This window comes from Homalodisca vitripennis, chromosome 2 (assembly GCF_021130785.1).
Source record: "Homalodisca vitripennis isolate AUS2020 chromosome 2, UT_GWSS_2.1, whole genome shotgun sequence".
In the NCBI taxonomy this organism is placed as follows: Eukaryota; Metazoa; Arthropoda; class Insecta; order Hemiptera; family Cicadellidae; genus Homalodisca; species Homalodisca vitripennis.
In genome coordinates this window covers 55,913,011-56,057,189 of record NC_060208.1, presented here as the reverse complement: position 1 = coordinate 56,057,189, position 144,179 = coordinate 55,913,011, and the positions used below count along the sequence as shown (strand labels likewise).

General features: G+C 33.1%; 4 protein-coding genes across 7 annotated transcripts in view; 2 read left to right on the top strand and 2 right to left on the bottom strand.

The window, feature by feature from the left end:
• LOC124353989 (UNC93-like protein MFSD11) overlaps positions 1-12,695 on the bottom strand; it is a 62,630-nt gene extending 49,935 nt beyond the window's left edge. Inside the window, exon 1 of the mRNA XM_046804093.1 lies at positions 12,354-12,695. Within this exon, the coding sequence (XP_046660049.1) occupies positions 12,354-12,446 (93 nt within the window). The 5' untranslated portion in view covers positions 12,447-12,695. The remainder of the gene's footprint in view (positions 1-12,353) is intronic.
• Positions 12,696-27,147: 14,452 nt separating this feature from the next.
• On the top strand, positions 27,148-46,091 carry LOC124353988 (28S ribosomal protein S7, mitochondrial). Its single transcript, XM_046804092.1, has 6 exons — positions 27,148-27,338; positions 33,549-33,725; positions 36,578-36,641; positions 38,225-38,395; positions 43,744-43,881; positions 45,962-46,091. Exons 1-6 carry the CDS (start codon positions 27,265-27,267, stop codon positions 46,040-46,042), a joined length of 705 nt encoding a protein of 234 aa, XP_046660048.1. The 5' UTR covers positions 27,148-27,264; the 3' UTR covers positions 46,043-46,091.
• Positions 46,092-52,982: 6,891 nt separating this feature from the next.
• LOC124353986 (serine-threonine kinase receptor-associated protein) lies at positions 52,983-81,550 on the bottom strand. Its single transcript, XM_046804091.1, has 7 exons — positions 81,315-81,550; positions 80,989-81,128; positions 64,238-64,388; positions 60,082-60,206; positions 58,898-59,010; positions 57,951-58,087; positions 52,983-54,126 (listed from the first exon to the last, which is right to left on the bottom strand). Exons 1-7 carry the CDS (start codon positions 81,427-81,429, stop codon positions 53,930-53,932), a joined length of 978 nt encoding a protein of 325 aa, XP_046660047.1. The 5' UTR covers positions 81,430-81,550; the 3' UTR covers positions 52,983-53,929.
• A 7,967-nt stretch (positions 81,551-89,517) lies between these two features.
• Positions 89,518-124,027, top strand: LOC124353985 (rRNA N6-adenosine-methyltransferase ZCCHC4-like). 4 transcript variants are annotated; one of them, XM_046804087.1, is made up of 11 exons: positions 89,518-89,579; positions 93,704-93,802; positions 95,966-96,161; positions 97,366-97,513; positions 100,940-101,005; positions 101,566-101,697; positions 102,319-102,538; positions 109,333-109,443; positions 115,875-116,041; positions 118,759-119,580; positions 123,890-124,027. In XM_046804087.1, exons 2-11 carry the CDS (start codon positions 93,739-93,741, stop codon positions 124,016-124,018), a joined length of 2,055 nt encoding a protein of 684 aa, XP_046660043.1. In that variant the 5' UTR covers positions 89,518-89,579; positions 93,704-93,738; the 3' UTR covers positions 124,019-124,027. The 4 variants fall into 4 exon arrangements, with proteins under 4 accessions (XP_046660043.1, XP_046660045.1, XP_046660046.1 ...); XM_046804089.1 differs by having other exon boundaries at positions 95,932-96,161; XM_046804088.1 differs by lacking the exon at positions 89,518-89,579 and adding an exon at positions 89,580-89,711.
• Positions 124,028-144,179: the final 20,152 nt, after the last annotated feature.

Below are 144,179 nucleotides of genomic sequence, written 5' to 3'. Positions count from 1 at the left end.
CATTACGGTGCCGCGCACTCAATCAGACAAACTTGTAATGGCATGACTCAAGAGTAATGGAACCTAACTTATTATAATTATTTTAATGCTTTGTAAATATTTTATTATGAACATGAAAAAATAAACTACAAATTTTGGCCGCCCCCAAATCTTGCCGGCCTGTGTATGAACACACAGACTAGCACGTTCCTAAAAAGAGCCTGGACATAACTGTGGAAAACAAACTTGTTACTGTGTATAAAAGGTTGGTCATCACACTAAAATAGTCACCGTGTTTGACTCCCATAAAACTACCCAGGCGTTGACCACCAAGCTATTAATACTTCTATAAATTACGAGTTTCTACTCGATTGTGCTACTACACGAGGTGTTACTACAATAGCAGTTCCTCATGGAATTATAAAAAATATTATTTCTTTATTTTGTCGGTCTTCATAAAAGGTGTATCAAAGGGCTGTGAATATGTTCTAAATAAATAAATAAAGGAATGCCAAACAAAATCATTTACACCTTTATGTTAAACGTAACCATACGGCTTCATTATTTGTGGTTCTTTTTCTTATTTACAGTTACAAGCATCAAACTATTTTGGAGTATTTTTACAGCAAATATTACTGAGTATACCTGAGCGCTTCGATGGAAAAATCATATTTTACGTCATACGATGTATAATACTATTGGGAAACTAAAAAGTAGCGGCATATGCATAAGTCGTGCTTTTAAAATGAGGCGTCTTTCAGAATTGCACAGTCAACAACAAAGGAGAAAAATAGTTTCAAATTTTATACTGTTTCTACGTTCCAAAAATAAAAGTGGCCAGCAGCAATCAACGCTGAAACGATACTGTATTTGAAGTAGGAGGACAACAATACTTCATATGGAGTAGCTTCAATCCAAAACGTAAGTTTAAACTGTTCATACACAATACTGATTAACGTAAGTTCTTAATGTAGTTTCTACTGTCTTATAATAATTTAAAATCGCAGTTCTGAATGGGATATTGAATAGTGCGTTAATTATCACAAATAAACATAAATTACCAAAACAATCAATGTGTCAGAACACAGACGTTGATAAAATTGATAGTAGCTTAGAAAAAACTGTGCGGATCAAGGAGGTTGCTTTAATCAAGAGAGGAAAAATAAATACTCGTGAAAAACTCGTATTACCGATAAGTCAAGGTTTGAGAACAGTACTCTACTGACCAAGTGACCTGGTTAGATTATAATTGAACATTACCCGTTCTCAACATCGCATCGTGATAATATCAAGAGTCATAACACTTGATCTGTTGTCATACTGATTGTAGAGAGGTACAGAGGATGTGTGTACTAATACAGACTGGCGGCTCGTGGAGAAAACAAAACAAGAACAAGTTTCTTTAAATGCCCTTCACAACTACGGTATTGTATTAATAGGATAGAACACAAATGACTAAAATCTGTAAACACCAGAAGACCTCAAAAGCGTTGAGGTCTCTGAAGAGATATCTGATACAGGAACTCGGAATTCCACAATGTTCAAAAATTAATCCCACGATATTTATAATTTAAGTTCACCCATCAAACCTTCCAATAGTAAGCAGTTCAGATCATTCGTAAGACGTGAAAACGGAGATTTAACATTGGAAAATAAATTCCATCCGCCTACTAGTATAGCGAATACGTAAATTTCTGTGGTTCGGGTTTTACAGATTCAGGTTACTTGACTTTTCATTAATTAATTACATTGGCTAAAAGAAACAGTCGATTCAGTTATTAAGGCTGTAATATTGATATTTGGTTATGACTTTTATTTCCAATTAAGTACTTTAAGATAACTTCTATGAAGACAGAAAAATCTAAAATATACTCTTTTTGTTCACTCCACCAGAGGAATATTAAAGTAGGGGATCTACGAGATTTTGTAAAAATGCCAATAAAAATATCTAGCCTAAACGAAAACGGCTGAAGATAAATTGTGAATTCTAACCGAATATATGAGTTTTATGGAGTTTTTAGACGATTTATGACTTACATAAATTGTACTTTTAATTTAACATAATTTAATGCCATTATTTTTTCATAAATAAAAATTCCATACCCTTTACTCCAGACATTTTTAAGACAAGGTATTTTAAAGGTTTTAGATGTTAAAAATGTGTTTATATTACAATATTTATCCCAACCAACCACTGTACCGATTCAAATTACTGCACTAACATTTGCCTTCTTCTGATGTTGATAATCGGTAATGCTAAAACATGCTAATCGCTAATGTATCCTAAGGACAGGAAAAAGTATGTCGCTGACGAGACAATACCTCAAATGGAAAAGTATCGCACTTGGCAAGGTAATAAACTGTTTTATGTGTTCTGTCGTGCCACACGTTGTATGGAGATACAAATACTTGGACGTCTCACTATGTAAAACCCTTCATATGTACCTCTAATATCTCGTCTCACTGTTTTAAACATATTAGTAATGAATAACATAAACAATGGAAATGTTCTTATCACACTACAAATACGTGACGGATAGTTAAGACGCCCACTATGACGGGTTTTCGTTTTCAGAATCCTATCAAATAAGCCTTTGTGACGATCCATCGTATCCACAGTATATTTCAAACTTACTTGTTTATACGAGTATTTAGAGATTTTCTATCTTTGAAAAGAACTTGTGTATGTCTAATATTTCAACGATAGAATTTATTTGTGCCTGGAAAATCTGTATAATCGGAAAGAAACCGATAACAATAAAATGCCGATGATAAAAGCTTTCTGCAAATTACTCTCGTATGTGACGCAATTGCATTGTGTTGTAGTCGCATTTTATTACAAGGAAGTTGTGCATAAAACCTAGTGTCACGTAGCAGGCTTCAATGAGGTTGCATGCAAAATTTCAAGTAAGTAGCTCTTGCGGACAGGTAGACATCATATGAAAAGAAATTTTTATATCCCTCGGGAAACAAAATAGAAATTGTCAGCCTATTGAGTGATGGCTTCAATGAAGTTCAGCCAAATTCCATAGTTTTATAAGCATCATTATAGAACTAATTCTTGTCTAAGTTGAAATTAAGTTGCATGTAAAATTTAAAGTCTACAGATGATCTTTCCCGAGATATCATGCCACGTGATACATTCACATGTTTATTCATTGAGTTAGGTCTTATGGAAGTATTAAAAATAATCTGGTGAGGCAAGGAGAGTATTACAATGCAAGAGTGCGCTGAAATCAAATCTTGTTACAAACTTGTAACATTGAATTTCCACTGTAGTATATTCTATTTACACTGCATGAATAAGCTGAAATCAAATCTTGTTACAAACTTGTAACATTGAATTTCCACTGTAGTATATTCTATTTACACTGCATGAATAAGCTGAAATCAAATCTTGTTACAAGCTTGTAACATTGAATTTCCACTGTAGTATATTCTATTTACACTGCATGAATAAGCTGAAATCAAATCTTGTTACAAGCTTGTAACATTGAATTTCCACTGTAGTATATTCTATTTACACTGCATGAATAAGCTGAAATCAAATCTTGTTACAAGCTTGTAACATTGAATTTCCACTGTAGTATATTCTATTTACACTGCATGAATAAGCTGAAATCAAATCTTGTTACAAGCTTGTAACATTGAATTTCCACTGTAGTATATTCTATTTACACTGCATGAATAAGCTGAAATCAAATCTTGTTACAAACTTGTAACATCGAATTTCCACTGTAGTATATTCTATTTACACTGCATGAATAAGCTGAAATCAAATCTTGTTACAAACTTGTAACATCGAATTTCCACTGTAGTATATTCTATTTACACTGCATGAATAAGCTGAAATCAAATCTTGTTACAAACTTGTAACATTGAATTTCCACTGTAGTATATTCTATTTACACTGCATGAATAAGCTGAAATCAAATCTTGTTACAAGCTTGTAACATTGAATTTCCACTGTAGTATATTCTATTTACACTGCATGAATAAGCTGAAATCAAATCTTGTTACAAACTTGTAACATTGAATTTCCACTGTAGTATATTCTATTTACACTGCATGAATAAGCTGAAATCAAATCTTGTTACAAACTTGTAACATTGAATTTCCACTGTAGTATATTCTATTTACACTGCATGAATAAGCTGAAATCAAATCTTGTCACAAACTTGTAACATTGAATTTCCACTGTAGTATATTCTATTTACACTGCATGAATAAGCTGAAATCAAATCTTGTCACAAACTTGTAACATTGAATTTCCACTGTAGTATATTCTATTTACACTGCATGAATAAGCTGAAATCAAATCTTGTCACAAACTTGTAACATTGAATTTCCACTGTAGTATATTCTATTTACACTGCATGAATAAGCTGAAATCAAATCTTGTCACAAACTTGTAACATTGAATTTCCACTGTAGTATATTCTATTTACACTGCATGAATAAGCTGAAATCAAATCTTGTCACAAACTTGTAACATTGAATTTCCACTGTAGTATATTCTCTTTACACTGCATGAATAAGCTGCACGTGATAATGAATAACAGGTCAAAATCTCATATGATTGTTCTCGGCTTGTTTACAAATTTATTTATTCTGCTTTTTTCCCCAGTGCCATCGTGTTTAGCCATAAGACCAATGTAAAAATATCTGCCAACGCTAAGCCATGGAGTGACATGCACCATCATCGAACTCGTACACAACGACGGACATAAATGATTATTTCAAGCCCCACGAGTGATGGGCTTCACTAGCGCTCAGCCAATTCAAAAAGCGTTTTACGGCAGTATGTTTAAATATTCATTTAATAATACTAATACAAATAATTAGTATAAGATGAAACATGTGTACAATAAGTGTGGTGTCCTGTGTAGATAATTTGAAAACCAAAGTGATCCTTAGAAAAGCCACAACTTAGTAACCACGTAACGAGTAACATATTTTTCATTTATGAAAAATGTAATTCTACTAAGAATACAGCATTTTAAAATGTGTCAATTTTAATTATATTCTACTTAAAAAATGACCATGTCATAAATGAACTAAAAACCTAATCCTTGAAGCTATAACCTATATACATACTATAAGAATTTTACATTTTCATCTTCAGCAGTTTTTTTTTTTTTTATAGTTCCAAAATTCATTATTCAGATTTTTGAAAAAAATATCGATAAAATATTTGTATTTAACAGACAAAATAGTGAGTGAACTACAACTTCCCGACTACCAAACATCCCATGATCCATATCATTTCTCATTAGTAATCGCAGTCAAAAAAATAGTAAGCTTGATATGAAAATGAGATTGCAGTGCTAAAATATCCATTCTTTATATAAAACCAATTCAACAAAGTAACTTCATCACGTGTGTGGATAAGGACTGTAACATTCCGTATGATTATCCCTTACAATATACTTTGTTTACTACTACATGTTTTTCTCGTTACCAATATAGTTACCCGTAAGACCAAATGTAATAAAAGTAGCATTTTGACAGATAAAAATGAAGACTCCCAATGCGCGCCAAACTTCAACTCTCTAGGTCAACTCGTTCGACAGTTATCGTGCGTACACACAGACAAAGAAATTGGATTTCGTGCATCAGCCACTGGCGGGAAATGCTTCGCAAACCTCAGCCAACAGGCACTTTAGGCCTGTTAGCACAGTTATTACTCTGTGCTGTTAGTTTTGGAGTACTTTGGAGTATAAAGTAAGTAAATGATATTAATAGAATTATTTAATTTCTTAAATATGTACGAAGGAGTGAAACTTGTTCTGCAATTATTTTGACACTATACATTTTTTAATTAAAATTAACTTATATAAATTAACGCAGTTTTTATTTTCAAAACAAATTACAAGAAAGTATGTTTTAAAACGCGCCTTATCCTTGACAGCTGCTCTCTTTGTCCATTGTTTAAACACGTTTCTGAAAGCAAAATGACCCTGAACTTACTCTAGACCAGATGGCCTTGTCATATCTTTTGATAACGGTTCACTTTCTGCAACACTCTAGCTGCAATTCCTCATCGCTCGAGTGAATAGATATAGGAGGTACAGTTTTAGCTAATTGAACTGGATTTAACTACTTTTGAAACCCATTGTGCCACTAAGTTTATAATTAATTTATTACAATATACAAAATGTTCAGTTCATAATCTTTATTGACTTAACTTCATTAGATAATTACACTTAAAAATAACAATAATCACTGTTACTTAGCTAACAATAATAACAATATAAGTATATTTTATTCAATACTTATTTATGACGACTTTTGCTACTCCGGTTGGTACAAATAAAATATAATGCTTGTGTAATTAAGTAACTGAGAACTTTTATAGGCTACCTGAATTAAGAATCAACGAACAAGTATAAGAATCGTTATAAATAGTAAAAGAATAAAATGCAGGCCATCTTTCCGTTTGTGTGTAGCATTTTGATTATCGAGTGGCGCAATGTCTAATGTACACAACACATAATGCTACTGTAACCTTGTTAGCGAATGTGTTAATCGGCTATAGCTTCCAACATCTGTCTGCTTTGTCTTTTATTACATTCCTTTAACCGAGAAACGGTCGATTAAGTTGATAGTAAGCTGAGACAATCGATTGATAAATACTAAAACGAAAAATAGGCTATAACCTCGAAATACATGTTACCGTTTCAAAAATTTCCTAAATATCGTTTGTGGATGGAAAACATTATTGTAGTATGCACACAAATATGTCTTCAAATTACGGTACAGTAAGTTTATTCACTTTTCTACTGCTGTGTCCTTCAACACTTTTAATAAATACTTAACAACACACTTCAGTTATGAAATTTATTAAAGCTCAACCTTTTTGTCAACAAGCTATTTGTAATTAATTTTCTCAAAAATATGTTATTGAATTTAACAAATGAAAAAAATAAATGTTGAAGCTGGACCTAAACTGTATACTCAATGGATTAAAACAACCAAAATAAAAACAACTTTAAGTTTTAAGCTGATCAACTCTTATTTTTAGTTGAAGTTTTTAAAAGACGTATCATTTTTTAAATGTCAGATTAGTACATAGCAGTTTTTCAGTTTTTACATTATTAGTTAATATTTAACAACTGTTAGAATTGTAATTATGTGAATATTTCAGAATATAACTCTTTTTAAATGCTAAAGAACGGCAAATGAATAGATCCGCAGTCCAAGCTACACGAGAGATCCAAGTAGCTAGGAGCAGAGTAAATGAACTATTATTTCGATGGACACCTTTCAAATTTATAAATACAAAAAAAAACGTATTGTTAGTTTCTTTTTCTGTATGTGGGCCACTAGCTTTTGGGTCATTGACAAATAAAATTTACTGAATCAATCAATTAATACTAACACCAAGTTGATTAAAATTCGTCCATACGTGTTACAAAATCCTTGAGCTAAATTCATCAAGAACACAGGATAAAATTGTAGATTTTTATGTAATATGAATATGAAAGTACGTATTAAAAAATCTATCAAATGAGTAAATTTTAAAAATTTGAAATAATCATTTATTGTAAATAAAGATGGCTGATATCGTGTCTAGGATCTGAGTTGAGCGTATCATCTCATGGGGTAGAAGATAGATTTTTCTTCTCTTCGTTCTTTACGTACGGTGTTTTACATTAGTGGATTTTGAAAAAATTGAACGTTAACTTCCAGAAAGTGTTAAAGGGACCCACATTTTCCTCCTGGTACATATATGGGACACTTCTGTATCGTGTGTTAACTGTATTTAGTCACTATGAGGCAGTGGTGTTAATTAAACAAACCTTTTTCTACCATTATCAATTTCCTCGATATCAATTCAGTAACGCGCATGTACTGCAATGGATAACATAAACTAGAGCATTTACTTTTCCTTATCTTATATGAGTGTCAGCTTCCTCTGAAAATAACTCTAAAATTGTGATTAAAATATGTATAAAACTCCCAAGTCTGAAGGCATGCTAAGTACATTACAACTATATTAAACAAAGTAATTTAATGTCGAATCGTATAAATACTGATCATAATACACTTTATATTATTGAATTAAAACATTAACGTAACAATTATAATAATTAATGATAAATGTAAGGAATTGTAAGAGAACAAATAAATCTAAAAAAATTTTATTCCTACGATGTACCTTTACTGTTAAAGTATAGTAGTATCGTGTGATTTTACTATTTAGCTCTAACGTCTTGGGGTGGTCGCCACTCTCAAGCTCCCCCAAAACCGGATTTCATAACAATACGTAAATTTGATAAAATGTAAAGTAAAAACAAGATGCCATTGAAAGACTTGACAGGAATATATTTTGCAAATATAACACCCGGTGCCAAGTTAATAATCACGATTAGTTTAGATTGTTCTCTACACTTACCTCGATATTTCCGATGGTTTGAAAAGCCGTGAATACGAGCATTAAGGCAAACCCCGCGATCGCGACGTTGAACAGTCGTCTGTCACTTGCCATGTTTGTGCGGGGAGTAACTAGGCGACAATAACTTGTAGACATTGAGCCAGTCAATATTTAAACTCTAAGAACCTGTTCAATTTAATCTAACTGGGACACGAATAATCACGCTCAGGTGACACAAAACTGTCACATCCATTAGACGCATTAAATCTGTTATTGAAGTTGCGCAATGTTAACGCATCTCAAATAAGAGTAAGGAAGAACTTATTAGGTTCCCAGTAGTTATTTTACAGACAAAATACAAAATATTAATTTCGAGACCTATGCTGTAGGCAGTAAATTATATACAAACAAGAATAATTATTGAAAATAATAAAATACGTAATGAATTACATCCCACGTCCCCGTAATATAGGCAACTAAGACAACTCTCTGGCTTTTTGTTGCTCTAAACATAGTGATAAAAACTGCATGCTAATTCTTAAATATACAGGGAAACACATTTTTAGAATATTCATATCAACGAAATGTATTTTTGGCACACCTACTCAATTATTCTAAATTTCGTGAGAGTCTTGATTATAGGATGTTCTACACCAAATAAAATGCATAGTATTTGTGAGACTACACACTTAAAATAAACAGGGGATATGCTTATCAAGAAGTTCAAACTATTGTTTTATTGTAAAGAAAAATGTGATTTCAACGGTTTAAAGTAAATTTACAATAAATTAATGCTGCATTTAGCAGATCTTGTTCAGACTCCAAACACAGCATTTACATTGTAGGAATAATGACAGCAGTAGTTCCGAGTCTATGCACTTCAAGTGAGGTATCAAGTCAAGTGAGATAAAAATCACAAAACTGTATATTACACTGTTTGATACCACAGACATAGCCTTGCTGTCTGGAGGACAACTTTTTCAGCGAAAATTCAAACAACCATTGTTATACAAAGAAAGTCAAATTAAAACTCAGGCAAAATTTAAGAAGCTTAACACTGGCGGGAAATTTTCAAAATCACTATGATTTTTAACATCTATCGGACTCTTGTAAACAAGAATATGTAAAGTAAATCCATGTTAAGACAACTAATTAATTGCTCGTACACAACACAAATACTACGCTACATAAATCTTTATTTATTTGTTAATAATGTTAAAACAATAAAAACTATTAAATTGAATAGTTTCCCCTTTGCTCCCTCTCTCAGAAATTGTGCCTTTAGTTTAAAATTTAATAGAAAAAGCTTTCACACTTTCACATTTCTTCTTCATTTTCAAAACACCAAACGGAGGTGTTACATGACTGAGACTTAACATATGAACATTGTGATAAAATTTGAAACAAAATATTATATCTTTGTAAGTATTAGAATAATAATTCACAATTTTTCATTATTTATATTGCGTCTTATTTACAAGGTTTATAATAATTTTCATATTAATTGTGGTTGTAAAGTTACTGTACGTTATAAAATGTACTGTCACTTGAATTAATTAATTTAATTTATATTTTATGACTGAGCCATCTGTATTGAAATAAATACTATCTGATTACATCAATACCACTATTTAGGTCTTGTAAAGTTACTGTACCTTATAAAATATATTGTAATTTGAATTCTAAGGAGATTAATTTAATTAATATTTTATGACAGCCATCTGTATTGAAATAAATACACAGTATTATATTTTAACAATACCTTCTCCTTGATTATGTTAATGGTTAGTCCCATTATAATATAAGTATTGGTACTTCTTTAAACCCACTTCATACATCTGTTGGTTTTTCAAATGGTAAATGTTTAGGAAGTGAATAGAAAACAATTTAGTGTGGAAAACTATAAAAAAATCCTCAAAAAATAACCTCCACCCATCATTATGGAGCAGCAATGAATGAAAAACATCCCTTTGTACCTACCTATCATACCTAGTACATATCAAAATTTTAGAGCATCTGATCACAACAGCCTGAGAGTCCTAAATATATTAGGTAAAAGTTTAATAAGAAATACCATAGCCCATACACATTGAATAATAAAGAAAACAATGTTAAGTTATTGATATGTCACACATACATTACCCACATAACAATATTTGTTGATATTTTGAATGCAAAATGCTTATGACATAAATTAAGAAAAGTAACGAACAAAGAGTTACTGTTTTAATTAACACATTGAAAAAGAAACTAGTAGTTTAACGGGCTGAAACTAACGTCTCTAGCCATCAACGTGGATTTCAAAGTGCTGCTGCCCTGCACTGATGGTGAGGGATAAAAACATCATTCAAGATAAGTGCACATATCATAAATCCATCCACCCATCAATATCCGAACTGATTGAGCAGCACTGTTACCATAAAAGTTATTGACTGCTGCCTTCTCAATAACATTGTTTTCTTTGTTATTCCACCTGTTTAGGCTATAGTATACCTTATAAAGTCATACTCTAAGCTTAAAAAATAATATAAATTGGTTGTTAGAAAAATATTAAGAGTGAAACAGTTAAAGTTAAATTAGGCTAATGAAATATTATAGGCCTATGTCTAATTATAGTTTCCTAAGAAAGGAATCCAAAGTTTCAGATGTTATATTAAATTAATTTTTCATGAAAAAATAGCTTGTAAGCACCTCATAATCTATGAAATAATCATAATCTGGGAAATAAAGCACACTATTGGCCTAAAGTAATTTGTTAAAACAGTTATAACTGATCATTTCAGGTAACATGGGTAGATTTAATAACAACCTGCACTGTTACAGTCTTGGTATTTGTAATTCAAACAGCAGTTTCAGTGATACTAGCTGTCCTAAGTAGTAAACATGTTTTCTTTTACTATTTTAACTTCAACAAGTCTTCATCATTCATATGACTCCTTTAACACTTTTTTAAGAAGCTTATGTTTAATGCTTTTTTATGCTGATAAAAGCATCATATATATAAAAACACGTATGAATATGTGTATTCGGTACGAAAATTAGTAAAATTTACTTAAACATCTTCATATAGGTCACAATTACAAACGAAGCAACATGTATGAGAATAAAAAAAAATTATGTTCCCAGTAAACATATTAGCACGACTAATTCAGGGTAGGGTACGATAAGCGGACCCGGTTTTTTATATTGAAATTGGCAAATGATATTACTTAATCATAACCATCGATATAATCAATCGATACTGATAAACTATTTTGAACTATTAACTTAAATAATCTATATCAACAGATATAAACACTCTAAAATAATACACGTAGGATAATATTTCAATTTTACATAAGTAATTCTGATTATTAAAAATGGCAGTCAATTTTATAAAACTACACGTTGCTTTTTCATGGCTTCAACATGTTGGACTCGTACCCAAAAACCCATTATGTGAAATTTGTGGAAAAGAAACAACTGTAACTGTGAGAGGAGTAACTTAAATATGGTCGTCTTCAGTTTTCCTAATTTTGGTTATAAAAATTTGTTTGATCACTGTAAATATTAAATTCATATTTTATTTTAAAACATATGATTGTTATTGAGGACTATAGGTACTTTTATATCGATAGATAGTCTAGGATTTGAGATGCGAATATTAGGTATCAATGACTATATTCTTCGATATAAAAAACCGGGTACGCTTATCGTACCCTACCCCTAACTCATATTAGACTGCACTGAATGGCGAAGGAGGGATTACTATAGATTAGATTCCTAAATACACAAATCTGTCAAAATAACCTATATAAAGCTTTAATTTTGTATATAACTTCATAACAAACATTTTAAAACTTTGCTGGTAACTAAATCTATAATGAATAGAAAGGAACTGTGAGAGACGAGGTTTGAGGTTTGTTAAATTGAACGGGGTAACATTAGGTTAGCTTAATTCCTAACCTAAACAAAATATTTGTTTATATACAAATTATACGATACATGAAAAACTTACCTCAATGTTTCCCATCGTTTGAAAAGCAGTAAATACCAACATGAATGCAAGTCCCAATGTCGCGACATTTATAAGTCTTCTATCAATTATCATTTTGAATGTTTATAGTGTCCACCCTTTAAAAATATTATTTTTTACCGATGAAATATAATTGTTCTGAATAAATTGCAAAAATTTAATTTATCCTGTATTAAAATTTAGCCAAATCCTCTCCTGTAAAAAAATGTTGATTATAAATTAAAACCAGAGCTTTAACGCATAACAAACTAATAACTAATCTAATCCAACCCAAAAGACAACAAACTCGCGTCAATCCTGACACTGACAATTTGACAGACAGCCAAAACAGCCGACTGTTCATGTAGGTCAGGTTTTCAGAGATACCAACAAACACTACCATAAAAACCCATCAAATCTACAATTAACCCGTATACAATGAATACATCATATATAGAGAAAGTTCCTACGGAGTAAAAGGTACATTCTCTAAAACAGAATAAATAAATTACAAAGTTACTTGGATGAAGATTTATAAAAAGAAATTTTACTGCATTGTTTTTATAATTAAGCTTGTCTTGGTGGACGAACATATTGTATCATCTCCCTATATCACATAATTAAATTTATTTTGGTCTATATGAAATGTCTTAATGAAATTGTAATATCTGATACAGCTTATTGTTATCCAATTGTATTCATTGATCGCAACCGGATTGAAATAGACTGGGCCACTGGAGAGCCACTTAACCGATCATAGCAACAAACATTGTATAATATATTCCCGAACCATAAAATAGACTAATAAAAATTCTCAATGCACATAACGGTCTGCGTCTGTTATTTGCATTGCGTTTCATCCCGTTCCTAAAGAAATAGACCCCATTTTACCAATCGAATAGGCTCCTCCTGCATTAATCGTTAAGTTTCTAAACCTTCAAAGTTATAACTTAAATTATATTACATTTTATTTTAACCACGATGTTTTTACCACGAAACCACGATCTTCACAGACGCAACAGTTTCTAAATCATGATTCTTTTGGACGAACGGTAAGCTGATTGAGTGATTTGTTCCGTTTTTGCCTTTTTAATAAATTTGGAACACCGAATCATTATTTTTAATAGTACACATTTTTGTTGCGAACATTGGTTCTGTTTTCTGCAACCACAACCACAGAGGATGCTCTGTTTATAAAGAGTTACTAAATCGAAGATCCTTACCCAACAGACAACCAAAGCCACCATCTCAACCACCTAGCATAAACGACTCCGTTAATTTTATTTTGCTAAGTAAATTTACCACCTCCAAGCCTATTCAGGCAGAAAGGTCAGAATGGGACAAGGTTGACATTACAGTGGAGTAAAGGCAATCAAAAGGTTTGAGTACCGCATGGATCAATTTTGTCACAAATTTTGTAGGGTGTTTAAACTTCAAACTTGCCGTTGTCTTCAAATACACTAGTAGCCACTTATTCAGCATACAGCAGATGACACAGTTATTCTGACTCCTTCTAATTTAGCGCATACACTTTAAAGCAATTTTCAAGTTCATGTCACTCAAACACAACACGAAATTGGTGAATTCAAGTAAATCTGTTCATGTTACTTTCACATTGCATAAATAATCATATCCTCGTGCATATCTAAACAATAACACAATCCCACATAACACTAAAGTTCACCATATGGATCGACGACTGACATAGTCTCATCACATCCAGTGCAAAAGATTAACATTAAATGCTCGCCTAAAACTTCGCTTCCACCTACTAAAACCAAAATCACCTGTCGCAACGCAAAAATTGATTATTTATAAAAGCAGTTTTACCCACGCAGCTTAGGTGTAAGGGACTTGTTGTATGCGCACTATCCAATACATATGGTTCCTTCCGTAGGCAGACACGCCGCACTGCCCTATCCCTTCTGTTTGAGGCTGTGTACTGGTTTACTACTCCGAGTTTTGTTATCACCCCAAGCCTTCAGAGGCGACTACTCTGACAATAACGATTCCGAACTTCTCGTCAACAAAGGCAAGGATAATAACAATAATAATGTTTTATTGCGTGAACATATTACATGTTATGCAATCGTCAGATAACTGAATTAAGCTAAATTTTTTCACTCATACTTGCATCAAAATCCCTTTCTAACATACAGTTTTGACATTCACTCTCTCCCAGTCATTCGAATTGTTCCACCCTTTCCCCAGTCAGTAAGCCAATTGTTATGTCTCCCAGTTGTGTGCCATGAACTCGTCCGTACTGTAAAATGCGTAAGTGGTCAGTGTTGTTTTTAGACGAGTCTTAAATGCCTTCAGCATTGGGGCACTTTTAATCGAGCTTGGCAATTTGTTGACCAATCGAACTCCTGCCTGAGAAGGCAGTCGTTCATGAGCTACCGTTCTATGTCTCACAGATCGGTAGTCGTCCCTGCCTCTCGTTGCATAAGGGTGTATGTCACTATCTCTTATGGTCTCGCATTTGGACTTGAAAAAAATGCAGGTTTCCAATATGTAGAGGCAAGGAAATGTCAACAGTTTCAGGTTTTTTAAAGCTGGTCTGCACGACTCTCTCCGTTTCAGTTTTGCAATTGTTCGGACTGCTTTTTTTTGAAGGATGAAAATTCTGGAAAAGTTTGCGTTTGTGCAACCTCCCCACAAAGCCACTCCGTAGGAGAGGTGGGGGTAGATTAGTCCGTAATATGCCGTCATCAGTACCTGGGTTGGGCAGTATTCGGACAGTTTCCGCAAGACATAAATGCCTGAGGATAGCTTTGAACAAACATGATCTACATGATAATCCCAAGTCAAACCTCGATCTAGGTGTATTCCTAGGAATTTCATAGCGTAGACTTCAGTGATTTCAGTTTCATCCAACATGACTGTTGGACTATAATCTGAATCTGTTTGTCGCAAACTGAATTTGATGAAAGATGATTTCGATGGGTTTGTTTTCAGATTGAGCTCGTTGAAGTGTTGAACTAAATTGTTTAGCTCAATGAAAGACATTTTTTCGAGCGCCTCTTGTGATTCTGAGTTGAGATAGAGAGTCGTGTCATCTGCGTATTGGACGAGCCGCCCTTGTTGCACAGATGAGCCAACATCATTGACGTAGATCAAAAAGAGAAAAGGGCTGAGTATTGAGCCTTGAGGAACTCCATAGTTCAGCCCCAGCTCCTCCGATCTAACGCCTGAAATGCCTACGAATTGTGTTCGATTACTAAGATACGATTCAAGCCACTTGAGTGACCTTCCTCGTATCCCGTAATACTCCAGTTTGTGAGTGAGGATTTGGTGGTCGACACAGTCAAAAGCTTTTGATAAGTCAAGGAATATACTCAAAGTATTCCCTCGACCTTCAATTCCCTCTACCACTGCATCGACTAAACGGGCGACTGCGTCTACTGTCGATTTACCGCTTCGGAATACGAATTGGTTTGCAGATAGCAGGTGGTGCTTATCTAGAAAATTTAGACATCGGGAAAGAAAAAGCTTCTCAAAGATTTTGCTGAAAACCGGCAGCATTGAGATTGGGCGGTAATTTTGAATAGAGAAAGGGTCGCCCTTCTTGAAAATTGGCCTGACTTTGGCCTTTTTGAGAGAGGAGGGAAAGGTTCCAGCGTGAAAAGAGAGGTTAATGAGATGTTCAAGTGGCCCCAATAAATGCTTAGAACACTGTTGTAGGAGCCACGTTGACACGTGATTCGAGTCATTTGACCGTTTTGTTGGAAAATCTCTTATCACTCTGGCAATCTCCTCCTCTGATACCGGGACCAGTGCCATTGAAGCCACCGGACTCGGTACTAAGGGGGGAGCAGGCTGACTATGTGGTGGACGAAGTCCTTGGTCAGCTCCAACCGAGGAAAAGAATTTGTTAAACTCATCAGCTATCCTTGAAGGGTAAGTGATATTTTTACAAACCCTCTGGTATAAAGTTGTATTATGATAACTTAAAGTTGTGTAAAAAATTTCATGTCTTTACTATTAACGTATACTGAGTTACAGGTACATATACATCAAAAAATTATAGTTTCGGAAAATGAAGAAAATGTTGAAAAGTAACACTTAAAAAGTTGTAATGAACAGGTAAATAAACTATACTGCCTGAAGCTTCTCTATTGCATATTTATTCATTATTCTTATCTTTTACAGTTGTTTCTTTGCTGATGTACCTCTTGTAAAGCTCCTCTAAGGCTTTTTTCGGTTGCCCAGCATCTTCATTGCTGATACACAGTTTTTGCCAGCAGGTAGACTTATAAGTTTGAATATCAGGCACTTTGTCACATTGCCTTTGTTATATGCTGCAATAGCATCATACACACCTAATTTTAATGTTGAGAGTCTGACAAATACTTTTTTGGGATCCGGCCCCATATTACATTGTTCAGAGACTCCGCCATGTTTTGAGTTCCACCATGGGCACTTTTTGATACTTACACCATGAGTCAGCATCTTTTGGACACATTGCGTGCTGAGGGTTGTCATCAGTTGATGCAAGGTGAAAATACTCCGACCATATTGCAGACTTCATAGCTTGTATTCCTTTTTGTGTATTCCTTCTGATTGCCAGGCCATAGTAGATTTGTATAGTATCAATAGCATGCCCAGTCAATCTCCCTTTACCGCCTAAAGTCTTCCCATCTGCAAGAACTCTTTTAGAGTTTTTGTGTTTGAAAGTCCTCAAGCGTTTGCCCATACGCTTTTGGACGTGGCCTGCACACTCCATTTTTTCAATTTCAAAATCGGGTCCATAGGGTTTTAGTTCATTCACAGTTTCATAGCCTTTGCAGTCTCCATCCCCCAAGTAATATTTATATCTTATTCCATAGTTTGTTTCTGAACGTTCAAACATTTTTTAACTCCCTCCACTTCCATGCTACCGCTGGTGCCGGAATAGTTCGCAATTCATTTAGGACCATGATCTTTATCTAATCTCCCTTTACATTGGCAGAATTTTGACATTACTTCTGCATCTATTACCTGTCCAGTTGTTATACTGGTTGCGATAACTACACCATTGAGCGATGAAAAACCACGTCGCTGTCAGCTCCCATCGAAGGCACATTCAAGGTCTCGATCTCCACCATTCTTATTGACTGCAGTTTCAGCTGCCTCTTTCATCGACTCTAGACATACCATTTGAGTGAAGGATAGTAATATTTTATTATATTTGGCAAATTTAGAAGGCCTAGGCAAATTCATGACAGCTGCGAACACTTGTCCAGTTTCTTGTTTCACTCCAATGCTACGCAATGCGTAGCCGAAGCGAATGTTGACGTCATACATTTTGCTCTCTTCATCAGTAGGCCTAGAGCCTACTTTGACTTTTGTCAGTTGGCTATTTCTTTCACTGAATCTCATTTCACATTCAGTGCATGCTAATGTAAGAGTGAAAGCTAGGCCAATTCGTTTTTCCACTGAAAGAGCCAATGGACTGTGGCAATATTTACAAATCGCCATTTCAGAAATTATCGGTACTTTGGGATTATACCGATCACACCCAGACATGAATAGTTATTTGACATTTTGCTTCTACTGATTACTAGATTAGCGTAGAACAATATTTCGTCAATATAAAACAGGAATTGTCTTATCGCAAACCCCTCCCCATCCTCAGACAGAGGTCAAAGTCGAGCGGTCTAGTAGATAACGTGATTGCAGAGTCTCGCCGCCCGTTCAGCTGGTGCGTCGCTTTGTTGTACTTCCGTGTTTTAGCTCTACATTTCTCCAAACACAAAACTTCAATAAAAACAAACATTACCAAACTAAAACTAAACTCTTTATTGAAAAAACACTCAAAACTTGTTTTTATTCTTGATCACACTCCGCCACCCAAAATGCGAGTGCCTCCGGCCACACCGAAGGTGCTGCCCCGCGCTGATGTCGACGAAAGAAAAACATCCCTCGAGATAGTACCTATCAGTAAAATATCAAATTCTAGAGGGGCTGATCAGAAATATAAATTGAATTGTAATGGAAAGGCAATTATGTACCGTGTAAATCATGTGATGCCGCGCGGCCTGCCGTAATCGGGATTCTCGAGAAAGATAAGACAAAAGCGAACGATAACAAGAAAGATAACAGCGACAACAATACCGATCACAATACCTGGAAATGCTTGTAAGTTTGTAATTTTGTAATTAAAGAGTTGTTTTTTCATTCTATCATGTTTGTTTCTATAAATTTATATTTTCGTGGTCTTCATACTGGTGTGGTCGGTATAATCCCAAAGTACCAAATTATCTTTTGTACAGCATCTAGGTCTAGGATATCATATTGAAATTGTTCATTTTCAAACTGCTGGTATTCTTTGGTACTACTAATTTTTACCTATGAAGTACTTTCTCTGGCTGGAACTTTGGCTTCATCACTACAGTAGGAGTCACGAAAGAGTGCAGTTGGCGGCGACCAATAGAAAGGATAGGCCAGCGCGACGTTGCCACTCAACAGGTCTCCAACAGCCCGGCACGGCGCGCTGCGGTTACAGCGAGGAACAAGTTCGGCAACGTCGCTTACTCCTCATTGGCTGCTCCAAGGTCACGCTCCAAATAGGCTCCTCCCTCAACTGCACTCTCTGGTGATCCCTACTTTAGTTTTAGGCCTAGGCTTCGGCGTCGCTTTGTCACAGTGTCATCCAAAGGTTTTCTTCTGTTTGAAAATACTTGTTGATCTTGGCATTTTACACAACAATAACTACACTTTCCACGAGTAAAAGTAAAATAAAGTGAACACAACAGCAAAACTGGGTTTTTACACTGAATAATAACGATTTGTTTCTTGTAAACACAAACACCACCACAAAAACTGTAAAAACAAAACAAAAATACAGCTGTCAAAATTCAGCTGTCAAAAGAGCCATGGTGTTCAATGCCTCTACAATACTGTTGATCATGTAGCAGTTCCATTGAAGTAGTACTATAACAAGTAAATAAGAGCACTGGTGTAAGAGAAACGCACGATCGGTTGCGTCGCGCACAGTTCGTTATTGTGAGGATTGAAGTGTGCGTGCAAGCCGTTAGAAAATATTTTTTTAAGCTAACTTATCAAAAGAAAACATATACATGTTATATACCATTGTAAAGAGGAAATTTCAGGCTATTTAAAAACTGAAAAAACAAAATAATTGAGTTTTAAGTGGTCTGCTCCTCTTAACCATTGATTATGAATTCTTCTGAGGAGAAGAATTCATAATTAAGGAGTTAATAGAGTTAAGTGACTCTGGCTCCTTCTTTGCTGATAAGAATTACAAACTTCTTGACTTTTTTCTTACAAATGTCAATAGAGGGAGAACCAAACTGTTCGAAATTTATAAAACGAGTGGAATAATTGAGGCGGTCCATTCCAAAACTTACATAATCCAATTCCTGAAATTTTTCAGGAAACAATAAAAACGTTTAATTTAATAACTTTACAGTAATATGTTATTTTTTTTGTTTTCTTCAGGTGAAGGATACATGTTTTCATAAAATAGTGTAAACCTTTTTCACTTTAGATGTCTAGTTTTTTCCAGAATTAACATTAAAGTTTGGATAATGTCAGTTTTGCCCTGACACCAATGGATAAAGATAGTTTTGGAAAGATGGTGTTAGGATAAAGTTAGTTATGTCATGACACGTTTTAATTTTGGCTAACATAAAACACTTAAAACAAATTAAATGTTGTGATTTTGACTAACTTAGGGGCTATTCTTTTAATTGACCATCACTGGGAGTATGGTGAAATATAAAAGAATGGTTATTTATATATCATTTTTATTATACATCAAACACGTAACTAAACTACAAAATCATCTTCTTGGGCTTGGTGACCTTCACAATACTCTTCCACATCTGGTACTTCCTCTTCTGTGATTCCCTCGTTTTCCATCATCAAACGTTTGAAGAACTGAAGGTCTTCTCTTTGATCCCAGTCATCACCAAAATGTTTTTTTAGTAATTTTGCGATGTCTGTTAATTTTGCCTTTTTGATTAGAACTCCTTTTTTGACTGCTGACAAAACTATATCTTTAATAGATTTACCAGGTTTTTGTCAAACACTTGGGGTTTTCGCCAATTGGAGTTGTAGCTCCTCTCCCCTTTTAACCAACACCCTGTTCCGTTGAATGTTTCTGCTAAAACAAATCTCTTAACAAGACTAAATTTATTAAAATGCCATGCTTTCAATGGTTTTAAATATTCAGCAGCAGTTTTCTTTCCAGTTATAAACTGAACAGTCTACACCTAATTGCGTACTGTGCCATGCTCAGCAAATAGGTCAATGTAGGTTTTTGGATTAGTGGATGGTTGGTATCTTTCGAAGTGTCCTTCTCAATCCCGACCAAACACTCTACCCAGAAGGAAGGAAAGAGTGGCCAGGTACTGGGAATATAAGTTCAATATTCTTGATATTAGCAGGGGCAACGTTCAACAAAAAGTAGCTTAACATATTCACCATTATAGAATTACGATTCTGCCCTCCACAACCATCAGCGCACAATCGAATTGTCTTAAACGAACTCAGGTCACTTTTTGACAAAACATCAAAAATTATGGAACATATTTCATTTGAACTTTTACTGTGCTCGTTTTCTTGCCATGTATATATAAAAACATTCTCAATTTGTTATTTTTGATATTGAAGAACCCTTCACTACTGTACAGTTTGTAAGTATACAACTGGCGGCTATAGTAAGCTGCTTGGTCCGGTACCTTAGGGTTAACTAAATTTTTTTGGCAGTCAAATGAAAAGGTAACCATATTATCATTTTCCTCTCTAAGTTTGGCATAGAAAGCTTTACCTCGAAGCTTGTGAACTCTCAACTGAATCATCAATTCTACTTTGTGTACTTGGTTCTGTTCAACCTTGATTTTCTCACGCAGTTCAATACATTTTGAGCAAGCATCAGTCACTGGTCTACCAATTCCAATATTGTAATATTGGCAGAAAATATTCCTGAAGAAAGTCCTTTTGACTTTTAAAGACTCGTTTACACTAGAGTTGTAAATTTTTCCCAAAGTTTTGAAATATTTAATTCACAACTGAGATATTGCCTGGAACTTCTTTCCTCGGCAATAGTGAGATTCTACTCCCTTTAGCTTTTCAATAAATGATTTTACACTTTCTCTTTTTAATGCGGAATTTCTCTATGAGCCTAGCGCCACCTTTTTTTTCAACAGGCATCTGTCCGGTTGTGGCATAATTTTTCGCAATGTTGTTAACACGAAATCTACTAACACCTAAAATTCCGAGAAATGTTTTCTGACATACCTGAATCTTAAAGTCCTTGGTCCCCTTAATTTTTACTAGGTACTTAACTGCGACGCTCTTTCTTTCCACCATTTTGAGTTTGGATCTTTCTCTTTGAGGTAATGACACTTCAATATGTTTCAGGATGAATGTATCTTGCTGAGTCTTCACAGGGTATTTATAAAATGCATCATGGAACTCCTTTACGTCAGACATCCTTAGTGATTTACATTTGTATGTTGGGCCGTTATGAAAACATCTTGGAGGTTCTGGCATTTGTGTAGGCATGTGCCTGAAAACAAACAAATCAAATTCATCAGGCTAAAGGTTTTAAAGAAAGTAAAATTGGTTAGAGCTATTTAAACAATGACCAGACCACACATCTACAAAAACAATGACCGATGACTGGAAAACAACAATCGACAACTTTATGAAATCCGGACTCATGCTTATCCAAACTCACATTAGTTAAAACATCCATTAATCCGAAGCTTAACAATTGTATGGCTGGACTATCATGTATCCAAACAGATAATTCCAATAAACCTAAGCCTACATAAGCCAAAATTGTAGGTTATTATTCTGCTTACCTTTTTCTCCTTATTCCTTTGTCTTTTTCCATTCTTCAGGATTTGATTTCCTTCTCCTTGATTTATTAGGTGGAGTTGGTAAAATGGTTTCTGATAAACTCATTACAACTTCACAATTAACTTATTTATATTGTAAAAATATTAAGTGAATACAGAACAATTCACTAGGCAGCAATACAGAGGCAAGACAAAATTACAAACATAAACAAAGTCATGTGACTGAATCCAGGCCACCCATTGGGTTAAGAGGATAAAGATAGTTTTGGAATGATAAGATTGATTAATGATCACATGACATTAATAACGCCATCCCATTGGCTGATGGATTATGCTAGTTTTGGAATAGCATTACTGAAATTAAGTGAGTTTTGGAAATGACACCTAGTTTTTTTAGCATTAAATATCCATATGATACAGTTAGTTTTGGAAAGATATGACCTGACTGCTTTATTCCTCTCTTTCTGCTAAATGCAGTGATACCAATAACTCAATTTCGAAAAAAAAATGGATTTTGTGAGTTTTGGAATGGACCGCCTCAATTACGATACAAAACATGCGCTAGATAAAAACCAATGTCGCAAATTATTTGTGTTGGTTAATAGTTTTAATTTTGACTACATTTGCAAATCTTGTATTATGAAAATGTAGGATTATATAAACAATTAAAAACAGGGATAGCACATAAGCATAATAATTGGGTTTAGTTTCTTCAAAACTCATAATGCCATTTAACTACCTGAGAGCAAATATATATTTTCTTGCCTTAGTAAAATAAATAATGAGATCTATCCATTTCATTCGGAAATCAAACACAACACCCGGATATTTGCATGATGACTCACTCAATTGTATTATAGGCACAGATTTTGTTTTAGTCATTATTACAATTATGAATAACTAAATTGTGTAACTTGTAATTAGTGCAGTCATTGAAGCATTGTTGGTCCGAATTTTTTACTGTGAACCGAATTGCATAAAATTTTGGAATTAGGTGCATCTTACCCTTAACGTCAAAAGTGAAAATGATTTTGAACTCCGCAACCACCCTGGGGGTGGTTGCCACCCCTTCTCGAGAGTGAATTTATTTTTTTTCAAAATAACCTCGGATATCGATAGAAGGCCTAATTTTAAGCAAAAAATCATTTATAACATTTTTTTCGAAAAATCCAATATTTTTCAAGTTATTGGCAATTGAAAATTCGCAATTGTTTCACGTTTTTCATCGGTTTTTTTTTGCAAATATCTCCAAAAATATACGTTTTTATCGAAAATTGTATAAAGAACACAATTGTAGCAGGTAAAACAATGAACAATTTTGTTTTTTATAAAGTATTCTAAGCGCAATATTAAGCTAGATATTAAAAATCAAAGCCGTTATTTATTTTGTCTGAAATTTAATCGATGTGGTCAATGCCATCTAGCGGCGAGCAGATGCATTTTAGGCATTCTAATAAAAAAGAGTTTTATAGTGCTTGAAATAAGCTTTAAAATGAGCACTATTAAAAGTCTTTTGCACGTAAAATAAGTGAGCTGTATTGCAAATAAGAGGAGCATCTAATGTTTTTTCTTTTAAATCAATGGGTTTCATAAGTGCCATTTCCACCAAAATTAAAATTAATCGTATTCCGCCTAGAATCAACTTTATTATGAAGAGTTTAATAAATTGTATCAGTTTGGCTGCTTCAGGACACATATTTTTCAAAAAAGTCACGATTAAAAAAATTTCAAATTTTTTAAAAACCACCTTTTTTCATAATATCTCAAAAATGACGACATATACGAATAAAAGTGTAGGTATGAAAAATGTAGGTATATGTAGGTTTTTCTGTAAAACAAAAATTGACGGAAATATGATTGTTTAAAGAGGGAGTGGCAGCGCAATCACAGCCTCTCTTAAGCCCTTTAACCCTTCACCGTTTGAGAAAAAGGTTTTTTACTATATATTGCAATGAAGGATGTTGTAGCTCTCTTAATTACCTTTACAATGGTTTTTTATAAATTGTGATAGCATGAAAATTGAAGGAGTTATGGTCAAAAAACTTATCATATTTTTTTCTACTTAGTAACTGAAAATTTCGGACTGTGAATATTTGGAGCAATGTGAAAGTACGCAGTATAATAGAGACCCAAAACTATTGTAATGTGTATATATATATATATACATAATATGGCTCATATATTTTGGAAACGTAGGCATGAATACATACCAACTTTCTTATATGTATATATAACACATTTGAGTGAATTTTGTATAATTTGTAAATATTTTATCCAATAAATGGCAATTTTTTACTCTAAATTAAATTATTTTTAAATAATATGTAATCATATATATTTACTGTTTTAATTTAGGGGTAGTTTTAAGGGTAGAAAAGCTTAAGAATATGATAATCATTTTCGAGAGTGATAATATTTAAATCCTTTTCATTTTATAAAAAAAAAAATTTAACAATTTTTTTATCAAGGGGTAGTTTTCAAGGGTTGAAAGGGGGTTAAAAATTTGATAATTATTATAGAAAATATAAAATACTACTAACTCTATACTTGCATCTTTTTATATCATACCAAAGTATTTTTTTGTGATTTTTTCAATTTAGGGGTTGTTTGCAAGGGTTGTAAGATGTTCAAGGGGTTGAAAATGATTTTAATATGAGGTAATTGTGTTAGAAAACACTTTAAAATTTCACCACTTACTATTAAACATGTTTTCTAGCTATAAAATGGCTCAATGTCGATTTTTCCATTAAGGGGTTGTTTACACCCCTTAAAAATAATAGGCGGAGTTCAGATCATTTTCACTTTTGAAGTTAAGGGTAAGATGAGCCTAATTCCAAAATTTCATGCAAATCGGTTCACAGTAAAAAAATTCGGAGGTAAGACCGTATTTTTCGCTTCAATGACTGCACTAAATCTGAATTCAATTTAATAGAATAGGCATTATTTTTAAAAGCGTTAAGTAATCACAATTAACACTTCTCTCGTATTAGGAATATACCATAACCTATTTGCTTTTATCGTTATTATTGTAGTTCGCGCACTGCACTACCGACTCCAATTCTTTTTTATAAACATGACTTACTGTATATTCTTTCCTAACTTGGCTGTTATTATTAAGGAGCATCTCATATTGTTACTCTTTTATATCCTAACTGTGGTTTATCCACAACACTACCGACTTCTATTACTTACCGCTCTATTATCCTTTTGTACCGTTATTGAGGTTCGCCTAAAGCACTACCGATTACAACCTTTTTGATCCTAACTGTGGTTTGCTCCAAACACTTCAGACTCCTATTCCTTAATATTCTGAGGTTTACCCAACGCACTAGCGACTCATATTTTCCTTTGTCCTTATTGTGGTTTGCCTATAGCTTTACTGATTTATTACCTGTTCTGTGATAACTTACTATGGATTGTCCACATCATTATCTACTCTGAATTTCTTTATCAATTTAATCTAATTTATTTCCGTTTTGCGTGAGTATTTTTACTCTTGAATTCAAAATCCTATCATTTCGGCATGAATGATCGAGATCCCTTCAGAATCACCATAGAGTGATCCAACGGACAAGTCTGAGCTAAAACATTCCGACATTATACACGGAGGCTTTTTGCATTGGAGCAGGTTACCCTTCGACTAAATAGTCGATTCTCGTCAACTTATTATAAATTTAACCCAGCTAAACGAGTTTATTGAAACAAAAGCCATTGGCGTAATCTGAATTAGACAAAACTTCCACTTCTCCGATTTACGTTATAGTTGATTCTTCTGTAAGGCAGAGTAACAGATCAGAGCAACTATTTGTCGTATCATATAATAAAATAATGCAATTCTTAAACTTTAGGAGCTTTGGGTTATACACTCCTTGTCTAATAGCATATTTTTAAATTTTGCAAATTTATGACATGTAGGTCTCATGGCCTTTTCAGAAAAAAGAGTACAAATCAAAACAACGTTTTAAATTATTTAAAAAAAAAAATTATATACACAACAAACGCCTAACAAACGGGAATAATCTTGATTATATCAAAATCACGAATTCGCTCAAGATTGTAGAAATATATTAAATAAGCTTACTTACAAATTCTAAAAAAATATTGCTATCAGGGTCATTTGTATGTTTGCCTAGAGGCTTAAAACGTGATAAAAAGAATGTAACACCTGTTTAATTGTCATACTTCATCACAATATATATTAAACAAAGTAGGAGTACGCCACACTAAATGATGAGTAACAAGTTTCGTAGAAGTTGCATGCAAGATTTCAGGTGTACAGCTAAATATGTTTTTACAACACGTTTATATTACGTTAAAATTTTAAATATACAGTATCTCATAAAAAAACATCATTTTTTGCAAAATAATAAAAACCTTGTAATTGAAGACCGAGATTTGCTTTAATATTCATAGAGAATGACAGATAAAAATCGTAAGATTTTTTCTTCAAAGATTAATAAACATGGGTTGTTTTAAAAATTTAGAATTGTACATAGCAATAAGCAATGTATTAGTATTTTAAAAAAATATTGTAACAGGACATTTTTTTAATTTGGTTAAGGGTAGTTTTGAAACATCCAGTACTGAATAAAGATTCTAGGCAGTTACTTACAAATGCAAAATCATGTATGCAAAAACGCACGCACTTTGTACCAAGAACGGAAGTAACCGTGCAATGTACTCGTATTCTCTTAGAATCATACGTTACAGAGTACTCCTAAAATGGTACTGATACATATCCGGTTACTGTTACTTATAAACGAAATACTTTGTACCAGGAACGGTATTAACCGTATAAAGTATATTTATTATAAAAGTACCCGTAACAGCAACCTGTATCTGATACTTTCGGTTCACGTTAACGGACAGCCGGTTACCCGGTATTAAGTATATGTTAACGATTTTATTTTTTTAAACTCTATGGTCCCGACAGAATCTCGAGATTGGATGAATGAAAATGTTTAGCCTGTCACATTAGCAAGGAAACAAAAAAAAAACATAGTTAACCTTAACCTCACTTAAGACTAAAACTTCATACTCAAACAGCAAAACATTAGTTAGAACTACAGTATAAAAATATATTTTAAGTAAAAATAATCATAATGTCAACAACAAGATTAAGATTTTTAGCAAAGTCTTTTATAACAGAAGGTTTATTGCGGGTTCCAGGACATTTGTAAGTATTAAAATATAAATTGACTAGTTACTTATATAGACTGAATAAAATCTGCCTACAATTTTGAGGGTAGGGTACGATAAGCGGACCCGGTTTTTTATATCGAAGAATGTAATCATCGATACCTAATATTCGCTCAAATCCTAGACTATCAATCGATATAAAAGTATCTGTAGTCCTCAATAACAATCTTATGTTTGAAATTAAAATATGGATTTAATATTTACAGTGATTAAACAAATTATTATAAGCAAAATTAGGAAAACTGAAGACCATGTTTGCTCCTCTCACAGTTACAGTTGTTTCTTTCCCACAAATTTCACATAATGGATTTTTCGTTATGAGTCCAACATGTTGAAGCCATGTAAAACATGTCTTATCATCTTTCAAAGCAATGTCGTGTAGTTTTCTAAAATTGACTGCCATTTTTAATAATCAAATGTTACTTACTTATATGTAAAATTGAAATATTACCTTACGTGTATTATTTGAAAGTGTTTACTGCTGTTGATATAGATTATTTAACTTAAGTTATTTGTTAAAAATAATTAATCAGTATCGATTGATTATATCGGTAGTTATGATTAAGTAATATCGTTTGCCAATTTTGATATAAAAAAACCGGGTCCGCTTATCGTACCCTACCCAATTTTGATTTTCTGATATTCTACTATTAATTTTAAATAATGAGAGGAGGATACTTTAATAAGTGGTCTACACTCCATTCAATTGTTATTATCAAACTATTCAATATATTATCCAAATTTGGAGTAGGGTACGATAAGCGGACCCGGTTTTTTACATCGAAGAATGTAATCATCGATACCTAATATTCGCATCTCAAATCCTAGACTATCAACCGATATAAAAGTATCTATAGTCCTCAATATCAATCATATATTTTTAATTAAAATATGAATTTAATATTTACAGTGATAAAAAAAATTATTATGACCAAAATTTAGGAAAACTGAAGACGACCATATTTGCTCCTCTCACAGTTACAGTTGATTCTTTCCCACAAATTTCACATAATGGGTTTTTCAGTACGAGTCCAACATTTTGAAGTAACGAAAAACATGTCTTACCATCTTTTAAAGCAATGTCGTGTAGTTTTCTAAGATTGACCGCCATTTTCAATAATCAAATGTTACTTATATAAAATTGAAATATTACCTTACTTGTGTTAGTCTTTACAGCTGGTGAAAATTTCTAGTCATTTCCTTTTCTAATTGACTATTGGAACATTATATTGTAATATGAGAAAAATCGAGGTTGACCCATATATTGCTTAGAATTACCTTATATTGTAATATGTAATAACAATTTATTAGAAATTTTTAATAAAAAAAAAAGGATCACGCACGATGCCTGCCCGCTGCTTGCTCTTTTAGAAAAAAAATTAACTCGAGTAGTTCCAAAATTTGAAGCCCAGATCACGTCAGTGCCCCTGATCACTAATAGGTAACTCTAAGCAATATATGACCGTCTGGCGGTTGCCAGCTCCCTATAACTGCTTTCCGGCAAGAAATTCTAGTCATTTCCTTTTCTAATTGACTATTGGAACATTATATTGTAATTTGAGAAAAATGGAGGATGACCCATATATTGCTTAGAATTACCCAATATAATGTAGGTAATGTATGTAAAACAATTTTAAACACATAATTACATGCTGGAAAGCAAAGTAAACCAATATAATCCGCCCAATACAAAATCTCCGTAAAAATCTGGTAAAGGAATCTGTGTCATTCCTTTGGCCTGAATCAATTCAGTATATACGAAGATCACGCACGATGCTTGCCCGCTGCGCAGCGCTTCGCGCTGCTTGCTCTTTTAGAAAAAAAATTAACTCAAGTAGTTCCAAATTTGAAGCCCAGATCACGTCAGTGCCCCTGATCACTAATAGGTAATTCTCGCGGTTGCCTGCTCCCTATAACTGCTTTCCAGCAAGAAATTCTAGTCATTTCCTTTTCTAATTGACTATTGGAACATTATATTGTAATATGAGTTGCCTGCTCCCTATAACTGCTTTCCGGCAAGAAATTCTAGTCATTTCCTTTTCTAATTGACTATTGGAACATTATATTGTAATATGAGAAAAATCGAGGTTGACCCATATATTGCTTAGAATTACCATCGTATGAAACAAGAATTATTATACATTTACAACAACAATAATACATTACACTTTTTAATAACCTAAATTTAACAATAACATTACAAAATAACAAGGCTGTAGTATAGGAAGAGGCCACCACTGCAATTGTATCAGGGTACCAAATTATCAATTGGAAATACTTAAACTATCAAATATAAAAACATTTTAATTACAGTGATTTACAATTATTATTTATCAGCTCTTTTTAATGTATTAAATAACAATATTGTTCCAAATTAATTCTAACAAAGTATAATCACTTATATGTGGTATTTGAGTATTGGCCGCTAGTATATATGTTGTGTCACTAGCTGTCACACACATTTACCCTTAAAAACAGTAAAAAATAACTAAATGTTATACTGTTTTGTTTTCTTACATTTTATAGATACACATAATGTAGATAGTTTTTTATTCATCGATAAGTTATTTATATTTTAGATTTAAAACAGCTAAATTATATTATAGTTTAAAGTATCTTTAATGTAATTCGTGTCAATATTTCTGTTTCTATAGTTTAGATAATCATAAATATGATTCTAATGTGATAGTGGCCCCTTATTGTACTGCAGCCAATAACAATTCCAATTATGGCCTAGACCTACACATCAGACATACATTAAAATATTTATTGATTGTTTGGGTAGCAGTGAGCAACCGCTTTTGTAAAGGCAGTAGCCAAACCCACAGGTATACCTAGAAATTTATCACGTAATTTCTTTATATTCATCGTTATTTTCAAATTCTCAATAAATTGGTTGCTTCTTGCAGTTTATTGTTCATATGACAAAAATAACTGTAACTAATAAGTAGGATTTCTATGTTGTGTTAAATAAATAATTGTAATATCAAAGTATTCATTAGGATAAAAGAAACCATTTGATAAAACAAATGAATAAAGAGTTAGTCTACTCAATAAGAGTAAATTAATACTCATTACTAATTGATTTTAGGTAGTTCTGGCCTATTTTAAGTTGCACCTGGTATGGGTGTTGGGGGCAGAGTATGATTAGCGGACCCAGTTTTTATATCACTTATTACAATTATTTGTAATTTTTCATACGCTGCAGTATAAGTTAAGTAATTGTAACTGTGACAACATGTTAGTATACAAAAATGTAACTAACTTACTGCAATGTAACATTTAGACTCATAAACTAATACTGGAAATTCAAATTTTCACTATACTATACAATTATTGGGCACAACACAGTCCTTGTCTACTGCTTGTTATTAGGCTATACATACGTGCGTATTTTAAATTTAAAAAATTTAGGATTACATTTACAAGCGCTCACCTGATTTGAGCTTGAATTAGGGCACTTTCTTGAAGGATGCTTTACTTTTTTTGCCAGACGTGTGGAGTGTCCTCTCTTACGTCACATCATGTTGGACAATCTAGGACATGACCTGAGGTTGGGAAAGTACTGATCGGAAATTCTCCTGGCCATCAGTGTGGGTTTGGTGGTGCCTGGCGCCATCCCACATTTCTGGTAAAATAATAAAAACATTCCTCAAGGTACTACACAAATTCAAGCTCAGATCACGTGAGCACTTGTAAAGGTTATCTTTAATTTTGGTAATACTAATCACATATTTACGATAACCTGATCTAACCCTACTTATAACACACAATAACATTCCATACAGTAATGGCCTCGGCTATCACTGGTTACCGAATAAACGTAAACTAGAAAGTCGTTATGAGAACACCAAATCATTTATTCCAGCTGTTATTGAAATAACAGTATCCCATTAATAGTTAACGTTGAATAACCTGTTACTGATACTAGGTAATACTTCCATCGGTGATGGTAGCAAGTATAATGGTTATGTACATGTTTTATTTGTGTCTAAAGGTGTCAAACACATTTATCCTTCAAAATAGTAAAAAGTAAGTAAATTTTACCCTGTTTCGTTTGTTATATTTTTATAACTACACAAAGCCTAAATGTTATTTTTATTCCCCATAACATTATTACCGTTTATACCGTAATTTGAAATACCTGTAACGTAATTGGGTTTAAGTAGATATATCAAGGATCTTTTAACCATGAATATTAATGATTAGATAATCATGAATATCGATTATTCAAGTGCTGGATGCTTATTATACTGCAGCCCCTTCCCACACTTCTGTTAAAAAAAAAAACCATCCTCGAGATAATACAGCTCAGATCACATGAGAAAGCCTAAACCAAAATGTCTGTGGCCATCAGTGCGGGCATAGGCGCCATCCCGTACTTCTAGGAAAAAAAGAGAAAAACATCTTCAAGATAGTGCTTGTTTAAGCCCTACCCAAAGTTTGTTCAACGCTATCTGACATAAGAAAAGTGGTCTTCCCGGTGACCAACCAGTCAACACAAGAATTAAAGTAATACAATTTCAGTCATAAATAAAATAGGCCTAATAAAGAAATAAAAATAATAGAAACTTACAAAATATTTAATGAAGAGGTGGACCCACCTTAAATAACGAAACAACAGAGTATCCTCAGCTAGAGGACAATGACCCCCACATTTTAGACACAAGGAAAACACGTTGAAACCATGCCAGAAACAACACAATTTCCGAATTGTTCATTGGAATGCAATCAAATAACTTCACAGAACACCCACTGCACATATTATTCACAGGTTGTACCTCTTCACTACATGTAGAAGGTAACTTCATTGTTCTACTCTAGAACCTTCCGGAAACCGAACTGAAGACAACTCAAACACAAAATGGCTAATCGCTACAACAAAACACAAAAAAGTCTATATTTTGAGATGTTCTTCACAGCAAAATCTAAACACTCATGATATGGGTTATTTTTCATAGATATTATAAGTTCTTTTGCAATTATGGATCACGACTACCTAAAAATACTTTGAAATGAAAAAATGTATTTTAAGAATTTGATAAAAATGGTTTGAGATTGTTATAAGCTGACGTGGCTAAAGTAAATTAGAACTCTATTTTTCGTAACCCTATAAGTAGAAATGGTTGTGTATTTAACGCAGTGAATCTTTCTTTTTGAGATTTGATGTTCAATACAGTTTTAAACTAAAATAAACAGTATACTATTAGAAAAATGAGATTCTAATCTACAGAAAATAATATTATCTGCAAAAGTATTTGTGAACATCACCGCTCAAACTTTTCATAATTAAAAACATCCTGATCACAGTCTTAAATCTCTTTGATTCTTCAAGATCAGTGCAATATTTATACAATTACAAGTAGATCTAACTAACGTTAGAAAAGTTTTTTCCACATTCTGATTTAAATTATATTAACTGAAATTTAATTTACAACATTTTAAATTTTTACAAAAAACTTACTGCACTTTTTGATTAGTAACACAAGATTGCCTCTGTCCTGAAAATACAAAATTCTGGACCAACTTAAAAATTATAAATGTAAACTTCAAGTTATACATTTTTAAAGGTCTTTATGAAATAAAATTAACAGTGAAACTTTAGAGATTGTTATCTCAAGCCAGGATGAGATGGTGGGTAATTCAAATTAAATATATATATATATATATGTATATATAAAACCAGAAAAGTAATGAATATCAATATTCATTGTGTAAAGATGTGACCTTAAGTTTCAAGAACTTAAGTTATTCCTTTAGATTAAAAAACTTAACTTAAGGATCCAAATGATGTTACTCTTTTCCTCAATACGTTATACCAAGAAAATAACTGTGGAGAGCCTGACTGGAAGAGCTTTCTATAGGCCTCAGGGGCTCTTGAAGTTTGAGACAGCAGGTACCAACCCACTCACTATTAGGTGTCATATACCGACAATATGAATTTCAAAATAATTTAGCAAATATGTTTTACTACTTTATTTATTCTAAATACTTCTTACATATTTTGTGGATTGTACCTTTTGATGTAAAAAAATTGTAGTGTCCAATTTTGTAAATAAAAAGAGTTCAATTATGTGTTAAAAATATTTGTACCTGTTTTGAGCTTAATCTTACCCTAGATGCTAGACTGTTACATTTATCAGTAGGTTATGTTTTCCCACTATCCTGAAATATTTTTTGACTACAGGTCTGCTCCACCTGTCCGACACAAGATCTACAGTCCTCTTTACCTGGCACCCATCACCGACCGTAAGAAGCTGGAACAGATGATGGAGAGTGGAGAAGCGAGTAAGCTGGAAAGTGTCCCAATACTTCCAGCGCTCACCACAGATAATAACTCCATCTACAGTGATCCTGTTATCAAGTATGAGATAACTGTTGGGATCAGTGTTTTAAAATTTTACATATATTGCATAGTAATTATTATATATGAAGAGTCAAAGGGTAATACGGGATTTGTCCACTTTTACTAATTTTTCAGTAGAACATTTTTTAAATGTGAAACTTAATAATTCCTATATTTATTGAATTATTAATAGAAGAGTTTAAATTTGTAGTAGATGTGTAAACTTACAGATAATATAACTAACATAACTAAAGAGCTGTTAACGCAATCAATTAATTATGGTAAATTTTTTTGATAAATGACTACAACATTTACAGGGGAAGAATGAGCTTTGTCCACAGAAACAGGGAAAAACGAGCTACGTCCTTATCTTAAGATAGTAGGTTAGACAAGACAAATGAAACAAACCATTTTATTTAGACACAATATAATTGTATTGTTAAAATAAAATAAAATAAGTAAATTCAGACAGAAATACATGGTCATCTTAATATAATTTCACAGAGGAATTGTCAATATTTTTTGTTTAATTTCTTCACAATCTTTCCTCGTGGTAGATTAGAATAGAAATCTTTGGCCAAGAAGTTTGTGCAAAACTGTGATAGATGATTGACATCAGTATACTTGGCATCAGTAATTGGCAACATAGCTGTAATAGGATCACATCAAGAAACGCAGTCCAGTCTCAAATTATGCTTTGATCAACATCCAAAGTATTGAATGGCCTTGGATTTTGTCTAGAAGTCTCAACAACATCAATCCAGTCTTGTGGTACTTCTGCCCTTGATTTTGTTTTTATTACTGCCTTGTTGCGGTCTGACTCCATGTAACTGTGACCTCTAATAGGAAATGTTACTTGAATTTTTTCAAGTCGTTTTGCTTCGTGGACTTCAAAGAAAAGGCATTTGAATAAGTTGTAGTTCTTGTTCTGCACTCCGCACGAGTTGCAGAATATAAACAGTTCTTTGACCTCTTTGTCCAGTACTAAATTTATGAAGTTGTCTAAGAACGAAACAACTTCATTTGACCCCTTATTTCCAATAGTCTCCGTGTAGCAATAAAATACAGAATTGCTGGTAGATAATTCATGTATGTTAAACATGTAAAATCCAAGTTTTCTTCAATAATACGCATCGTTGGTCAAAATATTCGGAAGATCCAAGTTTGTCTGAAAGTCCATACAGACAGCTGCAATTTGTTTATTATTTTCCCCTTTTCACAGCATATCTTCTTCCTAATGTAAAATGTATCTGCCTTTTTCAAATGTAGTTTTTTCAAAGTTAGCATTTTTTTTAAATCGCCTTCAGCTCTGGCCTTTTCTTCCCCATTTGGTAGGGTTTTAATTTTTACTGTAAGTTCATTGCACTTCACTGTGTGAACATCACAAGTAGAACAAGTGTCGGAGCAAGGATACCCGAAAGAAACATTGAATTTTTTATTGAAAATGTTCCTATAAGACTCATATGATACATGATTCCTAATGTTGTTTGCAGCGCAGTATTTTTTATACTTTAAATGCATTTTTCTAATGATTAGATCTTTGGTGAGGTACAGTTTCTTTGACTTTGTATTGCTGTAATGGCTTATCTTGCCCTTAAAGGATTTTATATGGTTACATACACAATTTATTTGTTCGGGGAAAAGCTTGTGAGCCCGGTCTTTATGAGACCCTCTCTTGTCTCTAGGTGAAACGCCAAATTTTTTCAATAAAATCTTCTGCATCACCAACTTCCATTTTTATTTATTGCTAAATTAATAACAATCACAGCAGACAGAGCATAACCACAACTAACATAATGACTGCCAAACTAAACCAGCTGGGCCAAGAAACAACTGATTAATAGAAGTGGACAAAGCACATTCTTCCCCTGTTTTTGGACAAATCCCGTCCTTCCTGCGGACAGGAGTTTTTTTTCTTCTTGTAGCTAAGGGAGAAAGCCTGTTCTACCCGTGTTGATTAATACACTTAAAAGATCAGATGTAAAGCTAGTATAAGGATCCACCATAACCTCAAAAAAGAAAAAAATGGACAAATCCCATTTTAACCCGTGGCCTCTTCATATGTAAGCCTATTAGTAGAGGTTACCTGTTGATTACTAACCGTATGTGGTGGGAAATTTTTCAGTTATTATTAGTTAGTTGTGCTGTCACTTCTTTATAATGTTTTAGGCACAGTGTTATTGCTGAATGTATAAATATACAAATGAAAATCTAAAATTCTTTAAATTCAATTTTCAATACTGTTGCTGGATTTTATTGATATTAGTATTGAAATAAAGTTGGACACGATAATACTATTGTCAATATAGTCGCAAACTAGGGAGAGTTTCTTGGTAATTTGTAATATTTTTTCCAAATGTTTTGAGAAAGTTAAACTGACTGTAGACATGTCTGTTATCAATAAATGGTTGCAATACATTTGCATGAGTTAACATTAAAATTATTAATATAATCTATCTATTATGGTGTTTGGAGATTACAGCCGCTATCCTACTATAAGAGATATATAAAGCAACGTAGACGTATAGGAAAAAACATGTGTTTCTCTCTATGTCAATTTTGGTTCTGACTATTGAGAATACCGCAGTATTGAGATGACTGTACTGTGAATTTCAACATGAACACTAGGGCAGGTGCGACCGAGAGTGACCAAGTGCATAGAGTGGCAACATCTGGCAGACAAGCAGGTAGATGATACGGAAGAGCGAAAAAAGCTAAAACAAGAAAATAGTAATAGCTTGATAGTTTTGGTACTTCATCAAAATAATCTGTAGCTTCTTATTGTCATAGCATGTAAGCAATAATATTGTAAGATAATATTTAACTGTATTATATTTTCAAATTGTCTGATCTTATATTGTATATTGCAGGAAGTTCACTAACTATTTGATGCGAGACGGAAAAAAGACACGTGCACAGATGCTGTTGCTAAAAGTGAGCACATTTTTATCCTTGATTTGGTTTCTTATAATTATTTTGTACATTTTTCTATAGATTACGTAAAAATTGTAGAAAAAAAGAACCGAGTAACTCTTCAAATACTATTTTTTACAGCCATAGAAGGACAACCATAAGTTTTTTTTACCAGTCTGGTGTTTGAGATTACAGATTAAACTTATCCAGCTCTTCTATAGCACTTTGAAACAAGTCAAAGCCCTGCAAAGTTTCATTCATCATATGCAACATATTTTTGTCGTTTAAATATAATTTTTGTACAATTGCATTTTTATGATATTAACATTTTTAGGCAAGTTGAGGCCTTAACTTGCTGAATGTTAGTGAGTACTAACTTTCTACAGGATATCTCAAGAATACATTAAGCTATAGACTTGAAATTTTGCGTGAATCTTTATTTCTATATATGCATGATCGGGTTTTATGTTGATGCAGATCAGACTATGGAGTTTGTCTGAGTGTTAGTGGAGTCTTATCATTCGGGAGGATATCTCAAAAATGAATTGTGCTAATTTTTAATTAAGCATAAATATTCCTTTCTGCATGGGCCAAGTAGATCTGGTTGATGGTGCATGTACCTCCATGAGAGTTGGTTGAGCATTAGCAAATAATATCTGTATGTAGGATATTATCCTAAGAAAAAATTAAGCTACATACTTGAAATTTTTGTATTTTTAATATTCAGGGGACTGGAAAATGTTTCCTCTACTTGTTTATCTGTCAGTTTTTTGCAGTATATCTCAAAAATAAATTACACTAGACATAACATTTTTTTTAAATTTCATTCCTACATATGCAACATCAGTTTGATGATGGAAAATGTTCCTCTGTAGAATTTGGCTGAGCATGATTGAAGCATATCACTGACGGAGCTGAAAAACTCTCTCCTTTGCCTCTCTACAAGATATCTCATTAATGAAATAAGCTATAGATTTAATATCTTTCGTCAAAACCTGTTATTCGATATTTGGTCTTTTATCGTTCAACTTTATTTTATGTGTGACGAGTTACTTATTATGCCAATTACACTCCACTCATAAAATTACATCTACCTAATACAATGCAGGTAAAGTATTCTAAGTGATGCCATCAATATATTATAAACTAAAAATGTGATTAGCATTGCATAAAGCATTGTAATATTTTTTAGTTTATCCATCCATTAAAAATCTTAAGCTGTAAGTAGAGAGCTGCCTTTTCTAAATTTAGCATCAAAACTTACAGAAAAAAATTGCTAATTTCTAATAAGGCTGGCCTTTTTCCTGTTTTGCAATTAGACTGCAATGTCAATTTGTTAGAATTTTAGGACTTTTTCAGACTGTAAAGTAAATTCACTCTCCTAGGACTTTCAGACACATAGTAATCCAAACCCTGGGACTTAAATGGTTAATTATTCGATGATCATTCATAGTAAACCCTTTTTATGAACTTAGATTCATTAGGAAGTTTCTATTTTAATATAACTAACTTCCTGTAATTCTATGCCTGACCTGTAGTTGTACACTATTTCAATTTTATAAACTTAAGCTCAACTTCACAACTTATGTGAGTTACTTGTCCAGACCTTTGAGAGGATAAAACGCTATCAACTGGAGAAGTACCACAAGGAGGAAGACCCTGCTGAGAAGGCTAAGATTGAGGTGGATCCACTCAAAATATTCCACTGTGCCATAGAGAATTGCAAACCTCTGTTGCAACTAACTAAAATTAAAAGAGGTGGAGCCACTTACCAGGTCAGTGGTGAGGCATTTATTTCTTTTAAATTAAATTCCTTTTGTACGAGGGCCATCCGGAAAGTAGTACCCGTTTGTGAAATAAAGACACAGAAGTAAATATTAACAAATATAAACATTTGTATTGAAAAGAGCATACCTAAAACTACTTCTCCACATAATCTCCAAGCAAATTTAAGCATTTGTCATAACGTGTGACGAGTTTTTGTATTCCAGCGTCATATTCCTCCGCCGCCAGCCGATTGAAATACGTAGTCACGCCTTCTTAAAGTTCTTCATCGCTGTCAAATCTTTTTCCCGCCAAAAACTCTTTAAGTTTTGTAAAGAGATGAAAATCTGAAGGGGCCAAGTCCGGGCTATACGGTGGATGGTCGAAAATTTCCCAATTGAATTGCTGCAGAAGTTGTTGTGTTATCCCCGCTGCATGAGGCCTGACATTGTCATGGAGGAGAATGACGCCATCAGACAATAGACCTCTCCATCGATTTTGTATTGCCCGCCGTAATTTCTTTAATGTTTCACAATACACATTAGCGTTAATAGTGTCTCCACGGGCCATGAAATCAATAAGCAGTACACCACGTCGATCCCAGAAAATGGTTGCCATAAGTTTCCTGGTGGACAGAACAGTCTTGAATTTTTTTGGTTTCTTTGGTGAATGAGTATGATGCCACTCCATTGACTGTCGTTTACTCTCAGGTGAAGCATAACAAACCCACGTTTCATCACCAGTAACTATGCGATTCAAGAACGTGTCTGCTTCATCAGAATAACGTTCCAAAAATGTGAATGCAGCAGCCACGCTTGGTTTTGTGCTCATCTGAAAGCATGCGAGGGACCCACCTTGCACAAATTTTTGAATAATGCAGATGGTCTTTGACAATTTCATGAACAATTGTTCGAGAAACATTAGGGAAATGTTCACAGATGTCATCAATTGTGACGCGCCGATCGTTCCTCACGAATTCGTCTACTGACCTCAGCAGTTGATCTGTAATGACAGATGGTCTCCCTGAACGCTCATCGTCGTGTGTGTTCCCCCTCCTCAAGTTGAAATTACGACACCAGCGCCGAAAAGATGACTCTTCCATCACATTGTCTCCATACACTTCCTTTAATTGGCGATGAATATCACAAGGTCGAACGTTTCTTGCGTTGAGAAATTTTATTACAGCCCTCACTTCACAACTGGTGGCGTTTTCAACTTTTTTAAACATTATGAACTGCCACAGAAACAACACAGGCAATGCTAGCGTCACGGAACTTGTAACAGAGAAGGCAGACAAGCCACTGAAGCGATCTGACCTTGACCGGCGGCTACTCGCGTCGTCAGCGCCTCACGCGGCGGAAACAGGTACTACTTTCTGGATGGCCCTCGTATGTTTTACAGTTGTTGTAGTTATTGTTATAGTTAAAATTATATTGTATTAGATTTATTTAGTTACTAATGTAAAGTATATTTAGTACACTTAACTGTTTACATTCTTAATCATGTGACGCCAGTGATGTACACCATGTGTAACAACTGAATAAAGATTTTTCTGATTCTGTGGTCAAGGTAAAAACTATAAGTCTTCAGTTATTGTGTTGATCAAATTTATAGTCTATTTTGTGATTAGTATAAAATGTAAAATACTACCATTTAAAAAATTGGAAGTGAAGTATCTTTATCATTTGGGTTCATTCCACCGGTCCGGACTTAATGCTGTTATTGTACCAGTCAGGTAGGTATATGCTTAGGTTCAACTTTTTCTGTAGTAAAATTTAGTTTAGCTAGTTTGGTGTGTCTTGTAAGTTTTTGTATCATATAATTTTGGCAAATGTTTGAAATCCTGTTTTGCTTACAAATCATCAATAATACACTTTAAACAGAAGCTACATGAGAGGAAGCCTGTATTAATCAAACAAACAGTGCAGAATGTGGTGTTAGTTACAAGTGTTTGTTTATATCACATTTCCATAAAATGTGTGATATCCTGATTTCAAAATATTAGAATACACGAATTTAATATGAAGAGAGTTATTAAATTATAAATTTAGATTCATCCTTTTACAACTTGTGTTTTACTCGTCAGTGGTTTTGATAAGACATCAATGTGTGAACCATAATTAACACAATGTAGTTTATATATATATATATATATATATATATATACAGAGTTATATATATTATATATACAGTTATTTATATATATGGTATATATATTATACCATATATATAAAAAACTATATATATAGTTTTTTAATAATGAACATTGATTCACAAGGTACTTGCTCCGCTGGGACTTATTGAAAAATTTAATTAGGCTATTGCCATTTATACAAATTGTATACGCATATATATTTTTTTTTTGCATAAGATTTGTATTAAAAACTTTTAATTCTTTGCTTGTATACACATTTTTTAATCCTTTTTGAGAACGACATTTGTCAAAATATTAAAGGATTATATGAAGTCTTTTTATTTAATTGTTTAAAGAAGCCTCTGCGCATTTATTTTCTGCATACAGTATATATAAAATATCATATTTATGTAATATAAATATTTTGAACCTATTGAATCTTATTATAATATAATAAGAGATTAATTAATATCTTATTGTAATTATTGCAATAAAAATATAAACAGTTTCTTACATTGATTCCTGTGAGTTCATGAAGATTTACTATAGCAGTAAAATCTAGTAACAAATTAAATATAAATATAGTTAACCTGTATATTTATTATTCAACTTACAAACAAATTAAATTAAATTAAAAAGCACAATATTATGTGACACATTGATATTTTTTTCAATTTGATTATTTTTTATTAAGTGGACATAATCTAAACATGTGAATGTATGTAATGTATTCATCTCTGTGTGATTATATAATTCTAGGATGACATGTATAAGTTATTCAGGGTGTGGTTTGTATGATAAAAATTGTCTATCTAGCTCACAATGTTCATTATTTGAGCTACAACAAAATGAGGTAGTGAATCTGAGGCAGTTGAATAGTCATCCTTATCGAACGTAATTATACTTTCGAAGCATTATGAAATGGCACAACCAATATAGAGCCATTAAACAATCAAATTTATTATTACTAAAACATTATAAGCTCTACAGCACATATACAGACAGAAAATTAATAAGATCAACAGTTGCAGGATCACAGTCATTCGCCGTTATTAAATGTTACAATGAGAGAAAGCAAGGCCTGAAGAAGAAGGCAAATAACAATCATTGGAATGTCCTGTTTCTTTTATTGTATACATTTAATAGTGTCAAGTGTTGATAATCGTGTTATCCCTTCATCAGCTACTGGTGAAGTTAGGTGAATATTTTTTGTATACCCTGTATAATTTTAAATGATCTAATGTCCAACTGATTACCACTTTTTATTCTGGAAAGGCCTTGTGTGTATAGAATATTTAGGGTGGTATAATAAAAATAATCTAAAACCATTGTTGTTGGTTTATAAAATATGTATGTTTAATAAATAGTTGTACCATAGTTATAACTCACACTCACATAGTATGTTTTATTGACTACGATCTGAGCAAAGAAAAGGGAGACAGTACAATTTATTGGTACTGCAATAGACCCGGTCAGTGACATTATTAGAACTCAAATAAGCTATTCCTTTAGGAGTTCTCAGCGATTGCTGCCCCCCCCCCCCCGCCCCCCCGATACCTTTATCCCCTAGTTTTATAGTGCAGAATAGGTTTTTATTATTTCTATGTCTTTAAATGCTAATTCGATCATTGTTTAAAATGTTATGTTATAACATCAGTGGAAGTAATGTATTTTTATAACATTACATACATCTATTGCAATTTTGTGTACAGTTTTCAACATTCTGAGTAATAGGTTTTTATGATTCTTAGTCTTGCCATCTTCCATCTTCTTTTTCCTAGTATTGTTTTACCCACTTACCACGTCCCTTACCAATCTTTTGCTATTCAGTCCTGTAAGATTGCTCATTCTAGCAGTATACATACTTTCCTTTGGAGTCTGTTGTCCTTTTTACATTACTAAACCATTCATCCTATCTCTAACCATCTTGGTTGGTTCTTCATTCAGTTTGATCTAACTCTTATATCTTTATTTCTTCTTCTATTCCCCCTTTTTTGCTGCTCGCAAATCTCAATTCACTTAACTATATTCCTTGGCCGTTAATTATCATGTTTCTACGGTATTAAACAACCAAACCATTACCTCTAGACATTAACCCATAAACTCCAGACTTCTAGCAGTCCCATTTACTCCCAGCCGTGGGACTTATTTCATCTACCGTATATAACATCATGAGCCTGCTACCCGCTCAAACTGTATAAAATGATAGGAACATTTGTTAAATTACTATTGTTTTGTAACTATTTACATAATACAAAGCCTACCAACTACAACACTGTGGCACGCTGTTTTACCTATTGTAAATTTTAAAAAACATTTAGATTCGGACTATGTAATGACTAAATCAGTATTATTGCACAATGAATGCAGTCTTAACATTGTAAACAACAGTGAATATTATGTTCCATAGTATAAAGATCATGTGATATAATCGTCTGTATGGATAAAAAAACCAGATGAATGAAACATCTGAAACAAAATGTTAAAGTTTTGACAAAAAGTTAGAATCATATGTTCCATATCTAGCTAAACAAATAACTGGCTGAAATAGTTTCTATAGCTGCCAACAGATGCATGGGAATACTGTCTACATAAAAACGTTGTATGCACGTAAAACCAACGTAGCGCTTGAGTTTACCAACTGAGACAGACTTATGAAACCATGTTAAAGGGTTAAAGAGGCAAAATAAAATTTATTACTCAATAGATATTTATTTACCACAAGGCCCAAATAAGCATAAAAGCATACCAGCAGTTGTAATGAATGTAATATAACAAAGTTTTAATGTAAATAAATTTATTATGTTCTCAGTATTAGACAAAGGAGTAAGATTACAAAATATAGATTATACAAGACGCGTTTAAATATTTACAAAATAATGGTGTAAATATGCAAATACAAAAATTTTTGAAATTTTATTTTTATGTTATTAATATTAATTGTAACAAAACCAATGTAAATATTTATTTGTGGAGTTGCCTGATGATGAAACCTTTGGTTTCAAAAGGCTTCGTTCAAAAAATAAACAATTTGGAAAGTATTGTTTTTATTAACATTTAGTAATATTTAATAATTCATTATGTTCTTGGAACCATTAGCTATTTGTTAAATCAACATTGTCTTCGATGATTATTAAAATATTGGTATGGAGTTTGTGGTTGATCTTGGAGTTTTTATTGATTGGAAATGCAAATGCAATTAAGTGAATATGGTTACTTTTTTAGGTGCCTATCCCCATCACGCCCAACAGATCCTCGTTCCTTGCCATGAACTGGCTTATAGAGGCTGGTCGTGAAAAGGACAGAAAGATTGTGTGGTCTCAGCAGATGGCGCATGAACTCATCAACGCTGCAGACAATAAGGTATGGTCATGCTATACCTGCATAGCTTTCAGTGGTGAACCATGGTTCTATAATCTGGAACTGCTTCCTCTATGTTCATTCTTTCATGTAACCTGTACCATTCTATTTGTTATGTTTTCGCTGTTTATTGATTGCTGCTGTCATGTGATTGTTATGAATTTATTGTTTTATCTTGCAATAACTAAATATGAGAAATTATTCTTTATGCTTTTGACAGCACATGTGACATCATTTGGAATATAACCTTGTAGACTTTCATTATGTAAATATTCTACACTGTATATTTTGACGTGACAACGTCTTAAATTAGGTTGCGGCTCGGAGTCACTCATGAAAAAGTGTAACGCCCGGTAACGTTACGATGCCCGTCCAGTGGGTCCGCCGCACGGTATAAAGCAGATAACTATGTTTATTCGCGAAAATGTGGAGTGCTTAGATTCGTCATTTACAACAACTACAACAATAAAGGTAAATAATTGTACACTGATATTTCATTATCGTAAACTATGATTGATTGATTAATTGTTAGATTGACACAAAAGTTGAGAAACTGAGTTTATAGGTTATGTCATACTATTGACAAATGTTGATAGTGTTAAGTAAATTATTAGTTTAAATCACTCTGCAATCAATCGTAATTCAGTCGATTGAGAAGAAACAGCGCGTATTGCTAGTCAAACATTTAAAATAACAAATTATAACCTCTAACCTGTCATAACAGTGCGACCAAACAAACGAACTAAACCGACCAATCACCACGCGCGGAGTTAGAATTTAACTGTGTTTAGCAAGAATTTCAAATTCCAATTTTAGTAAATGTTTTATTCAACTTTACCATTTACAATAACAAATTTTAATTAATTTCAAATTATGTACAATGTTTTAGTAAACAAAATATATTTCTATAGTTAAAATTTGTGCAATTCTTATTTTCATTCAATTCCTTGTTCCTATTGTGCAATTTAATAATATTCATATCAATAAATATTCTACCGAGAAAAAGACGTTGTCACGTAAAATCTTCGCCCGTAAAACCGACTTTACAGGCAACCATAATTTTTTAATATTTGTATCAAATTTGTGGAATCCAGTCACAATGCAATTTTTAGATTTTATGCTACACACATTGTATATTAAGGTACATACTTAATTTATCATTTCTAATATAATTTGCTTTATTATTTACCACTTAGTTTGGTGATAATATCTATTTTTTTATGTTTATCCTTGCAAGGTAAAACTCAGTTTAATAACAACAGCCCGTTTACTTTCAAATCTGTATTTTTTGCATTACAAATGTTAACCCTGCAACTGGCTTTAAGCGATTATAGACGCATTAACTACATTTTCAAATGGCACTAAGCTATTTTTGACACATTAACTATCTCACAGCAAGTCTATTTTTACTTTGTTTGAACTAAAACATACATAAATTTAAAAATAAAGATCCAACATTTCATATAACCTTGTAAAACATTCTATAGTTAAATAATTAAATTTATCATTAAAAAGTTTTAAACTTAGATGCTCACATTTCCAATTACGATTTGTTCATGTCATTTCCGATCATGCAAAAATTACCTTATATTTGTCAAAATTTGCTAGGAACGTTGTAGAGATGTTTTATTCATGTCATTGTGTTTTATTAAATAGTCTTTAAAATTACATGTCACAAGATAGGGGTGGCAATTTGAAAATTTAAAGTTAAATAGAACAATTATAAATTTGTCTTCGCAAAATGCTTTCATTTTGACAACAAAATTTAAATTCTTTGAAAATAACCATGTGTATGAGTTTTTAAACAGTTTTAGATGCAAAATTATATAGTAGTCTGTTTTTGGCATACTTTGTTTTGCATTGTATCCAAACATTAAGATCATGAGGAATCAACCCATGTGGAAAGTGTTTAAAAATGCATCAAACTTTATTAGAGCTGTCTTAAAAAGTATATCATAATTAGGCATACTATGATTTAAAATTATCTGATCTATCTATAAATATTACAAATCAAAAATATGGATTTTTGTTGTCTGCATTTCCTCTAAGTGTAAATTCAGTAAGTATTTTCTCCATGTTGTAGGGCCGAGTAGTCAAGAGGAAACAAGATCTACATAAGTTGTGCGAGGCCAATCGAGCATATGCTCACTACAGATGGGGCTAGTCTAAAGGTGTTATAATCTGTTGTAAAATAAATCATAATAGTGTTGTTCTATAGTTTTTTATTTAGTCATTTCCTACCCATTTTAAATTTTGCTGATTTAGTATTTAAGTATGAATTAAAATTTGTAAAAATATTTTGTTGTACAGGGTACATTTTATTAACTGACTAAATCCACCTATATATATATATATATATATATATATATATATATATATATATATATATATATATATATTATATTGTTTTTTTGAGAGCGCCTTGTAAAACATCCCATTCACTTATTGCTATTGAAATTATGAAAACAAACACTAAAAACATAATTTTAGTGGTCTACAAATATAGCCAGTTGGAACTCACTGCTAAACAAAAGAAATTAGAAAATTACAAAGTTTGAAAAATGCACATAATAATATTTATAATAAGTCCATCTCTACTAGTGTTGTTTTACTGATCGTTTTTAAACTTATAAGGTTTTCACTTCAAATTTGTAATTTCTAACTATATTTAAAAAAATTATAACTTATGTGTATTCAAGTGTGTAATAGTTTATATATATATATATATATATATATATATATATATATATACACACACACACACACACACACATATATAATTTATATATATATATAACTTAATTTTGGACTTGTATTTTTGCGAAAAAAAATATTTTAAAATTTGAGTTTCAAGTGACTATAAATTCATAAAAATGCTAAGTTTACAAGTTTAGAAGTATGTTTTTATACATAAACAGTTTATAGAACTTTTTAGCCTTTAATTTTGAAACAATATGTAAACATAACAAAAACCATATAAATGTTAGAAATGAATATTATTTTACACAGGTATATTGTACAATATCTGTCTCCAAGTTTCAATAACAAACATACCTTATAATAGAAAAATAAGAAATTTATCCTTACGATACATCCAGGGTAAGACAGACCATCTGTCCGCGATGTATAGCGGTTGAATTGAGAGACCTAACTTCTTTGTCTTCTTCGTTTTAACAACAAAACCCACAATTCAACCTCAAAATAATTCAGGAAATTAATTTTTAACACTCAAAATACCCCAAATTGCACTTATGGTAAGTTAGTGGTAATTTGTAAAAGATTTTCAAATGTAAAGGTTACGTCGTGATAATTAGTATATTTGGTATCATCCAAGGTAAAACCAAACTTTAAATACAACAAATTTTATCCTAAGAGGGTTATTGATTGGTGTAATAAAAGTCAGGCTTTGCTATCTAATTTTTTTTTTAGCTTTTACAAGTTTTAAATATCCTAAATTTGAACTATTCTAAAAAGTGGAAATGGGGTGAAGAGTGACAACTGTAACATATTTTAGAAAGATTACTTCTTTGGCAAACTTGTATAAAAATTTGAATTTGCTAAGATTTCTGAGGTAACAGTAAAAAAAACTGTGAAATCGTACAACTTTGACATTTTGGACTACCCTGTATACAAGAAAAATAAATTAAAAATTTTCTCAAAATGTTCAGTGAATAGAGAGAGACCTTTAAAATGAAGTACAGCTTAACCTACCTTTAAATTTTATTCTTTTGTCTAGAGGAAAAGAGACAAGAGTGTCCGCACGTAGTCCTGAAAGGACCTTTGGACCTCCCTTACTTAAAGTTTAGACCCTTCAGAATCTGAGACTTTAGCAGAAGCCTATCAGATTTGAGGGCTCCTATTCTCTGATATCCTTAGGGCTGAGAAAATACGCCCCTATTATTTTTTTTCTTTATTTTACATATGGGAGGACAGTTCAGCCATAATTGTTCCACTGATTTTTCTGTTTCTCCACAGAGGCTGCATTTATCAGTCTGCCGTAGATCCAACTTCATCAGAGGTTTCCTAAGAGGGCCATATCCTGTCAACATCCCTAATACTAGTTATATATTTTCCTTAATTAGTTCAGTAAAGAGAGATAAACATTTTAGATTGTATTAGTCCAGAGGTGTTTAGTATTAAGTTATAATTTAATATAAAAGTTGTTTACTGTACAAGGAGCTAAATCTCAGTTTAACGGTGCTGGTCCTTCAAGCTTAAATTTTAATTTATTTCTCACAATTCAATTCATTTACTGCATTCAAGCTTTGTTCAGTAATTTCAAACCACATTCAATGGACAGTTCTAGGAATAAATACAGACATTGCTTTCAGGCTCTAAATGGATTTCTCTTAGAACTTCCGTTGCTCAGCGTAGGTTCCGTCCTTTGAAATCAATCTTCAAAATTATTCAGGCCTCAAAATCCTCTATTAAAACTTCATGTCTGAGTACCTTGCCCTAGATCTCCCTATTTTTCCATCAAAACTTTGAGGCAATTAGCCTAAGATGAAGATACATGCTTCCCTCGTGCAGCTGAGATCCTCACACATCAAAGTTATGTGGACATCATCACTGATGCTAACAGTGTTGAAGAAGCACTAGAGCTTAAAGACAACTTACCTAACTTCTGAACCTAGGAGGCTTCGAACTTAGGAAATAGTGTTCTCTATATTAGGCCTCAACATAGGTCTTCTCAAAGTGACTTGTTCATTTACAACATAGACTTATCCTTTAAGACCCATACTAAGCGTAAAGTGCTCAGCCATATAGCCAAGATCTATGATCCTTGTGGCTTCCTCTCTCCCTGCATAATGACTGCTAAATGTTTTATGCAGTTACTTTGAACCTCTGGGGAATGATTGGATTGAACCCCTTCCTACTTAACTCGCCCAAAAGTGAAACTTTTTTGTGTCAGAACTTAAAAGTGTGATGGATTCACCTCGTCCTCTACAGTTGAATGGCCAAATAAACTATGAAATACATGAGTTCTCAGATGCACCAGAAAATGATTACGCAGCCATAGTATACTTGTACAATGTGCCAAACTATCCTTACTTACATCAAGCAGATACGATTTTTTTTATAGTCGGGCTGATGGAAGCTTGTATGAAGCGGCTCAGTTGTATCAAGGATTTCCGAACAGACAACAGCCAAATCCTAAATCTTATGCTGCTGTATTAAGAAGACATACAGAAAATGGAAGTTTACTACCAAACTTAGATGGAAGAATTCAGACTCCTGAGTCAGAAGAAACTGTTTTACAACATGTTTATGAAGAACCTGTAAGTACAAAGCTATTGGCTAGGACATTACAGGTTCCTCATTCTACAGTATGGAAAATATTGAAAGAACAGCAATTTTATCCTTATCATTTACAGCATGTACAAGCTGCTGACTTCCCAGCTTGTAACTGGTTTCTTTAGAAGACCATAAGATGTCAGGGATTTTTATCTTTGGTGGTATTTAGAGATGAAGCCACATTTTCTAGAGATGGTATTGTGAACTACACAATACCCATTAGTGATCTGATATTTCTTTAACAAATTAAATCAGATTTTTATTGATGGAACATTCTACAACGCATGCCAAAAGTCAACTTTTTACTTGCTAAAATTTTGTAATACACCCCAGAATAGATCTCATTCAAACGTACAATTTGCAAATTTACATACATCCATTCATTTGCCAATAATTCCCACATCCCGCGACGGATGCAGTCAATTTTTTTAATTGGTGGTCTCCCAATCATATGCTAAAAACTCGTCTACATTATCAAATGTTTGTGACACTAAAAAGCATTGCAAACGAGTTTTTAACACCTTGGTCATTGGAGCATTTTTTATTTAATATGGTAATTTGTTAATGAAATGAACACCTGTCTGTGAAAGCAAGCATTCATAAATCACCGTTCTGTGTCTACCAGTTCAGTAGTTATCTCTGCCTCTAGTCTCATATGCATGTATGTCTCGGCCCATTCGTCATGGCACATTTAGACGTACAAAACAGAGTTGATTACAAGATCTAGAGACTGGGCAGCGTCAACAGTTGCAATTTTTTAAGGCTTTCTTACACAACTCTCTAAATTTCAACTGAGCGACAATGCGGATCGCTTGTTTTTGTAGCTTGAATACTCAAAAATTGATTGTTTGCACAAGCTCCCCACAACACCAATCCGAAGTGAGATGGGAGTAAATCAAGCCATAATACGCCATCATCAGATCCTGACTAGGGCAGTGTTTGGCTAGAGATCTCATAACATAAATGCCTGAGACCAATTTGGAGCAAATGTGATCGATGTGATTATTCCAAGTCAACCCTCGATTTAGGTATATTCCCAGGAATTTCGAACAGTAGACTTCTTCAAGCATTGTGTCAGCCTACATAACAGTTGGTCAGCTGGTTCATCATATGTCTACTGATCATAAAGCAAAATTTAGAAAATTGGATTTTGCAGAATTTGTCTTAAGATTGAGGCTGTTGAAATGTTGGACGCAGTTGTTGATCTCAACAAAACTCTGCTGTTCCAGAATCAATTTTGATTTGCTAGTGAAACAGGGAGTCGTGTCATCAGCATACTGCACAAGTTTTCCATGCAGAAGTGATGAACCTACATCATTGACATAGATCAGGAAGAGAATTTGACTGAGGATTGAGACCTGTGGGACATCATAGCTCAGGTTAATTGGTTCAGATAATTTGCTTGAGATCTGGACAATTTTGAGTTCTGTGGCTTAAAAATGATCTGAGCCACTGGAGAGGCGCACCTCGGATGCTATGAGATTCAAATTTGTCAAGCATTGTTACATGGTCAACGCAGTCAAATGCTTTCGATAAGTCTAGGAACACACTCAATGTGAAATCCTGACATTCTAGCCCCTCTACAATCATATCAACTAGACTTACAACTGCGTCTATTGTCGACTTACCCTTCCTGAAGCCAAACTGATATTCAGATAGCTGGTTGTGCTTATTCAAAAATTGAAGCATTCTTACCAAGAAAAGTTTTTAGAATATTTTGCTCAAAACTATCAAAATTGAGACAGGCCGGTAATTGTGTGAGGAGTGGGAATCATCTTTCTTTGAAATCAGGCTTACTTTCACGGTTTTTAGGAGCAAGAGGAAAACTCCTTTTTCAAAAGAAAAATTTACTAATTGGGTTAATGGTTTCACAATACGCTTTGACATGTTTTTATTTGCCACATCGACATTAAATTTAAATCATTTGATATTTTGGCTGGGAGCTGCTGAATTATTTTTCAAGCTCTTCCTCAACAACAGGTGCCAGTGCCAGTGAGGCTATTGGACACTGTCTCCCTCTTGGGATTCCTTATCAATCCCAAGGCAAGGGCCTTGCTCACAAGCAACAGATCCGAAGAATCCATTAAGTGTATTCGAAACCTCAACGCGAACCATTCGCATCCTTCACAAGTCTTGTCACCATTTTTTAATTTGATTTGTTTGTTGCATGATTTGTTTGTACTGTTGATGATATCCCAAGCAGTTTTAGAAATGTTTTTTCAAGATTTAATTGATTTAGAAACATCATATGCCTTTGCCGCCTTGACCACTTGAATTCTTCATTGGGGGAGGTTTTCTGAATTTCCCCCAACATGGTGGAGTTTTCTACACATAACATGGGTAAGATGGTAAGTCTTGATTCAATGTGAATGTTGGTTTTAGAGCCAGATCACCTTCACATAATTACACTACATTCGCCGATATCTGAAGACAGCATCAACATTTTTTAAACATCTTCAAGGGGGTGTGGATGCTGCTGCTGTCAATGGCTGGTTTTTTATATTGGCACCCAGATTATTTATCAGTTGCGTTTGAAGCTGGTGTGTGAGTAGGCTTATCATACAAAAATCTTAGCTTGGACACCACTATAAATGACAGTATGCTCGGGCTGAGCAAACAGGTCAAGTCTAATTAGAGGCCACTGGAAAATCTATGGATTCCCCCATGTCTTTTTTTAGAGAACATGACCGCAGGATGGTCACAACATACCTTCCAGAGCAAGATGGGGTTACTTGTCACTTCAATTTGATGGTTAGACAAAGCAACATACAAATTTCAAATACCTACTACATTAGGTGAATTTGGGGTCTGGAGGTTAGGCAGATGATTTGGTAAAATTTATATGAGCTATAGGTGAGTTGGGTTTATTGAATTCTACAATTTATTAATGAGTATAAATGGTTGGAAATAATTAATTTATTATTGGTTCCTAAATTAATTAAAATAATCAAAGCTGGATGGAGCAGTTACGTCTGATCCCCCGAGACCTTTGGAGATTGTGCACGTGTTTAGTGATTAAAAACTAGCTTGAACATAGGTAATAACAAGTTTCAAAAATATTTAATACCCAAATCAGGATTTGACATAAAGGCCCACCACCGGCATCTTGCACGATAATAACAAAATCTTCTCCAAACTGGCTACATCATTAATGTTGTAACTGCTTGTCGATATGAGACATGTGTTAGTTGAAATTATGTAAAAAATTTAGATTAAAGAAAAAGTTTGCATGTAAAAATAAAATTAAGGATATTTAACTTGCCTTTTATATTTTAAAATGTATTAAAAACACCATGTACAATGATTAATATATATTTTAAGTTTAATTTAAGTTAATATTTTTACGAGCTGAAATTATTGTATATTTTGTGACACAAGATTTTATTTTATTCTTAAAATATCATTTCATAATCATTATCTTGAATATGTCAAGGATATTATCTGTTTATATTTTATACATGACAACCACTACAGATGGTTAATAAAGCTTTAACTGTTGTTCTTTTGTTTGTATTAGTTACACGAGAGGTAACTCATTCAAATGAATTGAAGCACAACAATAATAAGTGCTAGTACTGCCATCTGTGGAGTGAGAGGTCAGATAGCAACCAAAGTTATATGATACAGCCCAAGCGTTGGCCTCAGAACTACCTGAAAATTCTCTCCAGTGCTCAGCATACCAAATCCAAATGATTGTTTCATCTCCCAAGTAAGTAATACAATCAAAGATTGTACTGAAGACTACTGACTAAGGTCTATTTAAACCAACAAGTGAAAATAATAAAACACAAGGAGGATTATAAACACAATTCAATTCCAAACAAAACTTTTATTTCAATGAAGTCAATAAATAAAAGAAAACAATATCGACCACAGTGGTACCAACCCTGGTCAAACAGTGCCAAGAAATATCTCAAAACATCCGAGCAAATCTAGACAGAGTATTTACCTCGAGTTTACAAATAGTTAACAACTTCAGGTTCACAACAGAATGGTGAGATCTGTCCAGATCTTGTAACAGGTGACAATTATTTGTGTGGTTACATTAATAAATAAATGAATAAATAAACAAATGCGACTGATGACTAATAAATAATTGCTATAGGCACATGACATATGGAGTCTGGATGATTTATATATCTACATTTTTACAGTTTTAAGTACTTTTTTTGTAGGAAAATATTATTAAAAACCACAAGACATGTATTTTAGTGGTTTATAAAAGTATTCTGGAACTATGTAGTAAGGGTATGAAAAATTCTAACACATTAAATCTAAACGATATTAAGCAGAACAAAAAAAACGGAATGTCTTAACTTTTATAATCTGTCAATATACATGGAGGTCAGTTAGTGTTGGGTTTTGATTAAAAATACTATAACACACAGGAAACATTGAGCAATATATAAGAAAACCAATTTATCATTTTTAAGAATAATAGTTTTGAATTTTTATGTATGGAATAAAATATACATATAAAAAATAATAATATATTTTCTGATTTAAAAAAGTAAATACTTGTTTTGAAATGAGTAACACTTAGCACTGCGCTCAAAAGTGTTAAAATTAAATCTAAAGGTAAAAAATTAATAAAAAATCTATTCCTTTTATTTTATTCTGGTTCTCTCTAATATCACAAGTGGGATAATTGCATTTGATTGAGATATATCAGGAGAAGCGTACTAGACATACGCTGGCATGTCCTCAGCTGAAGGTGTTGGGTGCAAGGACATGTGTCGGTAGGGGTAGAGTCGGCTTAGCTGGCAACCACCTCCGGAATGGTGTTCATCTCCTGACTTGCCGCACCCTCCACACACTTCCAGAGGCCGTAGGTCTTGCCCACGGTCGTCTGCCAGAGTCGTAGAGTGCCGTCCTCAGAACCGGAGGCGTATAGTTCACCATCTGGGGAAAATCGGACACAGTGTACCGGCCCAAAGTGTCCCTTGAATGACTCTGCAAACAAAGAATATGGTATTAGGATTCCGATTATTGTTAGAACATTCACTTTTAGTCGAGGAAATTTAATTAAGGATTACTACACAGAAAATAATGAGATGACAAGAATTTTATTCAATCTTGAAAAATTAAGACACCAAAGCATACGTTTATCTCACAAACCTAATGTACAAACGGGGAAGAAAATATAGTTGACAATAACGCTGCCATCTTCATAGTTCATTTTATAGACAATGGGTGATTTAAAGGATTTTGGATATTAGCCATCGTTATGTATTATAAAAACAGGACACTGCATTTCGAGAAGTAGAACCTGTCCTCTTCGTCAGGTGCCAAAACCTAGCATTAAGCAAACACAAAAACTTTTAATGATAAGTGAAGATGAAATCACCTACGTCATACTTATAGTCCAGCTACACACAACACGTTGCACACACCACAGAAGGTGAGTGGAGACTGGAGGAAAATCAATATTACAACTTGCAGTGTCACAACTTAGTATAACAATACCTGGATGGTGATGGTTGGGAGGAGAGGGGAACAGAACAGATGCCTTCCAGCCTTACTTTGCCTTAAGATGTTTTTTCTAGAAGGGTCTTAGTTATCTTTTTTCATCTAATTTTCTATGATAATCCCGGCACATAAAGGATAAATATGTGTGCGAATTTGCCTTTGTTTTCTGACTCAGGATGTTTCCATTTTTGCACTTATTTATAACATACTGAAGATTTCCATTCTGTACAAATATTGATTAATAAAAACTTTCTTCGCATAGTCTTTTTGTGTGAACACATGCTTTTTTTCTGTCGAAAAATACAGTATACTACTACTTCTTTGACAAACTTTTGGTAGTTTAGTTGAAAATCTAGATACTGAACCATATTGAGTAATCTACTATATTTTCAGATGACTTTTATAGTCATTTTGTGAATATTGTAAATATGATATGAATGTAAAATGTTATTTTAAATTATAATGATATATTGTGTACATTCACAGCTAGCATAATCTATGCAAAGGCAGATCAATCATGTTAAGGTTAACTGTTAGTCCAACAAATAAAACAAGTAACACAAATCCCAATAATTATTCATACAACTTGAGATTAGTTCAAAGAATACGAGAATAAAGATAATGATCATAGAAGTCAATTGAACCCTTTAAGTGCTATCATCGCATGTGCGATGTACTTGGACCACTTTTAAGAACTAGTGTCACACTGTAATATCATTTTATTTTCTTGTGTTGCAAACAAACAGTTTGTTCAATATTTACGTTCTTTGTAAAGTAAACGTAACTTTACCATAAATGTTGGAAAAATTCCTCTATGCACTGATGGAACTGAAAGCACTGATTCGGAAGATTATGAGAAGTATGAGAAATACGCCAGCTGAACCATTCAGTGTGGAGCACAACAGATGACTATCAGACTTGGCGGACGGCAGTTGACTGTCAAATTTGTTGGAGCACTTTACTTTGTTGGGCTGGTGCAAAGCAACTGTCACGTAGTTGTTTTCCTATTGTGTTGTTTTGATTGAATATAAGTCAATTTATTGTTTTCTGTGATTATTTTGATGTACCAATATCATGATAGTGCCACATTAGGCACTGCTTGGATGAGCAACTGAGTTATCATAATGAGTCATAGTGATAAAAGTTAACATAAAGGCGTTTTTGAAACTGACATTGAAGCTTGGTCAAGTGATGTTTCCTTTGAAGATTATTCTTCTGGTAGTGGAGAAGAGTAGACCAAGAACTTGAAAATATTCAGAGAGGAACGCAGACACTTGAATGTGATTCTGACTTAGTTTCAAAATATTCTAATGTATATATATATATATATATATATATATATATATACATACACAACTTTTTTTCATTTATAAAACTGTGTTTTTTTGCATTGTAACTGACAATTATCTGTTTTGTGCTCATATCTATAAGCAATATTGCTCCTTACTTCAAAATATTATCCATATAGGAATGCAGGTACTTGAATTTTACTCTGATTAAATTTTATTTGTCTAATCTAAATATGTATATAATTTTGTATGTATAAAACTGTATTTTACATTGTAATTGAAATTTAGCTGTTGTGTACTCATATGTGTAAACAATGTTTCTGTTTATTTTGAAGAAATAACCATTGCCAAATTTCTTATAATGTACCAAATATTTTTTTTTATTTTGGCTACGAAACAAGGTTTTTAGAAGTTGAACGTTCTAACGGTAGTGCCTCCAGCCAACAACATGGAGCAGCACCGAAAACAAATGGTGACGAATGTACAACATTCCTCGATATAGTACCGATCAGTAAAATATAAAATTTTAAAAGGCTGATCACTAATGTTCACTAAATATTACAAACTCACCTAACCATATTAAACCTGTCTAAAACAATGAAACAACAATGTATTCTCAGCTAGAAGATAATGGCCCCCACATTTGTTTTACACAGAAAAGGAATATAAAATTCCATATCTAGGTAAAAAACTACACAGTATGAGAACTTTTCATTCTAACACAATAAAAAAACACTACACATATTGTCCGAAGGTAAAACTACTTAACTTGCAGAAAGTAAATCCATTGTTCTAGAAGCTTCAGAAGAACCAAATAAAACACAATTCAAATACAAAATGGCTACAATAATGACGACAAAACACAAAGACCGTCTTTATTTTGAAATGTACAATGCAGAAAAATTTGACCAATCACAAGACAGGAAAGAATAACTTATTAACATGATGTGCATATAAAATGCATATTGACAAACAAGACTGACAGCATAGAGGAAAAAACTGACAATCAAACTTCAACATAGAGGTACAAACTCTTCCAAAAATTTAAAAAATAGGAAAAATACTGAAAAACTTTTAAATTATCCCCATATGCAGTCAGCAGCCCTACTCTGACCTCTAAAATTCCTTGTAAGTTTTTTGTGTGAATGTTGGTATCACGTTTGGGTAACCAATGCCTACCCCTCCTTGACTTGTTATTCCTCTCCCCCCCCCCCCACCAGAAACCCTGATTTCCCCTCGGTCCCCTAGATTGATAGGTCTACTAGGGATATAACCTCAAGTTTCAAACATATCAGTTAATGTGCAATTATGGATCCTGCTGCCTAAAACTTATTGCTGGAAATGAAAACATACTATTTTAATGAATTTATAAAAGTGGTTTAAGATCGTCATAGCTAACGTGTAAACATTATCCTGTTGTTTTAATACATATCTCAACATACATCAAGTTATATAAAATATATTTTTTAAATCAATAATTTATCTGTAATTTATAGTTATAAGTATATCTGGATTTGGAGTTGTGCTGCAACACTAATGTTCTTAATACTTGTAAAAACCGTATAACCATGAAAAAAAAGTAATGTAACTGCAAAATTATTATTCAACCAGTTAGTTGATTCAAAAGTAATTTTACACAGAAACGTTATAATTGGCAAGATGGATTGCACAAAAAAATGTTATTTATCAACTCTCATGTAACATTTGCCCTAAAGAATAAATAGGGCAAACTTCAAATACATTGAGGGCAACTACTACTGCAAAAATTGTCTAAGCTGAAATATTACAATATTAATTAAATTATGTTTATTCTTTGTTTTCCTAAAAAAAAAAAAAAATACTAAAAAATGTCCATACTCTACTCATTCACATATATCATCACTATGACATTACATTGTTTTGTAAAGTAAATGCACATGCAAAACATTATTACAATAGCTGCTACAGTCAACCAAAGCGTTAACTGTAACTCTAAGCATTAACTATAAGTTTTGGTGCTTGCTATTCCGAGACACTTACCTATCTCAGCACCAGTCTTGAAGTCAAACTTGTACATTTTGAGGTCATCACCACCACAGACAAAGATTGTGTGGTCTGGGTGAAGAGAGGCTGAGTTGACCTGTGTGGCGACTGGCACCTCTCGTACCACCTCCAGACTGCAACAGTTGAAAACTTAACTCTGTGTCGGCTAACTGACCAAACTGCAACTGTACAACTATTGTAGTGGATTATACAAAGTGAGACAGATTACCAGTGTGGCATGTACTACGTGACTTTTTATTTCTCTCTCCCCACTAATTCGATCCTAGGAAACCCATTAAAATTATTTTAGCTTTAAAAAATGCTCCAAAAGAACCCAATTCTTCAATGGGGTTGATTTCTTTAGAAATATTAAAATGTAGGTAGGTTTGTCAATACTTTTTGAGTTCGTAAACTCTGCTAAATACAAAGATAGGGATGCTGACAAGTGGTTGTTGACAAGTGCTTGTGACGTCATTACAATGGTGACTTCAACATAAATCAGACCGGCCAATAGTCCTTGCAGTAAAGAAATCACCACTAGATTGCAGTAGAGGTTCTTTGGAATGGCAAAAATAATCAATAACCAGTTGTAAGTAAAAAAAAAAATAAAATAAAAGAATTATTTAAAAAATAAAAACATGAGAGTAGTGCTGAGGGCACTATGCTGGCAGGAAGCATTAAAAGCAGTTAAACATTATATTGAACATTTAAGCATAAATAAAAGTTAATAATTAACTATGGTTAGTTATAATTATTATAACTAACCATATACAGAGTGTGTTAAATGTACAAATCTTTCAAAATTTTAAAATTGTAAGATTTCTACTATAATATGGGAGAGTGCCATAATTTTATCAAGCTGTGAGAATAGAATGGATGGAATTTCTCAAAACTTAACATACAGTAAAAAATGAAAAAATTGTTAATTTCATGAGTGTACTCACGTTTGAGAGTCTAGGAAGGAGACCGTGTTCCCATGAGAGACCGTGAGAGTGGAGCCGTCTCGGGACACCTCCAGGCTGGTGGGTGAGTGTTTGAACTCAAGTTTCATAACTTCCTACATACACACAGATATGTTATTATATTTCCACTCTTTTTGTAACATACTTTCAATGTAGGTGTGTATTAAAAAAAGTTGCAATACATCTTTTTAAACAAAACTATTTTTAACACATTCACTGCTATGCACCAGAACGTAATCCTAATAAAATGTTTACCTAAAAAATGGTAACAGTGTATTCTTGAATTACTTCTGAACTCAGAACGTTATTTGAGAAAACGCCTTCGGTTAACCTCGGTTTAACTGATTTCTTGTATTGTTTGGAGAGTTATAATTGTTCACTTGAATGCATATGTGATCTAGCTGAGAGTGATAAAAACACTTTTACATATTTTACGTTGTGCCTAATTAAGAGCAGTTGCTTGTTTTCTCCATTTCTTTTCAGTTATGGTTTCTCAATGATTCAATGTGGTTTTTGAACAATACAAAAGCAATTGCAATTAGCTGGTTATATTTAATTTTGGTTCGAATTTATTGTTACAGTCATCTTATTTATTAACAAAGTGAGACTGTGATAGAGTATTTTAACAATAAGATGCATGCCATGTATTTCCGGAGAACTATTTCTATGTTTTTGTTCACCACAAAACTGTGTACATTTGGTGTATTTCTGAAGAACTATCTCTGTTTTGTTCACCACAAAATTGTATACATTTTAAATATCTTAGTATCACAAGTTATGTGAAAGTTGCAGTAAGTTAAACTAGGAAAAAAAAACCAAAATAACCTTTTTTTATTTATAAATAATACAAGATCCAAAGCTTTTGGTAAACACATTTTTGTATTGGTATACATTTTCTCTGGTCTGTGACAAAAAATATATATATATGAATCCTAAAAGTAAGAGCTCTGTGGTTCAAGTCCCAGTGGAGCAAGTAACACTGTGACATATATATTAGTGTTATTTGGTGTGGCATTTTTAATATCACTACAAACTAAATTTGAGTCTAAACTATTTAGTTTACATTGACCTATCTTTCTGTTTGTTGATATGAGAATTTGATTTTTATTGTACAAATTGATAAATAAGTAGGCTCTATTTGTATAATAATTTGTGTAAAGTGTTACCTGTCCGTAGTTCCGATCCCACACACGCAGAGTACGATCATCCGAGCAGGATACAAGTCGAGTGTCATTGCGCAGGAAGAATACATGGCGCAGACCAGCTGTGTGACCAGCGAATTTTTGTGGACCTATGCAGACAGAAAACATGTGAATTCAGAATGGGTAGTTTTGAATGTTTCACAATTTATACATATTGATTTTAATCGTTATAATATTTTCTTTGGTGGAATAATTAAATATATTTAAGACTTTTACCATTTTTAGCAAGTTTTTTAAACGATAGAGTAGATCTTATGAAACACGAAAAACATAATAAATATCCCAGTAAAAAAGACACTAGTTACTTTTCCCTGCACAATGGAACATTGGGAGAAAATGTTACGCATCAACCAATTTTCAGAAGTTTTGCTTGAATTATTTTAAGGTCTTAATTATTTTATTTAAGATAATAATTAAAAGTTCTTTTTATAACAAATGTCAATGCAAGTGTGCTTGTTTATGTAACCACATTTTTAACCAATGAACAGATTTTGATCAAATTTTACATAATCAAAGAATCACAGTAGATACTCTTTCATTACTTATTTGACACTTTTCATTTTCAAAGTACTTACCTCTAAAACTGCTTTAACAATATTCTGATTAACTATAATCACTTATAGTCCATTACATGGAATATTATTAGTATTAGTCATAAGCTACAAGATACAAGCCAGTTCATATATAGAAAATATACTAATTTTACATTTCAAAAGCTGAATCTGTACATCCTCTTGTTAAAAACATGTGTTACCTTATGAAAAGAGGATTAAATCAAAGAAATGTTGTAAAAAAGTGTTACTATTTTTATTTAATTATGATTTATACCACAAATATTGTATTATTCAAACAAATTGTATACATGTCTTGTGATTAGCGTCTTAATCTATTCAAGTAATGAAAACCTATATCTTATTATTTATTTTACTAAGCCAAAAGTTGTGAGCTCAATTTATAACAAAGCTGGCGAAGAAAATCTGATCTATTTTAATAAACATCCAGTACTATAAACTCAAAAATGGTAAATTAAATAAATGTAGGTACTATTACCAGCTGGTCGATTACTGTAATATTTCTAAACAATCAGGTGTTCATTAATCATAAATCAACGCAGTAGTGTTAACACAAACAATAGATGTATTTTTAACTTATTATAATTGGTATAACAATTTCATAATGAATATAAATGTTAATTTACAAAAAATAATTGAAAATAATTATACAAATTATTATAAAACTCTTTAGTTTGATTGAAAATAAGGTATAAAAATGACTCTTGGATGAATTTTTTCCTACAAGTGGTAGCCAAAAAGACTACAATCGAGGTTGGTGTATAAAAACAAGAAGCTACAACCTGTTCAGTTTTTTAAAGTTATTGCTCTAGTACAAGAGGCAGTACAACAATCTCAGGATACAGGAGACCTTGGGGGCAAGCCTTGACTCAAGGTGAACGATCAGGAAGGCAGCCAATGCCACCTAGAGTCGGCAGACGATAATGTTAACTGTAGCACACCACAGACACTGGCCTAGTGACAAGGTCATATGTCTCACTGCTTCCTGTACAGCCCAGCTGTTTGTCATTAGAGCACATTTGCTTTCATGTTTAATATTATATATTTTAAAGAAATTAAATGAGCAAACCCTAATTTGATCTATCTTAATAAACATACAGTACTATAAACAAATAAATAATTACAAATAAACATAGAATTTATTACAAAATGTAGTTCTTTTGCTTTAATGGTTTTGTTTATAATAATAAATTAATAATCATAACAAAACCTGAAATAAATAATATTTTGGGTAAAAAAATAAAAGATTAATCACACCACATATTATATATATATATATATATATATATATATATATATATATATATATATATTGTATTTATTTCAATGTTTAGTGGTTCAATATTTTAACTGGCATTGCTTTAAGCTTACGTCTATACATGTATATATACCAATGGCAGTTAAAATAATGAACCACTAAACATTGAAATAAATACAAACTTTAATTTGAAAGGCAGCCTCAATTATTGAGTTTGATGTAAGTTTTGATACTCATAGAATATTAATTTTTAGCCATTCAAAAACCAAAATTGCATGTCCTTTTTTAGCACAATTTTAGCAAGACCTTAATAAAACTTTGTAAATTATGAATATGTTTCATTTCTCATTTTCTTTTAGTACCAGAGCAAAATAGTGTTTTAAATACTGGTTCAGTATTTTTAACTAAACCTGAATATTGACAGTTTGTTTCAAATATACTACTGGGAGGAGATAAACACAAAGTTTTATCATGAGTTTCCTGATTGGATAGGAGAGATACATAATAAATGTATATTTGTTTAACTTGTGTACCTGTCAAGAAGAGGATTATCCTTCCAATTTGGTTAGTTGGTTCTACCACCCTATCAAAATTCTCTAGTTACTACTACACAAATTGTTATCACACCACAAAATGACCTTCAATATCAAACCTTGGTGCATAATAACTTCTTATATAGCAGTATTGCAACAACTGTCTGACTGTCTGTTGTTATTTCCCTTTTCATTATACTCTATCACTTCAATTAATTTATTTTACTGATACATTAAAAAAATTACAATTATCAACATATAATGTATGAGAAATCTTGATGAACAGATAATACCTAATAATTTAGTTTCTATTATTTTGTTTTAAAATACTAATTGTTTTATTTCCTAGAATAAATCAGTTACCTGCTTACTGGATTCATTCTGAACAACAAATTTTCTCTGGCACCTTAATGCAGTTTCAAGTAAACATTTCCTATTCCATAAAAAGGTTAATAACAGAAATTTCAGATTAATACTTATTTAGTCTAAAACATTGAAATAAGCTGTATTTGCCATCAAAGTGGGTCCCATCCATCAGTTTTGCTCAATTTAGATATACCTAAATATATTAAATTTGGACCAATATTATGTAATATCTAAAAAAAGGCTTTAGAGTTTATATGCTTTACTTTATAAATCTAATACTACTAATTCAGTTTTTGTAATAAAAACTTAAGGAAATTTGAAAAAGTGTTCAATTTTAAATTATTAAAAAAATTAACTGTTTAGAAACTTTAATAGGGCTAAAAAAAGAGAATATTATTTTTTTATCTTTCTTTATTATTAAAAACAATGTCAGATACTTTACCGTTCAGGAAAAATTTAGGTAATTCTAAGCAATATATGGGTCAACCTCGATTTTTCTCATATTACAATATATTGTTCCAATAGTCAATTAGAGAAGGAAATGACTAGAATTTCTTGCCGGAAAGCAGTTATAGGGAGCAGGCAACTGCCAGACGGTCATATATTCTTAGAGTTACCTATTAGTGATCAGGGGCACTGACGTGATCTGGGCTTCAAATTTGGAACTACTCGAGTTAATTTTTTTTCTAAAAGAGCAAGCAGCGCGAAGCGCTGCGCAGCGGGCAGGCATCGTGCGTGATCCTTTTTTTTTATTAAAAATTTTTGATAAATTGTTATTACATATTACAATATAATGTAGGTAATGTATGTAAAACAATTTTAAACACATAATTACATGCTGGAAAGCAAAGTAAACCAATATAATCCGCCCAATACAAAATCTCCGTAAGTAATCTGTGTCATTCCTTTGGCCTGAATCAATTCAGTATAGACGAAGATCACGCACGATGCTTGCCCGCTGCGCAGCGCTTCGCGCTGCTTGCTCTCTTTTAGAAAAAAAAATTAACTCGAGTAGTTCCAAATTTGAAGCCCAGATCACGTCAGTGCCCCTGATCACTAATAGGTAATTCTTGCAGTTGCCTGCTCCCTATAACTGCTTTCCAGCAAGAAATTCTAGTCATTTCCTTTTCTAATTGACTATTGGAACATTATAATGTAATATGAGTTGCCTGCTCCCTATAACTGCTTTCCGGCAAGAAATTCTAGTCATTTCCTTTTCTAATTGACTATTGGAACATTATATTGTAATATGAGAAAAATCGAGGTTGACCCATATATTGCTTAGAATTACCAAAATTTACATTTAAATAACCAGCATGTTAGTGTAGTTATACAACAATTTTTTAAATCCTAAAAACAAAAGTTATTAAGAAATGACAATTAGCACTGACCTGCATCTGGCTTGTTGAGATCAAAGAGTCGGACAAGTTTTTCATTGCTGGCCGTCGCGAAGAGACTACCATCAGAAGAGAAACTAACACTTTTCACTATATGGTTATGTTGAAAACTGTGCAACTCATCACCGTTCACTGCGTCCCACACCTATATACAAAGTAAGCTGTCACCCACAGATACACAGAGCTTGGCAAATATGTAATTTTGTTGTAGTAATAACCCAAGTTTGATTTTGGATGGTATTCACGTGTCTGATCTTAGGTACACACTATTCAAAGTCAAAATATCTTTATTACACCATCGTCAAGATGAGAATGGTGTCACAAAGAATTTACAATACACAAGAACAATACAGGTCCAACCAGGTCAATACAATACGGGTTAATGATTGAAAAATTCATTTAAAGAGTAAAATGGGCGTTCTTGCAGCCACGTCTATTCTAGTTTTTTAGAATAATTTTGAAGAAAAAAAAGGAAGGAAGCATTTTCAGACCTATTTTCAAGAAAAAAACCTACTTGGACTTCAAAGGCTCTTAGAATAGTGTTTGCCACAGACCAGATACCATCATACATACCATAAATCCAAAATCAAATCTAGATTATTACTACAAAGAAAACTACAGGAAGATACAACAACTATTACCCGAGATGATACAAATTTTGATAAATGGACTCAATTTTGAGAGTCAAGTCTGCAACAGTGTCAGATGTCATACACTGCACTAATAAGCGGAATGTGAAATGGAGCTAGACTTAACATTCTCAAAACACGTCATATATTTTATGACTATAAATATATTCATATATCTAAATGAGGAAAGAAATTATATACAATACGCCTACAGCAAATATAGGTAAAAGTTAAATTAAGGAAAATAATGAAATAAACCTTTTGAATTATTATAATTTTTATTTTTTGAAACAAATCTATTATTATACGTGATAAATTTATATTTCCAATTTATGTGCTAATAACAAGACTTACATTTTCACACTTTCAAGTATGTTAAGTACATTTTTCTTAGATATGTACAAGAAAAGCGTAATTTTCATCACATTTTTATGACAAAAAAATCTATTTTGCATTAAAATAAACTTGAAAACTTTATTTTTAATGTATTTATTAAAAGAATAAAACTATTATTGAAAAATTACATTGTAATCTTCTTTCTTTTCTATGTATATAAAAAGAACTTGACTAAATCAGAACCTCCCTCCCCCAAGAATCACAATATAACTTTCATCACAAAAGCTAAAAAGTTTACTAACCTGCGTTATTTTTTCAGGAGAATGTGGAAATTAAGGTTTAAACCCTGGAACCATACACCTCAATTTTTTGTCACACTAACCGTACACTGGGGTACTGTGTGCCCCAAAAATTAAAAAAATATTTTTTTCATATTAAGTAAATTTTTTTTATTAAAAAACACATCTTATTGGTTTACAAGTTTTTGAACAATGAAACAAAAATATATTGATACAATTTTAAGTATATTCAAGGCTGTAAAAACATACATACAAGAAAAAGTTTACATTTGTATTAAGGTTTAGTTTAGATCCTGAACTTTCAAGTTTTTTTCTAGTTTTCACTCCTGCAATCAACACAAACAGAATCAGAATGTGTTTTGCAAGTAAACTGCTTACACTCATCACATAAGTTGGTGGTTTTTGTGTCTTTGCTCCGGGGACAAATGCTGCACCTTCCGGCCTTACGGTTGACAGGTGCTGGCTTGACTGGCACTTGCACACCAAGTTTGTTCCGCAATGGAAAGCCTAATCCCTCTTCGAATTGATGTGTTTTGCAGCCGCTGTTCCATCCAAGGCCTCATGAGGTCTTCTGCCAGAGTAAACAAGAATGTAAGTCTAGACATTTGGGGTCTGGTTTGACTTCATATAGGTATTCTCTTTGTAAATAATGTAGGAGTTTCAAACCAATACTATTTAACATTCCATAAAATATGCACATAGGCCATCTCCTTGTTTTCCTGCTGCATGAGTACTGAGCAGACATTTGATCCAGTACATCAACCCTCCTTTCGTACAGTTATAAAAGTGAATCATTTCTGGCAAAGTGGTACCTTTCTGTAAGCTGGAACCTTGGTGCATGTTAGATAGGAGAAGCACGATTTTATTTTTCTTTGCTGCATAAGACACCATTGTTAGTTGTTTGTCAAACAAAAAACAGTGATGTTTCGCTGGTCTGTTTTTTCAACATTTCTGGTGGAATGTGTGTGGTTTATTCTTTCGTAAAGTTCCAACCATTGTAATATTATGCTTTTTCGAGCATCTCGTTGAAAAAGTGGGTACCCGAAGGAAAACCAATTATCAACGGTTATATTTCGGTTACTACCTTTAATGGGATCCGACAACTTTTCACAAAAAATGTTGCTTGGGGTTTTCCTTCAGTATCCATTTTTTTCCCAATATAAGGAATGGCATTAATCAAATACCCATTTGTATTACATAACATTACAATTTTTTTATACCATATTTGGCAGGCTTATTTGGGGATATATACATACGAAATTGGCAGTTACCCCTGAAAGCTAGCAACTGTTCATTCAATTGTGCAATTACGCTCCAGGAGTGTAGAGGCTCTTTGCAGTGCTGGATAAATATATCCCAAATTTCTCGGATTGCAGCAAAAGGATCCAGCTCTTTTCTCGCATCTCGAGTAGTCTTTTCATCGAACCTCAAAACAATTGATTAAGAATTCAAATCTACGAAGAGGCATGACAGTTTTGGTTATGCGAAGTCCTCTTGATTCATGCCAAAGAATTTCGATTGGGAGTGTGGTTTTGTTTTTGAGCACCAAAATAAATCACAAGTCCTAATAAGGCTCTTATCTCGACTGGACACGTTTCTCCGGTACAACTTTGATTGTTGTATTGTAATTTTTGATCTCTAATCTCCTGGTTAGTATGATAAAACTATCTTATTTATAATAGTTTCATCCAAAAATAGGTCAAATACCTGAGTAGGATTTGTGACTCCCCTAGCAGCTCCTTCTGGACGAGATCTAAATAAAATTATATTTCTTCTTGGCGTTTCTCCCAACTCTTGTAGATGGTTTTGTAGACCAGCGATGTTTATTTTTTCCCAAAAGTTGTTTTTTTTTTTAGTTGGATTACATTTTGTTGCTGATCATGAGAAACTGTTACCTCTTATGTCTGCGTCATCTTCATCATCTTCTGACAGAACCTGTGTGAAGTTGTGGGTACAGGCTCAACACTTTCTTCAAAACTTCGTCTCGCCCTTTTTTTCTTATGCAGAATTTCTGACACTTCTTCCTCTTTGTCACTTTCAGTTGGTAAATACTCATCCTCCGATGCATCAGGCGAAAAACAAATCTGATAAGACATCGTCATCTTCTACATAGTCCAGTTCATTCTCATAATCAGGTTGATCTTCAAATACATCAAGCTGATCGGTCTCAGATGATCGAAGTAATTCATTTAAAATTGTCTTCATCATCTTGCAGGTTATCCATGATTATTTAAACACACAAAAACAAAAAAATAAAAGACATAAAACAAAATAAGTAAAATATGTACACCTGTGGATAAAAGTAACACTAACCGTACACTGGGGAACTGAGTGCCCCAAACATGAACTGTAGACAAACAGCGATGAGTCACGCACACGTCAAATAATGCAACTGATGGTCGCCACAAAACAAGCAAAAGTCGTGGAGTATGGTGGCGCTGCGCGTTGCCAACATTAAAACTACAGCAAAATGAAAAATCCCTGGGGCACTCAGTACCCCGGTGTACGGTTCCAGGGTTAAAAAACATTATGCATAAACCATCAAAAATAAATATGACTAGACTATTTTTTTAAGTGGTGTGACTGCGCCTGGTTAAGTTTGATAATATAATAAATTTTAGAATCAGAGATAGCCTATTTATTCTTCATTGTATATAGTTTCCGAAACAATATTTAATGGCATCCAGGTTCTCTTGAAGAAAAATTAAATACCTATATTGTAAAAACTAGAAATAGTGCACCAAAGGCTAAATTTGTTGCTATGGATACCATTATTTTTAAAATTTACCAAAAATACAATTCTTACACTAAATATTTCCAAAAATATACTGAAATTTAGAGTGATATATACTATAAAACAACTAAAAATTAATAATAAATTTCTAATTTATTTTTATTTTTTTTAAGTGGTGCGACATACCTAAATTTGTTACTATGAGTATGCTTATTTTATTTTAATTAAAATTAAATAAGTAAATAATTTACTTTTTTAATTTTAATTTTATTTTAATTAATTTTAATTTCAATATCAAAATTATTTTTATATGGAAATATTTTACTGATTATATTAATTTTACAATAAATAAATACTAATTTTGAACTTTGGCTGAAACATTGGCTTAGTTTTGGGGTTTCAGAAAGCGTAAAAGGAAAACTATATGTCACTGTCAAAGCTTAGGTTGTCAGTCTGACAGGCCAACAAGTTCACTAGTGTCAAAAATTAGCAAAATTTTGGGACATTATTGATATGTGAGCCTAAAACAAAGCTATAAAAAGCTATAAACCAACAAAATAAACTATATCCATGATATATCATTAATATTGTAGCTTCCGAACATGTTCACTGCACTGCACATTAGCCTAGATTTACCTATACTTACTAATTACAACATATCACATATAAAACCTTAAAAGCACTACCAAAAATACTACATATTCATTTAAAAAGATCTAAAATAAACTCATTTATAAGTAATTAACACTGTTTCACAAAATAAATACCTTTTGTGAATAAATCTAAAAACCAAAACAGACAGACACCTGTTTCAAAATATTTAGATGAAGACGATTGTTCTGGCAAGTTTGTGATGTCACTGTAACATCACTGCCAAAACAGCAAAACAAATTTCACCATTGAAATCAGCAATTCTTTCTGTTATAAATGGTATATATAAATAGTGGTGGTAGTGTTGACTTGTATTATGAACTGTCAAAATGTGTGTGTGTGTGTGTGTGTGTGTGTGTGTGTGTGTGTGTGTGTGTGTGTCAGGTTGACATTATTGTATGCAAGGATAAACTCTCTCATTGCTTTGAAATATGTTTTGAAATTACTTAGGGGCCAATGTGGAGATAATTAAAAAAATACTTAGTAAGAGTTGGCCGTGAAAAATAAAGTTTTATATTTTTATGAAAACAATGAGGTTATCCAGAATGTTGATTGCCACTCATGATCGGTTCAGATCAACATTATACTGCAAGTTTCAAGGGTTAAATTACTTTTTTGGTCCAAAATTATGTATTTCACCCTATTTCTTCCTGTTCTATGGTTTATACAGAATTGTAAATCTTTTAGTGTTAAAGAAAATAAAAAAACTGAACTGTAACTACATACATTTGCATGACAAAACTGATGCTGCAGCGTGATGAAACTGACATGAATTAAAACTCATCAATATACAAAATTATCAATAAGTTTATTTTCTCATAGCTGAATACATTTAAAGTAATAGCTACCGTATGTGTGGCATTGCACTCAACAATTTGATATTAATGCCCGTGTATAGAAATAGCAGAGGCAACTAGAAGCTTGAGGTCAATGTGTGAATGAATGCAGGACACCGCCTAACTTAACCTACCCAGTAGTGGGTATAAACAAAGGCACACAAGGAAGAAGGCAGAGGTCAGAAGTTGACCTTGGACAAAGAAAGTGACTGTAAGGTCATTCATATCTTCACACCTAAGAGCTAGTGACAGGATTATGCTTGCATTTCCTGTAACAATCTTGGAACTAACATCTATATGATGGACAACTACAAGCTCCTCTTGTTAGTTCCAACTGTTATGGTGAAACTTCTATAAATGATTAGATCTCATCCATGTATTCAGAGCATCTAATTACACCATCTGGCAGCCAGAAAAAGTAAATTTTATGTTTGGGCATAATCTTTAAAATATTGTTTGAAAATAAAATAATTATTTTTATAGTTAATTCATAACCATAACCATTTTGCCAAGAACACAACCGGAAAAATATTTTTGAGGGGTCAAGAAGACTGATATTTTTCTGTAGTAATCAGAGAGTAAAGCTATTGCAATAAACCGCTCATTCCCTATTTTGTTGCTAAAAAAGTTCTTGTCCCTTTTCAATTTTGAGAATGATTTTTCAGCATTGTCAGTAACGTTGAATTATTTAAATAATGATCATTTACTAAAAAGTAAATGAAAATTTGGGGGGCATACCTTTTGGACCCCTAGCTGACTACATTCTTGGTCTTTGCTATGGCAATTCTTTTTATGAAGCTGGCTGACGATTGGCGAAGCCTATTATTAAACGAGAGGCTGGAAAAATTTCATTTCTGTCTGTCTTAACACACAATATTTTTAAAAGATAATTTTAGAATTAAAACTTTGCATGCACTTTCATTTTTATATAGACAACACTGAGTTTGATGATTGTGTATGTTACCTCCACTCCATGGGATTTGGCAGAGCGAATATTTTTTAATCTTTTGTGGCTAAGCATTAGCGAATACTTTTACATCGGTCTGGTCTTATGGGAACAAAAAATAGTGGAATAAATAAATTTGTACACAATCATAAAAAGTACAACCATATGAGATTTTAACCTATGACACTTTTATTCATAGAGTAAAATGAAAAAAAAATAATTGAGAGGGTAGTAATGTTAAAAGTTCTGAACAAGGTTTGATTTCAGTGCATTCTTGCATTGTATTAGTCCTCCCTTATATTAAATCCTCCCTTGCTCACCAGAACTTTGATTAATCTAACACTTATGAAACCTAAAACAAAAATTTGAATATATTGTGTGGCAAGACATCTCTAGAAAGATTCATTCTGTAGATATTCAGTTTTAGTTGAAACGTCATTTCTATATAGACAAGCATGAGTTTGATGATGGTGTATGTCCAACCATGGAATTTGGCTAAGCTGAAAACTACCACTTAGAAGGCAGAAACAATTTTTGTTTGCCGGGAGGATATACATTTCTTTTTTATGATTTGCCTATCTGTCTGTTCACAGTGTATATAGAGAATGGAATGAGCTGTAGAAATGGAAACAGAGCACAAGGGAACAATCAAATGTGCAATAGCATACCAAATGTAATACCAGTTGTCCAAATGAGGATAAGGAGTGGGAGTAGTGTTATAAGAAACATAGGAAGCAAGACAACATAAAGCAAATAAAACTGGTACTTATGATTATATTGGTTCTTGCACTTTGCAACCATGTAAGTTTCAAAGCAAACAGCAAATATTTACATGATTAGCAGTCATGAAATCAAGTGCTTGCATACGCACAGATATCCGGCAATCTCCAGTTCTTGAGCTTTAATAATTTAGTACTTAATGCTAACAAAAATTACAGTGATTCTAAGCATTAGATTTAAAAAAGGATATAAGGTAGTTATAAGAAGTTGACCGTACTATACAGAATCCTGCATATGTATCCATGAAACAATAAAGATAGTGAAAGGAACAAAATGTGGTTTTATTTCAATGTAGAAAGTGTGAACTGCTGGATGATTCCCAAATGTAATCAAGGAAACAATTAACAATATATTTTTGCAAAGTATATTGTTTTTTTTTTAATTTCATGTTTTTAAGAAAAATATATTTGTAGATATTTGATTTAATGTTTGAATTTCAATATTAATATGTTCTTGTATTGGTTACTGTATTATAAATCAAATAGAGTATGCACACAATAGAGCAGCTTGTTAACAAGGAGACAATATGACAACTAATAGTCATATCTTATAAATAAAAACGAATTACTAAATGTGTTGCAAAGCACTCATCTCTAGAATGACTAGACCAATTCGATTATTTTTGTTAATGATCACTGAAGTCCAAGGAAGGTTTAAATGAAGGAAAATATACGAACAGTTTCCTGGAACACTTTAGTATTGGAAACATTATAATATTTATGTTTCGTAATTCAAATTTAATTGACACTAAACAACTGTTGACATTTTTTAAATTTCATTAATTTTTCAGCTGAAATTCATCAAAGAGAGTAAAACATTAAGTTTAAATTTTAATTTTATAAACTATTAAGCACACAATGCTTGATCAGTAGTAGAATGCAGATAACAAAGCCAAAGTTACACTAAAACTTTTATTCAAGATTGCGCAGTGACAAATTAAAAATTTCTAATGCATTAGTTATACTTTGTTTAAGTTTGTTTTTAGAAAAACACTATTATGAAACCTATCTTAATGAACCTCTGTGAATGTTTGCTAATCAGGTACTCAAAACCGATTAGCTTCCCTGGCATTGTGATATGGTATTTTGACAATGGCTTAAGGAAAAAGACAAGCATAAACACTTAAATGCCTCAATGAGCCATTCTTTCCCAAATTACAGTCCAAAAAACAACAACACTTCTATAAAGCAAAACCTATTATATACGACTATTTTGACAGGTTGCATGAGCTTATTATGGATTTTCTACTTATACCGTGAGTAGATAGCTTTTGACCGCAAAAGCCTTCTCAGGTCCAAGTATATATGTATATTTTCTACATCAGGACAACAAAATAAACTAAGCTATGACACTAGCTTATATCTTTGCTTATAGCTTTTGATCAAAATAAGATTGCAAGGGCCGGAAGTTGATCTTGTTTTACTGAAGTAGACCGATAAAGAAAACCTACATAATATGTTTTCTTTATCGGAACAATAAAACAAGCTCAAATATGAGAAATGTAAATACCTTAGATCAGAAGTGAATTTAAACAGCCTTAAGTAGACTCTTTTTTTTAGATAGATGTGGGCTTTCAGTCCTATTTACATAATATATTTTTCTCATCTGGACAATGAGGCAAACTCAACTATAGGACTGGAAATATCAAGACCGGAAGTAGATTACAAGGGCTGGAAGTAAGCGATTTTTTACTGAAGTATATATTTTAGACTTAAATACAAATTTTGTTGATTGGGGCAACAAGGCAAAGTCAGATGTGGTGTCGAAAATATAATTTAGTCAACCAGAAATGCTCTTATATGCACAAAACCTGATATAAGTCAGTCACCTAACCTCTTATTCTCTTAACCAGAAGCACTGAAATAATATGACCTGATGTATGCCTATTTAAGTTTAAAAAATATCATGGGGCGCCATCATAAACACCGTATGTGTTTTAACTAATTAGCTTATAGGCTAATAACTTAATTAGTTACCGTACTTAACTAATGAGGCTATAGACTTTGATTTTAAAAATTACATGCAAAGCTGTGGGAAACAAATGATAGAACCTTTAAAAAACATCGTATTAATTCAACTACTACCAATTTCAATACAAGTAATGTACTTTTCAATCTCATTCATTTTTTATATTTTTCAGCTTTTTGTATTACCAAAATGAAGATTTTCACACACAAACAATCAAATAAAAATACAATAGAAACATATTCAACTGAGGTAGTTGCAACATACTCAGTTTGTTTTCTGGATAACATCCCAAGTTAAAAGATACAGTGAAAAAGTGAAAGAAAAAACTAAATAGGACAATCAAAAAGAAAGGACAACCTCAAGAAAAATCGATAAAGGAAAAGTCTAAGACATAAACAAATAATGGCTTCACACAAATATTTGAAAGATGATATCCATAAGAAAACAAGTATATATATACTTCAGCACATTGAGAAAAGGAACTCACTGGCTAGCGAGTAAGTTTGTAAACTGAATCTCTGGCAGAGACTTATAAGTGTACCCAGACATTTAGTAAAGCAGTAAACAAAGTTCAATAAATAGGCTTCAAAAAAGCAAAAGCCATGGTACAAAAGCTGTAGTGATCAATACAAAATTAAAAATTACACAATAGACTTTAAGATATTTACCAGAAAAAAAGCATTCAGGACCTGGCACCTTATCAAGATAAATAAAACACAAAATTTCAGAACTTAAAAACAAGGATAATGATGAAATTTATTCATGTTAGAAACTCAAGAAATAAAGAAACAGAGTAACGAAAAGCATTACAAAATTGTTGGAAATGTTGGTGTACATAATACAATTAAAATATTGCTTCAAACGTAAATCTAAAACAAGAGAAATCACTATTACAGGCCACAGTTTACAAACTCCATGTGAAATTATTTTTAACAGAAAAGTTGATAAATATTCTATATTTATTAGTGTAAAATATAATTTAAATTATTTGTATTTTAGTACTATTGTTCCCATTTTAGTGTTCATTGTTCTGTTAACCATATCAATGTGTGAATGTCACATTCGCTTTAGGGTTTTTGGATAAAAGTGCTAATTATTAGTAAAATATATTGTAAATATTTATACCAATGTATTCAAGGAGTTCTAGACTACAGATTTATATAGATATATACAAGTTTATATCTGTAATATAACGAGTTTGGTAAATGCTTTACAAACATAATTTTATAAGCTCATACCAGCAGTCTGAAAAATTTACCAAATACATAATATTTTTAACCAATCACAAGACTAATTTGACATGACTGACATGCCATATCCAAATAATGTCACCAAATACAGAAATTAATTAATTATCTTTTCAGCACTGTGACTACAATTTCATTCCATATCCTACGTTGTTTGTAATAAACTTCCTTCCGAACCCTTACATCGGATCCAGTTAAAACATAAAAAAACGTTATTCGGGAATACATAATAAATTCCTTTATAATTTGAGGGATTTAAATAATAAAATGATCTCCTTCAAGATGAAAAGCTAATGCATCAAAAGAATTTTGAAGAAGGTATTTTATGCTGTAGAGTTGGCAAGTTTCGAAACGAAGATGGAGATCATTTCTTTCCCCCACAACGGGCATCCAATCAGTTTGCACATCTATTCTATTTGGTAGTGCGAGTTATAACCTTTTTGAAGTGCAGTTTTTTATAAGTTTTTTATTTTAATAATATACTCTTAAGGATTACTTTGAGTAGTAATGTGAAATGTTTTATAAATAAATAGATAAGGAAAGTTGTACCTATGTTTTAGTATTACAACCATTATTTACTTGTACAACAAAGTTCATACTTCTTTGAGTTCTGGGTCTCTCTCCCAAAATGGAATATTCATTTACTCTATTTCTTTAGATGAAAGTGTAATTTTATAATGATTTTTTTCATTCTTTCTAATAATTTGGATTGTTTTATGCTTTTTTTATAAATTATTCGTATAATAGCAAAAGTCTAACCTGGACTATTATACGCAGTTTTTAGTCTCTAAAAATATTCTTTTTGCTCTAAATATGTATATGAATATCACTGAGTGGTATTTATGCATATTACAAGTGCCTTACGATTTGGATAATACATTATGTTTTTCAAAATTATTCTTAGAATAGCAAAGATCCTCATTTCATGTGTTATAAAGTGCTTTTTATCTTTCCAAAATAAGACTGGTTAGGTTTCATATTACATCATGCATATTTTGTTTTATTTTTAGCCACATTACAACATCTTTCATATGTATTTATTATCATGTATGTTTTCTAATAAAATACGCTATTGAAAAATATTTTTGTTATAGTTTATTTGTACAAAAAACTGTATGCAACGTTCTCAGTGGAAATATGTTGATGAGCAGCCTGTTACATATTATGTTATATTTAATTTATTACTCACACTATTTTGATTTTATATTTATTTTCCATTATCAAATTAGTTTCTTATATAGAATATATTTCTATAAAAATATAAAAATTTAGTACATGGGCTAATTTATAACTTGCTTTTAGGGCTTTGAACTTAAGTTTGTGTTTCCAAGGTACTTTTATTTTATTGTTTTGCCTCTAAAAATTATGGTTACATAATTTATGGTTATGGCTTTGGTTACATATATTGTTATTTTCTAATAGAGTGTACTTCTCACAATATAGTTTTTTTTTATTTTACACTTACAGTACAGGTGCACAAAAAATACTTAGTGTACCGTACTTTTTATAATTTTGTAACTTTTTTGTATTTTTTACATAACATACTACAGAAATTACTATTTTTATTTCTACTAAAAAATTGAGCACATCTTTTTTTCTACATAATATTCTACAAATTCTATTTGGAATTTTCTTATTTTTTACTGGTTGAAAGTAGTAAAAGTAAAATGTTTGGTAAAAATTTTCTCCGACTCTCATTTTTCTCATAACATTTAGCAAAATAAAAAATTTATAAATTATAGTAACTGTTACTTTAACTACATCTCATGATACAAATTATGAGCTACAAATTATACATTAAACAGGTTTAAGTAGTATTGTTTAGAAATTGTTCAAAAAAGACTTGAAACTGAGCGCCATCTAAAATATCTAGCATGGCTGCAGTGTACTTATAGGTTAATCATCTATTATATTTTTTAGTTTGATTATTAATTATTATTAAAATATTGTTTATAGAACAGCCATTCTTTTATAACAGACACCTCAGTGTTAAAAAATGAAATAAATTTAAAGTTAGTTTTTTAAGACATATTTATGTTGTAAAATACTTTAATTTACCAAATCCAAAGAAAATAGTTTAATAGAAGATGTATATTTATTTTTATTCTAGGTTAAAGTTGCCTGTTGATGAGACAGTCTACTAATAACAATAATCTAGTTTTTTAAAACAGCTGATTTTACCTAGTGTATAAGTGTTTCTTAGATATGAGGTTAGAGAGAGGAAGCTTGGACATTTTACATAAACTTGAGCTAAATTTAAATAAACTTGGTAAGTAAACAAGTTCTTATTTCCAAATAATTCTGACGTATGTCACAGTGTCACATACGTAACAAGAAACATGAACAAGTTTAAAACTGCATCTCATCTAGAATGTTGACATGGATAACATTTTGTAAAAAGTAAGGTCAAGTTAATGATTGTTAATATGATATTTTTTATTTTATTTTAAATATTATTCTTTGGCAAGTAAACTGTGTTACGTATGTGACACATTAAAATGTTACGTATGTGACACATTAAGTTATGATACAAAAACTGTCAATTTGAAGAAGAATTAACTTAGGAAGTTAGTTAACCTAGCCTATCTACCAAGTTAATCTATTTATTTGTTTATTTTAAAGCCTCCCAGACTGATTTATGTACAAAAAATAAAAGGTTGGCATAATGATAAAGTTTATAGTTTTGCTTGTGTTAGTGATGATTTGAAGCATTGTAAGAACTCTGTTTGGACATTTATAAAAGTTCTTGTAAAAGAAATTAATCAAATAGCTCCAGAAATAAAACATTTACATATATTTTCTGATAACTGTGCCGGCCAATTTAAAAGCCGGTACACTATGTCAAATATTTGTTTTGCAGAGGAAAACTTTGGTATTGCAATGAACTGGAATTTTTTTGCTTCCAGCCATGAGAAGGAGGCTGTAGATGGTATCGGAGGGATGGTAAAGAGGATTGTATGGAGAGTAGTAAAGGGTCGGAAAGCTTTTGTTAATACCCCAGAAGATTTCTACAGAGTAGTGGCATTGGAAAAATGCAAAGAAATTCGGCTATTGTTTCAAAGGAAGAAATAGATCATAATAGAAAACATCTTGAGGAGAGATGGGGTAAAATTCAAATAACTGGTATTCAAGCAATGCACCACTTTCAAGCATATAGTGATCACAAGATACTGATTAGCAGGACATCAAAATCACTCGTGCTTAAAGTTGACATTAAAGAATGAAGAAATATGACGCTACAAAACTGTCAACCCGACGACGGCTACACTATGAAGATGCTTACAGTGATGAAATCTGATGATGATAAGTATGAGAGTACTGGAAAATGCACAGATGGAGTCAGATGAAGAGCCCATTTATCACACACTGATAGAAATGTCCAACACAAAATCCTGGTGACTATGTATTAGTGAAATTATTAAGTAATAAAATGAAAGAATTTCGCTACGTAGCAGTTTGCCAGAGCAAAGTAAATGAAGATATTGTAGTCACTTTCTTGAGAAAGTATGGGGAGGATACTACACTGTTTAAAATTGATGAAAATGATGAAAGGCTCGTGGCTACTAAAGACATTATTCGGGTGTTGGAACAACCTAAAATTAAAACCGTTGAGTTCGTGTACTTTATCAGTTTCCAAAAACTGTACATGTTAAAGAAGTGTGACTATTTTCTGTTAGTTTTACTTAGAACAAAAGTGTACCCAACTTATTTAAAAATTAATATTGTAGAAATAGTTATAAGGAACCTTAATATACAGTATATATGAATTTAGTACCTAAGTTTTTATTGTAACGTTTTTCTATGTGAATTGATTAACAGTTACCTATTTTGTTGGTTCAGTTCAGTTGTAAGGATATCACTTTTAGATAGAATAAGTTGTTATTTTTAACATAAATAGTGTTCTTGGTACTCTAGTTATACTTGTCACATACGTAACAAACAACCTGTCACATACGTAACAACAAATCACAATTTTTAACAAGTATTCAAAACGTGTTGGTACATTGATTAATTAAGAGTTGTACGTAAATATTAATTAGGAATGCAATTAATTTTATTTTAAATTTTATTGAAGGAAAAATTAACAGAATTTTACCATTATGTACCTAACACTCTAAGGATGAGTGCCTTTCATGTCACAAACGTAACAGCCATAAAAACATGTATTGCTTGGAAAATAATAAAAATTGTTGTGCCCAATTTTGTATACTTTTGAATTAAATCACCTTCTATACACTGAACTGTGATAAATGTATTTATATAATTTTACTTTATTTGATATTTCACCATAAATGTGTCTAAGTGTCACATACGTAACAAAAGAATGGGCTGAGAAGTTGTTACTCATTCTATCCTATAAATGTGTTAAAAATGTTTGTTGTTCTTTTCATCTGCCTAGTCTTTTGTTAACATAACTTGTATTATTTACTGTCTTAGATTGTTGAATGTTTTTAATATTGATTGTAGTTTGACCATTTACTTGTTGTTGATTGCAATACTGCATAATTTTAAGTTTACATAGTTTATTTATACATTACCTAATAGGTAAAAGTTCAATGTTTTATTTAAATACGAATCTATATGATCCACAAATTGTTTCAATTCTATAGAAATCAAGTTAGACAATTCTTTGGATTTTTTTCACATTTGTTGTATTACGTATTTGTTACAAAAATGTAAATGGTAGAACACTATTAATAAATAAATAATACAGATGATCCCAAGTCTAAGCCAAGTAGCCTAATTAACTAATGATTGTCTTAAGGGAACCAGGTAGTGAAATATTTTAATTTAAAAAAAAATTTTTTTATTATTTATTATTGTTGCCAATCTTTTTCTGAACAATCTGATACCAAATATATGCAAATCTAAGCACTAATTCATATTAATTTTAATTTTTTTGTGCGGGAACGCACTGAGCTGATACACATATCAGTAGGATTTCCCATTTGTTTCCCCTAAAGTTTCCCCTACACCCACTAACAATTTACCAATTGCTGTGATGGAGCACATAAAACCAATATATAAAGACTTAGCAGACCCAAATTTATTTAAAAAATGTGTTCACGGAAAGACACAAAACCAAAACGAGTCCTTCAATAATATGATTTGGACAAGGATTTCCAAAAACAATTTTGTTGGACTTTCCACTTTGACAATTGGAGTGCAAGATGCAATATTGTGTTACAATGATGGAGCTCTTGGGAAGATAAAAGTTCTTGATAAGTTATGTGGCCAAGCAGGAACTAATTGTGTTGTAGGACTCAAGCGACAAGATAAACTCTGCATATTTGAAGATGAAAAAGCCATGAAAGATATAGAAAAAAAAAGCCAAAGAAGTCAGAAAAACAGTGAAACGTAGAATACTTGAGAATGAGGAAGACCCAGATGACCCAGCCTATGGCTATGGTGCACACTAATTATGTTCAAGTAGGTAGGCCTATACACATTTGTTAGTTTTAGGGCAGAGTAAAATTAAATGTTGGTTTTCCGAAAGTTTGTTTTTTTGTCATTTGGTACCATTATTTTGCAAACTATTGAACCAAATTTGACCAAACTTGCACACATTCTTTGTATTATCACAATAAACAATAATAAGATGTATTATTACATGAAAATAAAAAATAAAAAAATTATAACAGTTTTATGCAAAAAAAATGTTTAAAAAATGTTTTAAAATTCAAAAATCAATAAAAAAAAAAGTTTTAAAAAATATATGTTTGAAAATCCTTATTATTGTTAACAGAGCAACAAACAAAATAGTGTGAAAGTTTCATTGCAATATCTCTTTTAGTTTTTGAGAAAAGTGTACCTAAAAAAGGTAAATTTTACATGGGCGAGATTGCCACTACCTGGTCCCCTTAACATCAATAAAGTTTATCCTATGTAACACCAAACTGAACAAAGTATTTATCAAAATCAAGTGGATAGTGTAATGTTTCTCAAATAACCTACAAACCTTCACTGTTCAGTGTTGCGATACAATGTATATCCTATGGTTCAGGCTGAATTAAACAATTCAGTTTTCTAACAATGCATATGTTTAAAGTGAATGAATTGATTCGTTAATATATAATGATATGGCATTTTATAATATTGAAAATATAAACTATTATTAGCTCATGGAATAGTATTACTGACATGCATATAAACATGTCTCAACTTTACCTGATAATTCAGGAATTCTAAGCTTCATATACAAGCTTCAAATTCATGATATATCATGATTGATATATAGTGCAAATAACATGTAATTATGTTGTTTGACCTAATAACAACTGTGATTGTAAGAAGTAATATACTTAGGCATAAAAATTACCTTAGCATTGAAATCTGCAGCACCTGTAGCTGCCTTCGTTGCATCTTTATTTAAGGCAACCCCCCAAACAGCTCCCTTGTGACCTTCGAAGGTCCCTATCCAATCTCCGGTATCGCCTTGACGCAACATGGGTTTTCCATCTGAAAATAAGTTAATAAACTAAAGACAACATTATCAACAAATACATGAAGCCATAGTCTATTTGACCAAGTCACAGAGAGAATACATAATACGTACGTTAATTTGATTAGGTTAAAATCTAACCAATATCAAAAATAGGCCAAGGTAAACAAGCAGAACTTGGGCTAAACAACGAAGTTACTAACCTTTGCAAGCCGATATCAAGAAATACGAACTTTCTGTGATATCACTAAAGGCTAAATTGACGACTGGACGGGTGTGGCCACTGCAAGTTAAGGGCGTTTGTCTTAAATTTGCCATTACGATGTTAATAACCAACTATTCTATAACCGAACGATGTTAATATCGGTACTATCGCTGTCGGAAATCGCGAAATACAGCGACAAACTAAAAGGACCTCCTACTACATCAGTTGCTCACGGCCGACTGAATTGAAATGAGTTTTGTTTTACTGAGTTGCTGCTGCTGCCAACATACAAAGAATGAAGGTCTCCTATGTAAATTGAAATATTACACAGACATTTTAATCATGTCTAATATATTAAATAAACAATTTGGATTTTGGAAGCGAATTTGAGGTTAATATACTTTAAATATATAGTATATATTAGTGTTAAAAATATATTTTCTTATAAAATGTAAATGTATAAATTACAGACTGCAGTTCCATTATTCGAATAACCGCGTATAAAATTAGAAGAGTTAATATACAGGGTGATTCAAAACTAAACGGCAATCTCTCGGTAGCTTATTTTATAGCTAAAAACAAGTAAAAAAGTTCATATAACCATATGCCCGGAAACGCTTCGTTAGCGAGTTACGCCTAGCGAAAGATTTCGCCTAAGAGATAACTCATCCTTCTGATAATAAATTGACAGATTTAGACTTATTAGGCAGGTCCATATCATGTCTATGTTATCAAGGGGTAACGTTAAGTAATGTTTAAGTAACGTTGGACCAGTAAGAGCAACTTTGTTATCTTAGTTATAAAGCAATATCTTTGTCCATAAAATCCAAATATCAAGTGTTGTAAACCTGAATTGCGTACTACACGTAAATTCAAATGCTATTTTGTATCTTTTACTAGCGTGAAATCATAAACTCAATAGAATCTAATCTATAAACACAAAACTTCATCCAAGTTACAGACCACGAAATTTCAACTGATTTTTAATTTTCAGTGGTAAATATTTGTTGTACTTACCAATGTAAGTGCGTGGATTTTACAACATTCTACAAGTAAGAAACCTAATACTTCATAACACTCATGAGGGTAGTTTATTTACTATAAATGTATCACAAGAATTCACAACTCAGCCCTATTATTCAATATTTTTGGGCTACCTTTATTCCGATAAAAGGTTACCACAAGTATAGGCGTATCCAAGAGGGTTTTGCAATGACGCACTTAATTGATTTTATAACATATATTAATAATTAAAAGTTTGCACAACCAAACTAAGGAATCATCTCGGCCTCTTAAATTATATTTGACTTGAGATTCGTATTTTGAAGTTACTACTTTTTTGGCGGGCTATCGATGTATATTTTGCAAGGGGGGAAAATTTCGTTTCGTGTCATAGAACGTCACGCATCACGCAATTTGCTCTGTAGCCGCTAGGGGCGGGACTATCACGGCCATTTTATGTCAGTTCCGTTCAGTTAGCGGTTATCCAGCCGTGCTAATGAGATGTTACTGTCGCTCCTTATTGAAGTAACTGCTTTTTTAGCGGTCTATAGATGTATGTTTAAAGAATTAAAAATAAATGGCTTGTACCTTTTCTAGCTACCAAAGCCATTGTGTAATTTAATCCAGGAAGAAAATGAGTCTTTCTGTTGATTATAACTATGACCTTTACTCAATTACATTCGGCCTTACCTTACATTCCCTTAAGGGACAGGGTAGGGCCTATCTAAACAATGTTAAATTGACCAAACATTTGCACACATTTCTCAATAACCATAACAGATATCCCAATGAAATTTTTTCACAATAATAATTATACTATTGTACAATGTTTAACAGGAGGAATTTAAAAAATATTTTGAAAAGTTTATTTTTTTGATTTTTTATAAACTACAACAAAAACTTTGTTTTTAGCGTAATATTTTATTTTTATTTTTTTCTAGAATGAATATTGATAAAATCTTTCGTTAAACCATACAAATAAGTTAGTTTTATATGTAATAAAAATTTCAGAGCTTTAAACCTCTCCAATGCTGAGAAAAGTGTGCAAATGTATTTAAAAAATGTAAGTTTCGGAAATCGCAAAAAACGCCAAGAAAAACAATGTTTTAATGGTAAATACATGAATGTAACGTAAACTTACTTTTAATGCATCCCATGATCATATCTGGGGTCATCAGGATCCTCTTCCACTTCTTTAATTTTCATTTTTTATGTCTTCTCATTTGTCTAGCCTTCTTTGTGATCTCTAACACTTGTTTTTGCGCAAAGTATACTCGGTCCTTATCCAACCTTTTCATAGCTTCAATTGTGTTTAGGCCTATTTTCATGTTACATTATTTCATAGTTTCACATTTGGCAATGTAACCATCATTAAAACATGAAATTGCATCATAAATGCCAAAATGCAATGTTTTATTAGCTACAAAGGCAGTTTTGGGAATGCGGTTCCAAATAACATTGTTCACGCTCTCATTTGGATTTTGGGTTTTCCCATGAACACATTTTTTTGTAGATCTGCTTTGGCTAGGTCATTACAAATAGGTTTAATCTCCTTCATAACTACTGCAGGTAGTGCCTTTTTATGGGAAAAATGTTGTTGGTTCGCAACTGCCTTTTGGTAGTTGCACCACTATTGCTTGCACCACAATACTTTTTATTTTACTCCAGTGAACATGACGTTTTTATATATACAGTATATTACTTACACGAATAAAATATAAACAACTAACACTATTCATTCTAGAAGCTCTTTTATTATTTGAATATTTATAAATTTAAAAACAAACACTCGAATAATATACTTATTGGAAATATTTGTAATAGTATTTTGATGTGTTTGTTTTTAAATTTAAAACTAATACTAATAAAAAACGTATTTTTCCTGGTGGAAGAGGAGAAAAATTCCTTTGGATTCACTTTGGGTACAAATATTCTTGCGTTGTAATTCCCTTGGCATGACTCTAAAGAGTTAAATGGTGTTTTCACTAAACAAACCACCTCTTCCCTCACTTACTCAAAACTGAGACGGGACTACTTATTTGTATTATATCAGCTCAGCGAGGGACTTTAACAGCAGCGGCCTTTTTGTATTCAACTCTTTTATTTTCCTTTCGATCATCTTCTAAATCGTATTAGATATCAAATGCATGTTCCAAGCATTCAAGCACTTTCCAACATTATGACTACTGTGTTACTAGGAGTTAATATTCCTACTACGGTTCCATTTCCTCCCTCTCTGACAACCATCTGCAGCAGACTATAATTGTGTGCTCTATAGTATCCTGCTCCTCGATAGAGTATTTGCAGGCTGCATAATCACTTCTCCTCTGAAACAAGGAGCTATACCAAAGTTTCCACGACCACTGTATATTGAGTGAGGTGGAAATTGACCTCATCATGCATACCTACGGTCGTAAGTCTGGGATAAGCTTCCGGGTCCAAGTTTTTGTCTCCACTACCCTCCATCTTTCTGGCACTTTACTTCGTAATTCCCTCCTGACTTTAGTCCCATCTCTCCCCTCGTGAACTTTCACTCTCATTTGCCAGTAGATCAAGTGACGGGATTCATGTTATGATGCAGTTACTTCCACCACACGTACCTGAAAATGTTGGTTATAATCCTTCCAAATACTAGGTATTTCATTTTCAGCTGAGGTTGCAGACGCATGCATCCAATCATGAACGTTACAGGTCGCAATCTCCTCAAGTTCTTTCTTTAGAAGTATTAGTATGAGCTGTTCAGTAAGCTTTCCCATATTGTCTAGTAGACGCAGAGGTCGGTAGGATGGTGGAAATTCTTCTCGTTTTCCCTGCTTTGGTATCAAAACCAGTCTTTCCATCCTCTATCCATCTGGGAACAATTCTTGTTTGATTACTAAGTTCATAACTACTAACACTTTTTCCCCAACTACGCAGATTACCTCCTTCAACGATTCTGCTGGTATGCCATCTGGTTCCTGTCTTGGACTCTTCTTTCTTCTTATCTTTTCTCTAGAAGTATGGAGCTCCTCCGGTCTGAAAGGGGGAAATATTCAAAACTGCAATTCCCTTATAATCTGTGGGCTGGTGCGTTGGGAAAAGTTCGCCCTCACATGCTCTTACTAGTGCAAGGTCTAATTGTGGAGCCTTTCTATCAATTGTCTTAGCTACTATTTTATTTGCAGTTCTCCAGACATACGCATTTATTTTCAGACATAGCTCAGTCCACGCTTTCCTTTTTTTTAGTGTGCTATGGCTTGCGTACTAGTCTGGCCTCATGCAACCCATCATAAAGTTCTGCTACAACTATAGATTCTCTACCATACCTCCTAGAAGCTTGTGTGTAGCATTCTCGATTCTTCAAACATGTCCGATGAGGTTCAGCTAGTTCGTCATTCCACCAATACATAGGTCGTCGATTTACGCAGGCTCTCCGTTTTAGGGTTTCTCGACAAGCTAGTTGGACTTATTCTGTAGCCTTGTGAGCCCCAGGTTCCGCATCGATTCTTCTATTATTAACTTTCTCGAGGCTTTCCTGAACTTTTTCGCATCCTTAGGTCCAAGGCTCCAGCTATAAATGGTGCGTGCAGAAGGCTGACTTCCACCATGGAATTTGTAAGAAACCCACACGTGGTCACTCAACATCTCATCAAGTAAGACTCGCCAGCGGTTGAATATTCGTGCAAGATTCTCTGATGCAAATATTAGGTCAATAGACCCTCTTATGCTGCAGGATGGGATGATCCCCACATTGATGACTACTAGTCCACAAGCGGCTGCCCAGTCTTCCACTCCTCTTCCTAGTCTATCTGAGACTGGTGATCCCCAGTCTGCTGATTTGGCATTAAAATATCCTGCTATTATTGCTTGTGTGTGTCCCTTCTGAATTACAAATTCCAAATTTTCCAGAGACTGCCTAAATTCTTGACACGTTTAGTAAGAAGTAGCAGCTAAACACATTTATGCCGTTCTTACCCTCACAAAGATTGCTTCTGGCCCAATTGAAGATATTAACCAATTAGCTGATCTCAAGAGCACAGCTGTGTTTCGTAATAGATCTGTTTTCCAGTTTCCTCTTGCTACTACTGCTCTGTTCAGTTACAAATAGTAGCTCACTGGATAACTCCTGAGTTCTTGCTAGTAACATGTTATTAGCTGGTTTTCGATTTATATTTAACTGCAGGAGTTTAATGAACTTTGGGTTTTCATGGTTTCTTCCTTTATTCTCCGGATAATTGTCACGAACGTGTCCTTCTTTTTGACATCTAAAGCAGAGCGTTCGCGTGTCACCTCCCTTACATTATCGTGCGATTTGTCCATCTTTGCAGCATCTAGAGCATCTTTTCTTATCTTCTCTGAATCGAATTTGACAAAATATCCAGCCTATCTTGATGCGATGGTGCGATGAAGCTTTATTGCTTCAAGTGCCAACTGTTTTGGGAGTATAAAAGTTGCATTTTGTGTCCCTCCGAATGCTGGTCATATTGAGGTAACTTTAATATCCAAGGGATCACTACTGTATTTGATGGCCTTCTCCAATCCACAATGTACTTCTTCTTTTGTTGTCTCTCTATTCAAATCCTTTACGTGTACAACAGCTCTTTGTCTAGGTACCACAAGTGCCGTTATTTGTTTGTTTTGTTTTCGCGCGTAAACTATTCAACCGGTTTTACTGAAATTTTACATGAATTTTCTAAGGGTCTCTGATATGAATATAGGTATATTCTTATTTCGAAAACCCCTCTGAGCTACACCCTACTGCTCTCTAAAAAAGTGAAAAATCCATCTTGGGCTCAAAAGTTGCGAAGTATTAATTAATCATGCGCATCAAACATTCTTTTGAAATTCCTAAAAAAGATACAAAGAAACCTATATAATATCTCAGTCTTGACTGAAATATAATATCTTAAGAAACAAGGTAAAAAGTCAGAGAGTAAAATTGTGCTCATTTTGACTTAACGGAAACCACAGCTTTTCAAATAAACAAGACAGCGGAAATTGTGGAAGGACTATGATGAAACCCAAATTGCGATTACAGTATTATATTATAGGTATCCCGAAAGAAGTACAGGAAATAATTAACTAATTTAGTGTATTGTTTTACAATAAAGCACATTATTTTATATGTTATGCAGGAATATAAATATAACTTTCTCAAATATTTTTTGAAAATTTTCAGTAATTGATATTAGTCTCATGCTATCAAAATTGTTATATTTTTAGAATGAGGATAGCTTTAAAAATCGTCAAATCTGTTGTGAAGACGCACTGAGTTATCCAAGAGTTAGTCAATATAGGAGATAGCTCAAATTATACATATTCTTTGCCGATAAAAGAAGATAAGTAAAAAAAATACTCAGGCAGTTGTAATACTCTTTTGAGAACAGTGAATGCATCTAGAGATTCAAAGAACTGGATTTTGTAAAATAAAATATATGAATTAGTAATGGGAAACTTAAATTGAACAGTGATTTACACCATTACTATTCCATAAAATTACAATATCCTCGTCAAAATAAACGTTCATTTGAAGTTATAATTCAAGGCTCATATTTAGTTTGTTTTAAAAGGTTAAAATTAATCCTTCCACTGTTGGACAATATGAAAGCAACATCGTTATGGTATCAGTTGGGTTTAGAGTGTAGGTCCAGTTCACCTTCCTTTTATTGCAACGTCTGTCAGTGTCTCAGACTTGACTCCTGGAATCTAGAGTCATGTTCGTCTGAAGAGATTCAAAGAAAGTCGACGAAGAAGAAGCTCAAAACGAAACATTTATATCGTTTCGACATAGACACCTATAAATAGGTGAAGAGGTAGCCTCATTTTTATCATCAGATACACAATTGAGTGCACTACGTTGTGATAGACAAGACCTTTAAGCACGGTGGAGCAACCGAGTTTTTTTACACATAACGTGGCTATGGTAAAAAGGCTGAGACAATTGAATTTTGAGGTTAGCTCCAGTTCACCTTCCTCTTATCGCAGCGTCTGGTATCTGACACTGTCTTAGACTTGATTCCTGGAATCTGGATTCATCAGCGTCATATACCAGACGCTGCAATAAAAGGAAGTTGAACTGAAGCTAATTGAATCAACCCTTCCTACCATAGCTACGTTATGTGTAGGAAGTTATGGTATCAGTCACATTACCCAGGCAATGCAAAATTGTCTGTAATATTTAAAGACCATACCCGCAAACAATCTAGTATCATCTATCCTTTTCTCAATTTCAACACTATTGTTCCTTCAATGTCTACTTGAGCCCACTCACTGAGAGTAGTTTAAGTCGAACGTGAGGTTACAGAGCAGGGATTTTGACATAAAACTGTCAGATAGGTACTTCCTAACCACTGATGTCAATGAGCCAAAACTACAAAACAAAGAGCCAACAATAACAACAGTAAAAGTAACTACATACTTTAAGGGATCAGTTCAAAATACAAATAATCTAAGAATGAAAAAGCAAATCGTTTATGCGTAAATATGAGGCGTAGTTTTTGATTTGTTTTAATTCTTTTCAATAGGTCGAAGACAGTGTGTATCAGTAGTATCCCTACAGAGCTCTTATACTATGACACATTGCTCAGAAGGAGTGCCACAGGGTTGTATTCTTTCACCAGTCCTCTTCTTAATTTATATTGAAGAACCAAGGTGCAACGAGAAGATTCAAATCTTGTCATGTATGCTGACAATGTTTTCGGACATGGTGAAAGACTGGGCTTCTTGTGCTATAACGCAGTTAAATGGTTGGTTTAAAGATAACGGGATGTGTTTTAATCTGTTAAACATCAAGGCCGTTAAGTTCTCTAAATGAACCAAAAATAAACTCCCAAGGTTAATAATGAAGTAATGAACAAATTTTTACCCTACGTAAAAATCTCTATGTGGATTTTTTATCATTATAACCATAATGTAACACGGTCTAATGGATTAACATCAAAGACCCAATAAATAATGTACCATTAAGTTTTATGGGTAGTATTTAAAGCCAATTATCTGGCAAATCAGAAATACACTATTGTAAGGGTGGTGAATTTCCCCAGGAGTACAAATAGGTTGTTTTAGGTGGTTTATGGAACTGCTGAAATCATAGACTGGTAGGCCTCATGGTGTACTTCCGGGATGCGCAAAAGGCCCTTGATGCTTAATTAGTGTATGACAGAAGACCACCCCACAATATAAGAAGAAGAAGAAGAAGGTGCAAATGCAAACACCCATTCGTGAAAACTAAACAGTAAACAAACACTAAACCTAAACGTTGTGGACAATATGTACCTGCGATGTAAGTGCAGTTTTGTATTGTTATACCTACACTATATCTGAAAGTAAAGCTGAATTTCTCTCAATTAAGAATATTAACATTAGCTCAAATTTATTTATCTTGGCTTATGAAGAAATTTGTTATTTATGTGAAGTAAGCCAAGTATTTTCTTTTCAGACTCCTACTAAATATTAGGCCTTAATTTTTAACCTACTTGACTATTGAAACAGTTGTTAGTTACGATAATCACAGTAGTTACTAAGTTACTTGGGGCGGGGTTTTAATAAGCGGCATACACTCCTTATTCGATTAATATCATCTAACTTAAAATCGTACACAATAAGAGTTGTAATAAATTACCGTAACAAGAAGAATCTCGTACATAACAATTGTTAAAACGTAAATTTTACAATAACATAATGAAACCTACTATGGCCTAGACTTATCTTGTTCAGCAATAAGTAGGCCTAACCACTTTTGTGAAATATAGGAAAGAATTCTCCTTATGTGTTACCAGAATCCAAACCCACATGTTGAAGCCACAACAAATCTCGTCACTTGTGAGAAATATCTTACATATTTTCCTCATATTTATCGCCAATTACGAGTAATAAGTTGAAATCTATGCTGTTACATAAATTGTAATATCGAATTATCTTACGGACAAAAACAATCAAACCATTCAATAATAGTAATCGAATAACGAGTGTAGGCCCCTTATAAAAGTCTACCCGTTACTAGTACTAAGTTATATCAAGTAAATATTTGTAGTTAATCGTAATTCCAATATTTTCAGTAGGATAGTTTACGCTAGCTGGCTGTAGTATAATAAGCGCCAACACTCCAGTGATGATAACATTGAATCATAACTATTGATGAGTAAATAATCCTTGCTACAACTACTTGTACCAAATTACATTTTATTTCAAATTACAGTATATAATGTTATTGTGAATAAAAAAATAATGTAGGATATGTATTTATGTTGTATAACAAACAAAACAGTATTAAATTTACTTATTATTTTAAATGTTAGGATAATCGTAACCAACATTAAATATAATAACCTATGTTGAATAATAACCTGTAAAGCACTTACGTAATCTGAACTAGAATTTGGGTACTATCTGAAGGGATGTTTTTCTTTTTTCACCAGCAGTGCGGAGTGGAAGCCCGCATTGATGATCAGAAGCATTTCAAATCGGTACTTTCTCAATCTTAGATCACATCCTAAATCTTTCAACGTGATCTGACATCGGTTTAGTTTCACATTTAGTTTCATGTATATAAAATGCACAGTGCTGCGTTGCTAGTCTACGAACTGTCTGATTGAAAAACACCTGCCTACTCTTGGATCATAAAGTATAGAAACCACAAATTAACTAATAGCTAACTAAAATGAATCAAACCCAAACCAAGAATAAAAATTAAAATCCTTATTAGACAACCACTTTTATCCATATAATTCAAAAATTATAAAATTACATACTTTAAATTAGTACTCTTATAAATATCTTATATAAAACTGTAGTCTTACTAGGATTTTAAGTATTTTTAAAAGTGAAGTTTTGTTGAAAACTTCAAGTAACAGCTCCATTTTTGTTCGTACCACATAAACACTTAAATTTAATGGTAAATCTTAAGCTCAGCGACTACCGCTCCGATCGCCGTAATATTTTGCATACTAACACAGGTTAACGTAATTTCACCGAAAAAAATAGTCCTGATTATCGCTACCACATAAAAACCAGCTTTTCGGCAGTAAAATGTTGGCAATACAAAACACATAAATAACAAGATTTTCGACTATCAAACATAAAAACAATGGCCGACCATGGTCGTTTTGATGAGTTGACAGTAGTCACGTGACAAACAGGAAGGTTTCCGATTGGCCGGGCGGATCACGTGACCTATAGTACGGCTTCGATTGTCCGCCGGATGTAAACAAACAAACCCACGTGGAAAAGGAATAATTAGTGAAATTATTGACATGGCTTGCGATGGGTTCTTGTCACACGCTATTCTTTGAAGCATGTTTATTTGATGAAAAGCGTGTTATTAACGTGTTTTGTGCGCACAATGTGCTTCCAACGAAAGACAAATTGTGTGAAGTGCGGAAAACTCGGTGAACTTGACAGATGACTTAAAGTTCAGGTGTGGATAGATTGTTAATTTGCAGAAGAAAGCCCGGAAAAAAGTGTGGCTGGCGTGTTTCAGCGAAGGTCGGCACGTTCCTGGAGCGAAGTAGAGTTAATATTAACACATTGTGGCGTTTTATCATAACATATCTTTTCACATCACACCTCCGAGGCACTCATTTGTTAAAATTCATCTTCATCTCACAGACCCGACAATAGTGGACTACTACTCGTTTCATCCGGGAAGTCTACATTGACCATTTGAAAAGAAACAGCCAACAGTTGGGCGGACCCGGCGCCGTAGTTGAGATCGATGAAGCCAAATTTGGCAAAAGAAAATACAACAGAGGACGGATAGTAAAAGGGACAGTGGGTGTTGGGGGGAATAGATCGGGAGACCAAGCACACTTTCCTTATCCCAGTTAAAGACCGTACGGCGAAGACTCTGATACGGAGTATTAAAACTTGGGTGTTGCCAGGATCTACAATAATAAACTGATTGCTGGAAGGCCTACAATACCCTATCACAGTATCAGTTTAATCACCTGACTGTGAATCACACAAAGAACTTTGTTGACCCCCCTTAACATCCGCCTGTACCAACACAATTGAACGGAAGTGGCGTGACGTCCGGTCAGAAGTCCCCAAATACGGTCGCAAGAGCAAGCACTTCGTCGGCTACCTCGCGGAGTACTTGTTTAAAACCAGAAGTACATCCCAGAAGAAAGGGTTCACGCTTATCCTCGAGGCAGTGGCTGCGTTGTACCCCCCAAAATACCATTAAGGTAATTTTTTTTAAATTTTAATTGTTTTTATTTCAATTTTTTGTTTAATTTTAATTTTTTGTACTTTGGGATTATACCGACCATACCAGACATGAATCGTTATTTGAAATTTTGCTTCTACTGATTACTAGATTAGCCTATAGAACAATATTTCGTCAATATAAAACAGGAATTGTCTTATCTCAAACCCCTCCCCATCCTCAGACAGAGGTCAAAGTCGAGCGGTCTAGTAGATAACGTGATTGCAGGTAGAGCCTAGCTTGCCTATTCAAAACTCAGATCAGGCGATGCTTGCTTGCCCGCTGCGCAGCGCTTCGCGCTGCTTGCTTCTTTTAGAAAAAAAAAATTAACTCGAGCTTTGCAAAAGTCCAAGCCCAGATCACGCCATGACTGCTTACACGCACAACACTCAGACAGAACTAACGCAGGTTTCATTACAGGGCAAATGATGAGCGGCGCGCGTTTATTACTGATAAGATAAGACGAGTTTATACTAGAATTCGTACATGGACTACTGCCCTACGAACTAATAACACCAAAAAAAAAAAAACGAATAAATGCATTGGTCAGTCAGGTTTTTCAAATTTTGTCTTTTCCAAAAATTTTTTTTGGGGGGAAGGAGTAAACGGCTACGGCGATAACCGGGACTACTTTTTTTCGGTGAAATTACGTGCCCTGCGAAACTAATACCACCAAAAAAACGAATAAATGCACTGTCAGTCAGGTTTTTTAATTTTTATTTTTTTCCAAAAATTTTTTGGTGGGGGGGGTGGGGGGGGGGGAGTAAACGGCTACGGCGATAATCGGGACTATTTTTTTCGGTGAAATTACGTTAACCTGTGTTAGAATGCAAAAAATTACGGCGATCGGAGCGGTAGTCGCTGTTCTTAAGATTTGCCAATTTAATGTTTGTAAACAATTTGCTCTAGATGTCTAGACAAAAGCAAAAAGTCTGTTGTGAACATTATCACAGTATCAATATGCTTCAATACAGTATAATATCTGAAAGTGTACCATAGAGCTAGCTTACAATCTCCTCTTTACATTGACAATTTTAGGAACAGTTCTAGCGGCTATACGCATATTATGTAGTGCATGATAAGGGACTAGATTATAAAAACGGATTAGAATCTGGTTCAGAGCAGCAGGAGGGTTAATAATTTTATGTATTCTTAGTGGCTACATTTTGATTGTCTTTTGATACATCTTGATTTTGTTTCAGATCAATTTATTTCTAAACTTAGTTGATTTTACTACATGCAAATGGCTGTGATTAAAGTTGTATGCAAAAATTTGAAAAATAATCCTCAATGTCCACATGGTAAGTAAATGGTAATCCTAATTAATGACTTAGCTTTAGTTTAACTCAAACAGGAGTAAAATAACATTATTACAAACCTACAATAAACCCATATTTACAAACTAAAATAATGTTTAAATGTACTTAAAATATCATAGGAGGCAATCTTGATAACACTTGCCATCATCTTATGTATCCAACATAATTTATTTTAGTCAATAAGTTTACTTGCTTTAACTATTAAATATATTAAAGTACAAACAATAGCGTAATAGCAATAAACAATTATATTTATTTTTAATTTTAATAGTAGACTACATAAAGTGAAAGTGACAGTATCTTGGCTGTGTGTTTAAATATTTTATTATTATGTGTGCCACAGAGATTGTTAAAAGGCAGTAAATTAAAATTAAAACTTTGTTGTAAGGAATTTTAAAAAGTAGTAAAGTAAGGCAATAAATAGTACTTGAAAAGTTCAAAACAAGGATTTTTTGTATTTAACAATTATTAGCTTTGCTATGCTTAGGGCAAACTAGGAATTCTCAGGGAATTTAATAATTTCCTCTAGAATGTCTTAAATTTGGTTGTTACTGAATTTATTTTTTCCTTTTGTTTAAAATTTTAAGTTTGTAGGTGAAAGGATCTTTTAATTCTTGATTAAAAGTAGTGATGCTTGTCAAAGTCAATTGCTGATTCTGAAAACCGCCAAATATTTTCTAAAAATTTTGATTCAATAACCGATCAGACTTGACAATTGAATTTATAGAGATCTGCCATGTAATTATTATTGGCTGGTCAGCAATGCACAAGTTACCGATCATTTTGCTATACTTTGTGTTTTTAAAACCATAAATAGTTAGCGTGGTTGACAAATTGTCATACTTTTATGAACAATATTTTACTTGCAATTAGTATTTTCCATATTTACGTTCCAACATCACCGTGAGTCTGTTGCATAGCCTATATTCGCAGACGAAAGCTGATTGTCAGTGCACAAATTACGCATTGCTAAAACGTTTTCTGTCACACTTTGTGTTTGAGAACCCATAAATAGGTAACCTAATTAAAAATTATTGTGGTGTTGTAAATAATATTTTGTTTGGAGTTCTGTATTTATGTAAGTGCAAAACTGCTGCATATCTTCACGGAGAGAGTTGTTGAGAGCTGCTAATAGAATTATTGATTTATCAGTAAAAAAAAAAACTTCACCTGAGGGTACAAAATTAAAGTTTTATACAAAAAATGTGTTGCTTGGCTATCTTATACTAGTGGTTTTGTTATTTACTCGTATTTATAACTTCCAAAGATTGAACATTGTCTTAACAAATTAACATATATATTAATTTTCATGCTTTGCTACTTTTTAAGTACTACTTATATGGTTTCATTTTTCCAGATATTGTGTGAAACTTTACTATTATGAATTAAAAAGGTAATAAAAGTTATTGCTTTTCATCAAATTATTTTAGCCTATACTCATTCTTCAATATTTCTGGAATTTACCACAGTTTTGTATAAAACACCTGGAAATCCAAAAAAATGTAGCAACCCAGCATTACTTAAATAAAAATTCTTGTTTACCAAATAACCATGGTGTATTCATTGCCAGAAAAATATGTGAGCAATTTAACATAATCAATCATTACCTTGCCTCAACTAATTGGATCTGTAGTTTTATGAATAATATTAGATTATGGATACAGTAGAACCCCTCATATCCGGCCTCGGTTTTACCGCACCTCGGTTTATCCGGCCACTTCCCGGAAGCCAATATCGAAATTTATTTACCACGGCTTGCAGATGCGCAGTTGCACGCACTAGTCTCCCACGACTCTTGCGTTATTTTTGTGTATCTATTTGTTTACATTTTCCTGTGTTGTCCTCAGTTGAGCTAATAGGTTTAACCTGTAAACAGTTCGTTGATTATTTCCAGTGCGGTTAGTACAGTACAGTACAATTGTTTTGTTTCGTCAAGTGCTGTGTACTGTAGGTTGGTTTATCCGGCCGAATCGTTATCCGGCCAGGGGCTCGGTCCCGTGGTGGCCGGATATGAGGGGTTCTACTGTAGTATAAAATTAACCAGTTTTTTTTTACTTATTGGTGAATAAAAAAGGAATTTATTTTGAACACAAACATGTGCACACACTCAGCCACTTTATAAGACCACTTCATTTTATCTTTTAGGACCAACTCTCAAGTTTTTGAGAGTGCAAGATAGTTTCAAGCAAGAGTTCTATGCCTGCTCAGCATACAGAGATCGCAAACACTGTCCGTTTTACCATGTTTGTGGTGAAGTGTTCTCAGAAAATTTACAACAAATTTGGGCAATGGAGAGGCAGAGGATGCTGCCCAATATAGACCATGCTAAGCTGGAAGTCAGGTAATCAAAATTTTTAGAAGTGCTACAGTATATATATAATTTTTTAAATTTACTGTATTATTAAAATTGTATTTTCCTTAGGGAATCAATTAATTTTAATCATTATATATTGTAATGCATGCATACTATTTAGAAATGGAAATAGAAACTATGCTTAAATTCAGACTCACACAGATTTATTAGGGTATGAGATAAAAAATGACATGCTTAAATCTAAGTCTTCAACTTAAAATCAGACTGGTACATTATAGGCAATTAAGTTTGATAGGAAACTGGCTGGTATGATTTATGCATAACTTGCATCCTTTTTTATACCACTTAAAAACAAATTATAAAATTCATTTTATGTGGTGTTACATAATTACTATAGAGGTGGGATCGGATTTGTAAGTATTTAATAATAATAGTAGAAATGCATCAGTCAATGTGCTGGTAATGTTTTCCCCTGATTTTTGCAGAGTGCATTGGAAGTGCATAGTTGCTGCAGTAATTTTGTTGTAATTGACATTGTTTTTGGAGGACCCACACGACACCGTTTGATTCAAAGTTACCACTGTCATGTTATCTTGGTTAGCCCTTCCCCTAAGTCGCGTTAAGCTTGTCCATATATGTAACGATCTGTCAGACAATTAATATCGACGACCGATCGTTTTAGTTTGGTCTATAAAGATTGTTCCTCACTCACTCTCACGATTGGTCTACATAATGCATTGATCAAAACAAAGGAATAGTAAGGTTGTGTTATGATTTGATTCTCCTCAGATACCAAAGTTAGGAATCCTAAAAATAACTATACAATGTCTGTTTATGCAGGCTATACTCTTTATTCTGAGGAATGGACATCTGCTACTCAGATACCCTGAAGAGTTCACTTCTTCCAATCTTAACTTCAAATTATGTGAGGTACATTATTAAAGATCACTCACTGCTAAACCTCAACCTCATCCTTCCTTTCCAGCAAGCTGGAACATTTCACTCTTTTTTAAAGTATAGTTTGAAGGATTATCTCTTTAATACTTTTTCTAATTTTTCACATTAGAACCTCTTTTCCACCCAAAAATGTTTCCTACAGTGAAAACACAATTCTACCTGGCCTCAGTGGGGAATTGGATACAGAATTTTCTACAAGTGCCATTTGTAATTTCAATACTTATTTTTTGTGATTTCAGTGTTGACAATTTGTTGATCTTTTTTGTATTTCCAGACTGGAGAAAGTGAAGCAGGCATCTCCCAAAGATCGGCTTTACTGCCATTCTTGTTCCCAGTTGGATCTGACTGTCAGGAGAGCACAGCATGCTTCACATAATGTACAGACCATAATTTCCGACAGCATGCTTGCTCACCCATCCCAGGTACTTGTACAAAAGTGCTTGCTTTAACAAATAATGTTATGATAGTGATTCCTAAGACCACAACTGAAAACTTATAGTTTTAATTTAATTAAATCACTCATCAACTATTTCAAACCCATGAATATATTTAAGATTTCATTGATAAAACAACATATTAACAGGGTGGTCACCCATCCGGGAATAAGTCAGGAATCTTCCTGAGAACCGGGCAAATTTAAAAATAATCTTTCCGTCTCCAAGAACTTATAAAATAAAGCTCCTTGAATCAAGAACTGATTAATCTCAAAACATTGTATTTTACACAACGTGGTTTGTAAAGATCAAATAAGTTCACAAGCTCCATCTGACGCCGGTTGATAGTGTAGTGGAGTTTATCTTGGTTAGTTATACTCCTTTGCCAGCGCAAGTCTCCCCTCGTATTGTGGCTGAGGCCTCGGTTGATCTATGAACAATTACTCCACACCAAGAAAGTGATGTTATGTTTTGATATCACAGCCACATCCAAAGCTCAACTGAACTACGTTTACACTGTCTAAAAAGTTTTGTGTCCGACCGTAAAAGTCATTAGTCTAAACGGGTGCAAGAGCTCTCGCGAACGCTGATGCAACCAGTATTGTTTGTAAGAACTGGAGAGCACTGTTGGCTATTAAAATTAAAATTATAAACATTGCTGAGACATCACTGCCGTATGTCAACAGACTTTTTATTGACTCCCGGAACAACCACCAATACAACTGTAGCATGTAATTGCGATAGTTCTCGTGAGTGAAATTGCTTTTATTGTTCACATTAGGTGACAGTAGTTGCAAATTCTCTCGCAACTTTACTTGCCAGAGTAAACGCAACTTATGTTGTCACCAGTCTACAGACGGCAGACGGCCAACAGACTGAATCAACCACGCACATTTTTGTCGTCAGAGCGAGATTGGTGGACGATGGCTGGAAATCCCATCAGTTCTCCGATCAGCTATTTACCTGAACGACTTTTCCGCACACATGACGATCAATTGGACGATTTGAACTGTTCAAACCAAATAGTCCAACGTGTATGAGGAGCCTTATTTCATGTTGTTTTGTAGTTCTTGACTGTAATGTAATGAACATGTGTTGTCGTGAAGGGGTGATTCTATTCTTGCATTATTTTAAAGTCTAACACAAAATATTTTAGAGTCAGTAATTGATAACATTAATTGTCCTTGTATTCTTGGTGCAGCTACAGAAGGTAATTTTCTGTACTGGTGTCTAGGTACTTATTATACAGATTGCAAACTAACCGCACTTTAGTAACTTCCTTATCATATAACTTTCTGATGCATTTTTCATGTGTTGGCTGTCAGTGGGATATATCTTGAGCCATAATGCTTTTGCGGGACTCTAACCAGGGCTACTATTAACAATGAGAATCTGGGAAAGCGTGCATTATGCATGAACTTGGACTCTAGAAAAATGTCCCTGGAATTTTTACTAGGGATGGATCGTTTCCAATACCCGATACTGTGGTTCTTTTCACTCGATTTCGATACCAACAGAAGTGCTTAAATATGCTTTGTAAAATCACGAGTTCACAAAATTACAAGTACTGATATAAGGAAGCTGAATCTCGAATCTAAAAATAAGTTTATTCGCGGACGACTACTGATCAGTAGTACACAAATTACTGATTGCTAAAACATTTTTGTACTTTCCGTATGAAAAAATGTATATAAATAAACAAAATAACAAACTACCGTAGTTCAACACGTGATATTTTAGCTGTAATTAGTATTTTTTATATTTATTTTGAGCACATCGTCCAGAATCTTCTCTATCTATTCGTGGACAAAAACGATTGGCAGTACTCAAATTACTGATTGGTAAAATATGTACTTGTAGTACTTTGTGTACAAAAACTATAAACATATAGTAACAAAATAACATGATTTATACGTGATAATATTAAAATCTACATTCGTATTTTTATGTATTTATTTGACAACACCATCGTGTCTGCTGGTTCTATGTACAGACATTAGCTGCTCAGCGGAAAACAGGCGATCGCTAATTTTGATTATATCTATACTTCGTACTTTGCGTTGTATGTAAATAAATTCTCTATTAATATATCGATACATTTTTATGTAAATAGAGTATATTCTGGACGCTCATTTTATAATCTACCATTTCTATTATTTAAAGGAAGAAGGTAGAGGTTATTATTTGTAATTTTATGTATTCATTTCTCTGAATCTCTGAAATTTCCTTTGAAATAGCTTGGTATTCTTAGGTTTGCCCCTCTCCCCCCCAATAAATTAATTAAATAGAGTTCAGAGGGAAGTATTTGGTTTATTTGCTGATTGTACTAAACCAACCCTGTTTACTGCCCAAATCGTTGTCTCATATCAAAATTTCGTCCACCAAAAACCTCTGACCAGCAATGTTGGACTACAGTCTGCCCCATGGTACCGCTGTGTTGATATTTATTTATCTCTATTTTTTTCCGAATTAGATATATGTATTTTCCAAACATAACAGGAAGGAAAGTTATTAGGTATACACAATGTTATGTCGACACATGGAGGTAAAAACTAAGGAGCTTAAAATAGGTGATAGCGATGAATCGTTACCGATTTCTCGCATATCGCTAGTAGTGGCATTTCTTGCAAATACAATAAACCATCACTGTTACACTCAGCGGCGTAAGGGTTAAATACAGTATTACAATTGTTTATTTGGTTTAAAAATAGGCTAGAGAATCAAACATTTTCTGTCGGGAAAACCGTAAATTTGAGAAGGGGTTTTGAGGGTCTAATCTGTATTCACTAAGAATATTAAATTAATTACATTTGAAGGCTATGATATGAGAGGTGCCATTGTTTTACAAACAGCACTTTCTTTATATGTATTATTCTATTCATTATCCGTGTATATATTTGAGCTCACTTAGTTTATTTCATAATATTATGATTAATGATTAATGGTGGAAGAGAGATATTGTTTGTGCTAGAAAAGAGTACAAGATAATAATGAAGTAGATAATAATCTTGAACGCTGTTATAATGAATTATATATGTGTTGAATTGTTAAAAAAAGGTAAAACAGCAGCAATAACATTCTAGAGGTCTAACATTCTATTTTAATATTCATGATATTTCACTAAACCAATTACAAGTGCATAAAATACTGTATTATATTGATACTTTCTTGTTCTTTATAACCATGTTTTTACTAAATCATTAATATTGCAATCAAAATTAGTTTAACATTTTATTTATAAACAGTCAAAACAATAAATGTTGTATGGGCCATATTAAAATAGTAATTGTTAATGTATATTGTGGTGTTGTTGATTAAAAATACAATACAATATTGTATACTTAATTATAAGTAAGTACTGTACATTTAATTTCTATTTATTTTAATCTTTAAAGCTTTGTAATATTTTTTAAGCTACTCAAGCCTAAGGAGGGATCAAAGAAAGAGGCACAATATTTGTTTGCAGACACTACATCCAAGGTACGGTACCTCATTTTTTCTTTGTGAATTTAAGCAAAATGTGTTATTATTTTTATATTATGCAATTAGTTACTATTATTATTGTTATTATTCTTTATAAATCCTTTTTGAAAATGGCAAATGCTGAAATGTTAAGGATTTGTACATATATATTTGTATCTACATTAAGTAGAAGTCTACTTAATATATATTCACTAAGTATATATATATAAGGTATATATATATATATATATATATATATATATATATATATATAAGGATTACGAAATTAAAGTTATGTTTTTGATAAAACTTTTATAATAAGCTAAAAATTGTGTTTGCATAAAGGATTGCTCGTAAATATTTTTCTTTGCTTGACAATAATACCAGTGAGAATAGTATGTTATAAAAAACTTAAAAATAAACTATAATTTTGCTCCTGTAAATTAAAGATGATTAAGTTCTTATCGCTTATAAAAGCGGTAAGTTTTAAGAATAATTCATATTATCAACCAAGAATTCATATAGTATAACTCGATAAATCTCTTCCAAGAACAACATGGTTATGTTCTGATATACAGGTGATAATAGAGAACCTTGAGAGAGCTGGAGTCTCACGAGTATTGTGTCTCGGTACCCCTCGAGTACATGAGCACATACAAGCCGCAGCAGGAGACATGCAGTCATTGCTACTGGACTTCGACCATAGATATGTAAGTTTTGTTACTGTTAATAATTCCCAAAATAGCATGTTATATTGAAATCAGTTTTATATATATCGTCTGGATAACTTTTCATTGATGTGAAATGCCTTCAGCCATCAAAATAGATAAATAAATCATGTTTATTGTCATTTTACAAAATGCATTAACAAAGCCATATATACACCTAAGTGGCATAGTCAAACAATATTTCTCTAATAAATAAATCTTATACATGTATTTGTGATATATATTTCTTAATTTAGGAATAAAACTGTACACAACTAAATTAAAAATAGTGAATTAGAGTATAGATTTAGAAACCTAGAAATTCATATCTTTAATACTACAAAACTCTGAAAGTTCATAAAATGGATTTCTTAGTAACCAGTTGTATAGCTTGGTTTTAAAAATATTTACAGAATACATATTAACTACATTTATTAATTTGTTGTATTTTTTTTGAGAAGTTGAAATATGACTACGTCGGGTTTTGCTTAGCCTATTTTATTTCTGGTATTATATTTATGAAGATTTTTGCTGAAAATTTGAGATGGAATATATTTTATAATGTATAGTACTGAGTCGAATATATATAAATTAATAACAGTTTGTAATTTAATTTAAATGCAGCACTCGTTCTGGCCGAGAGAGAAGTTCTTGTGGTACAACATGTTCAACCGCCATGTGATGTCTACATGTAGCAAAGAGCCTAAACATGTTTTACGCAAGTTCCTGGCAGCAGGGGGGGTGGGGAGAGTGGCACTGGTGATGGACCCTCCATTTGGGGGCCACATAGACCCTCTGGCAGCTACAGTACAGTACTTCATTCGTCAGGTAGACAACCTCATTGGTGAGTTTCTAGTAGACCTCTTGTGATCCAAGAGATTTTCATAAACTATTTTCCAAAAATTCTATATTCTTAAGACTTCTAAAAATGTAGCTAATGTGTTCATTAAAGTACAGTCATCAATTGTTACAAATTCTCAATTTTACAATTCTGAATTTTAATTTTAATTTCTCTACAAAATGTTATTATTTGTATGTGTGTGTTTACTTGAATAAGATTTGTTCAATTGAATATAATAAATTTATAAACTAATAATTTGATTTAATATTGTATATTACTGCATTCAATATTAGTATTTATTTATTGTAAAATTAATATAATCAATAAAATATTTTCGTATTAAAATTTACTTTTTAATTTAAATTTTTTTAAAGATTGTATACTTATTAACAAATTTAGGGTATGTCCCACCACTTTTGAAGAAAAATTTTTAAAATTTAAAATTTGTTATTCATTTATTTATTGTTTTGTAGTCCATATAATTCTCTAAATTTTGGTATGTTTTGGAAACATTTTGTGTAAGAATTATATTTTTGAAAATAATTTTACCTACAGTAACAAATTTAGCCTTTGTGTACTATGTGTGGTGTTTACAAAATATTTAACCCATTGCGGATTGTATTGTTTTGGCGCGCGGGCACCAGCAGGCTAGAATTAATTTACGGTCAGCAACCGAACGAACAGCAATGGTGCGCCATATCGTATCGCTCGCTCGCTATTGTATACTCACTTCATATCTACGTAGAACTGGATTCCGGTTTATAAAAATATCTCCATCTATATTCTTAAAAACAAAATAATTAAATACAATAAAATATTGTTTATGAACTTTTGTAATAAATATCTCTAATAAATATCGATCAAGTTCAGACCATCGTTAGTTTTCCATTTTGATCAGCTCATATTATGACACGCAAATTATAATATAAAATGCGATACTAGTTACTATTACAATAACAGCTGAGGAAAACAACCAATCAGAAGTGCTAAAACGCAGAGAGTAAACTCATATGAATGATTTTTCTACTTCGACATACAACTGCGATCTGTAGGATATTTATAAAACTTTTGAAAACTGAACGTAGACCGTTGTTAAACACTCTTAGTTGACAAGTGAAAACAATTGCCCAATCTATCAGACATTAATAGAACTATTTGGAGGGAAATTTTAAGGCAGACCTCTTTTGCGACCTGAGCTTGTCATTGTGCCGTTAGGCCCGGCCGCTGTGTGACGAGCACAGCTCGTAAGTGATCCGCAATGGGTTAATTTTTCTTCAAGAGAACGTGGATACTATTATTTATTTTCTGAAACCATATAAAATGAAGAATAAATTGGCTATCTCAGATTCTAATATTTATTATATTACCAGGTGCGGTCCTTCCACATACAAAACATTAATGTTTTAATGGTTTTATGCATAATGTTTTTATACCATAATTATCTCTACATTCTTCTGAAAAATAATGTATTACAAATATAGGTTTTTAGTATAAATGTATGTCTTACAAACATTTTAAAGTATGGGTATAACATCAAAAATGGCCTGCCTTATGAGGAAAAAGTGACTGCCAGTTCTTGGGTTAATAAATATAGCGATGGCTGCTCACACTAAACCAGTATGTACTCTAGTAGCAAAATATATTTTTAAAATAAGAACCCATCTACTTTCCATTCTGAAATTTCATATACTGTATCAAGAATCAAGAATCAGCCTTTACTACCCATAAGGCATAGATTTACATGCATGAGGTATAGTCAAAAAACAGGAAGCATGTTGTTCACAATTGTCAAAGGAACTATAAAATTGAGATTGGAAGTACACAAATATGAAAGTTTTGTGGTTGAAATTTAAGAAAACAACCTTAATTATTTGGTAAATTAGAACTAAATAACAATGTACAGGCAGTGAGAGAAGTGAAAACCTTAGGTTAATTACTTACAGATTTCAGCAACAAGAAAGTCAAAAAATTCTTTTACATGATAAAAAGGATTACTTATTAGCCAATTTTGGAGTTTTATTTTAAATTGTTTAAAAGTAAGATTAAGCACTTCTTTAGGCAGCTTATTTAACATTTTTGTACCCACTATCCTATGACTAGATTGATTTTTTCCAAGTCTAACAAAAGGTACATCAAAATTGTTTTTATTTCGGGTGTTGAAGTTGTGTACCTCAGCCCTTTTTTCATGTAAGCAGGGGTTCTTAAAACTAGTTAACAGGATATTAAATATGTATAAATTAACAACAGTTAAAATCTTAAACTTAATAAAAATAGGCCTGCAGTGTTCTCTATGGTTAACTTTAGCTATAACTCTTAAAACCTTTTTTTGTATGACTAGAACATTATTTAGGTGTGGGCTACTCCCCCAGAAAACAATTCCATAGCTGAGAACAGATTGAAAGAGTGAGAAGTACACTGTCTTAACATAGTCATCAGGTAAAATGTCACTTAGCCTACAAAAAAGAAATGTTAATCTGCTTAGCCTAGTACAAAAATGCTCTATTTGTTTTTTCCAGCTCAAACTTTGGTCAATCCAAACTCCAAGGAACTTAACCTCTTTGCTAGTGTTAAAATTATTTATTGGAGGTACTGATCTCAAATAAAAATAATAGTTTGGGTTTTCTCCTCGTTTAATGCAGTTAATAATCCTTTTACACTGTTTTTTGAAAGTATACAGACCGCTTTTGAACAATGTTTCCCTCTCTGTAAGTATGAAACTAAACCCAAATATGTTAATAAGTCAAATCAATCATGGTATACATCAGATCTTGTCAGGCTCAAGGGTCAAGTTAAACTTGCATATGATAATTTTAAAATAAATCAGAACAACCTCAACAAACTAGCCTATAAGGATTTAGTACATAAATACAAGAAAACAATAAAAGAAGCTAAGCTTAATCACAATGCTAACCTAATTGAAAAATCTAACAATAAATGCATGACAGCTTGGAACCTAATTAGGCCTAACATACAATCTAAGCCCAACCATAGCTGTATTGCTTTACACTCCAGTGTTCTTAATGACTTTTTTATTGAATATGTCAGTTCCATCAGAAATAACATTGTAAAACCTGAGACTACTTTTGAGCAATTTCTTAATTTGACACAAATAGATCAGCTTAATTTTAACTTTAAACTTGTAACTTATATAGTCAGTTATAAAGTAAATAACATATTTTTTAACATAATTTAAAGGCACGTATTTTGGATTTTTCAAAAACAGTTTTTGGGAGGATGCAAAAGGATTCAAAATATACAATACATGTTCATGGGATATATCAAATAAAAGAGCAATCAAATTGGAAAATGCCATAAATTTGAGCCCTTTAGCTAGATTTTTACCTAAATTGTATGGAAAATACTGAGACAAGACTGAAACTGCCTTTTTGGTGATTTTTAAAAGCCTGTCACTCAAAAGGCAGAAAAATGTAAAATTAGTAGGTTCAACTTCTATACAAAAAAATCATCAAAATATGAGAGGTCAAGGTTCAGATCATTGGTTTATTTGACATGGAATGAATGACCTCTTGGAGGAAATTACACCCAGTTTTCTACTAAATTAGAGTATTATTTTGTATTTAAAACTAGTTTCTGAAAACATTCATAAAAGAAATATTTATCTATAGGAGTTGTTTTGTTAATTTTGATACTTCTCAAAAAATTGTATTTTTTACTTTTATACTTTTATAAAAAGTTAAGGTTTTGTAAAAACTTTTCTGACCAAAGTTGTGTATGTTTTTGTGTAACTGTTCGTTTATTATTCATGTCATTGTGTACCTTGCGAACCCATGCACACCTCAAAGAGACCTCAGTGATCCATAAGAAGCAAATTACTCCCGAAAGATACACCTGGAAGCTTCATTTTTAAACTCCCAAACAACTACACACATCACAAACAGATAAATAATCACTCTACATCTACAAAAATTTGTCATCAAAATATTCAAAACTTATAATAATAATAATAATAAATCTTTATTGTCACAAACGTTTCATTATAATATAGCATAGCTATAAAACAGATGACATTGTCAGATATAACCTACACTACTTAAAATCACAAATAGAACCATTAGAAATTACTTTAGCTGAACTGAATCCTGATATAATTGTTTTAACAGATCATAATATGAGCAATCTTGAATTCAAACTTGGAGGAGGAGTTGTGATTTTGTCAAAAAAGGGTTTGAACATAAAGCAGATGGTTAATGTAAAAGTAAAAACTCTATGTTAGGATAAATTGTTTGAGGATTCCCTAGCCAAATTTAAATTAAATTATGCTGATTGTTTATTGGTAGGGATTTACAGAACCCCAAAATATGAAAGTTTAGAATTTTTAAGTAGATTGAACCTTCTTATGGAACTTTTGATAGACAAATAAAAATATAGTTATGATGGGAGATTTTAATAGTGATATTTTAAAAACCTCAACAGAAAGTAATGAATTAAGAAATCCCTTTTATTCGTTGTGGAATGGACTATCTGATTAACTTTCCAACTAGATTAAAATCAACTACTAATTCATGTTTAGATAATTAGACGAACTTAGACAGGAAAGATACCAAGGCTTGCGGAATTGCCATTGCTCTAGCACATCATGACGGATAGATTTTGGAAATAAGTAACTTATCAAACAATGTAAATAATCAAAATTAAAATGACTCTAGAAGAAAATATTAAACTATTTATATTTTTTATTACAAAAAGAAGATTGGGAATTAGTTTTTTTTCTCTCCGGTTGAAGAGAAATATAACTGTTTTGATAACTTGTTTAAGTTTTATTTAAATTTATCATTTACTTTGGTTTAAAAAAATAAATACAAAAAGCTGGATATCCCAAGAACTAAAAGAAGAAACAAATTACATTATAAGCTTTAGTAGTTTTGCTAATCAAAGTAATTCTCAAATTTAAAATAATGAATTTAAAGTTAAATATTCTATGTATAATTCAAAGTTAGTAGAAACTAAAAAAAGATTACTGTAATGCAAAAATTAAAAATCTGAAAATGTTTGTAAAACTTAATGGGAAATAATAAACAAATGAAAGTAACAGTAAACTGGAAAAAAATTTGATCCTAGAATTTGATGATAACAAAGTTTCCCACCCTCAGGAGGTTATCAATAGTTTTTATAATCATTTTGTAAGCACAATTGAAATTATATTGCAGGAATTTCCAACAAGACAGAAAAATAATTTAACAACAAGAGAATTCTCAAAACAGATTTCAAGATTGCCCCCCAATAGGTAAAAAAGAACTAGTAGATATTTTTAAGGCTTTAAAAAATAAATAGTATAGTGATTATGATGAGGTTCCAATTAAAATTCCAACAAAAATGAGCTAAAATGCCATTAATTACACCCTTGCTACATTTAATCAATTCTTCTTTCATCTCCGGTATTTTCCCCAGTAGACTGAAAGTTTCAAAAGTTATACCAGTTTTTATAAAGGGGGACCAAAGTGATATTTAGAACTATCGTCCTGTTTCAGTACTACCATTTCAAAAATATTTTAAAGAGCCATGTATCTTAGATTTACACTTAGAAAACAGTGATCTTTTTGATAAGGAACAACATGGTTTTCGTAAAAATAAATGAGCAATCACAGCTCTTGTAAGCTTTACTGAATCTCTGATTGAATACATTGATTAAAAAAAATAAAGTTTCAGGAGTATTCATGGATCTATCAAAACCGTTTGATATGGAAATAAAAAATAATTATTTGAAATGGTTTGAATCATACTTATCACATAGGCAGCAGTACGTAAATATTTTTCGAACTGAGAATTATAGAATATTAAAATTTAAATCTAAATTACAAACAATTTAATATGGGATTCTCAGGGGTCAATTTTGGAGCCTCTTTTGTTTATTTGTTACATTCAATATATGCCTGGTTGTCTCAATCAATTAGGTGGAATTAAAAACGAATTGTGCCTTGTGCGGATGACTCAAACCTCATCATGTCAGCTTAGAATTAGAATTGGCTTAGAATTGAATTGTTGAGAATTCAAAATTTTTTCATAGATAATGGTCTCATTCTAAACATGTAAAAAACCAACTTCATTTCATTTGGAACGAAACCAAGTATGAACATTTCTGAAATTCACGTTTGTGTTGATAACGAATTTCTAAATTAAACAGAAAAAAAACAAATTTTTAGATTTACATGGGGATAAAAAACTTTCATGGGACTCACATATTGATTATATAATGAAAAAAATTAACTCAGGTATTTATGCTCTAAACAGTTTATCATTTCTCTGTAATTTATAAGTGCTTCAAACTTTATTTCATGCTCATATTCAGTCATATATCTTATGGGATATATCACACACAAAATTTGGATATATCACACACCCTGTATAGCACATCTGTTTTATTATAGAAACTATACTTGGAAGAATTACAAAATAAATATTAAAAATTAATGCAATTGTTGTTTTACAATATCGTTTATACCCATTAAATCTTTGTGTTTCAAAGTGGAATTTTACTTTCATCCACACTAATATATAACGTTTTGTTTTGCTCCAAAAAATATGTGGTACATTAAATTTTATTGAATTTGTGGGTTTTCAAACCATGTTCTCATTTAGTTTGAAAACAGTGATGACAACTCTGTTGAACAGGAGTTAGCTTGTGTATTTTAAAATAACATCAATTAAATTATTTCTTTAGATCTAATTCACTAACTCATAATAAAAATATGTTTACTTTCAATCATGTTTTATGAAATAGAAAATACAAGTATATGTATAATTTAATGTGTGTAAATTTAATTCATAATTTTTTACAGTGATATGGTTTTTCCCGTACTTTCGTGAACGTCAGATTATTGAGAAGTGCCCTCAACTGATGATGATGGACTATAAGGTTGAGTACGACAATCACAAGGAGTTCAACAATGGTAATCCAATTATTGTATAACTCTGATATCATTTAACCATTGGAGTTTACTTCGTATCAGATTTGTGCCTTTGGTTTGGAATAAAACTTTCTCCATTTCTTCGGATGTAAAAAAGCCTAAGTCATAAAATTTAGTATGCACAAAAAATATTAACATTTAAAAAGTACTTGTCAATTATTGTGTAAAACCTAAATTTTGTTATGTTTTGATGCATCATATTGAAATAGATAAATACGAGGGCATCCAGAAAGTAACAGACGTTTTTGAATGGTGTGGCAGTGGGCAGAGCTACAGCCGCCATCTTGGAGTCAAAATACTCTGGCATTCAGTTCGCATTGAGCTGTAGTCGCGCATGGTCTGTATCTTCTTTTCTCACTGTGATTAATTAAAATGTGTGCTGCAATTGATAATCCTGCCACTTGTGATGTGTGTTCAGCGATAAGATTTTTGGTGGCAAAAACCCATAAATCAATTGAAATATATCACCAACTGTGTAAAGTTTATGGAAATTGAATAATGAGTGAAAGCACAGTAAGGCACTGGTGTATTTACTTTAAAAATAGCTGGACCAATGTTCATGACGATAGTCATAGCAGTCAGCCTAGCCTAGTGATTAAAGACTTAATGTTGAAAATCAATGACAAAGTTTGTGAAAATCTCTGTTTCACAATGACTGAACTCTCAGAATACTTTTCACAAATTTCATTAAGTTTTCTTTATAACATTGTTGTAGGAAGCTTGGATACCAAAAATTTTGTGCCGGGTGGGTTCCAAAAATCATTACAGAAGACCACACAAAACAAATACTAGCTGCATTGTTAACTTTTCTTGATGAATACAACAAACATAGTCATGAATTTCTCGATTGTATTGTAACTGGTGATGAAATATTGGTGAAGCATGTTAATTGTGAAACAAAAATTCAGTCTATGGAATGAGGGCACACACATTCTCCAAAAAAACCCTAGAAAATGTCCACAAGCTCTGTCAGCGAGAACAATTATGGCAACTGTTTTTTGGGATGCTGAGAATGTGATTTTGGTTGATTTCCTCGAATAAGGTTCAAAAAACAACGTAGACAGGTACTGTGAAACATTGTAGAAGCTACGGTGAGCAATACAAAACAAGCGTAGGAGAAAATTGAACTCAAAAATTTTGTTTTTCCACGACAATGCATATCCCTGTACAGTCAATCGTACATGACAAGTCTTGGATGATATTGATTGGAAAGTGTATCATCCACCTTATAGCCCAGATCTGGCACCAAACGACTACCACCTCTTTGTAGCAATGAAGACCTGGCTCATAACAAAGCGCTTTGATAGTGATGCTGAACTTCATGCTGGCATTAACCAGTGATTAAGATCTCAGGCAGCAGATTTCTACAAAGCTGAAATTGAAAAACTTGTGTCACGTTGTACCTTATGGACAAAACACATGGGATTGGGTACCATTGAGGTCGTATTAATGAATACTCCATTTGCAAAGTTTACTTTTATGTTTAATTGTTGCAAATAAACATTAAAGCATCACTTCTAGATGTTAAAAATAAAATAATGTATTGCCACATTGTTGCCAAATAGAGTGATAATGAACTAAACGATATCATGGGGGTGGGCCTAATGGTTCCAACGTTTTATGGGAATTTAGCCAACGAACTTAATAATTATTAAAATTTTAAAATTGATTTCCCTTCATGTTGATATCGAGTTACAAGCGTGGACGTCAGCATCTTGGCTCGACATTGCAGCTGTAGTCAGAAAAAGTGAAGATTAGTAGACTAGAAGTCTAAAACATGAAGTCTAAAACTCGAAGTTGTACTCATAGTTAAAATCAAACTCAGAGACTCGGTTAAACTCGCCTAAAACAAAATTACGACGGTATTAGCTATTTATCAAGACAACTTAAGATTCATGACAACATGGTCTCATCAGAAGGACATCACCACACTATTATCCATATTAATATGCCAAATAAAACATCAACCAAGATAAGTTACTTTATATTACATTCAAAATTAAAGGTCTCACCTAAAAGGGCTAATTTATAATAAAAAAATGTAAATTTCATTTTCGGACAATGTGTGCGAGGAGTTGCTCGGCAGTAAGATGGTCAGTTAAAAAGATCCTGAGAGAAAAAATTAATACACGTGCCAATTAGGTTATTAATTTGCCAAGAATTTAATTCCAAGAACATTGGATGTAACTTAACCAGTAATGAGTAACAGGGTTGCAAAAATTTTCTGTACAGGTTTTACAAACAAAATAAGGAGCCTGTGGTTTGTCTTCGTCACCAAGCTTAATATCAACATATTCATTGTACGCCCTTTTCACAAAATCAATTATTGTTTCTTGATTTTCCTTTAATGTGCACTCACCACATATGTAGTAAAATATATCAGGATGATTAACACAGTTTTTATGGCATGAACTCATTGTTTTGCACAACACTTTTAAAACACTGATTAAAAAAAAGTTTGTAACCCAGTATTATTAGCCCGCTATTAATGTATGATATGTGGCATTTATTCGTAAGCGGAATGTGCTAACTAGACTAATCCAAAGTCTTTAAGTCCCATCAATGTATTGTTTGTTTTGAAGGCTGCAGATATCTAATAGAGGGATATCTGAGAAAAAGATTGGTCTCAGTTACACCTCTTCATTGAAACCAATACGCTTACCAGTTTGGCTTGTCCTGTGATGCTGCTTTGTACCAGTTGACTGTACTATACAGAGTATTTAAGAACCCTCCGGCAATATTTTCGGAATTTGTTCTTTGTGCCGAGACAAACAAAATATTTAAATTACCTGGGTTGGAAATCCTTAGTTTACCATCTGTCTGTATGTGTTTATTTTTTATTTTAGAAATCTGTAAAGAATATAAATTGTAATTTGGCACAATTCTTGTTCTTTCATTCTGAAATCAAGAGCAAAATTAATACTATATTAGAATCAGAAGGCTTTATTCTTGAACATAATAGTACAGAATTGGTGTCAATAAATTATTAACGTGCAAGAAACATATAATGTAATATAATCATATCACATTTCAAGATGGTGGATGGTTGGATTTGTTAAAGCTTACTACTATAAAAATTAATAAGGGTTTGAAAGTTTGTAAAGAATAATAAATACTAAATTTAAATACAAACATTATTTGTCATGTGGATCATAAAAATCAGTCGATGAAATAATGTAGATGTAAGCTTTTAACTATATTGTAACACACAGTTAATGATGCCATAAACATACAGACAGACAGATATTAATCTAAGCATTTCTAACCCATATGTATATATAACCTTTTTTATTTGCCTTGACCCAACTAACAAATTTCCAAAATATTACTAGAGAGTTTGCAACACAGTGTAAATGTTGAATAAAGTGAAAATATTATGAATTTAACCCTCTAAGTGGCAAGCGCCGTCTGAGACGTATGATTCACGCTGCTGCGAAGTGGCAAGCGCCGTCACAGCCGTCGCTTCACATTTAAGGCCGTTGCTCCGCAACCGTCCATTATTTTTAGGCCTAGTTTGAACTATCGTATTCTCCATGAAATTTCTTATACATATCATATAGTATAGCGTGTATTCATGTTACTAATGTTTGCTCGCTTAAATGATTCCGACGGTTTTCGTATGACCTGGCGGCAGACGAGAGAACAGCTGTCTACTTGTCTCGTCACTGTTTTGTTTGGCGACTTTGCGTACTGTTATTGTCAGTATATTATTGTTTATCGCGTTGTTCGTGTTAACCGGTAAATGTTTAGGTTATTCGTTCGTCATGGAAAATAGTAAAATATATAGTATATAGTATATAGTAAAATATATCAGGATGATTAACACAGTTTTTATGGCATGAACTCATTGTTTTGCACAACACTTTTAAAAACACTGATTAAAAAAAAGTTTGTAACCCAGTATTATTAGCCCGCTATTAATGTATGATATGTGGCATTTATTCGTAAGCGGAATGTGCTAACTAGACTAATCCAAAGTCTTTAAGTCCCATCAATGTATTGTTTGTTTTGAAGGCTGCAGATATCTAATAGAGGGATATCTGAGAAAAAGATTGGTCTCAGTTACACCTCTTCATTGAAAACCAATACGCTTACCAGTTTGGCTTGTCCTGTGATGCTGCTTTGTACCAGTTGACTGTACTATACAGAGTATTTTAAGAACCCTCCGGCAATATTTTCGGAATTTGTTCTTTGTGCCGAGACAAACAAAATATTTAAATTACCTGGGTTGGAAATCCTTAGTTTACCATCTGTCTGTATGTGTTTATTTTTTATTTTAGAAATCTGTAAAGAATATAAAATTGTAATTTGGCACAATTCTTGTTCTTTCATTCTGAAATCAAGAGCAAAATTAATACTATATTAGAATCAGAAGGCTTTATTCTTGAACATAATAGTACAGAATTGGTGTCAATAAATTATTAACGTGCAAGAAACATATAATGTAATATAATCATATCACATTTCAAGATGGTGGATGGTTGGATTTGTTAAAGCTTACTACTATAAAAATTAATAAGGGTTTGAAAGTTTGTAAAGAATAATAAATACTAAATTTAAATACAAACATTATTTGTCATGTGGATCATAAAAATCAGTCGATGAAATAATGTAGATGTAAGCTTTTAACTATATTGTAACACACAGTTAATGATGCCATAAACATACAGACAGACAGATATTAATCTAAGCATTTCTAACCCATATGTATATATAACCTTTTTTATTTGCCTTGACCCAACTAACAAATTTCCAAAATATTACTAGAGAGTTTGCAACACAGTGTAAATGTTGAATAAAGTGAAAATATTATGAATTTAACCCTCTAAGTGGCAAGCGCCGTCTGAGACGTATGATTCACGCCGCTGCGAAGTGGCAAGCGCCGTCACAGCCGTCGCTTCACATTTAAGGCCGTTGCTCCGCAACCGTCCATTATTTTTAGGCCTAGTTTGAACTATCGTATTCTCCATGAAATTTCTTATACATATCATATAGTATAGCGTGTATTCATGTTACTAATGTTTGCTCGCTTAAATGATTCCGACGGTTTTCGTATGACCTGGCGGCAGACGAGAGAACAGCTGTCTACTTGTCTCGTCACTGTTTTGTTTGGCGACTTTGCGTACTGTTATTGTCAGTATATTATTGTTTATCGCGTTGTTCGTGTTACCGGTAAATGTTTAGGTTATTCGTTCGTCATGGAAAATGTTGGGGTACTTTGGGATTATACCGACTACACCAGTATGAGGAACACAAACAAGTAAATTTATAGAAAAAAAAAACATTATAGAACGAAAAAGCAACTCTTCAATTACAAACTTACAATGATTATTAATTGTTAATGGGTTTCCTGTGATGCCCAGAAAGCAGCAATATCAAGGATGAGTGAGTCTAGTGGATTTCCGCCTTCAGCAGCAACTGCCAACCGCAACGCATATTTTAGATGTAGGCAACTAGTCATGATCTTGTAAAAAACGAATGGGTAAATCCCAAATTCTCATAGTGTCATCCATCACCAATCTATTACACACACAGTAAAACACGGAAGTACAACAAAGTGACAGACACTTCGGCACGAAAAGTACAAGAATGCGGCGCACAAGCTGAACGGGCGGCGAGAATCTGTAGTCACGATATCTACTAGATCGCTCGACTTTGACCTCTATCTAAGGATGGGGAGGGGTTTGCGATAAGACAATTCCTGTTTTATATTTACGAAATATACTGTGCTATGACAAACTAAGCCACTATTATACTATTATAGGCCCTACACTACTGGGAGGAAAAGACAAGCCCCTTCTAGTGACTCGGGAGTAAAAAAACCAGTTTATACATAGATTTAGTTTTTCCCATCTAACTCTTTTGTTCTTGTAAATAGAAAAAAATGTATAAGAAGTAATTTGTTTAGAATAAAATTGTGTATATTCTGTGAATTTGACATTATTTTGTAGCTCCAGTAGTTTCAAAGTGACAGACAGTAAAACTTAAAATTATTTTTTCTAAAAAAATTTTTTTACACATCTACAATGATATTAATCTGAAAATAATGGTAAGGCACCAAATATTATATTTATTCTTATTCTATAGTTCATAAGGAAAACAAAAATATATAATGTTGCTAGGTTATCACTTAGATAATATTTTCTAAAAATAAGTTTAACGATCACGGCAATTTACCCAAAAACGGCCTGCCACTGAGATCACAAATGACCGCCACTTATAGGGTTAAGGAATATGAAGTTACCAAAGCAACTTAAGTATTAAAAATATTAGTTAGTAAAGTACTTTAATTTAAGTAGTGTTAGTTCATTTAGTACAAATTAAAGAGGAATTAATGTTATGAATTATTGACATTTTATTTTAAACAATATAATTATTAAAGTTGTAATAAATCTGTATCATTATTATGGCAGGCAAGAAGGGGCGAAAGTTAGGATCTCCAGTGCGGATGTTTACCAACATTGTGGCGAAAGAGTTTGTCCTTCCAAGAACTGAGGGCTATTGGCTTTGCAAGCCTTGTGCAAAGTGGGCCTCACCTGAAAACAGACACTGTGTCAAATGCAAAGCTTGCACATCCAAGGTTAGTTTCATGAATTGAGATCTATTCCAGTTAAAAACATTGGAGCCAAATGGAACTCATCTGCATGCCAAAAGATTGATCATAAAAAAATGTTCATTCCTGTAAACCCATTAAATCATAATAAACAATTTAATACAAATAGTAGTAAATGTTATTAAAACAGTACTTTTCCAATATAGTTTATTTTTTGGATGAGGCCTTTTGAAACCAAAGGGTTCATCATCAAGTGACTCCACAAATAAATATTTACGTTATTTGTATTACAAATAATATTAAAATACCAAATGTTGTAAATATGCAAATACAAAAATTTTTAAATATTTCAGCCAGTATGAAAAATTAGATATGACTACAGTATAATTTGTGAATAAATTGAGAAGAAAGAATACTGGAATTTTTAATTTTTTTTATTTTTAAATAGGGCCTTCTTCATTGTTATTTGAGTTTGTCTCTATTTCTGTTTATGTGCAGTGTTTCCCAAGCATTTAAGTTCATTGGTTTTGTTAATTCTTTTTTTTAATTTTATATTCTGTGTCCTGATTCTATGCAGTGCTTGGCTACAGCAGATTTTTCAACTCTTCTATATTTTGTGTGTGATAAATGCTCTTTGAATTGTGTTTTATTGTTTTTTGTTTGTTCAATATAAATTTTGCCTGATTTATTATCATTTGAAATTTTGTTTTTAGGTTTTCCAAAAATTTGGGATAGTTTGTTGTTTATTCTGTGAGTGACAGACGCGACGAGGAGTTTGTAAATAAACCACTTTTTTCCGATAATCCAGGTTACTGCCAACAACATTTCATAAATCATAATCCATAGAGTAAGAAATAAATACATTGAAATAGCGAATGATTATCAATGCCGAAGTCCAAATACGTTTTTTCAAATGCATTTGTATTACTGTAAAAGTTGGTGCCATCAAAAGACATTGCCGGTAGTCTATAGAATTCCATGTGCAACGTAAAATAACGTTATCGGCAGTGAACGTATTAAACATAGCATCAGTTAACATAGCAGATAGCATAACATAGTTGATGAAACTATTTTCATTATTCTTTATGGTAATAGCCTATTTTTCAATACAGCTGGGACCTGCGAAAGTCATTGTTTCCCTCGTAGAGTTTCCTTCTCCCAAACATTTCTTTCCCTGTACAAACAATTGAGATTCACGGTTTGGCCAACAGGAGCACTAATGATTTTTGTTGTAAAATTATGAGGAAAAAGCAGTAAATTTTGTTTCATTTAACTTTTAGTTAACCAATTTTATTTTTAAACATCTGATTTTAACAAAAAATACATTTTAAAATAGTGTTGCATGCCCTTGTGAAAGAATTATTACTAGATTATGAAATTTCAGATAATATTTTTAAAGATTTCATGTGCTTTATTGCATTGTGATGAAAAGTATCATTTAATACTTGTCTCAAAAGTCGTATTACAGTGCTCAATAGCATTTTCCAAATGTAAATGCAATCTCATCTCTCAATAGATCACTTTTGAGACTAGTAATGGAATGTACTATTAACCCTTTCAGGGCCAGGACCAAATATTAGATGTTGCAAAATGTTTCCACATCTCATATCCCCTTGTGACTAGTCAAAAGTGCCAGGCTAAAATTGGCGATTTTGCAGTCTCTTAGATTAAAATTTATAATTTTTCATAAAAATTAGAGAATGACCTAAAAGTTGCACCAAATTACTCGTATAGATATATACTATCAACAACAAAAAATATATAGATGTAGTTTTAAGTAATTTAAAATTAAAAAAATAATGTTTTAATAGATTACATAAAATATTTTTTATTTATTATTTTGTAAATAACTAAAAAAGGAAAAATAATTTTAATGTGGGAAGCTATTTTATTATATTGTACATTTAGAAAGGAACAACCATACCAAATTTTGTGTTATTTCTCTCATAAATAAAATTTGTATGACACATTTTGTATATATACGCATAATTGTATTTCGCAACATTTTATAAGTCTTAAAGCAACTGGCTCTTACATTGCAAGAAACTCAAAATAAATATTCACATTATGGATGTACCAGTAAACAGATGATTTTAGGATCCATAAACAGTTTCAATACAGTTAAAAAACACTATTTACCAAGAAATATTTACACAATTTTATTTGAAATTTATTTACACTTTTTCTATTTACAAATGTGCTACTTTCAATTTCACTCCCGTGAGATCGCAAATTGTCAGTCATTGTAACTACTACACACAATAGCTAAGCAAGTAACAACTAACACTACTAATATTTACAACCACAAAATCAAATAATAAAGAAGAATCCAGCATACCATGGTACGATTACACTAAAGCATAAAGAATTAACAACAAAAGATCGAGTCAGCTGAGAGTGTCACGTGAAAATTACAAAATAAAAATGCATAGACCTCCAAAATAAAAATGTAATGATATTAATTATCTACAAATATACCAGAGAATAAAAAAACAAAACTTTAACCATTTTAGGTTGTATTTATTTAAGGAAACGACAAATATCAAGGAGACTATATATTGCCACCTGGCACTTTTCGTGTATGTCACCGACGGCAATATTTTACCGCCTGGCACTTTTCAGACGCGATCTATGACGGTATGTCTAAGTTGAAGAATTGGTCACACTGCTTTAATTGTGAGAGATGTCTTCCCTTACCTCACACTTGTTCACCTCTCATGTCTCTGTCTGTTGCAATGTTGCAGGATGGCAGAACGTACAAGCATTGTGACACCTGTAACTGCTGTGTCAAACCCCAGTGGTCACACTGCTTTAATTGTGAGAGATGTCTTCCCTCACCTCACACTTGTTCACCTCTCATGTCTCTATCTGTTGCAATGTTGCAGGATGGCAGAACGTACAAGCATTGTGACACCTGTAACTGCTGTGTCAAACCCCAGTGGTCACACTGTTTTAATTGTGAGAGATGTCTTCCCTCACCTCACACTTGTTCACCTCTCATGTCTCTATCTGTTGCAATGTTGCAGGATGGCAGAACGTACAAGCATTGTGACACCTGTAACTGCTGTGTCAAACCCCAGTGGTCACACTGCTTTAATTGTGAGAGATGTCTTCCCTCACCTCACACTTGTTCACCTCTCATGTCTCTATCTGTTGCAATGTTGCAGGATGGCAGAATGTACAAGCATTGTGACACCTGTAACTGCTGTGTCAAACCCCAGTGGTCACACTGCTTTAATTGTGAGAGATGTCTTCCCTTACCTCACACTTGTTCACCTCTCATGTCTCTGTCTGTTGCAATGTTGCAGGATGGCAGAACGTACAAGCATTGTGACACCTGTAACTGCTGTGTCAAACCCCAGTGGTCACACTGCTTTAATTGTGAGAGATGTCTTCCCTCACCTCACACTTGTTCACCTCTCATGTCTCTGACTGTTGCAATGTTACAGGATGGCAGAACGTACAAGCATTGTGACACCTGTAACTGCTGTGTCAAACCCCAGTGGTCACACTGCTATAATTGTGAGAGATGTCTTCCCTCACCTCACACTTGTTCACCTCTAACTGTAAGTTTGTCACTTATAAATTACATAGGGATGGTTCAATGCTCGATACTGTGTCTCTTTATATACAATTCAGATATCAAAAGTTTCAACATAATTAAATTATATTAAATTATGTGAGAGAAAAGGAGTTTCTAGTTTTGTTGTGTAAAAAAATTGTTTTTTTGGAGTCCTCTGTTACTAAAAAAAGTTATGTTCAAAGTATTATCTATGGCTTAAATACTGGACTAATTTTGCTGAAATAAGGCATGTTTAATATTTTTGTAGTGGTTTCATACTCTATGTCCTTCCTTTTTTTAATGTTTTATTTTTAAGGGAGTTTTACCTTGTAAATCAGATTTTGCCAACAAAACTTTTATTTCAAAAATGTTGATTTAAAAATTCTTCAACACTTACAAAAGTTGCAATTTTAATATGGCGTAAAAATGCCATTAAGCTATGGTAAAGGCCATGCAGATTCTTTGGTTTTGAAGACATTAGGTATTTATCTACTTTATGAATACTTCCATTATGCTTTGTTTTTTCGTATACTCCATAAATTATGATTATTTGCCAAAATATTCTTGATTTGTTTTGATCAAAAGGACAAAATTTTATTGCTTAATTAACTTTTTTTTTATTTTCACAGTTTTAGCTTTATTAGATGATTATAAGAGATGTGATCTTTTCCTATATAAAAATATAATATATGCCATAGTAGCTGAATAACACTCTGCCAATCCAGAAGTTTCGGATCACCCTGGTGCTTGTGAATATAAAGTTTGGCACAGAACGGGAGATTATATTTGGGATAGCTATAATATAGTAGTACTATTTATAAATAGTTTGAGACATGAGTAATAATTTCATTAACTTTCTTTTCAAAAAATAATCTTCAAACAACTTTCTTTCCATGTTTGGTAGGGATGTAAGTTTCAAGTAGAAATCTCAATGTTTAATAGTTATTGTTTGAAGCCAAAGTATTTAGCTTTAACAACTTAGTTGACAAAATGAAAATTTAAAAAATATTTTAAATCATATAGCTCAAATTTTAGGACTAATTATTGATGTATTGTTAATTTTTCTTTTATGCGTAAGAGTTCAGCTAACGATATAACAGTAGACTGAGTTCTAGGTAATAAATAGTTAATAAAACAACCCCAACCCTATTACTATTTTTTATATTGCTATATGACTTTGAATTCAGTAATGATTCAATCATTGTGCTCACTTCCTGTTGTGATAACATCTGACAGTCAGCTGCCTGATGTTAATTTGAGTTTGTTTATGCCATAGTTTAATGTTTATATGGTGTAATGGCTAAGTCCAACAATGTCAGCTTTCGTTTTTTGTGACTGATACACCCAGCAAACCTCACTAGTTTTCGAAAATGACACAAAAAATCCAAAATAATTTTATATTGTTTGTTCATGTTATTGTTTAGTATGTGTACATTGAATTTTGTATTTTTAAAATAATTAAAAGACATTTGAGACAAATAATTAAAAAGCCAGTCAATGCCTTTGTTAACATTTTCATTATTAATTCACAATTTAAGATCTGTACAATTATTATTTCTCTTCATATTTCAGTTAATTTTTGATAAAAATTGTTCAAGCAACTTGCAATGTCCTTACAAATAACCCATAAATAAATATGTGTATTCAATCTGATACCAAAATATTTTCATATTTTCAAATTTATCCAAACAAAAATGTGGGTGAATAAAAACAAACCTGCATCAACCAAGGTAATTATTTTTTTACTGCTCTATAGTTTAAGCAGATAAAATGTTTGAAAACTCCTTTACTACAGGGTCCGGCAAAAAAACCTCCCTGATTTCAATAGGCATTTGCAAAAAGAATAAGAAACATACAGAACAATTACTTATATTTGTGAACAGCCTATGTGATGCCATTTTACATCACTTAGTACACTTTACTTGGTTTTGAAAATTATGTCCGATAAGTGATTTCCTCCATTGTTAAGACATTCACGAAGTCCTTCCCTGAAGTTTTCCATAGTTCTTCGTGTAACTTCCCTTGGAATGGCTGCAACTTCCTGCCTAATGGCATCTTTTAGTTCTTGCAGAGTTCTGGGACGATGTTTGTACACTTCAGCCTTTAGGTAGCCCCACAGAAAGAAATCTCAAGGTGATAAGTTGGGTGACTTTGGGGGCCAGGAAATGTCTCCTCTTAAAGAAACAAGACGTCTAGGGAACAACTCTCTTAACATTTCCATGGACCGCCAAGCAGTGTGACCTGTGGCTCCGTCCTGTTGGAACCAAACTTCTTCTTCCTCATGGTCTACAACAAACTGGTTGATCTTGGGTCGGAGAAATGTCTATCATGTGACAATAGCGATCGGCACTGACCGTTATGTTTGTCCATCTTCTTAAAAAAAAAGTACGGTCCCCACACACCAAATTCCGCAACGGCGCACCAAACTGTAACTTTTGGGCTGTGTAGTGGTTATTGTTGGAGTTCCCTAGGATTTTCTGCAGCCCAGTAGTGGAAATTCTGTTTGTTAACAGTTCCACACAAGTGGAAGTGGGCTTCATCAGAAGAAATGAAGACAGCATTTGGGGGAATGTTTTGCAAAATGTCATCACATGCAGTCCTGCGAGTTTCATAATCTTTTTCAGACAACCATTATTTTGTAGGGATGCAGATGAAGTTCCTTATGCAGAATTCTCCTTACACTCCTTTCTGACAATCCCAGGGCAGCTGCATGTTTAACCGCTGAACGCTTAGGAGACTGTTGGATGGATGTTCTCACTTGCACCACATTCTCCGCTGTTATTGCAGTACGAGGTCGGCCATTTGGTTTTCTTTCTAGTGCTGACCCTGTTTGTCTAAAGTTTGACACCCACAGTCTAATCGTTTTCGCATCAGGAACACTATCACGTCGGCCAAGTTCGAGTTGAATCCGAAACGCTCGTTGAGTAGAAATCACAGAACCGCCCGCCATTTTTAATAAACACCTCCACAACAAATGCCCTATGCTCACCGAGCCAAGCCATGGCGAACACTGAAAATGGCACGTACGTCACTACGGAACAATACCCTCCAATTCTCCATCCCCACTACAACTCACGCGGTGGCTTGCTCAAACCGGGGAGGTTTTTTTTGCCGAACCCTGTATTAGTGTTGAAGATACAATTCTCCTTGTAAACCAATACAATTTTTGTCAACACTGTTCAGTCTTTATGGCATCAGAAGTCTGAAAATCCATGGACTAAAAGGGTAATAATCCATTTGACTATTTCAGTGGATTATGCATTGAAAAGATTTATGCAATAAATATTCACTGACAACCTCCACAAACCAATAAGAACTAATGTAAATCTCAATAAATACACATTTTATAAGTATATGAGACAAATATTTTTCTAATAATGCAATGCTCTATACAGGGTGTAACAAAAAAGTTGTGCTGGCTATGTATTTTCAAATTCTGTGTGCGATTCTGAGCTAAAAATGAAGTATTCTTTTTTTCCAATTTCCTCTTCGTTTAGCCGCTAGCCACCATTTTTTATTCATTAATTATTATCTGAAACTAGTAAAACTAAGAAACCAAATTTGGCACATAGGTTTGAATAGGTAAGAAGAAAGCTTTAGCTTTACTAGTTATAGAGATAATAATTTGTTAATAAAAATACAAAATGGCAGCTAACGTCTAAACAAATATTGAAAAAAAAAGATATTGAAATAAAGTTATTCTTCATTTTTAGCTTAGAATTACACACAGAATTTGAAAATACATAGCCAGCCCAATCTTTTTATTTCACCCTGTATATAGATCAAATAATGTTCAGAATGAAATGTTTAAATCGAATATGGTGGAATCGTGGTTCTTTTCAACCAATTTTCAAATTTTAATAGATGATTAAAATGTACATGATTTATTTGATTTTGTATTAATAGGTTAAACTTCCTATTGTTACTAAAATAAGAAAAAGCTATTAAAATTTTATCTAACATATAAATAATTCTTGTAATTTCAAGTTAAGTACAAATAAATTTACTTGACTTTGTGCTTATTACTTGATTAGTGCTCCACTATACGAGTATAGCAGTGTGCACTACTCAAGAGACAACTTAGCTAATATAACTTGTAACTGTAGAGACATCTCTACATTTCTTCCTAACATATGGATTAACAATTTGGATTATAATAACTAAGCTGTTTAAAAAACTTTGTCTGTAAATACAAATCTAAAACTTACCTCAGTGCAAACATTTCTACTACTAAAATAAATTTAAAACTTTAAAAAATAAGTTATGTATTGTTATTACTATAACATTTATGTTGTGTTTGTTTTTTTTTTCAGGAAAAAGAACCATGTAAAAAAGAAAATATAACGCCCAGGCACAAACGGATGAAGATAATGAAGATCAAAACTAAATCTAAGTCGGTGAAAAGAAATATACAAAATGTGATGAGGAATAAAAAAAGTTAGAATTGTTAATGATGCTTAGATAGTTTTTTTTCCTATTCCATTGGAATTTACTAACAATGCAATCAAAATCTGTCAATATATTATATGTATTGGTCTTGTTTTGACAATTTCTTAGACAGAGGCGAATATACTTGGTTTTTAGAAGATGTAGGGCTATAAAAACCAACAGGTAGAGAGGAGTTATGAGATACTCCCTTTAAAACTATTCACAAAAGCCAAATAGTGAAGTCTGTGACTCCTAAAGTCAAGTTTTAAAGGTATAATATATACCATAAAACACCAATTTAATTAGTTTATTCAGTATGAACCATAATACAGCTGACTGTCTACAGTCTAGAATTGTGGTTCCCAGTTTCAGTGCATTTTAAGTATATATATTCAGATCATATATTAAACACCTAAATTTTTGTCAAGAAAATAAGAAAATATCCAGTATACCCAAGATGGTCTCATTGCAGGCAGCAAAAAGACAAATTTTTTCATTAAATTAAGAGGTAGAGTCAAAAAGTTTTGGAATCAATGTTCAAAATTTGCCAGTCATAATTTTACTTTGCAGCAGTTTGTGTTCCTCTGGGTGGGGGAATATAAAAAGTGTGAGTGTTGTTTTGAAATCTGGAGGCATCAAATATATTGTACAAATTATTCCGATGTATAAAGCAAATGATACATTCCTTAAATCAAACTATAGACCTATTTCCTTGTTACCATCTATATCAAAAGTTTTTTAAAAAGTAGTAGTATATAATAGACTGAAGACTTATATAGAACAAAACAACATTATCAACGACACCCAACATAGGTTTAGGAAACAACTCAACCGTCACAGCAGCAGTTAGTTTTATAGAATCGGTCATAAATTCAATGGACAAAGGGGAAGTTGTTATTGGAATTTTTATGGACTTCTCTAAGGCCTTTGACAATAGACAATATACTTTATTTGTACAATTCATAGAGAATTATAAAAGCGTCAATAAAAAATGTCATAATAGCGTAATTACAGTTTTAAAACATGGTCTCATCAGGTAAGTTCAAATTAGTCATAATGATGGTTCAAAGTTGTCCAGTTCAAAAATTCGTCAATAGAATAAAAAGAATTTGACAGTGTTGATCACCATCTTTTGTTATCAATATTAAATGATATTGGAGTTAGAGGTATTGCACTGAATTGGTTCAAATCATACTTGACTGGTAGGAAACAGTTTGTTGAAATAGCTTATAAGTCGACAAATAGAACTTTAACAAGATTTAAATCTAAATTAGAGCAAAGCGTGATTGGAGTCCCACAAGGGTCAAATCTTGGACCTCTTCTCTTCTCATGCTATTTGAGGAATATTGAAAGCAAACTATCTTATATTGCAAACAGTACGTTGTGTTTATTTGCAGATGATACAAATCTAAAGGTTTCTGGAATTTCTAAAGAAGAAGTTGAAGTTGAATTCATCTCAGCAATCGAATTAGCTAATCTGCAACAGTTTTTTAACAGCAAAAAAATTAATTTAAATTATGAGAGAACTTCCTATGGGATATAACATATACAGATTACCAGAACCAGACCTTCCATCTGCCAGAATAACTGAGACTTCTGTATCCTCAACATTTATAATATGCACAGACAAATCAGGTTTAGATAAATGTGGGTGTTCAACACTGGGCTATAAACCACATGGAGCAATACTGTACATTTGACATACAAAAAGAAATAATACAAAACACATACAACTCGCAAAAACCTACGCACAACAATCTCATAAGCTTAAAGAATCAACTATCTAGGGAAACTTGGGACTCTTGTTATTAAATAAAATAAGGTAGGCGAAGCATATATATTTCTATTTTAGCACATATTTTCAGTTTGTACTAGACTAGACTTGCCATAAGGTAAAATGTAGAGTCAAACAACAAAGGGGAAATACTTATAACAAGGAAAAAGAAGAGTTCTTGAAAACACAAGATAAGTTTCTCATAACGGGGGAAGTTCAAGACAGACTGTTTCAGACATTGAAATATAAATTCAACATGGCTGGAAATTGCTGAGAGATTTTAAAAGAATTGTTAATTTCTTTGGTGAACATTTCACAAAAATAGTTTAAGACAAATTTGGAAACAAAGATCCAGTACAAGTCATGTAACATATCCAAGAGAGACTATAACCACTTTGGATCTAACAACAGCTGATAAGATGGACAAAATTACAGGTAGATCAGTAAGGAACTCAATTATTGCTAGAATGTATGAAATATCAACAAAGATCCTAAAATGTTATTCAGAACTTCTAACACTGCTTGTGAAAAATCACAAATTTGTCCATTGAGAAAGGGATTTTCCATCCAAATTAAAACAAATCAATCAGAAATTGAAATAAGAAAATCCTAAAAGCATTGCTAATAATAGACCAATCTCATGGTTTCCACACATATGTAGACACACAGACAGACAAAAAATGAAATTTTTAGCCTGTCGAGTGATAGGCTTCTTCTCTAACGCTCAGCCAATAAATTTTACATTGGTATTGTGATTCAATATCACTTTGTTTCCTTTTTTAAATTAAGATACTCTCTCTTTAAACGTGTTTCTCTAATTTTCAAAGAGGTGTAAGTAAAATTTGTCAAAAGTATTGCTTTATATTGTAAGACATACGTAATTATTAGTATAACAAAATTCATAGAATCACTGTATAGATAGTTGCTGGAAAGGAAGTCTTGTATTACAATTCAAAACAAACATCCTCCGGATGTAAGTGGATACACACATCCGCCCAGACACTGATGATGAACAAACAGGAAATGCTTGTTTAAGCAGCAGAAATTTTTATTTCTAAAAATCATGCGACGATGTAAGAGACAGCCATGCTGATATCAAAAATTGGTAGGCTACGCACCAATTACGATGGAGAGATTTGGCATAGGCGTGGTCAGGAGAGCTGGCGGGGGCAACATCGAAAATCAGGAACAACGAGGGAGATGAATGAAGTCGGTGAGTCGATTCGGAAGGCAAAGTCCGGGAGTGCCAGTGCAAGTGTTTGTGTGTGGCAAAAAAATCTTTTAGGCGAAATAGTGTCAAATGTAAACAAAATCTAAGTTAAGAAAATCTTGTATTTAATTTTAGGAACGTAATATATATCAGGATTCATTAATCATTTTAATATGTCTCATTTAAAATTCCAAGGTACCTGTACCTAAAGTGATAAAAAGAAAAAGATTATCATGTGTAGAAATAAAATTAATAGTTTGATATTGAAATTCATCTTTTCATATTCCATATATTTTATGTAAATGCTCTCAATTTTGAAAAGTCACTTAATTGTTTTAATCATGTAAATTTATCTAAATGTTTAGATATTTTAAAAGAGAGTTTTCTCACGTTAGTTCATGAACACATGTTTATTGAAACACTACAACATTTATTATGATGTTTGACTAATAAATGTTATAAAAAAATCAATGAAACATAACTTGTAATAAATAATTCAATATTAAACGTAATTAGTATTAAAGTTTTGTGTTCAATATGTATGTTGATAATATCCATTGTTATTTAAAATTTAAATCAATATAATGAGATGCTGTTACAATTAAAATATGTGTTGGTTCATTTGAGGGTGTTATATTGCCAATTGAACCTACTATTTAAATCCTCTCACAACAGCCTTTGCTCATAATACATTTTAATATTTCACAATCTTAATCTAAACGATATATACCGGGTGAGTTTTTTAAAGTGATCCAATAGCTAACTTTTTAATTACACAACTTAGCACCACACTTTAAATTTGGAACTTGCTCAATTTTAAGTTTCACTCAGGAATACACTTTCAAATTGTTTGAAGAAGGCCGCCATTTTCCAATATGGCAGCCAACTTTAAAATCTTTTATGGAACACCCTGTATTTTATGTTGTTTTTAGATTCTACTCTACAAAATAAGACATTTTTGCTTTTCAAAGTTTTTCTATATCTCTAATAGTTCAGGAGCTACGTGGTACTGGAAGTTTTCGGACTGATGATGTAAACTTCCAAGCTCCTGAACAATTAGAGATATTGAAAAACTCTCAAAAGCAAAAATGTCTTATTTTGTAGAGTAGAATCTAAAAACAACATAAAATACAGGGTGTTCCATAAAAGATTTTAAAGTTGGCTGCCATATTGGAAAATGGCGGCCTTCTTCAAAAAATTTGAAAGTGTATTCCTGAGTGAAACTTAAAATTGAGCAAGTTCCAAATTTAAAGTGTGGTGCTAAGTTGTGTAATTAAAAAGTTATCTATTGGATCGCTTTAAAAAACTCACCCGGTATATATATATATATATATATATATATATATATATATATATATATATATATATATATATATATATACACACACACACACACACACACAGAATTCTTGAGAAATTACTATTAATGATTAATATTATAAGGAGTACTGACTACACAAGAAATATTTTCCTTGGTGTAACATCATAATATACTTTGATACATATCAGCTTTTCTAATAAACCCTTGAACTCTAGACACAAATGAGGTAATATCTTAAAAAAAACTGTGTTCATTTTTACTTATGACACTTCTAGCACTGGTTCATAATTTAATTGTAACACAATCATTCAAGTATTTAAAAACTCCATTATCTTGAACCTTAAAAGAAAAAGCTTGTTATAAGCATGTACATTTTGTGCGGTGGTCGTGTAAGTGGGTGAAGCAGGCGTACCGTCAAAGGGGGGAGTCCTGGAGTTCCCCCAAGCCGTAGGGGAGAGAGACTTTTAATATTTTTAGGCTAAAAGCGTACATTTCTACACACATTTCAATGCAATTAAAGTGTATGAAAACATAGAAACCACGTGTTTATTACATCTTATGTTAAATTTATACAAAAGGGAAGAGTTTAAATAAAAAAACATTTTATATTATATTAAACATTATATACTAATTTGATATACTTTTCAGTAAAGTGTGAGTTATTATTTCTGCATACTTTTCAATGTAATAAGATAGGCAAGTTGAGAAATTTATAATACAACTTATGAAAATGTATACAAACAAGTAGCTTTTAAATGAGACTTATTTTTAATGAGGAAGCATAGATGTATTTTTATTAAATATGATAAAATTGAGTATGATTTCACATTAAAGTTACATGATGTGATTAACTGAAACATGCTTATATTAGTACAGTCAAAGAGTTGTATTTGTATAAGAAAATATCAAGGTCAAATTAAAAAATGTACATAAAATGTTAAACATTAACACTGTAACTCAATCAATAATAAGTTACTTAAAGCAGACACTTTAAAGTTGAAACAACGTAATTTTTTTGTAGGCCAACTTATGGGAATTGAACTCCATTCTTCTGCCCGTAACAGCAAATCTATTTACTACTTCATAAAAAAAACTTTCCTTTCATTTTACTTCTGCCTGCGATTTACATTCAATGGATATGAGGCCTCTGTTGACCAGTAGAATTTCTCGAATAAGTCTTTATCCTTTTCAGTGCAGAAAAAGACCGTTCAACATTGGCCGTAGTCACAGGACTCGTGTAAATTATACACACCAATAAATTAATTTGGGCAAAAGCTGATATGAGCTGGGGTTGGAGTGAAATAATTTGCAGAGATATTTCAGGAGGTTTCCTTTAAACTCTTCACTGGAATAGTACACTAATAGTTCAAAAATAAACTTCAAACATAGAACTAATAATTCATTTTCAACCGAACATCCCGCAAGCTTTTGAAAGATGTTTCCGGAAATGCATCTTCATGCATTTAAAACATTTCTGTTGCAAAGAGTACAAATTTGAGCAATCTTCAAAGCGTGACTAGAAATGTCCATCTATATTATCAAAGATTTCATAGTACACTCTTTTGTAGTTGGTTTGCTTCCTCTTTGTAGGTGGTCCAACCTCCTCAACAACTCCTTGTCATAGTCATCACGTTTGACAATGTTTTTAAGAGTACTGTAAATTTTCTTCACACAGTACACTATATCACTTGACTGGTGTTGTAAATCTCGTTTTCATAAATTCATCTAGAAATGCAGCACGTTTTGATGATCTTGAAACAATGTTGCAATTTCATAAAGTGTACTGAAAAATATTTTGCAATCAGGAATATCAATAACACTTTTAGATAGTACTAAATTTAAGATATGTGCATAACAATGAACAAAAAGTGCTTCTGGGTATACCTCTTTAATTCTGGCTTGTACTTCAGATAAACGTCCAGACATTGTACTGGCGGTGGCGTAACTAACGCCAATGCAACCAATGCGGTGCATTGGGGCGCAGGCCTTCAGGGGGCGCAGGCCCTAGAAGGGCGCAAAAGTGTTTTTTTTTAATTGAAGCTAAATTTGTGGGTAACAAAACATTTGACCACCGAGTTGTATTCGTTATTCTAAAGCCCCGTTTACACTAGCATGTAGCGCTTGCGCAAGTTTTACTTGCATCCTACTTGCAAGAAAACTTGCAAATGTAAACACTAACATGCACAAAAGTTAAACTTGCAGGGCTGACTTGCATGCATTGTTTACTTGCGCCGGTAATATTTGTTCTGACAAATATTACCGGCGCAAGTAACAACTTGCGCGTCAGTTCTACTTGCACGCCGGCTCCACTGTGTAAACACGTGACTTGCAGACCACTCCGACTTGTAAGCAAGTAAAGTGAGTGTTTAGTCGTGTTCCGGTGTGCTCTGTACATTTGAGTTTAAGGTTAATTTGTATATTTGTTATAGTTGTAGTGGTTACTGAGTTGTCATGGCTGATACCAACGAGAACAATGAAAGTGATAAACCCGTGATAGGAAAGGAGACTGTCAAGAAGGAAGGAAAAAAGGTAAAAAAGTATGATAAATGGAACATAAACAACATTGAAACTTTTTTGGAACTGTATGAGGGATACCCTTGTTTATGGGATTATAAATTGGCGGAATATAAAGATAGAAATCTTAAAGAAGACGGCTGGTTACAGATTGTAAAAGGAATGAATATGCCAAACTTTACTGTTAAAGATGCTAAAGAAAAGATGCGAAGCCTGAGGAATACATATTCAAACGAGCTAGTAAAAATAACAAAAAGCAAGTCTTCAGGAAGTGGTTTAGATGACGTATACACACCGACACTGAGGTGGTTTCCAACAATGGACCGCATATTAGGAGCAGTTGTGAAGACAAGAGAGAGCCAAGTAATTGGAATTCCAAATGAAGATGGTAATAAGGTAGGCATTAAGTTTTGTAATGTAAGGTAACTTAAGCCTAAATAACAACATAATGTAAAACGGTTTTTTTCCATTAACGTTTATTTAATCAATGTTCAAAATGAAACACATTATACATACGAGGTGTGTTAGAAAAGTAATGAGATTGGTAACACTGCGGGAGATCTGGCAACGTTGTGTCTACCGGCTGACGCTAAACCTGTTTATTTATCCCTTCCACTTCCTCAGTCCGAGTTACAACTCCGTACAGTTAACACATTAGTTTTGACAGCGCCATTAGTAAAGTTGTGTTTTAATTGTGCGTCACAGAAATGGAGCATCGAAATTTAGAGCAACGTTGTGCAATAAAGTTTTGTGCTAAACTTGGTGAATCCGCGAGTGTGACTTTTGAAAAGTTGAAACAGGTCTATGGGAAACAGTGCTTATCGAGAGCACAAGTTTTCCGCTGGCACAAATCATTTTTGGAAGGCCGAGAACACGTTGAAGATGAACCTCGCTCAGGGAGACCTTTGACTTCAAGAACGGACGAAAACATGGATCGTGTGAGGGCGCTTGTGAGATCAGACCGTCGTTTAACAATAAAGATGATCAGTGAACAGCTAAATTTAAACACTTTCACCGTGCATCAAATTGTGACAGATGATTTGAACATGCGAAAGGTTTGTGCCAAATTGGTGCCGAAAAATCTCACAACTGAACAGAAGGACAATCGAAAAAATGTGTGCGTTGATCTTCTTGAGAGGATTGCTAATGACCAAGAATTCTTCAATTGTGTGATCACTGGTGATGAATCCTGGATATTTGAGTACGATCCTGAAACAAAGCGGCAAAGTAAAGAATGGCACACTTCGTCATCTCCTCGGCCGAAGAAATGTCGAATGAGCAAATCAAAGATCAAGACCATGCTAATTTGTTTTTTTGACAGGAAAGGTATCGTACACAAAGAATTTGTTCCACCAGGACAAACTGTCAACCAAGTGTTTTATAAAAGTGTCCTTGAAAATTTGAGGAAAAGAGTGATCCGTGTGAGACCGGAAATTGCAGACAAGTGGATGCTTCATCATGACAATGCTCCATGTCACACGGCCATTTCCATCTGTGAATTTTTGAACTCAAAACGCATTACTGTTGTTCCTCAACCCCCCTATTCACCTGATTTAAGTCCTTGTGACTTTTTCCTCTTCACGAAATTGAAACATGTCCTAAAAGGACGTCATTTTGGAACTCTGGAGAACATTCAAAAGACTGTGACCGACCAGTTAAAAGCCATACCAATTGAAGACTTCCAGCGCTGCTACCAAGAGTGGGAACGACGACTCCGCCGATGTATAGCTGCCCAAGGAAACTACTTTGAAGGGGATAACATTGTTGTTTGAAAATAATAAAAACTTTGGTTAGTATGAAATCAGTCTCATTATTTTTCTAACACACCTCGTACAGTTACAGTTACATTATACATGTATTGATGGTACCATTAAATGCCAATTTGGCTGAATTAGCCCAAATTGATTGTCAAACACTTAAATGTTCCTGATTTTGGACGAACTGAAATTGCCATGGTACACTACCTTCTCACATGAACCAATCTGCTAACTCATCCCTCACCATCTTCGCCCTTTTTGTAGGATTACGTAAGTGTCCAAAATTTCTAACTTTCAGTAAACCTTCTGCTCTCACGTTTTTGTGCCAGTCACCTTCAATTATTTCACCAGTTTCAATATCTTCAACGTCAACACAACCTCTGTAAAAATAAACCCCTGGGCTTGTAATACGTAGCCAATTATGCAATGCAATCGTTGCTTTAACAATGCTGTCAACCTTTTCAGGTGATAAGGGAATAGGCTTTTCAAATATACGAAATCTTGATGCCAGTAATCCAAAAGCATTCTCTACAATTCGACGAGCTCTAGACAGTCTGTAGTTGAACACTTTTTGCTTTAAAGTTAAGGGCCCTGCCCTTTTAGTGTAAGGTTTAAGTAAATATTCCCTTAAAGGAAATGCATCATCTGCAACGAACAAAGCGTTTTCAGGCAGGTTTAATGTGTTATTATCTATAGCCTGTTGCAACTTACTATTTGCCAACACTCCGCCATCGGATGCTCGGCCATTGCTCCCTATGTCAACGTACGTAAAACAATAGGCATCATCGACCACACCAAGAAGTATAGTACTGAAATTTCCTTTATAATTGTAGTAATCTGACCCGGATTCATTTGGACAACGTATTTGAATATGTTTTCCATCGATGCTACCACAACATCTAGGAAAGTTCCATCGTGTTGAAAAACCGCTCATTATGTCTTCCCATCCGGCTTCCGTCATTGGCATCTACAAAAAATAAATATTGTCATGTCGTAACACATATAAAATATCAGAACATGTTTTACTTTTAACAGAAACAATTTTCATTAAGTTACACCTTTTTTCCCCACAGGACCAACGAAACGAAGAATCCCAAGATATTGATGCTGAGAGTGACGAACATCAAACACCCCGTATCAAGAGAAAGATTACAACTGACCACCAAACTGTTATTCCTCCCAAGATTAGAACTGCGTTTAAAACAAAAACAGATGAGAGAGTACAGAAAATTGAATCTTCCATTATAACACTAAAAGAGATATCAGATAAGGCATTTGAACCACGGAATGTACAGATGACAGAAAGCAATGAGTTCGATTTATTCGGCCAATTTGTTGCTTCCCAGTTGAAAAAATTGCCTGAGTCATCCGCTTTACTTGCCATGCAACACATTCAAACCCATTTGTTTGAATTAAGAATGAAAAGAAACATACAACCTGCCCAACATAATAACGTACAAAGTCCGTCCCAAAATTTATTATCTCCATCTCCAAACTACTCATCTCATTCCAATATTGAGTATTCACGTGTTGGCCCAAGTGAGGATAGTGCAGCCTCTCCCGTGTATCATAATATGGACACGTCGGCTCAAATAGTGCAGGATAACAACTTATTGTCAATGGCTATAAACAGTATTTTAAATGAAGGCGAAGGGGAAGAAACCGACGACATCTAAGAAAAGTTCAAAGACATTTTCAATACCTAATTTTTGGTCTCTATGACACTAACATTTTTTACCAATTTCCAATCTACTGCTAATCAATATTTCCTTTGACTATTGTATAATAAATTTATTATCATTGAACTTGTGTTTAAATGAAGTACACATATCCTCAAAAAACATTTTATTAATAGCTAGGGAAATCTCTTACCTGCACAAATTCCTGCAATGCTTCATATATAGCAGCACAAACATCAGGAATGAATTTTGAAATAGTGCATTTTGGTACTCGATAAAAATACTGTAGGGAAGCAAAGGAATCTCTAGTAGCCAAAAATCTTAACGTAATTTGTAACTTAATTTTTGCTGGTAGGGCTACCCTCATCTTTGTATCCTTTTTCTGTATGCACTCCTTCACATGGTCTAGCAATTCGTCAAATTTATTTTTTGAGAGACGGAGGATGTTCCTAAAGCTATCTTGGTCTTCTCTCGCCAATTCATCTAATAGTTTTGATCCTCCTAGTTGCAGCCTTCTTAGTACAATAGTATGAACTATTAATACACTATTTAAAAATATTCTCATGATGAGTATATTTGAAATGAAATATGATAACTAGTCCACTCAAGTCTAGGTTATCTGCGATGTTACTATGCCGGACTGATACGTTCAGTTTGAATGTTGGGACACTACTGAGCCGCGCGCTGTCCCCACAACTCAGTTTTACTCCGTAACTGCTGCGCATCTCAAGGTCATGCGGCATGTAGTAGGCCGCCGCCCCTCCCCTCTCGTGTGCCGGGTGCCTGGGCGAGTCCAAGTCTCGGCGGGGGAGGGGTGGCCGCTGCGCACTCACAGACTAGTCACCCTGTCCTGTCAGTCGGTCCTTGTTAGTACGATTGTGCGGTTCAGTAGTGTGAGTTTTATTACAAAACAATTTTGTCTGTGTATTTGTTATACAATTTAAATCAGTGGACCGTTTTTACCGTATAAATTTGTGCGTTTTTAATGGATTTCGTTATGATTGTTTGTGATTGAACGAAATGGACGGAAACAAAAGACCTAGTGGTGCCGAGTTCCGAAAAAGGAAAAAACAAGAAGAAGAAAAAGTGAAGAAACTACCAAAGATTGACACGTTTTTTAAAAAACGGGATTTTGCTGATACCTCTCAAAGTCAATCAGGTGACGATGGTGTTGGTGAGAATGAATGTGGGCTTGGGGGTAAAATATCCACGTCAGAAGATATCGTCGAATTGAATGTTCTTGCCGATAACCAAACTTCAGAAGTCCACCAAAATGTGAGTAAGTCTGCTGATTTAAATATTACATATACTGCTCCTTCTACATCAGCAACTGGCGGAAGTATTTCAGTACAAGAAAATACTGATGTCTTTGGTATAATCTGCAATGATGGTGGAGTAGAGAGTACAGACATAGCTCTTTTCTCAGAAGATATTAACAATGATGAATTGAAATCTCGGATTTTGAACTCCGAACCGTGTAGACCTCAAGGGCCATTCCCTAAAGACATTAAAACAAATAGATCCTTTTCGAAAGATTATTATTTTTCCGAAACGAAAACTGGTCAAAAAATTGAGCGCTTTGGCTTTGTTACTCTCCGTCTTTAAATGGCGTGTATTGTGAACCATGTTGGCTGTTTGCTAACAGACTTGATAAAAACTTTAACAATGCATGGTCTACTGGGAAAATTAATGATTGGAGAAATCTGTCAACAAAAATTAAAGACCACGAATTGAGTAAGTGCCATATTAATGCATGTATCGCATATGAAATAAGAAAAAATAATAGAGATATCAAAACTCTTTTCTATGACAAAGAAGATAAACTGGTTGAAGTAATAAAGAGAATTTTGGATGTTATCATAACAATGTCAACCTGTAATCTAGCTCTTAGAGGTCATCGATCTGAGAGCATAAAAAATGTTAAGAGTGAGTCAGGAAATTTTCTGAATATTGTTGATCTCCTTTCTAGATACGACCCTATTTTAAAGAATCACCTGGAAAACGAAGATAGTAGGGTAAAATACTTAAGCCCTTCAATTCAAAACGAGCTTATTCATTTGACATCTCATCAGATTTTGAGTGAAATATTGACTGATGTTCAACAGTCTCCATTTTTTTCTCTCATTTTAGATACTACACAAGACATTTCGAAAATTGATCAGTTATCAATAATCTTAAGATATGTTTTATACAAACCAGACCTAAATCAGCTTGAGATAATGGAATCCTTTTTAGGCTTTGTGCAAGTACTAGACCAGTCAGCCGAAGGACTAGAGGATCTTGTAGTTAAATTTATAGAAGAAAAGAAAATATCTTTTGATAAGTGCCGAGGTCAAGGATATGATGGCGCTTCTGTCATGAATGGAATTTACACAGGACTGCAGACCAGAATAAAATCAAAGTCTCCTAACGCTGAGTATGTCCATTGTGCTAGTCACAATTTAAATTTAGTTTTAAACGACAGTGTGAAATCGATTTCAGAGATTTCATCATTCTATGATACAATAAACAGTATTTATGTATTTTTCGGCCAAAGCCTACCAAGATGGCAATGTTTAAAAGAGTTGACCGACTCTTGTGTTATCAAGTTAACCTTGAAAAAACTCTGTCCTACTAGGTGGTCGTCAAGGTACGACGCTTTACTATCAATCTGCTGCAGTATACCCCCTAAGCTCAATCTCCAACTCACAGACACCTCCGATTCCGGGAAACGGGCAGTAAGAGGGAGCAATTTTAGATTGGCTCATGTCAATATGCGCTCCCTCAACACTGGATTTGATGAACTCCATGCCCTTGTGCAAGATTTCGATTTTGAGGTAATTGGTGTCACTGAGACATGGCTTGATCCTTATACTCCTTCTCTCAGTTACGAGATGCCGGGTTATACTTTTTTGAGAGCTGACCGCAGTCTGCAGCCTGGTGGTGGCGTTGCCGTTTACATCAAGGACTGTCTTAGATTTGAGCGAGTCGAGCTGGCCGAAGTTGACCCTAGTATTGAACACATTTCGCTTATTGTCAGAATGAGAGAGTGTAAACTAGGGGTTGCCATCGTCTACAGACCGCCTGATGTGAACTACACTTGCCTAAAATCTCTGTTCCAGTCTTTTTTTGTGGACATGGCTGTTGAGGTTAACTCTGTCGTCTGTTTGGGTGACATCAACGTTGATCTGATGTCCAATACCTGCAGTGCTGCTGGCTACCTTCGTCGTCTGATTAAGTCTCACAACGTTGTACAGCACATCAGTGAGCCGACTAGAGTAACAAGCACTTCAGAAACATTGATTGATCATCTGATTGCTGACAAAGCTACCAAAGTAGAAAAGTGTGGAGTTATAGACACATCAAGTATTATTGATCATCGAGGATTGAGAATAACAGACCACAGACTCATATATTGTGACTTAAGATTCGAACAAGAGAAGACTCAGGCCAAGTTGATAAGGTACAGAGATTACTCCAAATTTAATCTGAATGAAACATTGGCAATGGCTGCTGAAGTGGATTGGAGTAGAGCATGTGATCTCAGCGGTGTTGATGATATAGAATATTTCATAGCTTCCAACATTAAAAGCATTTTTGACAAACATGCTCCAATTGTTACTAAAAGAGTAACAAAAAATAAGGCCCCCTGGAGAACCCGAGAAGTTATAGAACTCACAAAAGTGAAAACCAGGTTGAAGAGGCAGTTTCTTAGGAATCAGAATGATGCTAACTGGTCAGAATATAAAAGAGTCAGAAACACACTGAATAGTGCTATAAGATCGGCAAAGAAGAGATATTTTGAAGATAAACTGGCCAATTGTAGAGACTCTAGTATTTTCTGGAAATGCTTACGGCAGAATGGTATAGTGGGGTCAAAAGATCAAAAACTGCCTCCAAACATGAATACTAATGATATAAACAAGTACTTCACAGAGATGGGCACGTCTTGCGAACCTGATGAAGCATTGGAGCAGTTTTATGATACGAACAGAAGGGTAGGACTAACTAACGAGTTTAAGTTTAGGATAGTTTCACAAAAAGAGGTGGTGTCAGCAATGAATGAAATTACCTCTAAGGCAGTAGGAACAGACGACATCGGTATTGATATGATAAGAGCAGTAAGCCCATATGCTATTGACGCCATTACCCACCTTGTAAATATGTCCTTGGCAAGAGATGAGTTTCCACAGACATGGAAGATGAGTATAGTCAAACCATTGCCGAAAACACAGATACCAACAAGTGTTTCTCATTTTAGACCCATATCAATCTTACCAGCCATGTCGAAAATAGTGGAAAAATTGGTTGTGAGACAAATTTCGAATTTTGTTGATGAGCAAAATATTCTACCGAAACTCCAGTCTGGGTTCAGGAAACATCACGGGACATGTACTGCACTGGTTAACTTGTTTAGTGACTTGTTTGAGACTCGGGACGGAGGCCGGTGTAGTTCACTAGTCATGCTTGACTACTCCCAGGCTTTTGACTCAATCAGCCATTCTTTATTGCTTGCAAAGATGAAGTTTCTTGGTTTCGGGTATAATGCACTAAACTGGTTTAGGTCATATCTTGTTGAGAGGCAACAGATGACGAGGATGGGTACGATGACTTCTTCTCCTCTGGTGAAAGCTAGGGGCGTCCCGCAAGGAAGTTGTCTAGGCCCGGTACTCTTCACATTGTACACATCAGATCTGGACAACTGTGTGCGCCACTGCAAAGTCCATTTGTATGCCGATGATTGCCAGTTGCATATGCCATTTGGGTTAAATGGGTTGGAGGAGGCTATTGCTAACGTAAATTCAGATTTGGAGAGCATGCGAGTGTGGTCGGGGAGACATGGTCTTAAGCTGAACGCTAAAAAATGCACGGTTCTCTACATAGCATCAGCGGCTCAGGTGCAGTGTATCAAAGAGAGCAACGTGCAAATCAGGATTGGCGATGAAACCTTGAGTGTAAGTGACACGGTAAAGACGCTTGGCGTTGTGCTGGACAGTGGGCTGGGGTTTTCTGACCATGTGTCGTATGTTTCTCAGAGAGCACTGGGGAGACTGCGAGGCATGTATACGCTGAGATCCACCCTTCCAGAGTCCGTTAAGCTGCATCTTGTCCTGTCTGTCGTGTTACCAATTTTTTATTACTGTTTTCCTGCATACGGCAATAGCATCTCAAAGGAGGACGCAGAACGAATTCAAAGAATGCAAAACACTGCAATTCGTTTTGTATACGGGCTCTGTCGAAGAGATCACGTGTCACCCTTTCGAGATGCTGCAGGACTCATGACCATGGATGCCGTGTGTAGGATGCAGACTTGCTGCCTTGTAAACAATGTACTGTTCCAGCGGGAGCCACGGTACCTGGCAGAAAGGCTGTGCAGTCGTGCTGAGATCGTTTGCCGCAACACTCGGCAGAGTGACCAACTTCACTTTAATAAAGTGAGGTTGGAGATTGGTCGAAGGGGATTTTCCCATTTTGGTCCAAAGTTGTACAACGGTCTCCCTTGTGACCTTAAATTGCTTAAAGGTCGCCATTTTAAACTTCAGCTAAAGAAGCACCTCTTTTCACTGGAGTGAACGTTTTATACTTTTAACTGTTTTAAATAAGTTTAGTGTCTAAAATATATTGTATCATGTTGACGTGAGTTATTATGAAAAACAGATGTATCTGATAATCGCTTGAAATAAAAGGCATGTTTATTTTAATCAATGTAAATTTTGTCGCTGTGCTGAAGTGTCTATCGAAAATAATTTTGACTTCAAGCAAGAACAATGAAGTCGCAGAAGCAACTGGTCTTATAAAGGAAATGTCTTCTTTTGAGTTTGTTTTGATGTTAGTGTTTCAAAGTTGAATTTTAGAAAGAATCCAGATCACGTCGAAAACCCTACAGAGGTCCGACGTTAATCTAGACGATGCAAAGAATCTCCTTCAGAAGTATTTAAATACTGTGAGCCAACTGCGAGGAGAATTCGACGATGTCCTAGATCAAGCCAGGAGGTTAGCTGCTAAGTGGAATATTGATTCGTCAATGACCTCCAAACGTAAAAGAAAAGTAAAGACTTTTTTTGACGAACTTTCTAGTGACTATGAGTTTAGTGATCCTGTGCATTGCTTTAAAGTTAGGGTATTTGTGAGAGCTGTTGATATTTTAATTTCACAGTTAAACGAAAGGTTTAAATCTATGTTATGTATAACTGACACGTTCAGTTTTTTAAACCCAGATAATTTGTTACGGTTTTCTGACGAACAACTCGTACAGTCAGCCTCTGACTTTTGTAAAAAATATGAATCTGATGTGACTCATGCTTTAGTTAACGAAGTCATTTGCTTTAGAAATATAGTCAAAGACGACATCAGAAGTAATAAAATAAGCAAAATCAGCCAGCTGGCTGATTATCTATTGATTGAAAATAAGTTTATTTCATCAAGTGTGCCAAACGTATGTACTGCATTCATAATGTTTCTTACATTACCCGTGACTGTGGCAAGTAGTGAAAGGTCTTTTTCCAAACTAAAAATAATTAAGAACTACTTAAGAAATTCTATGTCCAATACTAGACTGTGTGACCTTAGTGTAATTAGTATTGAACATGAGAGAGCTCGGTCTTTAGATGTAAAAAGGTTAGCTAGACGGTTCCTAGAAACAAAGAGCTGTAGGGGCTTTGTCAGGGAGTGGGAGTAGGAATTAAAACCCTCAATTAAAATGTCTATGTTTCATGTTTAGCATAAAATTAACATTAAGATAATGTTGGAGCTTCTTACATCATTTATATGTCACTGAATAAATGTAAAATAAATGTAAAAAGTAAAAAGAAGTAGTCTTATTTTATCGTCCTAAAAAGTACAATAATTAATTGAAAGTATGTAATGTGATCCTAGTCTTGTAGTTAGCCCTAATTGAAATGTTTGTACATAATCTTTGACAATCAAAACATGTAAATGTAAACAAAAGATTCATCATTGGTGTTAACATTTACCAGGTGTTTTGCCAAATTTAACATTAGTGTTTACGTTTACCAATTACCAGGTGATTGAATGATTGATTTAAATTTTACTAAGTTTGAAACTAATATGACCAAGAAATACAAACAGTAAAAAGTCATAACATCATAAGTTTTAATAATCCATTGATTATAAAACATGTTGCATTGCATTCCAAATTATTTAAATAATCAATAATATGCTTTGCAATATAAGCAGCATGTTTGTAATTGCTTACATCAATAAAACAAAAAAAAGTTCTTTAACTCGCTCATTATAAATATATCGAAATAGGATGGAGAATTAAGCTTTGTTTGAGACATCTGAGGTTTCATCAACCAACACAGCCACAAAACGTGCATTCTTCAATTCTTCCTTTATTGATAACAGAAGAGACGACCTCACAGCATAAATAATCATATAATTTTGAATGTCATTTGAAAGTTCTTTAAAAACAGAAGTGTTTTCTAGATGTTCTGTTAAAATAGGATCGTGTATTTCAAAAGTTCAATGTAATTACCCCGATTAAAAGATTTTTCAGTTTCATAGTGACCTTGAAACACTAATTCCGGTTTACCCTAAAAAACATACATCATTTATCAGTCTTTTAAGAGTATCTCTATTTTTCTTTACCTTTTGATTGAGAATAAAGAAGTGCGTCTTTAATTGGTCATCTAATGCGGTTTCTATTCTGCTCTGGCCAAATAATACAAAGGCGATCGCAAACGATTCACTGAAATTCCGTGTCGTGGAAATGATTTTATCAAGTTTTCCCTAAATGGTAATCCACCTTTGTTCCAGCTAGTATTACTATCTTTACCAAATAAGAAATAATAAAAAAAAAGAAAAAAAACATTCAACTCTGTGCTCAGGGCCTAGTATCAAGGGCTGCACCATTTTGCCTGCCGGCGTGACCCCCTGGTCACGTGACAGCATACGTCACGAACCTGACGTCTGCCGCGTCTACCCGCTTGCCACTATGGGAGCGTTATGGTTTACACGCTATTACACATCATTAGAATAATATAATTAAGGACATCCTTATATATTCTTAAACTGTGTGATCTGCTGAAACTAGCAGTATAAATATATTTCAGTTTATATCGATTTGAAAATTGTACAACCACAAAAAGGCGTGTTTGAACTCCGAAATGCAATACATTGAAAGTTTATAAGCGTTATTTTTTTGGTTAAAAACAAACTTTTAACGGCAAAGTTGTAGTAAATTAGTTTATCTATAAGTTTCATTGGAAGAATTTGAATAAAATATTATTAATATTCCCTTAGGCTTTTCTATACAAATGAATAATAGAATAATTTTAGAAAGAAATAATATCCGTCGAATCTACTTTTTTTTAATTTGCACACATCTTATTGATTAATAACTATTTAAATAATTTTATGTAAATGTTTGAAAATATTTTGTGACTTAACTTAGGCAATGTAAATGTCTAGTAAAACCAATGACGAAAAGATTGCAAGTCCAAATAAAATTAGTTTGTTCATTTTACAGCATTATTTGTTTACTGTTTTGTTTAAGACGTCAATACCTAAAACTACAATTATGCATGTTAACAGATTGATACCACTTAATAGTTACAGCACTCATTTATCTAGTTCAACACTGTTCTTCAGTCTTTTTTTGATTGAATCCACTTCTTAACTTTTTTAAGCTGTTTCCTCTTGCATTCTAAGTTACTATTAACGTTCCTTAATCTAATAAAAGTTCTCACTCTGACATACACGTGTATGGCTTGCTTGCAAACATTAGTTTTGTCCTCAGGGTTTTGACAGTTTTTGCATGCCTTCTTAAGGTTTTAGAATGCCTTTTCCTTTTTTTCGCAACGGATTTATACAATATATCATGCTCTCTTCTCAGATTAGTTATTTTTTGTTCTAAAACATCAATGGAAGATTTCAGATTGTTGTTTTCTTCTAACAGATACTCGCATTTTTCGCAAACAGAACTCGGTTGTACGAGGTTACTTTCGTCTAATCGGTCTGTATTTAGCGGCTCAATTCGAGGTTTTTTGGACTTAAACTATCTAATCGTTCAATTGCGTTTTTACGAACATTACGAAAGTTTTTCTATCCGTTCATTGCGTACATCGTCATCGTCAATACTGATAGTGGGAAGTTTTATTGACGGAACAACAAAGGGCTTTAATAACAATTTCTGAGACAGCCCTAATAAGCGATTTGTCATGTCATCAATGTAGTGAGATGGTGCAAAATGATCACTACACACATGGGCATACTTACAATTTACCGCGTCTCCTCGTTTACACTTTGATAACCAAATTTTACAAGTCTCACTGTCTTTTGGAAACTTATGGTACACTACTCGCTGTTCACTTCCTTTAGTCTTTTTAGAGTTATTTGGACAAGTAGCCACAGCACAACAACTCATTTTGACACTGCATAAATAGACTAAATCCACATAAAATCACTGAGGATCAACCTCAATTAAATCACTTCGGCATGTGCAGCAGCGTGTAAACGACAGTGCGCCAATGTAACACATGTTCAAAGCCATCACGGCCAGTCCCTGCAAGTTGCAACGCGGTGCAGGCGCGGTGGCGGTATCTGGCCTGATCAGGCCAGCGACGTCACGGCACCCCCCTCCCACCACTCCGCCAGCCGTGGCGGCACCGCGCTGAGATCAAAGAAATGGCTCAGCCCTTGTTACTAGGCCCTGCTCTGTGCTACCAGTCACATTTTTTGAGTTCGATTGAAAATTTCGGGTAAACTTTTCACTTCTTTGCACTACGTTTGGTAAGTCTGGAGTAAGCTTTCCAAGCTTTATTATTTTTTTCTTCAAAAGGTCTAGATGAGAAGGGTACATCTATAAAAGGCGTTTAATGATAAACTCCGCCTCTGTCATCGTGAAGAAACAAGACAGAGCGGTACTATTCTTTCATTTTAAATTCACAAAATGGTAAAACGGCACTATATATAACTGG

Excerpts from the sequence above, each read along its gene's own strand:
- LOC124353988 (XM_046804092.1), top strand. The coding sequence starts at position 27,265 with ATGTCAACAACAAGATTAAGATTTTTAGCAAAGTCTTTTATAACAGAA. Across the intron at positions 36,642-38,224 it reads CACAGATGCTGTTGCTAAAA|ACCTTTGAGAGGATAAAACG; the intron begins GTGAGCACATTT and ends TTACTTGTCCAG. Across the intron at positions 38,396-43,743 it reads GAGGTGGAGCCACTTACCAG|GTGCCTATCCCCATCACGCC; the intron begins GTCAGTGGTGAG and ends TTACTTTTTTAG.
- LOC124353986 (XM_046804091.1), bottom strand. The coding sequence starts at position 81,429 with ATGGCAAATTTAAGACAAACGCCCTTAACTTGCAGTGGCCACACCCGT. Across the intron at positions 60,207-64,237 it reads TCTCAACAAGCCAGATGCAG|GTCCACAAAAATTCGCTGGT; the intron begins GTCAGTGCTAAT and ends CTGTCTGCATAG. Across the intron at positions 59,011-60,081 it reads GGGATCGGAACTACGGACAG|GAAGTTATGAAACTTGAGTT; the intron begins GTAACACTTTAC and ends GTGTGTATGTAG.
- LOC124353985 (XM_046804087.1), top strand. The coding sequence starts at position 93,739 with ATGCAAATGGCTGTGATTAAAGTTGTATGCAAAAATTTGAAAAATAAT. Across the intron at positions 93,803-95,965 it reads TAATCCTCAATGTCCACATG|GACCAACTCTCAAGTTTTTG; the intron begins GTAAGTAAATGG and ends TTTATCTTTTAG. Across the intron at positions 119,581-123,889 it reads ACACTTGTTCACCTCTAACT|GAAAAAGAACCATGTAAAAA; the intron begins GTAAGTTTGTCA and ends TTTTTTTTTCAG.